General features: G+C 43.9%; 1 protein-coding gene and 1 pseudogene across 1 annotated transcript; one reads left to right on the top strand and one right to left on the bottom strand.

Moving 5' to 3' along the window:
- Positions 1-44,655: 44,655 nt before the first annotated feature.
- On the bottom strand, positions 44,656-44,751 carry LOC147891099 (U6 spliceosomal RNA; annotated as a pseudogene).
- A 3,901-nt stretch (positions 44,752-48,652) lies between these two features.
- Positions 48,653-127,546, top strand: LOC147891098 (RNA methyltransferase family protein). Its single transcript, XM_087389994.1, has 10 exons — positions 48,653-49,167; positions 54,955-55,188; positions 68,356-68,535; positions 68,617-68,726; positions 68,858-68,969; positions 81,499-81,654; positions 81,967-82,082; positions 112,619-112,785; positions 113,045-113,175; positions 126,158-127,546. The coding sequence occupies exons 1-10, from the start codon at positions 48,790-48,792 to the stop codon at positions 126,263-126,265; spliced, it is 1,692 nt and encodes a 563-aa protein (XP_087246120.1). The 5' UTR covers positions 48,653-48,789; the 3' UTR covers positions 126,266-127,546.
- The last annotated feature ends 16,633 nt before the right edge of the window (positions 127,547-144,179 follow it).

The following is a 144,179-nucleotide window of genomic DNA, read 5'->3' as shown; positions in this document are numbered from 1 at the left end:
TATTGTATCAGTTTTGCTCTTCATCCTTTAATCAATCGAAGCCTTGCTGGAATCTCCATCGTAAGTATGATTCTCATCCTCTCGATCATCCGTGGCCAAGTCTCGCATATCTGCAACATGTCGATCGAGGTCCCGAAGTCAGTGTCTGAGAAACCCTCTGAGGAACTCAAGCTATTTTCATGTTCCAAAACTCTAGTAGAAGGGTTTCGGAAGTGCTAGCTTCCAACCCATCTATTTCTTGATCTTCCATTTCACCACCTAAGATAAAAATCCATGATATGTTCATGCAAGCTTTAACGAAGTAGAAGGACAAATAATATCTAGATATTAAGAAAAATGCTTACTTACTCACAGTGTGTGGGTAGCACAAATGTGTCAGTAAGGTCATCCCAATTTTTTTTGAGTCAATGGCAAAAAACCCACTTGGATCCTTTCTGATTGTAGCTTGAGCACCTCTGCAGATGACTTTGAACCATTTCACATCAAATACAAATACTGCAAATTTTCTAAAATTCACTTGCAAAATATCTTGTATGATTCCAACATAATCCATTTCGCCTGCAATGAGATTTTGTATCCCTCTTACTCGCTCTATGGTCTTGCAAAAAGTTGGCCATGACTCATTGATCAAATGTGTTGTGCTTTACATCAATTTTCTCTACTGTGTAGTGATTACCATATGCCAATATTGCATTGAACGAATGGTACTATAAAGGTTATGGATTCTCCTTGTTAATATATACAAAAAGTTTATAAATGAATGTAAATTTAAAAGCAACATGATTATATACCTTTAGATCACAACCTCATGCAAATTCCTCCTCCGTATCTGTCACAATCTTCCCTCTTCAAGTGGCATCTTCAAGAGTGTCTTCTAGCCAATCAATGGTGCATTTAGCAAGAATTTGATAACTCTGGGGGATACTTCGTATGTCTATTGGCCCTTCACCATGTGTTTATGTCCTCCTCTCTTTTTGCTCTTTCTTCTTCATATCGTTTGATTCATTTCTCCATTTCTCGAGGCCATTTCCAAGGAGGGTGGTAGTGGTAATGTTCTAGGGGTATGGGTCTAGAGGGCGAGGGAGAGCAGTGGAAAGAGCCAAGGGGGGGAGGGGAGAAGCGAGGTGATGGCAATGGAGATGGAGAGATGTCAAGGTGTAGAAGGAAGGAGTGAGTAGATTGGGGAGGTGCACCATCACCATATCCTCCCATTAGCTCAAGCTTCCTCTCCCCTTTTCCTAGCACATGAAACTTCCCTCTACCTAACTAATAAGGAGTTCATGTGATTAAAACAAGAGGACTATATGTGTCTTTGATCTCACCATACTTGCAGAGGTTCTAGAAGGTCCAATCAAAGATGCATTGAAGGCAGCTTTCTAAAGTCAAGTCGCCCGTTTGGGCTATGGAACAAAGGTGGTTTGTGCTTCCTCAACATTACACTTGCTACTTTACCAAAGAAAAACACTCACTATTTTTGTGTGGTTGTGCAGGTCCTTGGAGCACTGCATTTCACAAATATAAATGCAAACTTGCTAGAATATGAATGTGACGCTTGTAGCGGGCTACACGTGAGTCGAGATGACCTTTGACCTTATTGCTATTCATGCAAGAGTGTTCAGACAATTGTACATGTTCCTTGTTTGACCAGTGATATTTACTAGTGCAATGCGGAGATGATTCCAGTTCAGCTCAAGGGACCATGTGTGGACATTGTTCTCCAGTTGAATGTTCCTTTCCTTGACTTCTATGAGGCAGACATGATGTTGGCGCGTGGCAAGCTCAAGACAACAAAACCAAGCAGAAGCTTCACAATCAACAGCTCTAGCTTTGTTATTGCCTTTCAAAACAATTTGTGATTGTGATCTTTCAGTATCATTGTATTGTCATTTGATTGTTGTAATGGAATAGTTCAACAAAGTGACATCATTGGCTTTTCAACATCTTTTGTCTTACAATTGTAGCTTGGGATCAACTTTTAACACAATGGAATTAGATAAAGCACTTCAACGTAAAAACTTTATTCTTGACTTTACCTTCTTGCAAAAATTCCCTTCAAATGAAGATTATTTTTTGTGCTTGTTGCATTTCTTTCCTACTTTTACATATCAACAATTGTTGAATACTATGTTCAAAAACATTATGGCCACAACAATTGTAGAAAACACTCCATGGCAAATGTTGAGTGTAAGATCAATTAATTGTCCTTTTGATATTAATAATATGCAAGGAAAATATTCCTCATCATACACAATTATTGTTGATGTGTTGCAGCATTTCCTTAACTTATTTGGGCACTCTTTCAATTTACTACACTTTAATGGCTCTACAATAACAAAGAGGGCCATGATAGGGAAAATTGGGCAATCAAGAAGACATGCTCTACTCCAAATAATTTGTCCTTTGATTGAAGTGAGTTCGAATCACACATATTTGCAAGGCACAAGAAGATTTAACATTGCTAAATCAACTTGTGATAACACATTTTGACTTATCAGCAAAAGACATTGCTAGAGTACATCAATCACTTGAACTTGAGAGAAAGTACATTGTCCAAAGCACAGTAAACAAAAAATACAAGATGACGAGAATGGCATTCAATGACAGCCAAGTGCCATTTCCAAATAATTCTTCTACCCAAATGCCGCAAGCACAAGCTACAAAAAATCAAAGTTTGTGGACACATAGACAAGAAGAAATTGCACAATCCAAGAAGAGAAAAAGAAAACATTTGTCATTAAAATATGAGGAAAGGATTAAGGCCACTCCAATTTTCCCTTGTATCTCCTGTGGCTCACTAAAATTTCACCGTGCATTGAACAATTTGACCCCATCAATGGCCATATTTCTTGAGTCAAATGAAATCAAAGTCTCCAACATTGACTCATCAAAGAAATTATTATGTTCTATTTGCTCCAAACAAGTGAAACAAAAGAAAATTCTTTTGTTCTCAAAGAAGAACATGAAAATGTCTAAAACCAAGAACTACACATTAGCATTGAACAACATAGAAGCACATTTGATCTCCATTAGAATACCATTCGCACAAATTGGAGAATTATCATATGATGGGCAATATGGACTCCATGGTAGCCTTGTGAATGTCTTTGCAAATGTGGACAGAGCCCAACATCTTCTCCCTAGATTTCTAAGCGACTAAGACACTATTGATGTGTCTATTAAATGAAAGCTTTCCTACAAGCATAGCTACATGAGTGGAGTTGTTCGACCTACATTGGCAATGCTTGCCCTGAAAGAAATGTTGTATTCGCCATTGTACAAGATATTCAAAGTCAACATAAATCCATTGTGGGAAATGCACATTGATGTGATACAAGAATAAGAGAAACAACTCCATCGTGAAGACACCACGTTCCAAAATTTAGATGATGAGGACCAATCAATGACTGACACATTGGTTCATGGAATCTATAATAGTCAACAAGTGGCCGATTTTGAAAACCATACCATTGTAGTTGCTCCATCCGAAGGTTATTCACCCTTGATCATTTTCAAAGACAAGTATTGCTAGGAATTAGTATTTCCAAAGCTTTTCTATGGCAATGAAAGACAATACAACCTTCTTGAACGGACGTCTTGCCAAGACATTGCAAGTTGGGAACTCCTCATTGTTGATCGACATTTTGCTCTATGCATAGAAAACATTTTCTTCAAAACAATGAAGATACTAGTACAACAAGCCCTTTCCTCTACTAGGGTTCGGATGTGAAAAGGCCAAAACAAGGGGCAAACATTGAAACTGAAGGATGCACTACTCGACACAAACATAGAGAAGTTGTTACACTCCAACATAGGATATAGAGACTTCACACATCTACGCAGCTCAGCTGATTATAAGTACCAATTAAAGAAGAATGTTTTTGCAATGTTGCGCCAACTTGGTCCACCCACCTTCTTTGTTACACTGTCCGCAACGGAAAAACTTTGGCAACCGCTACTCGAATGCCTTCAACAATTGAGTGGAAAAAAACATGAAGAGATGCATGTAAATCAAAAAATGGCCATTCACAATCTTATTCGCTCTAACCCAATAACAACTTCTCAATACTACATTCACAAGTTCCAATCTCTGAAAACACTATTGCGTAAGGATGTCACTATTTTGGGGAAGATAACAGATTTTTTCTTTGTTACAGAATTCCAACATAGAGGAAGTCAACACGATCATAGGCTTCTATGGATTGAAGATGCCCCTACCCCTGGACTTGCATCAAACAATGACATAGAAACATTTGAGGAAAAATATATCTCTGAAGACATTTCATTGTTTCCGCTTAAACAATGTGAGATTCAAACACACAAGCACAAAAAACCTGCTTCAAGAGGAAGAGAAAATGTAGATTTGGCTTCCCAAGAGTGCCAATGCAAAGAACAACTATATTATCTCCCCTACAAGAAGACCTCAAATCAAGCACCTTAAAACAAAACATCAAACGAGTAAAGTTAACTCTTGAGGACGAAAAAACACTCCAAATGGACCATCCAAGTTGTCTTCTAGCAATTTGCCTAACAGAAGAAGAATACATCAAAACGTTGAGATCAACGATCTCTCAACCTACGTTGTTTCTTAGAAGAAGTCCTAAGAACATTTTCACTAACAACTTCAACCCCACAATGTCAAAGCTATGGTGTGCAAATACAGACATTCAATTTATCCTAAACCCACATGGAACAGTGCTTCAAAAGACCCACCCAATGAACGAATCAGAAAGGTTGGAAATGCCATTCTCAATACACAACACATAAGCTCGTAACAAGCAGCCTACTTAACATTGTTGTTGCCGCTAACAAGTTCCACCAAGCAATTTCACAAACATTGCAGAAAATAGAACACTTCTACTAAAAAGACGGGCACAAATGGAAAAGCTACACCCTGACAGTACAGACATTTTTTGTTATGACATCATCGCAAAGTACTGCAAACGTGAAATAAGTCTTCATTCTACTTGCTTGGCTGAATTTGTTAGCGAATACACAATCAAGGGCAATTCAGCAAACAACAACAAAATGCAAGAGCCCAAAAATCATTAGATTCAACAACTACAGTGAGCACAAGGATCCTGAAAACTATTTCAAAGAGTTGTGTACTCTTTTCCTCCCTTTTCACAACAACGAGCCTACTCTACATCAAAATAACCAAACATGGCATGATTTATACCTGAAGTACAAGCATATAATTGACATACAAAGAAACAAGTTAAACAAGCTCATTCCCAAGAAAAACTCATCCTCTTCAACTACAAATAATACATCCACCACAATAAAAACAAGCACTAACATTCAGAATACTGAAAAGTACGACCTTACACTTGACATACCAAAGCAAATCAGAACAAACCAATTCCTAAGCACTTCTTCAACAACTTCTAAACTACTTTCTAACCAAGAATACTACAACAGTGGTTAGACAAATGAATTAAGAACAACGCTTGCTTTTAGATGACATAATGTTAAAAAAAGAATTGACAAAGATGAGAAATTTCACATTTTTCTCACAGGAAATGCAGGAACGGGAAAAACATTCACCTTGCTAGCCATTGTGCAAGCTCTGTTGCGACATTATTCCCAACATTGAGCTCCCAAAGGTTCTTCTTCTAGCCTACACTGGAAAAGTAGCATTCAACATTGGTGGGACAACAATTCACTCAACCTTGCACTTACCACTCATGGCAAGCCACTACACAAGCTTGTCCACTGAAAAGCTTCAAGAACTATCTCTTCTCAACCAAGATTTGGAACTAATTGTGATCGACCAAATTTCACTGGTTGGACATACCACACTTGTGGCGGCGGACATGCGCCTAAGAGAGATCAAACACAACCACTCACAACCTTTCGGTGGTGTCGATGTACTCTTGTGTGGAGACTTGTGCCAAGCAAGCCCAACCAAAGACTCGTGGCTATTTGTGAACAATTCCAATACTACATCTTCAATGGCATCATATTGGGAGAGTAATGTCCTCCAATATGAATTGCATAGGCCAATGCAACAAACCAACCTTCAATATCTTAACGTCCTCAACAAAATTAGAAGTGTTGAACACAAAGAAACCGATATCTTCTACTTGAACAATACCTACTTGAGAAATCATTGGACAAGAAAACAATACCACACTCATTCTACACCAACAATGCAAAAGATATTCACAACAAAGACATTTTCCATTTGTTGCAAGGTAACGAACATGCTATCCCCGCAATAGACAAGAGACACAAAACATTAACTATCCCAAACAACGCTAAAAACACAGCTAGGTTGCACAAAACATTGCGCCTGAAAAAAGATATGATAGTTGAGCTCTGCTCTAGGAACTTGGACATATTGGATGGCATGGTGAATGATGCAGATGGAATTTTCAAAGATGCAAACATTCAAGAGTCACCTTGTGTATGGGTCCTTTTCAATAACCCTAAAACAGGGAGACACTTGCCTTGAAAACATCAAACTTTACAAGAACAACATCCCATCCAATTGGACTCCAATTCGACAAATCACAAGAGAATCCCAAGTCGGAAAGAACAAACTCAACACAATTACACAAATACAATTTCCAATTCAGCTTGCTTCTGTAAGAACAATTCATCGTTCTCAAGGGCTAAAATGGATGCACTAGCATTTGACCCCTCCAACATCAAATTCCATGGCCTTGTCCACATGACACTTTCACGAGTGAGGAATCTAGAAAACTTGTACCTTGTAAACAAGTTGAAAGCTAGACACATTAAGGTGGATAAAATCGTTTTACAAGAGATAAATCGCTTGAGGACATCACGACAATGGATGCCAAAGCAAATCAATTCCAACAATCAACACATAGATCGCTTCACAATACAATCCTTAAACACAAGATTGCAGAACACTCACATGGTGGACATCCTGGCAGATAAAAGCCTACTAGGTGCAACTATTTTGTGCCTTCAAGAGCTACACACAAACAACTCCAACAAACTGAAGCTCCCAATGTTCACCTCAATAGAAGATATATCTGAGGCTTGAATAGCAACATGCTATACAAGCAAAATTAAACTAAGAGACACCAAATTAATTGTTGATGAAAGACGCCAAGCACTTCTCACAACATTCTATGACAAATTCGAAAACACATTTGCAATAATCAATGTATACAAGCCACCACAAACTCCAACTACAACATTGATTGCAATGTTGAATGTACTTTTACAAAGATTGGAGGCCAATGCAAATACAACTATTCTGTGTGACTTCAACATCAACTACAACACCAATAATACAAACACTCAAAAACTTCATGAATTCATGGCCAATTACAAAATGACACAATTAATACAAAATCCAACAACTACACATGGATCTACTCTCGACCATATTTGGGTGAGCAACATCAATGTACACAATTTCAACGGAACTAATTACATATACTGGTCTGACCACTCCATTGTTTACACAACACTAGATCTACCCAATCGGCAAGCCTTCTGAATGAAATCCACCTTGTTTTTTTAAACAAAAGTTTTTTTTTAAAGCCTTTTTTAATTTAAGAAACAAGAATTTAAACATGCTTCTTTGTATCACGTGGCAAGATCATATTTCCTAGGAAGCTCAACTTCTAAAGGTATGACGGCAATACCGATCCCTTGCTTCTTGGCTTGATCACTTCAAGGAACATGGCCACTCGAGTTGGTCGAGTGACCTTTCTCCAGAGAAGACATCTTCGGTTTCTCTTTGAGATGATTTGAGGATCACAGCAAAAGAGGAAACCTCATTTATTTCGCACCATGTTCCAGTTCTATGGCCAGATCAATAGTGAGAAGGTCCTCATCCTAGCAAGCTCTAGGAGTTTTGAAGGGCATCTCTACCAAAGCAGCCAAGCATGCTTGGCTTCTTCTTTCACGTATAGATACAGTCGCCTTCAATGGAGCATTCAAGGGACAATGAGGCCAAATCATCCATTCTGAAGATTTTGGGGTGGTCAATAGTCGACCATGCAAGGTTGCACTGACATAGAGATCTTGGGAGCCTCGCTGGTGGCACCAATTTGAGGTTCGATCCACTATCAACCCAAAGGTTTCGATCTCACCATTCCAACCGTTGAAAAGAAGTTCATTCCTTGGCTTTGGACATCTCTACACAACCATTGATCCAGCTGGCCAAGGAGATACATCAAAGTGGGGAAGTGTTTCTAGTCTACATCAACACTATTGTAACACCATCAGCGCGACAAAACTCAGTAGGAAGCTTACTATAAGATATGTTTCGTACTCGAGTCTGATAAACCATCCTTACCACCAGATTGACCAAAAGATCATCGGATAAAGCTCTTTCCAAGAGCTTCTCCACCCTGAAGGGTGACTAGGATATGGCATGAGCCGTATACTTCGGACACATAACTCAGTGTTCAAAGGTCCACTCATGTGGGATATGCATCCCACGGTTCAAGCCTCAGCAAAGCCATGGAGGAGTTGGAGATCCAATTGGAGGAGTTGCTAGAGAACGGCTTCAACACCTAAGCAATTCTCCATGTGCAGCTCCCCTCTTCTTGTAAAAAAGAAGGATAGTTCAACCAAAATGATTGTGTAGATTACTACACACTCAACAACCACACAGTGGAAAGTTGATTTCACATGTCCTGGATGATCAACATCTTCGAATGCCTCAATGGAGCCAAGTCATTTTCAAAGATTGAGCTACAAACTAGGTTCCGTCAGATTCGAATTCATGAGCCGAATATCTCCAAATCAGATTTCTGCACATAGAAATCTCCATATGTAATTATCGTCATGCCCTTTTGTTCACATGTGCACCAAGGGCATTCAACAGAATGATGTTGTCTTCAAGAACCTCACTGGTAAATCAGTCTTTGTTTTTGTTAATGACAGACCTTGTGCAAGCATGTCAAGGAGGTCCTACAGCTTCTAAAGTATAACCATTTGCACATCAACACCAAGAAGAGTTGCTTCTTTGTGGAGGAGGCACATTATTTGGCGTACATCAACTCCACCAATGTGTTAATTTGGATGCTATGAACATCAAAGACACTGTGGATTGGGACGTGGCCACAAATACACAAGAGGTTCGCATGTTCATGGTGATTTGCCAGGCATATAAGAATCACACAAGGACCTAGCCAAGAGTGCGGTACTAATTACCAAACTATTGCAAGGGTTGAAGACCAATAAGCATTCACTCTAGACCACAGCCATTGGCTCATTAAGACCAGCCACTTGATGTGAGGGTCAATGCCAACAACAATGATGTTATTGAAGTAGTCTTATAGCACCCCATCACATTCAACGCAAGCTAGTCCCATCCAAGACTAGGCACTCAATATAGGATATACCCTTGTAAGACAAGAATATATCAAATTGTACAAATTTATGGCTATCGTATGGCTAAAAAGATTGACAACCATAGAGGCCTCAAGGCATGGACAAGAGGTTTATAAGGAGCAAGCATATACATATGTATGACCGACTTAAAAGCCTGCATATGGTTACCTAAGGGATAGACATCTAAAGTGAATATTAGGTCAAATATTGTTAGTCTTGAGAACTTGTTAGGTTGCTTATCCAACAGAGTTACCCCAAGATCTAGGTTGTCCTAGATCTTTTTAGTCAGTTCAATCTAGGGCCTAGTCAAATAGCAAACAAGGGAGATTGTGAACAAAGAGGATCAAGCTTGTTGTAGAACTTCCATGCTACAGCCTTCAAAGGAATTGCACACTCAAGACCGTACTAGATAATTCGAGAAAAACCCAATTCCCAGAATGGCAGTTTTGGAAGAAATTTAACACGTTTAATATATCCTACCTTTTGCATTTCATTAAACTAGGATCATAAGTTCAATAACTACTTAGCTTGAAATAACTTTTTCAAAACAAAAGGTAGACATACCAAACAAGCAAAGCAATGCTTATGTCGTCATCAGTGCCCAAGCATAAGCAGCTATACTAGGTCTCTAAAGACCCAAGGAGCCTCTTGGGCAAACCCAGTGCTTACTCAAATATGTCAATTAAACAAAAGAGAAAAATGCCTCAGTGTACGACAAGGAGCTGCTAGTAGTCATTCATGCTCTCAAGACATGGAAGCATTGCTTGTTTGGGCAGGAATTCATGGTACAACCAATCATCAGTAGCGATGGCTTCAAACAATGCCTACCGCCCAATGGTTCGTGATAGGTCCGATGGAGCCAGATATTCTAGCAATTCGGAGGCATGATAGAGTAAGCTCCTGGATCAAAGAATGTGGTTACCGATGCTCTCAATAGGAAGGATGTGGTATCCTCTACTTCAATTGTACAAGAGTCCATGCTCCCGGACATGAAGAACCAGCACCACAACGCTCTCTGTGTTCTTTCCCAGTTTTGGCTAGCCTATGATTCCATGATTGGCAAGACAAGGAGTACCTCCATGAATATCACTTATTGTCAAGTATGCCTAGCCTATGATTCCATGATTGGCAAGACAGGAAGTACCTCCATGAATATCACTTATTGTCAAGTATGCCTGAAGGTCAAGGTCACTCATGGGAAGTTGCCTGGTTTGCTCCAACCGACCAACCCTTTCAGCAATCAACATGGACTTCGTCACACACTTTCCACCCTTCATTGGTTCCAGCACTGTTCACTACCACAACTAGGTTGATTCTCTGAGGTTGGTATCCTAGGTGCAGCATTCCCAGGGCCATTGTGTCGAAGAGAAACTTGAAACATTCAGTCTTGAAGGGCTCTGTTTGACAAATTTTGTACAGAGCTTAATTTTTCCAGCAGCTTTCATCCTCACTCCGATGGTCAGATCAAGGCCTATGATCAATTGGCCTTCGATGTATTGAAGTGTCACGTTGCAGATATTGTCCTGATGGCAGCAGTTCCTTCCATTGGTGCAGGGAATTCTCAACAACACCCATTCAACCAGTGTGGCTAGGACTTCCTATGAAAGCCACCACTGGGAAGAAGTTCAAGACAACCAAAGGTGTTTGAAGCAAATCACATCACCGAGTCTGATCAGCTCATCATGGAGACAAGGAAAGACCACATTCCCAAAGCCCAAGAATCTTACCAGACCCACAATAACAAGCACAGGTAAGATGTTGGGTACAAGGACAAACAGTGGTTCTATCTCTGCATCATGAAGACCAGATTGGCAAGAAGTGTCCAAATCTCTCACATTTTAAATTTGCAATAATACCGGTCATCAATATGATGTGGCCATGAAGGTGCAGCTACCCACAACACGGACCATGCATTGTCACTACAATTTGTCAGGCTGTCAACATCAGACAGTGGCAGCAATGCATATAGGAAAAGCCAGCACCAGCCTGTCTGTGCTCTAGCATTAGCTCCAGTGGCCTCAGCCTCTCCAACAAATGCCTCAGCTTCTATAGCAATCCCAACAGTCACCCTAGCCTCTTCCGATCATAAGATCAGTTTCCCTCCAGCCTTTTCAGTCACCCTCAATCTTTCATAGCCTCAGTGCAGCCCTTCAGCCAGACTAAGATGTACTAGCTCAGTGTTGGAAAGGTCACCTCCCCATTTGTAAGCCCCCAAATGAGGAGAGCGTGGGGGAGGGAGACCTAGGGCAGAAGATGCCCAGAGAAGAAAGAGAGAGGGGGCTGCCACATGGGCAGAACCTCACAAGAGAAGAAGGCTGCAAAGGACGGAACCTGTGGAAGGAGCAGAAGGCGGGGACAGCAAGCCCTAGATCTGACCTGGCAGGACGCGATGACATCAGCAGTGTACGGCGCAGGACACGTGGCTGGGAAGAGGGCCTGGCAGAGGCGCAGATATAGCAGGATGTGCAGGCCCTGATATGCAGCAGGAAATGTTGCTGTCAGTGGGCAGAAGGCAGGCCTTTTATAGGCTGGATACCTGCCTTGAATGGAGGGCCAAAGGGCCCTGGAAGTTTGGGCCAAAAGCCCTGGGGAGTGTGCCCTTTTAGGGCTGGACCAGCCACAGACTGGTCGGCCAGTCTGTAACAGGCTGGTTGGTTTTTTGCCAGCCCCCTTGGGGCCTATAAAAGGAGAGGCCCTGGGCCTCATTTCATATCACTTGGAGCAGCAGAAAAGCCCCATCAGAAAGGAGCAGCAGGGAGCTTGTCTTGGGCCTCATCACTGGAGGAGAAGAGAGCATACAGTAGCTGCAGACTTAGCTCAGGGTGCTGCCCACCTAGGCTGGTGCAAAGACAGCAAGGTGGAAGGGATCTAGACAGAAAATCTACTTACGCTCGAGGTGGAGCATGCAGGCTCGAGTCTAGAGATAGCCAACAGATAGGAGAAGGACCTTGTGGTAAGATCAGAGGACCACATCATTGGTGGGACTCTGGATCTGTCTCTTTTGTATTGTGTCCATATTTGAGGACGGAAATATATATTTTGGTGGTTTCTCTATCTGGTTGGTTCATTGTCTGTAAAGAAGTTAGTGATTCCACACCCACACCGCACACTGTGTGAGCTCCTGGGCATTACTCTAAGTCTTCCGCTGCGTGTACCCTCTGTTGGGTAATTTCTAACATGGTATCAGAGCCCAAGTAGGAGGCTCACAAGTGTGGGAGCCTGAAGGCAGGGACCTCGCTGAAAGACGACCCTGATTCAGAAGCTCTAGGGAATCGACTTCCACGACTGGAGGATTGTGCCCTTGCGAGAAGGAGGGTGACTCAGGTTCAGTCAGGTGCGTTCAGAGTTCTGGTTTACTGAAATTGAGTTTGGTTGACTTTGCTGTGTGGTATAAACAGCAGAGATGTCGACCTCTACAGCCTCTCCAGCCCCTGCTTTCCCTTCCTCCCCCAGTTTTCTCTCTTTCACTATTCCTAATTTTGGAGAGTCTGGGAACCTGGACGGGACTAATTACCCGATCTAGAAAGTGAAGATCCGGAGTCATTTAGTGGCTCGGAAGTTGTGGAAGCTGACCACGGGAGAGGAGTCTAAGCCGAAGGACATGGTGGACAGTAAAGGGGAGGTACTCATGGCAGTAGACAGAGAGGAGCTTGAAGCTTGGGAAGAAAGAGATGCCCATGCCCTGGCAATAATCATAGGGACTACGGCAGACTCCGTTCTTCCGCATATCCAACTGGCCGAGACGTCAGTAGAGGCGTGGGCCACCCTGAAAGATTTGTACGAGACAGACAACACCTCCCGAATTGCGCTTCAGCATCAACTCTACAATCTTGATATGGAAGAAGGAGATACGGTACATAGCCATTTGACGAAGGTCAAGGTGGTGAGGGATCAGCTCGCAGCAATTGGTCAGAAGACAGACTCATGCCATCTGGCCTTGATGGTACTGAGGAGACTGCCTCGGAGTTTCAAGAGCTTTGTTACGGCTGTGACAGCAGGACAGAGGACCAAACCTCTGACATTTGAGGAGTTGTGTCCATTACTGCTACAGGAGGAAGCTCGAGAGAAGCTCTACAACGAGGATAAAGATGACAAGGCGATGCTGGTGAAGGATTCCACTGGCAAAGGAAAGGGCAAGCCTAACGGTCGCAAGTCCAATAAAGACGACTCTGACGACGAGGGGACTTCGAAGAGAAAGCACAAGAAGAAGTGTTTCTATTGTGATACGCCCGAACATTTTGCAAAGGACTGCAGAAAGAAAAAGGCGGCTCTGAAAAACAAACAGGAGTCTGACTCAGATTCAGAGGGAAAGACCAAAGCAAATGTGGTGATCGAAGAGTTGTTCCTGGTGACATCACCGAGTGTTACCAAGGTCAGATATGTTGATCCAGAAATCACAGTGAGGATGTCTGACATAGAGATGTGGGTCGACGAGGAGTCAGATGCCTTTGTGAAGGTGAAGGACAGCATGGAGAGCTTGGTACCTTCCAGGTGTGTGGCTGTTGACACTGACACGAGGGTGGATTCCATGGAAGGCCCTGGGGTCTCATGGTCAGATGGATGCTGGAGTTCAGAAGGGGACAATACAGGATTACACAAGCGCTTGGTGGGTGCCTCAATGAGAGTTTGCTTTCAGAGCGAACATTCAAGCAGTACAACAGTCTGATATGTATTTGATATTCTGCATTTGAGCCTTTATAGCATGCTGTGGAGAGACTCTGCTCTTCATTTGTCTCAGGTAATAAGAGATTGGAAGGAATTGGCCTTCTTCGAAGGCATAAGGGGAAGTATTGGTGCTTCTTCAAATCTTGGACGCAGATTGCTAGAAGGTGATGGACAAAGAAAACTGAAGCCAGAAGAGTACCTGCTTGAGAACTCAAGCAAGAGTTCATGGTCCAGGTTCTCTGGAAATATTCATTGGTTGCAGACCTTGCCAAAGGAAGGTCGGGTTGAAACAGACCCTCAGAGCATGGTGCCTGGAAGACTCCAGGTTGTTCACTCATTATGAGGGGGACGACTGGAAGATCGTGACGGCTGGATTGCTCGAGTTCAGAGGCGGGAACGTGACTAAAGGAGGTGGTACCAGGAGGTGCTACCAAAGATGGACCTGTGTACCAGGATGGTGTGCGGAAGCGGAACCGGACCTAGTGGAGCAGGAGCCACAGGATGAAAAGCCAGGAAAAGATTTCGACACCGAAAGGTTCCAGAGGACTACAACCAGGAAGTTACTGGAGCATTTTCATCGACGTGTTGGCATTGGGCCGAGATGTGTCGGTGAGAGGGGGTGTTGGAAAGGTCACCTCCCCATCTATAAGCCCCCAAATGAGGAGAGCGTGGGGGAGGGAGACCTAGGGCAGAAGATGCCCAGAGAAGAAAGAGAGAGGGGGCTGCCACATGGGCAGCACCTCACAAGAGAAGAAGGCTGCAAAGGACGGAACCTATGGAAGGAGCAGAAGGCGGGGACAGCAAGCCCTAGATCTGACCTGGCAGGGCGCGATGACATCAGCAGTGTACGGCGCAGGACACGTGGCTGGGAAGAGGGCTTGGCAGAGGCGCAGATATGGCAGGATGTGCAGGCCCTGATATGCAGCAGGAAATGTGGCTGTCAGTGGGCAGAAGGCAGGCCTTTTATAGGCTGGATACCTGCCTTGAATGGAGGGCCAAAGGGCCCTAGAAGTTTGGACCAAAAGCCCTAGGGAGTGTGCCCTTTTAGGGCTGGACCAGCCACAGACTGGTCGGCCAGTCTGTAACAGGCTGGTCGGTTTTTTGCCAGCCCCCTTGGGGCCTATAAAAGGAGAGGCCCTGGGCCTCATTTCATATCACTTGGAGCAGCAGAAAAGCCCCATCAGAAGGAGCAGCAGGGAGCTTGTCTTGGGCCTCATCACTGGAGGAGAAGAGAGCATACAGTAGCTGCAGACTTAGCTGAGGGTGCTGCCTACCTAGGCTGGTGCAAAGACAGCAAGGTGGAAGGGATCTAGACGGAAAGTCTACTTACGCTCGAGGTGGAGCACGCGGGCTCGAGTCTAGAGATAGCCAGCAGATAGGAGAAGGACCTTGTGGTAAGATCAGAGGACCACATCATTGGTGGGACTCTGGATCTGTCTCTTTTGTATTGTGTCCATATTTGAGGATGGAAATATATATTTTGGTGGTTTCTCTATCTGGTTGGTTCATTGTCTATTGAAGAGTCTGCACACCTATTGTATGCACATAAGTAAAGAAGTTTGTGATTCCACACCCACACCGCACACTGTGTGAGCTCCTGGGCATTACTATAAGTCTTCCGCTGCGTGTACCCTCTGTTGGGTAATTTCTAACACTTAGCCCTTCATTGACAGAACCAAGTCAGTATCTAGTGATTACAAGGCCCAACTAGTTAGCATAACTGTCCGTGCAACAATGATGTCATGCTTTCCATGCATATGCTACAGTATCTCTCTTCTCCCTTATTAGCAATGATTTGCATGCAATGGTCTTTAATCACCTGAATCGGTTTCACATGAAATGATTAAATTGCAGCTATTCGAATGCTCACACTCAAGAGCTTAAATTCAAACAGCTGAGAACCGAGATAACACGTTGAAATACCAAAACGACTCTGTTTTCTTCATGCGACTCAAAAACAAAACTCTCTGCTCATGCCTACAGGCCTTTTTGCAGGATACATGGAATAGCCACACAACTAAAGACCCTAATAGCCAGCTGGCTTGACTCCTATACTAAGGATTGACAGCAACTCTTTAACGACTCTCATCAGGCTGAGCCTATGAAACTTGCTCGCAGGACTAGCTTGCAGTGAAAAAGAGAAGGAATAGAAGGTCATATTTACTGGAGACTCCACCTAGAAACCAGTTGCCAAGTGATCGCCATGCAAAGAGCTAGTGCCACACATCAAACTCCACGTGAAAAATATGTCACACCAGCCAATCTCCTCGACATATATTGCATGGACCAACAAAGAGCTGCCACCAGAGCTTATGTAAATCACACCATACGAAGGTTGCCACCAAGAGGCTTCTATCTAACACATCCCCCCCCCAAAACACCCTGACGACGAATGGGGGAAAACACAATCTTCATACCAGAAGCAAAGTCCCAAAACTATTGAGCTACACAAACAACTTAGTCCAGTATCTAAAAACATGACTGACTGACGACAAGACAAAGTCATCTCAAACAGTTGGACGCTTACGAAAAGCCTGACCAACTCTACAAATACTGCCTGGTCAAAATGCCCAATCTTCATCACTGACAGTGGCTTCAGCAAAGCCTGCAATGTCCTCCTTGATTGAAAATTCCTCCACTGCACGCACCTTGTCCTTCAACTGATCTTGAGATGTTCATATTTTTGCTTTTTGTAGCAATGCCTCTTGATATGGCCTTCTGTCCACAATAATGAAAACACAATCTTCATTTCGTGCTTTACCTGCAGTTCTTCTCCTTCACAACGTAGGATAATTCACCAGCAGGTTGCAAAGACTCCTCTCGCTTTTCTTCACTAAGGCCACACAATCCAAATAATCAGCACCATCATCCAAGCGTTAAAATCCTAACTGTATCTTATACTTGGGGGGCAAGCTCTTCCACAATATGGCCTTTTCATCATCCTCCTCAACTCTAGATCCCAGCTCATGGAGCTGCTTTAGCAAAGCCTGCATTCATGTACCCAGGCTCTCTGCTTCTTCCATTTGCAAGCTGAAAAGTTCCTGCTTCAGTGTTTCATCCTGATATCAAACAATGTCTCAAGGATTGTCCAGTTTCCCGCTGCCATTTTGATACATCAAGATGGTGAAAGAACTTGGCTCCAAGCTCACGACCCATCATGCTAATTGCTCGCTCATTTCTTCTGCTCCCATGCCGGAATCCTGTCAACTTCATTTCCACTACTCTTCGGCTTGTTTTCAGTTCCGGACACCACACCCCATAAACTCTTTTGCATCAACCAGAGTCTGCCAGGCGGAAATATTCCGACCATTAAATTTGGTTAATGCTGCTTCAGCCTTGTCCTCCTTTTTGGAATCCATTGGTAATCTTTGCCAATCCTTAAGGCCTTCTTAGAAAAAGTCTCACGGCCTCACAGGTCGTCAAACACACGGAGAAACCGAAAATAGTCGAACAAGCCCTCTCAAGACCCCTCGATTCTGCTCTCAGATCCTCGCACAATTCTTACAACACGACCTCTCAAGACCCCTCGATTCTGCTCTCAGATCCTCGCACAATTCTTACAACACGACCTCGCAAGGATTCGATCTCTCAAAGAGTTCACTTGACACTTCACAGCTCCTCAGATAACTTCCAATTTGATACCAATTGTTAGCAATGATTTGCATGCAATGGTCTTTAATCACCCAAATCGATTTGACATGAAATGATAAAAATGCAACTATTCGAATGCCCACAACTCAAGAGCATAAATTCAAATAGCTAAGAATCAAGATAATACTGTTGGAATACCAAAACGACTCTGTATTCTTCATGTGACCCAAAAACAAAACTCTCTGCTCATGCCTACGAGCCTTTTTGCAGGATACATGGAACAGCAACAACTAAAGACCCTAATAGCCAGGTGGTTTGACTCGACCACCTTTCTCCGGCTTTTGTAGGTGGTTATATTTACTGGGGAATCCACCTAGAAATCAGTTGCAGAGTGATCGCCATGCAAAGAGCTAGCCACGCATACTAACCGAGCATTGTTGTCATAACTTGTATGAATAAGGGGTCTGATTTTTTAGAATATGATAAAGGTTTTTCTCAAGCTGGTACAGTGTATTAAATTTCCAGGATTCGTGAGGTCTCTTATTTGACGTGTAAAAACCCCTGTTAACAGTATCCCGGCTTTTGAAAGTATCAGTATTTGAGAGCTCTCTGCGTTACGAAAGTCAGAAGACAAGTTGGGAGTGAGGACTCATAGTGAAAACTGGTTGAAGTCAGGCGCAGTCCCCTTGATGAGTCCTCTTTGCATTTGAAAGCATCGCCCCACTCTAAGGTATCAGAGCTGAGTCATCTTTGCATTCTGCAAGTGTAAGGGCTCTCGAGTCCCCATCCATTTTCTGAAAAGCTGCCTCACACGTGAGAAGATCATACCCCAAGACTGCACAGATCCATAATCCGGTATCTACTTGATCCTGGGGTGTGCTCTGGGCATCCTTTTCATCCTTGTCACCTTCAGCGATCTTAATACAAGCGGTGCTGGCTCAGTCGCGTTTCGCCTTTCCCAGAGCGGTGGTGTGGATCTACGAAGTGCCAAAGGTTCGGGATGTACAGACGGATTTTGCTTCACTGCTTGGCATGACACTTTCGGGTTGGCTTCTTTCGTGCTGGTGGGAACCTCAGTACTATTGACCGAGGAATGTAGAGGGAGTTTCGCAAATGTCCTAGATCTGAGTTGCATTAGGAGCGCCTTCAAATTGGAACTCGTTCCCCCTTTCTGGTCCCCGATTGCAAGTCCGTCGGGAGACGAATCCCTTTTACCAGGTGAGCGCTTTCCTCTGGCAAAAAGCCACAAACGATGTCGCCAAGAGGCTCGTTTCTGGGGGGGGTTGGGATGTTCTCCAGGAGAAGAAAGGTGAATCTCGAGAAATTCAGACCCATCTACGAGGGAGGCTGGGAGGGGCATGTCTGAGCGATGGATGGAGCAAGGAGCAACGAAAGCAGTGATGGGTTGTATGTGGAATGATGGGTTGGGTTGTGGAAGGACACAGGGAATAGCGAGCACACAGTATAGGTCACAGAGAAGAGTGAGATAATCACACGTACATGCAAGGCATTATATATGCAAGACGAGAGTGAAGTTGCCTTTTAAATTCTCAATCAAAGAGTTGCGAACGAGTCTCATGCTCTCAATAATTAGCTAAAAATAACCTCAAGAAGGATTGAGTCACACATTGCCACCTCATTACTCAATCCTAGACGTCAAACATGGGAAACTTGAGGAGCAAGACCTAGTCCTTACTTGGAACCGATAACTTCCTTCATAAGCTTTCAACAAGTAGAGCCTCTAGGAGAAGTAAAAGCTCTCGAATCATAATGCCATTCGCCACAATATTAGATAAAATTCCAAAGAAAATTCAACTTTCAAAGAAGAAAACAATATGACATGCTATCTCATTTTTGGAAATACTTAAAGATAATCTCTAAAGATAGTTTAAGGAATTTGAAACTGCTACAACTCTTAAGGGGTGACACAACTTGCCAGCAACTCGTGGATGGAGACACAGCTTTACAATGAAGCTACACTAGATTGGCTAAAAGCTCTGGAGCAACATTGTCACCAATCAAGCAAGCTCACTATTGAGTTGGGATCATTGGATGAATATAGAAGCTTGTAGAGTGGCTAGAACAGAAGCAAAAGATAACGGGAGGATTTGGCTATAGACTTCTAGAGACCTATTTATCCTAGCCCCATCCACGCTATGAGCAAGGCCATTTAAAATAAATGCATTGTCCAAGTTTGGCGAAAGAACACTGAATAGCAAACAAAGTCTACAAGCATTCAATTATTGACTCTACTACATACTTTCTCTGAATCGTGGATGCATGGTTAGAGCAAGGCCGTGCATAGAGGAGCAAGAGGTGATGCAATTCGCAAATGAGTAGCACATGTTGGGGGAAGCTATTTAAACTCAAAAAATAATAAACACCAAAATCCACACAATCAACAATCATTGTGAAAATTTGATATTAAAAACTGCCTACAACCTTACATCCATCAACCTTAGACCCATACAATTCCTACAACCTTACAATCATTATGAAAAATGATATTAAAAACTCCCTACAACTTTACATCCATCAACCTTAGCCCCATACACTTAAGTTCAACTCATTATTTTATTTTTTCCCCCAATTGGAGGGACGTATTGCCATCTCCACATGCTTTTCTTGTGCAATGTGCACTTCACATTATTTATCATCATCGCTTAGGTAACATTCTTCCATCTCACCTCAACCACACACCAACAACTTTGTTTATTTAGAAAGGAAGACATTGTATTGACAACAAAGCAAAAAAGGTGGACTAGGCCAACCCCTACAAAACAAGACCCCTTAACACACACACAAAATGGATTGCCTCCTTTCACATTGTCGCATTGACAAAGACATAATTGAATATGTTTCCTTTCAAGTTTTGTCCAAAAAGATGTAAATCCTAGTGAAAGTTTCAAGTCTTGGTAGGATTTAAGACTTTTTATTGAGGCATGGAAGGTTTATCCACTAGCATACATATTTGGAGGTATAATGGTGTAAAAAAACGTCACTGGCCATTTGCATTGTGTGTGTGTGCATGCACTTTTAGAATTCACCTTTGCATGAATATTTGTGTATTCTTCTCTATGAGCCTCAAGTAGCTTTCATGCCAATTTCCAAATTTCACAATAAAAAATATATTCTTGTCGGTACATGTGATTTTGTTATCATTAACATGGTGTTAATTATAGGGCCATACACATCAGCTTTGATGAATCTATTATAAAGAGTTGAAAATTGAATGAAATCCATACATTTTATAAGCACATGTATGTAATTCGATTTCCTTGACAAAATAACCAGCATAACATGTTGTTTTCAACTTCAAATTTTGATATGAATGCATTTTTATTGTGGGTGGATTGCTATAGAGTTGCTGACTTGTGGAGGGTATGAAACATCACACCAAAGAAGCAAACTAGTACGCATTAGGATGTACTCTCGCATCGATATGCAAAGTTTGATTTTTTTAATGATTACTCTCATTTTGAATGGCTAGTGAGCCATGTGAGATGTGTCATCCCAAGGAAGAAGATTGTTAATTAAATTGACGACAGTGTGGGGAAGCACACAAGGTGCCAAGGTGTGGCAAACAAGGAGAAGGAGCAAGATATGATGGTGTGGGGAAGCGCTTAAGGTGGCATGTGGGAGTGCTCTTAGTTAAAATGCCAAGGGTACATACAATGGATGATGGGACAACATAATTGAATGTTAATTTACAAATACGTGAAAGCATATGAATATGAATATGAATGTAAATTTACAAATACGTCAAAGCATATGGATATATTCTAAGGAAATAGAAATAGCTATCAATCGAAGAATTAAAGCTTCCTAAGTCAATAGATTCAATTGGCATTAATGATGTCTTCACACATACTCAAAAGCACTTGAGCCTCAGATAGTGCACATGTAAATATACAATGCATCATGATAGTTTAAGAAAATTGAAAGATCAAAGCATGCACAAAACCTTACATCGCAATAGTATGATAAATTGACCTCTATCAAAGGATTAGAGACAACATTATAATATTATATATATCAACACAAATGCATTGAAGCTATCATCTTCCTTCTATAACTTGACACATTTTAAGCTATGTCCAAATTGCAATAGAGATATTGATATGACTCTCTATTGACAAAGCTTCAATGTTAAATATAAATAAACATGTATGCCACAAAGATGCCATATTACTTTGTAAACTAAGCTCATTTATGGTGCTTTGTCCCATTTATGTTGCCTGTAGAATAAAATTGAGCAAAATCATAAATAAAGTAGAGGTTTATGGAGCTATAAAGGCCATGGAAATTATAGAAAGCAAATAATTACAACAACAGTTGGAAAGCTAGGATAGAAAAATTATTCTCAAATATTTTAAAATACAAGAGAATTGAGAATCCAAAGCTAGAGAAAGCAACGAGATAATACGTATGGGAAAACACCTTGGCAAACTAGAGATTATGCTAAAGACATGTTTTGTTATTTTGAAACTTGTGCAAGTCTCAATTTTAACTCATGACTTTGAAAACATGAAAATTAAGCAGTTTTGCTTTTTTCTTCCCGATTCATATCCTCATCCATAACACAAAAATGCATGCTTCATTGTTTAGTTATTGCAAGAGCTAAATAAACAAGTTGAATTACATTCATAAGGCCTGCTGTTAAAGTGAATGTATGTTTGTGTAAATGAGTGAATGGTCGGACCATAGATGAAATTAGTTCTGGCTAGTGTATGTTGTTTTGGTTTGTTTGTCCATATGTGGTCTATAATTGAACCGTGAATAGTTGTGGGTTGTTGAATTAATTGTGACATATGGATTTCTATCATGAATGATTGCAAGTCTTTAATTTTTTTTTTTGGGTTTTTATAATTAACATTGAAGTCTCCTAGGATTGTTGTTGGTGTTTCTATTGGAATGTTCGATAGGATTTTTTGAAGAGAATATAAAAGCATGGACATGGATGATGAAGGGGAATTGTATGTGTTTATTACTACAAATTTGTCCGTGTTTGGTGTCTTGAAGATAGTTAACAAGCATTCGCAACCTTTATTTTGAATGTAAAAATCTTCTTGCAATTGCATATCGTTTTTATAACATGTTGCTATTCCTACTCCATTCGTCTTTTGTAAGCATGTGAAGTTAGGTAACAAAAGTGTGTTAGATTTGTTATGCAATTATTGTAGCACTTACACATCACTTAATAGGCTTTGATCATGTAATACGTCATCATAGTGTGGTTTGAGGGCTCTTGTGTTAAGAGATTGTAATGTCTTTTGTTGTGTTATATGTGTGGAGAAGTGTTTTTGATGTGGAATCCATTGTCATTCATTTGGTAAGCATTGCATTTTGTTGATAACATTCTTATCTACTTTGATATGCTTCTCTTCTATTGGATTCGAGAGATATAGGTTGTTTGGGTCTCTTACACGTGATAGCGCTGTGTATACTAGGCCATGAGCTTTGATTGATGAAGGATCGAATGCAAGGGAATCCATAGTTAATCCTTTTGAATGATGGATTGTTCGAGCTATAGCAGGTTGTATAGGGAATTGCATACTAGCATGAAGAATATGTGGTTGATTGTTTAGCAATTCAAATACTTGCTTGTTGTGGATATCCTTTGCAGAGTTTGTGTAGAATAAGTGAGGTATGCTTTGCTTTTGTTTTGGTTTTCTGAGGAAGTGGGTGTTAATGTAAATAAGATCTTCGTTTGTATGTTGTCCCGTTCTAATTTTGTTGAGGATGTTAATGTAGGTAGGATTGTCTTATCGCATTGGTATATATAATTCGTAAAGAAGTACTTTTTCTTTCCAATATGATGTTATCATTGAAGTATTTGTAGATTGTTGCATGAAAATCCATGAATCTTTTATTGGGCTTTCTTGACATAAATCTCCACATAAGATGACATCAATTCTGCCAAATGGTTCTAGGTGGTTGTGTTTAATTTCACGAAGACACATGTCAGCAGCTACCAAAGTGCTGTACCCCACCAAAGAAACTTCGTCAAACACGACTAGCTGGACATCTCTATATTGTTGTCATAGTTCTTGTAATGTTTCAGCTGAAAGGCTTATATAGTGGGATGCCATGAGGGGTCATCGAAGAGCAGCATGGATGGTTGTACCGCCAATGTTGAATGCTGCTTTACTTGTATACTCTAGCAATAATACCTTGGCAAGGGTTATATCATTGGTCTCTTTGTGTGAGTAATGTCTCAATAACAAGTGGACAATTACCATGAGGGTTTATGTTTTTCCAGTTCCTGCATTTCCTGTCAAGAAAAGATGTATTTGAGTATTTGGTTCCAATCTTTTGTTTAGCATGATATGTTCGAGAATTAGGCATTGTTCATTGTTGAGTTGTCTTAAGTTTTTATAGAATTCATTATTCGGTGGTAACGTAGTAGTTAATAACGTGTTTCTATGTTATTGGTTTTTTGTTTTTTGTTTGGGCATTTCAATTCCAATGTCATTTTTGTGGATTTCATGAAGTTTGGATTTAGTAGATGATGATGCACTTGAAGTGGAGTTTGTTTTTATAGGAAATTGTGGAATAAGTTGATCATATTTTGCTTTGTTTTTGTTGATTATGTTCTTGTTTTCATTGTATTTGTCGTGCCATGTAGGAGTGTCTTCATCTAGGGATGGTTCGGTTTTGTTGTATGGGAGATATAGAGTACATTGTTCTCTATAGTAGTTTTCTGAATCGTTGGTTTCACTATAATTATTAAATCTAATTATTTTTTGTTTTTTTCTTTGTTTTGTAGAAGTTGGTTTCTGTGTATATTCACTTGCAAAAGTAGCTAGGCAAATGCTATGAAGATTGCTTGAATGTTTTAAATATTTGTTAATAATGTTGTAAAAGAAAATGTTTGTGTCTTCTAGGTGCATTTGTTGTAATTGTTATCGACGTTTCAATAGTAGAGTTCTTTTTCTAGAGGATTTGTGTTTATGTACATGAATTGTCTGGATGATGTCGAAAGTGGTAAGGAGAGACATAAGTAAGCTGCTTGTTGGGAGCTTATATGTTGAGTATTGAGTATTGCATTTCTGACTCGTCGAATGCGATCATTTGTTGCATTATTTGATTCAATACTATGTGTAAGTGCTACTTTGATCGCTTCATTGTCTCTTTATCAATTTTTGTCATATATGATGTACGATATGAAGTAGCTCCATGTGGGTTTAATATGAATTATATATTAGTATTTGCTTCCCAAAGTGATGACAATGTTTTGTTTGAAATTATTAGTAAATATATCTTTTGGCTCTCTTCTTAGGAATAGTGTTGGTTGTGAAATAAATGATTGTAGAGTTAAGATGTACTCTTCTTCTTGTATTCCTAATTTCTCTAAGAAGCTATTATAGTTTAATGACAATGTTGTTTCTTCCGACAAAAGAGCATTGATTTTTTTCACGTTATTCTTTGGTGTGTTGCCTACTATTTGTACCTCCAATGGTAATATCACTCCAGTTTGTCGCATTGGGTATTGAGGAAATTCAAATCTACATTTTTTTGTTTTCTTGAAGTATATTTTTCTATGTCTATGAGTTTGGATTTCTTTTTGTGAGAAGGAAAACAATGAAATGTTTGTTGAGATGTATTTGTCCACAAAAGCCTCTATTTCCTTATTTGTGGTGCATACACCAAAAATTGGAGCAGAATCAATCCAAATAAGTTTATGGTCGTGTTGGCTTCCTCTATTCTGGAATTCAGTAACAAAGAAGAAGTCATTGACTTTTCCCAAAATGGTGTTATCTTTTTGTAGAAGTGTCTTGAGGGCTTGGAATTTGTGGATGTAATATTGAGCAGTTGTAAGAGGGTCTAAACGAATCAAGTTCCTCAATCGTATGTTTAAGTTCGCATGCTTGGATTCTTCAGGCTCATCGTTTAGCATTTGCAAACATTCTACCAATGGTGTCCATAACTTCTCAGCAGAGGACAATGTTATGAAGAATGCAGGAGCTCCCAAGTGCCATAACTTGAGGTCGTCTTTGGTTGGTCCTTCTAGAACCTCGGCCAAGATGGTATAATTGAACACACAGAGTCTTCCCTTTGCCTTTAAGAATGATACATTCTTTAAGACATACATGACAACTCCTTCTTCATTGAACTCTTGGACTAGTTGAGTAAGAGTGGATTTTCTTTTCTTCACAAAAGACAACTATATAACAAACTTTAGTATTATATTGTTTTGATTGCACAACATTTCAAATGAAGTAAATCGGGGAAAAAACTCAATGAAAGAGTTAACTTACAGCAGCTCTGTCTTCATCTCTTGGCCCATCTACAACTATGATTTGGTCTACCATACCCTCATCACTTGCAACTTTGATAATAACTATTGCAAGCGTCCCCATAACATTAGAAATTGAGAGTTTTTCAAAGTCGATATTTTCTGCAGCCCAATGCACATAGGTGCAAATGGAATGATCGGGTTCCAAATGAAGGTTACCTTCAAAGGGTTCCCCTCTAATGATGCAAGTCATTGCATCAACAAGTAAGGAGAACTTAGAAGTATCACCTTCAATTTAACCCTTTGACACAATAGTTGCGCCCTCCACTCTATAAAATTCACCAATTTGCAAGAAGTTTACAAATTGGTCAATATATGTAGATGGAATAAGCAAGGTTACTGTGTGTGAACAAAATTTGTCTGTTAGGTCTCCTTTCAAGAAGGTTGGGTACTTAGGATTGATGACCCTATAAATTCCATATTTGCAAAGGAGTTTTCTTTCAAATACAAATCTATAAGGGGCACAATCAGATAGTTGGGTAGTTCCTAGAGAGACCAATGTATTACCACCTCCTACAAAGTTTTCTTTTGAAGGCACAATGGCTTTTGTAGAATATGGGAAGTTACGTGGTAATGTATTGTGTGAATTTACTTCATCATTTTCTTCTTTGGATGCAGGTTGCTTGCTTGCTGCAAATTCAAGAGTAAGAGAAAGTAAGTTTAAAGAATTCAACTTTTGTAAGAAGATTATTCTATTTGTATTTGCAATTTAACTTTATTACTTAAATATGTCTACCTAACAATTGCAAGCAATTCAAATAATGTAGAATGAAATGTCTTGCAAAACAAATGCCGATATTATTTAAATTGGAACCAATTCAAACTTAGTGTTTGCCAACAATACATAATATATTGCAACACTAAATAAATACATATTTATATCCAATGATTATTCAATCAGAATCAATGTAGATCAATTCAGGCTGTCGTTTTTTGGGTGGATCATTCTTCTTGACACAACAGCTCATGTGCAAATGCTTGTTTGCATGTTGTACATGAGATCTGATAGTACACTTAAAATTCACATACTCCAGTTTGTCTCGCATGAGCTTTTTCACTGAATACAAGAAAACAAAAGAAAAACTAATCACGTGGTGCCCTTTTTTAAAAAATATGCAAAATAAAAATGATTGTTACCTTGGGCGTACGTCTCTTGTGCCACCTCTTGGAAAGAATTCTTAAGAGAGCGTCATGGTGTCTTCTTAATTGGGGAATTCTTCAACAAATTTTCTTTAGGGGGTCTACTTGGGGATGCAAGTAGAAATGCATTCGCTTTAGGAGAAGGCGGGGATGATGTTTTCTCCACATAGGAGCATGCGGATATCACTACAAATAGTATTTATAACATGCACACCAAATCACAATAGAAACTATATGCTAAAATTTTGAGGGCATGCAATATCTAAACTATACAATAGGCTCTTCCTTTTGCTGGTTATAGGACATGTAATACGAAGGTTTTTGTACACCTACAAACACAAGTGGCAGTATACAAAGAACTGCAGAGGAAATATAAGGGAAACGTTACAAGGCACGCAAAAAATCTCACGCAGAATAAAGAATAAACGAATCAGATTGGGGTGGGAGAGGTGAGCCCATGGCTCTCGTTAATAGAGAGAGAAGATGCAAAGGATTGGATAACTACCCACTAATGAACGAACGTAGAATGAAGCTGAGGGAGAATGAAGCCCACGCAGGGTCTTACAAACAAAGTCCAGGGAGAAGGAAGCCCATCGTCAATATAGAGAGAAGATATACCCGTTTACGAAACTGTCTTCGTAGTGAACAAACGAACCACAACAGATACCGAAATCTAAAGATAAAGCTTTTGCTAGGAAGTGACGCTGTCCTTGAAGACGAGTTCAGGGTCTTACAAACCCGTATCAAAAAGAGATGAGTTCAAGGGTCAGCAAGTCCCATAAACCAGAATATAGAAACAAGTTGATCATTTCAAATGATTAACCAATGACGCCAACGATGCCAAAGCTTCCGTAGAAAATATATAATGGAGAACCAAACCGTGGAAGATTACGCAAATGACTACACAGATGACAATGCATCTACAAGCAAACCTTATGCTGTTGGCTGAGCGACTTAATAGAGTTATGCTCGTGTAGTCTAGGAGAGTAGTGGGTTATAACTATGTAGTGGAACAGTAGACAAACAAACAGTGCGGTGACTGTGTGTTCGGCTCCCTCTCATTCATGAAGGCGTGCAAAAGAGTGAGGCTGCTTTCCTGCTCATGCAGAATACTAGGAGTCAAACGAACCAGGCTACTTTGTCGCTCATACAGAATACAAGGTGAACGACCCAGGCAAAAGATTTCTGAGGCTAACGAAACAAATATACGCTGTGTGGAAAGATACACAAACGCTGAGGGAAAACGTGTCAACCTGCTTCCTCCTTGCCCTTCGCTCCACTTAGTATGGCTACTAGCTGTTGCATCGATGTTTTACTAGCGTCGGGGGTGGAAGGAGAATCCATAGCCAGAGGACATGCCTTTTCAAGACCTTCATGAAAAAACGAGAAGCTCAAAAAACTAAAACTGTCGTGGGAGAAAGGAGCTCGCAAGACTAAACATTCCAGAGTCAAAAGTAGAAAATGAAGAAATTGAAGGACGTTCGATTGAAGATGAAGGAGTTCCTATCACCTTTCATGAAGGCACCACTATCATTGGTATCCATGTATTCCACTGAGGCGTCCATAGAAGAAGCAAAGAATGTAGGTAAAAGAAATGTAGAAGCACGATGCAAGGTACCACCAAGTGGTTGCTTAAATAGGAAAACATAGAAAAAGGCATGAAAGGCATACTAACCTTTGAAATTATGAAGGAAATATTCATAATTGAATTCAGTATCTTCACCAAGAAGCATAGACAAAAATTCTGTCATTTGTTCTGACAAACGCCATCGATCAACAAAGTCTTATTCTCTCCAGGGAATACAATCTATTGATTACCTTGGAAGGTCTTTTCTTCCCATTCTGAGCAAAATTTGTTCACAAACGTATGCGTTCTTTTTCCACTTCTCGCACCATCTCTTATCTATTGCGTTCGGCTACCCTGGGGAATTCGGCGCATCTCTTATTTTTTGCGTTCGACTACCTGCGGAAATCGGCGTTGAAGATTAACAGAAACTGACTCACGTGTTAGACTTTGTAATCTTCAAAATTTTAGATGGACAAATCGCATGCACGAAAGAACGTAATATTTGCTTGGGTTCATGATGAACAACTATTTTGCTTGCAGTTGTAGCTACAATTGCATCTTGGAAGCTACAAAGGTCTTTTGATGACGATGCCACAGACCTTACAAACCAATAAATGCAAATTCAAGCTCATTTTAGCTTCCACTCTAAGATGCATGCACGAATAATAGCCACAAAAGGAACCAATGAGAGGCACTAACGTGGTGGAACTAAACATGCCATGCAAAAGAACATTAAATAAATCCTTCTTAATTTTTAAAAGAATAAAATCCTGATTTTTGGCTTTGCCAAAACTCAAGGGTTGCTAAGGCTACCCCGAGGGCAGGCCAAAAAGGCCTTGTTTTTCCTTATGTTCTATTCCAAGTTGATTATGCTACTAAGAATAAAGGTAAATTTGGCATATCTAAGGTATCTTTGACATCTATGCTTTTTACATAGCTCGAAGAATGTATACTTTGTGATCTCTTTTAGGTTTTTCGATTGCAAGGGGAGGCAGTGAAGCACGAGAGTCTAATAGTGAATGACCTATGCATGCTTCCCATGCATATATCAAATGGCGAGGCTGCCTGGCCTAGCCTGAGAAGCGACCCCAAAATGATGGTGTATGACTAGTGTCACTACAAGAAGAGGCCATGAGTGGTGAGAGTGGGAAGGCTGGCTCTCTCTCAGTTGTAGCGAGCAAAGATGGGCCTAAGTCTCCCAAGGGAGTAAAGGATCATGGTGAAGACACCCTATCCTTTGTGGAAGTCCTGGCGAACAACCTTCAAAGCAGATTTTCTTTGATGCCAAATGATGGAGCAAAAAGGATCCGCCAAGCTTAATTTTCATGTCATGTAGAGTAGGTGGCTAGGTTTAAATGGTTCGAATCTAGTCACAAGCATTCAATCTCTAGGTGAAGGATATCAACTAGAGTTGGCACACCTATTATATACCTATTATTCACAAGGAGGATCCCATCGATGGACAAGCTTGTTCAGTTCCCCTCCTTTGGATGTGGCATGCCTACTGACAAAAATGTCACCCAGTTTCTTGACAAGGCTTTCTACTTCTTATGATGTATATCCGAGGCTCTACGAAATGACTTGCTAAGAAGATATTTTTGTTTTCTTTGGAGTCTCCATTTTGGTGCTACCTTGGAATGCATTCTTCAGCATCGATATCATGATTATCCCATGTGGATCGATTTTCCTAACTGCTCACCCAGGCTAGGGAAGTTCATGGAGAGATTGGCATCTACCCTCAGCAAGGTGCTCCACATCCCTACATCAACTAAGACTCTGCTAGGTAGAAAATGTGTGTGGGTCTTGTGGGATCGAGTCTAGCCAAAACCTACTGACTTCATTGAAATCAGGCTCAATTGCACAATGGGTCCAATTTGACCCATTTCATGATGCTTGGTTCATTGGCAGGAAGCCTGAGAATTTTGCCAAGCTTGGGTGGTCTATCTAATGCTTGTGGGCAACCTAGCTGAGCGTGGAGCCTAGACTCTGCAAGCTATAGCTCTATGGGAAGATAGAGCAAACCTATGGATGCTTGTTTGAGCTGCCTAGGTAGTATTGGAACCTTGTAGAAGCCTACAAGTGGTTTTTGGAAGTCTTTGAGTGGTTTTTTGCAAGCCTGCAAGTGATTTTGAAGCAAAAAGACATTTTTTTATGATTCCCCTATTCCTTTCGATGACTCAGAGTCCGGAATGACTTGCAGAGGCAACCATTGCCTATTGTTTGTGTCTATCACACTTCAATAGTTTGAAAACCACTTCATTATTGGATTTGGGATCATTTCGTTGGATTTTTGACTCACTGTCTCTGCTTCAACATCTTTCTGCCAGTGCGGTGGAACTCAAGTTTGAAGCAACCATTCGTAGATCTGTCAATTCCAGTGGACTCAGGAGTTCCTAAAACTTATGTGTTGCACTCTATGTGGTGTTTACAATTGGATCTATTTGCAAAAAAGTTTTTTGGTCTGTGTGTTGGACCCAGTGATTAGGAACAGCGATTTCCAAAACCATCTCTTCCATTGCATTCTGGAGGTCCAAAAACCCCTACCTATTAGTTCTTGAGTGATCCCATAGAGATTTGGAGAAGCTCTGTCTCTCTAAGACATTGAATCATCTCCTTTTTTCTCTGTGTTAGAAAATCATTCAAAGATTCAATTTCAAGTCAATTGCAAGGGTTGACTGGCTTTTACTCTCTCATTAGATAAGATTTTGGAGTTGTGGCAGAAAGGAGAAATGTGCAAATTGCATCACTGAGTCTAAATATTGTAATAGTGTTCATGTTTATGAGGCATCTCATATTTGCTTTGTAGTATCGGCCATTGCCTTGAGGTTGTGATTTTGAGCATACCTTATTCATGGTGTGCATTGGGTTGCAGTGAAAGCTTTACAAGCCCTTTGGATGCACCTGCAATCCTTGTTGGATGTGCTGATAGACACAGATTGCCTTGTGGGATGCTTTATTAATGGACATTCACCACATAAATGCTACTTTATGCCAAGAGACAACTTTGACACATTGCAGTTGATGCACTGATAGTGCTATGCTCTGTTGGATGAGACATTATTGATGCTTATGCCCATGGACGATGTTTATGCTGGAGGCATTTGGCTCTTATTAGCATTGGGTTTGCCATTGTTTGTCATTGTAGGTTGGCATTTTCTTTTAGGCCACATTTGCTTATATGAATGCATAGTATAGGCACATGATCAACTGCATTTTGATGCTTTGAGCTTTTGAGGTTTGGTGATACTACCTTCCATTGTTGCATACACATTTGGGTGCACCTGCTATTTGGTGTGATTTCCCTCTTGCAAGTACTAGCATTTGGAATTTTGCTTTAATTGCATCATGGCATCCTCTTCCATGTCTAAAAAAAAGTTTTACAGTATTAAAAAGTTTGATGGGACAAACTTTTCTCTATGGAAAGAACAGATAAGTGATGTGCTTATTCAAAAGAAGCAAATTAAACCCTTGGAAGGGATTGTAGCTAAGCGTGCAGCTATGTCTGAGGATGATTGGAATGAGTTGGATGCATGAGCAAAGTCTACTGTTAGACTTCATCTTGCAGAGTTAGTTTATTTCATAGTGGTAAATGAGTAGACTACGGAAGATTTGTGGAAGAAATTATGTGCCACTTATGAGAAGGAAATTGCCTCTAAGAAAGTTTACCTCATGAACAGGTGGTTTGAGCTGTAGATGAAGGAAGGGGCCTCTATTGCTTCTCACTTGAATGGATTCAATATTATTTTCAGCCAGCATCAGGCTCACAAGATGAATTTTGATGCAGAGACTAAGGCAATATTCTTCTCGTGTTCATTGAGGGTTCATTGCCATCCTCATGGGAGACCTTCCGTATAGGTGTGAATAACTCTACAACCAGTGAAGAACTAAAGTTTGATGATGTTGTGGCTAGCTTGTTGGCCAAGGAGATTAGATGAAAGTATATAGATGGCAACAAGAAGGATGCAGCCTTAAATGTGCAAAGGGGCTGATCACAGTTCAAGGGGAAGTCCCAAGATTGAGGAAGTCTCATAGCAAATACAGGGCACGAAACATTGATTATTCCCATGGTGGCAAGAAGGGCCACATGAAAAAGGATTGCAAATTGGGGTGCAAATAAGAAGAAAGAGAGTCCAAGGGAGGACAAAGGAAACATGAAGATCGAGAAGATCAATGCAATCACTGATGGAATGTGTGTCATCAAGTTTTTGGTGTAGCCGATGTATTTTTTTTTGTTATGCTTACTGATGATGCAATAGATCACATGGTTGCTTTCGATACTTCAAGCTGCTTTGTCGAGCGTATGTTAATGTCCTCAATTATGGGTGACTCTGCTAGCTATCTCGACTAGCAAGGCAACAACCAAAAAGTGTTTATGACATGGTTGTTTAAAAATAAATAAAAGCAAAGAGTAATTTTCTTGGTAGAGTTATGGGTTCATCCTTGGTCCGTATAGCTCATCCGCTAGATCAAGTGCTATTAATTCGGTTACCTTCTTGATTGTGAATGGGATTTTGTTGTTTGAGTGTATGTATCTAAACTCATCCATCCTTTGATCCAATGTTGTCAGGCGACAACAAAGACATTGAACCCGTAGTGCAACAACTCGATGCAGTAGCAAGATATGCCATTTGTTTTGCTACTGTGAGTAACTCTTGCGCTTCCCCTTGTAACATGCACAAACTATGCTCACCCCGGTATTTATGTCTAGCTTCCTTGATATATTTTTTACAAGTCCTACAAATCATTCATTACATAATTGTTAGCAAGTTGTTGTCGATGTGTCATGATAGTTTCGAACATTACCATACGCAAATTGGTAAGTGTCCTCCTTTTTTGTCAGTCATTACTTGCATTGTTGCATGAACTCATTCAGTTTCCTGTATGAAGGAAACCTTCAAATGTATGCATCTAGCTCCTCCCTTGCATTGTTTGCCAGCTTCATCAGTGATGTCATTAAGTAGGATGTTTTTTGTTTACTTGGTGTTGTTGGCTTCGTGCTCACTTGTGACTTGTACAACTCAAATAGCTATAATATAGTTATGTATTGGATATATGCCAATTGAAATGTCCATAAGTTAATTCTATTGGATCAAATACTGCAAGAAAGGTAGTGCTCATTGTTTACCTAGTTCGAGTCCATAGCTAATAATGTAGTCAAAAGCTTGTGTCTAGATGGTCATATGCATGTGTGGAATCAAAGTGAGAAATTTGTAAAAAAAATATTTACTTCTTCTAATATGAGATGTAATACCTTGTAGAATCGGATCGGCTCTAAATTTTCAAGTGTTAATTGTCCTAAAATATGGAGGTTGCATTGTGTTGTAACTTTGGATAGCATAATGTATGCTAGGCCAGGAGTAAACATTTCTTGAGCAACCACTCTTTTGGTGTCCATTGCACTTTAGGAGTTCAAAAACCCCTTCATTCTTGAATTTGGGATCATTTCATTGGATTTCTGACTCACTATCTTTGCTTCAATGTTTTTCTATCAATGTGTTAAAACTCAAGTTTGAAGCAACCATTCATAGATCTGTCAGTTCTGGTGGACTCAGGAGATCTTAAAACTTTTGTCTTGCTCATCATTCACACTCCAGTGGTGTTTAGAAACAGATTTGCTTGCAAAAACATTTTTTGGTCCATTTGTTGGACCCGGTGATTGGGACCACAGTTTCTAAAACTGTTAGATCCATTGCATTTTGGAGGCCCAAAACCCCTACCTATCAGCTCTTGCATGATTCCGTGAGATTTGGAAAAGTTCTATCTCTGTGAGATGCCGAATCATTTGTTTCTCTGTAAAAAATCCATTCAAAGCTTCAAACCTTTGATTTTTTGATTACAGGTCACTTGCAAGGGTTGACTCCCCATTTCTTATTCATCGATTGGGATTTTGGAGTTCCAACACAAGAGAGATATTTGCAGATTTCCTTGTTGGGTCCAATTATACAGTGATGCCCATGTTTTGAGGCATCCCAGGTTCTATTTTCACTAGCGATCATTGTCGTAAGGTCATGATTTCTTGGATATACAGTATGCAAATTGTTGGGATATCTCAAGGTGTATGCCTCAGGCACACCTTGGTTTCTATGTGTGAGTGCTAGAGGCACAGTTAGGTGGCCATAAGCACAATTAGGTGGTGGAGAGCCACATAGGATGATTGAGAGAATCTAGGAGTAGATTAAGGAGATGATTGTGGAGCTCTGAAGTCATCAGTGATGTCAGTGAGCATGTAAGAGGTGCCTACATAAGGACCTCACTCTTCTTCATTCCATAATGCAAGTATTCTAAGTTTGTGTCCACTCTACTCTTTCCTTTCAGTTTACCAACATGGTATCAGAGCCATTTGATCCCCCTTGATCCATTTTTGCCACATCATCATCTTCTTCTCCATCTTCTTCTTCATCATCTCTTCCTCTTCTTCCCAAAATTTTGCTTAAGCTTGTTCTCCTCCGTTTCTTTGCCATTCTCCACGCCCTTCCTGCTGGAGATCCACCTTGAAGGGGCGAATCCCTGGCTGCAAGGAATTGACGAACCTTCGCTTCTGCTTGTCGGCATTTCACGTAGTTCGTCGATCCTTCTACCTACATTTTCTCTCAGCATGCTCCATGCTTCTCTAATTCCTTTCAGAGGGAGTTTGTCCATACCTAGAGCTATCTTGTGCTGAAATTTGAGCAGTAATGGCTGCATATTCAAGCTGAAAATAGAGAAAAACTAGTCAAAAATGGAGAGACAAGCTATGGCACCCTGACGTGTTTTTGCACCCTTCCTTCTCAGTGGACCTTCTGTGGTATATAAGCTCTCTTTTGCTTCAGAAACCCCCTTTTCCTTTGCTCTGAAGAGTGAGATACAAGCCCTCCAAGTTCAGTCTTTTGATTTTGACAGTTTTGACATGTTTTTGAAGATGATGCTACATAAAATGCTACTCTAGCATTTCTGAGTTTTTGAAGTTTTCAATAACATTAGTACAATTGTGGCTTCAGCTTTTCTTTGAGTTGATATACCTAGATTTGATTGGAAAGCTTTCATTTTAGCCACCTCTATGAAGCATGTAAGAAAAAGCATCATTGATTGAATTTTGGTCACTAGTCTTAGCTATATTAAATGCTTATATTTTGAAGCTTTTCAGTTATTTATCTAGCCTTGTAAGAGAGAAGACACTGCCCAATTCTTGGGTTAGACCCTCTCATGGCTTGCTTATGCAAAATATGTGAAAGGCCAAATCATAAAGCAATGTCTTGTTATGCTACAAAGGAAGAGAATGCCAACCTGGTTTCCTTGTTGAAGATTGCCAAAATAATGGTTGCCAAAAAGGAAGCAACTACAAAGCTAGAGATCTACCCTCTCATGGCACCTTCATTTGACTCCAAGTACAAGAAAAAGATGAAGGTCAGATACCTAAGATATGCTTCTCTACACAATTATGGAGATGACAAGATAATTGTTCTCTTGAAGGATATGACTTTCAGATCCACTTGTTCTTTTATCATGGTACCATCTTATAAGGCACTAGACACTGCCCATGTGGTAAGACCTTGCCTTGACATGGATATTTTGCCTCCACAAGATGAGGCATCCCATGAAGATTATGCATTTTAAATCATCTCTATGTATGCTCCAGATCTCTCTTTTTATGTTGAGTCAAGGTACTCAACCTAGATGATCCTCCAAAATGAATGAAATAAACTATTGTGTTTTGTAAACACCTCTGGTCACCTTATGATGTAGGCCATGTGTATGTGTTTTGCTCCATGGTACCTCCTACAGACATTGTGTGCATGTACATGCAGGGGAGATAACCATTGGAAGGTCTTTTAGTATCCCTTTTTGTTTACCTTACACCCATGGAAACCCTTGCTAGCTTGAGATCCTAGCCATTGATAGATCCATGACCACCATGAGATGGCATGAGACACCTTGTGCTAGCTATATCCTTGACATAGCCTGAGGCATTCCCTTGAGGGGGTTTGTTGGGATATCTCAAGGTGTATGCCTCAGGCACACCTTGGTTTCTATGTGTGAGTGCTAGAGGCACAGTTAAGTGCCCATAAGCACAGTTAGGTGGTGGAGAGCCACATAGGATGATTGAGAGAATCTAGGAGTAGATTAAGGAGATGATTGTGGAGCTCTGAAGTCATCAGTGATGTCAGTGAGCATGTAAGAGGTGCCTACATAAGGACCTCACTCTTCTTCATTCCATAATGCAAGTATTCTGAGTTTGTGTCCACTCTACTCTTTCCTTTCAGTTTACCAACACAAATCACTCTGGTTGTAGTCTGAGCCATGTGCGCTCATTTGTGGTTTGCATTGGGTTGTAGTGAATGCTTTATCGGCCATTTGGATGCATTGTGATCCTTGTTGGATGCATTGATAGGCCTAGATTGCCTTGTGGGATGCTTTATTGATGGACGTTTAGCACACCAATGCTATTTTATACTGAGGGACAGCTTTGACACATTGCAGTTGATGCACTCACAGTGCTATAATCTCTTGGATGAGATTTTGTTGATGCATATCCTCATGGAAAACATTTATGCTTGAGGCATTTTGGTAATTATTGGCATTTGGATTGCTATTGTTTTGCTGTTGTACTTGGCATTTTCTTTTGGGCTAGATTTGCTCATATGGATGCATAGTATATGCACATGAGTAAGATGCATTTTGATGCTTTTAGCTTTGAGTTTTTTGGTGATATTATTCTCCATTGTGGCAGACATATTTGGGTGCACCTAGTATTTGGTGTGATTTCTCTCTTACAGGTCCTAGCATTTGGTATTTTGCTTTATTTGCATCATGACATCCTCTTCCATGTGTGAAAATGAGTTTTTTAGTATTAAAAAGTTTAATGGCACAAACTTTTCTTTATGGAAAGAACAGATAAGGGATGTGTTTATTCAAAAGAAGTAGATTAAACCCTTGGCAAAGATTGAAGCTAAGCTTGCAGATATGTCTTCTGAGGATAATTGGAATGAGATGGATGTGTTAGCAAAGTCTACTGTTAGAATGCATCATGTAGAGTCAGTTTATTTCATAATAGTAAATGAGTAGACTATGGAAGATTTATGGAAGAAATTAGGTGCACTTATGAGAAGGAAATTGCCTCTAATAAAGTTTACCTCATGAAGAGGTTGTTTGAGCTGCAGATGAAGGAAGGAGTCTTCATTGCTTCTTACTTAAATGAATTCAATATTATTTTCAGCCAGCTTCAAGCTCAGAAGATGAACTTTTGACACGGAGACTAAGGCACTATTTCTCTTATGTTCATTGCCATCCTCATGGAATACCTTCCGTACAACTATCAGTAGCTCTGCACCTGGTGGAGTACTGAAGTTTGATGATGTTGTGGGTAGCTTGTTGACCGAGGAGATTAGACGAAAGTCTATGGATTGCAACCAACAAGATGCAACCTTAAATGTGCAAAGGGGTAGATCACAATTCAAAGGGAAGTCCTAAGAAAGACGGAAGTCTTGTAGTAGCAAATCCAGGGCATGGAACATTGAGTGTTACCATTGTGGCAAGAAAAGCCACATGAAAAAGGGTTGTTCCAGGTTGAAAAGAGAGCAAATGGATAAGAAAAGAAAAAGAATGCAAATTGGGGTGTAAATAAAAAGGAAGAGAGTCCAAGGGAGGACAAAGGAAAAATGAAGATCGAAGAGATTAATGCAGTCACTGATAATAGTGACAATGACATTTTCTTCATGACTAGTCTATCTGCAAACTTGCTTACCACTTCAGAGGAATGATTGGATTTTGGATTCATGTGCTTCATTCCATGTTACGCCCCATAGGGAATGGTTCTCCACTTATGACAATGGAAAGACAGGTTGTGTGTATCTTGGAAATAACTATGCATGTGACATAGTGGGAGCAAGAGACATAAAGTTTTCTTTTGCAAATGGGTCTACATTTGTTTTAAAAAATATGAGACATGTGCCTAAGCTAACCAAGAGTCCTATTTCAATGGGTAAGCTAGATGACGCTAGTTTTCAAACCACTTTTGGCTTTCAAAGTTGGAAACTTCGAAAGGGCTCTATGGTTTTAGCAAGGGGTGCCAAGTGTGGGACATCGTATCCCTTACATGTATCAGGGGTGTCTAATCATGTTGCTGCAATAACCGAGTAGCCAAGTACTTCTTTGTGGCATTGTAGGTTGGGGCACATGAGCCAGAGTGGAATGAAACTCTTATACTGTTTGGGTTATGTACCACATTAGATTTTTTTTAACTTTGAATTTTCTGAACGTTATCTCGATCAAAAGCAAACAATATCAGCCCATAAAAGAAGGGGAAAGAAAGACCTTGAAAAGCTTGATTTGGTGCATTCAGACATATGTGGTCCCATGCCTACACGGTCATTAGGCGAGGCTGAATACTATGTGACATTCATTGATGATGCAACTAGGAAAGTGTGGGCTTATGCTTTAGCTCAAAAGCGCGATGTGTTCCAGGTATTTCAAAAATGGCTGGCTTTGGTTGAAAATTAGTTAGGTAGAACGCCTACATGCCTATGGACTGACAATGGTGGAGAGTATCTCTCTCATGACTTTCGGCATTTCTATGATACACGTGGGATTAAGAGGGAGCTCATGTCCCCTCATACTCCAGAACAAAATCCAGTTGTGTAGAACAGATGAACTGCACCATTCAAGAAAGGTTGCAATGTATGCTTTCCAATGCAAGTCTTTCTGGTGGTTTTTGGGCTGAGGCAATGAAGACTGTAGTGCATGTGATCAATAGATCACCTAGTAAGAGTTTGGATGGTGGTATTCTTGAAGAGGCATGGAGTGGCAAGAAGCCCTCTTACTCTCATTTGCGTATATTTGGGTGTGAGGCATATGCACATATGCCAAAAGAGCTTCGAAAGAAGCTAGATCCTAAGTCTAGGAGAAAGTCAAGAGAGGGGCTATCGCCTTTGGGATCCAGAAGCAAAGAAGATCATACGAAGCCATGATGTGGTCCTCAATGAGAAGAATATGCACAAGACACCCATGAGGGATGTGGAAATGAGGAGAATCACTTTCCAGGATGTGAATCCACCCGAATATGTTGATAGATAGGAAGCTTTCCATGCACCAAATGTGCAAGAAATGGTGCCACCAGGTACTCCCACATGTACACAATCAAGGGCAGATGATGGATCATCTATTGGTGGAAATGATGAGCCAAATGTGGTTGATATACAGGTGGGACGGCAAGCTGAAATGCCCTTGAGAAGATCATCTAGAGTGTTTAGACCGCCTGAGAGATTTGTTCCAGGGGCAGACTATGTGATGCTTACTGATTGTAGAGAGCCTTCTTGCTACAGAGAGGCTATGATGCGTGAGGATCAGTGCAAGTGGGAGTGTGCTATGCAATCAAAGATGAATTCACTCATGAAAATGAAAACTTGGGACTTGGGTTCTTTACCACATGGAAAGAAAGCATTGCCATGTAAATGGGTCTACAAGAAGATGAAGGTCACAGGTGATGATGTGCCTAAGTACAAGGCCTGCTTGGTTGCTAAAGCATTCAGGCAAGAGAAGGGTGTGGACTTTGATGAGATCTTCTCTCCAGTTGTAAAGATGACCACATTTAGATGTGTACTTGGACTTGTGGCAGCAGAGGATATGAAACTTATGCGGACGGATGTCAAGAGAACTTTCTTGCATGGGGATTTGCATGAGGAAATTTACATGATACAGCCAGAAGGCTTTGAAGAAAAGGGCAAAGAGCATTTGGTTTGCAAGCTAAAAAGGAGTCTCTATGGCCTTACGCAAGTGCCTAGAGAATGGTATCAGAAGTTTGATGCTTTCATTCGGTACCAGGGTTTCAAAAGAAGTGAGATTGATCATTGCCTCTACACTAAAATGGCTAAGGATAATAGCCTAATACTCTTGGCACTTTATGTGGATGATATGCTATTGGCTAGTAAGAGCACTTACAATCTAGATGGATTGAAGGCCAAGTTGCATGAGGCCTTTGACATGAAGGATTTGGGACCTACAGGTCATATTCTTGGTATGTGCATCATGCATGACTGGAGTAGGAAACTCCTTTGGCTTTTACAGAAGGAATATGTTACAAAAGTGTTGCAGTGTTTCAATATGGAGGGGGGGACGGTAGTAGGTAGTCCAGTGCCTCCATATTGAAATAGTGCAATACTTTTATAACATGAAGGTGGTAAGTACTCTAGTGCCTCCATATGTGAAACTGAGTCAAGCAGATAGTCCCAATTAGATGAGGAGAGGGCCATGATGGCCAAGGTTCCTTATGCATCAGTGGTTGGGAGTCTTATGTATGTTATTATAGCTACTAGACTAGACATTGCATTTGCAGTGGGAGTTGTTAACCGGTACATGGCTAATCCAGGAAAGAGGCATTGGGAGGCAGTTAAAGTGCATCATGAGGTACATGAAGGGTACCAAGGAAATGTGTATCTGCTTTGGCAGAGGAGAGATGTGTGTACTTGGGTACACAGATTCAGACTATGCAAGGCATGTGGATAGTAGGAGATCCACTTCTGGTTATGTGCTCACCCTCACACGTGATGCAGTGTCATGGATGTCTCATGCACAAAAGTGTTTTACTTTGTCTACCACAGAGGTCGAGTATGTTGCAACCACAAAGGGTTGTAAGAAGGCTATATGGCTTGATTGGCTAGTGGGAGATTTGGGGATACATACAGGTGTACCAACATTGCATAGTGATTCCATGAGTGCTATTTAGCTAGCACGGAATCTGACCTTTCATGCAAAGACCAAACACATTGAGGTCAGGTACCATTTCATCAAGGAGGTACTTGAGGACAAGCACATAGAGCTTGTTAAGGTTTATACAGATGATAACCTTGTAGATATGCTGACGAAGAGTCTACCTAGTCAGCGATTTGAGTATTGTCATGTATTGATGGGCATTGAATAGTATGTCCACTGGTTGTTCTCCCTTGAAGGCACATTGGCTTTTAAATGGGAGGTTGTGGAGGTTAACCATACCTTAGCCCCAGCTATGTACAATACTCAAACACATATATATATGGATGACATAGAAGATTAGGGTGTTCTGCACCCACCAAAACTTGTGTGGCTCTCTCTTCTGGCTCTCCCTCTCTCTCACCTTCTTCCATTCCGCTTCCATTGTTGAGATCTCTCATCATTATCTTAGCTCCTCTTGCAATCTCACTAAGCTCATGGAATTTATAGTCTTCCAGCCATTCTCACTGTGCCCGTTCATCTCTCGCATTTGTGATTAATGTGATTGGCTGTATTTTAGCTGGAGGAAAAAGCTTGCACATCATCTTGCGGTTGTATTCCTTGGCATTGAGGTGATCCCATCAAATGGTGGTCTTTCATCCGAGTAGTGTTCTGCTTGCTCTTTATTGATAATGATGCCACCAAGTTAATGTTGTATCTCATGGATCGTTGACTTTCCTATTCGTATGAGGTTTAAGAACTGCAAAGTTATGTTCAAGCATGTCGCACATATAAGGTTGCATATTGTACATCATGTTGTGCTGCCAATGTGACGAGTTCCTGATGTGGCACATCTGGTAGAAATCCACATGGTACTGGCATATCATTGAGAGCTATGTGAGGTCTCCAAATAGTAGGGTGAACTTCTTTTGAATGGGCTATGGATCAACTGTGATGTGATGATGCATAGCTATCAAATTAGAGACCAAATGGTGTCCTTGTCATCATGGATATCTCATTGATGATGATGACATTAGCTTGTTGAGCATGCAATTCCACTCATCCATCTGAGGAATGATGGAGGGGTATAGTTATGAGTACTTTGTGATCTTGAACTGATAGTGAATACTCGTGTGGATGCGACTGAGGCACCTCGCTCTTGTGCCGATTATCATAGTCAGTATGATGGGCTTATCACACTTGACGAGCTGATAGGTGATGTATTTGATTAAGAAGGTTTTCCTTGTACTTGGCATCCTGCATATGATGTGGAGTCCACTGCCTTTCAAGATGATGTTATATATGCATGGTTGCTCTCGAGTTAGGTCGGAATGCTCCCTCTATTTAAACTTGTGAAGTAGCCCCAACAATCGTGCTCAATCATGCAATGGATTTATGCCATTTAGCTCACTGACCTCATGCAATGTCATAATATTGGCTTGTAGTAGTAACAGGCACTTCTGTAACATCATGCTCATGATTTGACGTATCTTGTCTTCTACCAGCAATTGGCGCTAGGTGTACTTGATGATGGGGGAGTCCTGTCAGATACGTGACTATAGTATTGACTGGGGATAGAGATGCAATGCCAAACCATTGCTTTTGTCCCCTTATGAAGAGTTTCAGTAGACTCGCAAAAAGTTGATCACACCCATTCCAAACTATACCAATACATTGAACTATAACGATACAATAGGCCTTATAAGCGCTGCAATCACATGATTGAAGAAAAAACAATATGCCTTGTAGAGGTCCAGGATTGCGGAGCTCAAAAGATTGATTAATTTGAGTGTTCCCTTGATTGAAGATATAATGTCGACTTATGTCCGTCCATGAATCCAACTATTCATAATTGATCAAACCAAACACTCACAGTAGTAAGTAGCAAATGCAAAAACCATTAGAGTTTCGTGAGTTTGGGAGCTGAGATAGCAAAGTAATACTGTAGGTTGCTCTCTTGCTCTCAGTTGTTTCTCAAACAATTCAGTTGCGATTGTTATCATCCTCAAGGAGGATGTTGGCAAATCAAACACCAATGACTAAGAGATCCAAGAGCAATTGTGAAGAATCTTGATATGTGGTGTGAGAGATGATGCAGGGCATCAATGTCTAGAAGGCCTACACTTGGGTCAACTATGACCCATCGACTATATCCCACAATCTTGGAGGAAGGTCTCCATCTTAATTGCCCACGGTTGATAGTGTGTTCAAAAGTTTCCCAATTTCATGTATACACTTGAAAAAATTGCTAGATTGAGCCATTGGAGTAGAAGGTGTTGATGGTACAAGGAGGGAGCACGATGTGGAAGGAAGTCTTAAATTCGAAGATGCAAATCATGCCAGCTTGCCACTATGGTTCATCAACATGGACTGTGAGGTGATGGACCTTGTATTTTGACAAGATGAATATGTGAAATCAATAGTTCTTGTCATTAAAAATAGAGGCTCTATAGAAGTGTGGAATAGGGATTAAGCCGGAGATGGGCCGTTGTTGTAGTTATGTGGCAGACGATTATAGTTTTGAAATTTTTGTTGATTGAATTTTACAAATTTGATGTATGTTTTGAATATGAATAGTCCAATGGTCAATTTAACAAACAATGGTTGGATGATTTAGCTGCTTCATGATTGCTCATTGAAAGGCAATGCAAGCTACTAGTTACCGTCCTATAGTAGGGCACATGACTTTCTAAAGTTTAACTTCTTTAGGGGAGTTGATTCGAAATGGAGCGCAGTTGAATCGTTGTTTGCATCTTGATCATCCATCAAGGAAATGCATAAATGAGCAGCTTGACGATGAATCCATCACTGGTGAAGGTGTGTAATCTCTAACACCAATGCGAATTCTTCGATTGTGTGGCAACCAGATATCCTTTGCTTTACCAATGCGTCCCATGGTGTTTTATAAACACTCCTACAATGAGTTCCATGCCTAATTCAATCCATCATGAGCACATAGCATGTTGTCCTTGGCATTACGAAAGACTGTTACTCATGAGTCCATCAAGGAGTGTTGTATCCAAAATGAGGACTAAGATGTTCCTCTGATAGATGTCCTAGACTAGACTACATGATAGGACAGAAGGACAAACAAAAATGTACAGTTGACACTATTTGGCCTCAAAAAGAATGTGAGAGAGAACGATTTGAATGTGCTTGCCATGCAGATACACAGTTAAATAGCACCATAATCAAAAAAAGGAATGCACGATGAGTTTATCAAAGGTAAACTTTTTTTTTCATGTCTTAATTACATAAAGCTGAACAGAGAGCTGAGCTAAAAGTAGAACTGTAAGTAGACCTAGAAGCAAAACTGAAAACCAAAATTGATGAGAGAGGGACACGCTCTATCATATTATAAATAATCGGAGAGGAAGTGTTGCTACCTCTACCCATACATCACATATGGAAAAAAATAATAACTTTCTCTATTTTGTGTGTCATCACTGCACATGGTCATGCTAATCTTCTTTGTATCATTCCAATTTCATGTCTCCAAAGAGACTTTTTTGAACTTTTTGATTTTACACTTTTTACTTTTTTCAATTTTTAAATTTTGAAATTGAAACGGTTATTGTTTTGAAATTGCTAACATGTTTCCACATTATTTTCATAGGCATCTCGTCAACGTTTAGGACAACTAACCAACATAAGGTGATGCACATGTTATGAACAAAGATCAAAGAATCGTGTAAGTTTCCATAGACCTACAACATCCCAGAAGGAATCAATTCGTTGATTGAAAATATTATTTCAAATTTATTTAGTTTAGTTCGACACGTAACTTTATCTATTTTAACTAGATACACTGCTGATGTCTAATAATTTGATACAAAAAATAAAGGAATAACATAAACAGAAAAGAAGTCACAAGAAAAGCTTTCGAATGAGCGCAAGCCATCAAAAAATTCCACTTCAATCCATCAACGTCATCATGGATTCACATCGATCAGCTATATAAAGGATGGACAAAAAGACGTAACTCCATGCTTCGTCAAATACAATATTGTGCTCATTATGGTAGGGTCAACTACTACACAACAAGCAAGAAGCTACATAGAATTCATGCAAAAAACATCCCTCGATTGTCATCCCTAGGAAACATCTCCCTGCCTACATACATAGAGAATGCAACTAGAAACAAAGAGTGGCTCTATTTCACAACAGTCTATGGGAGGAATATATCAAATGACATAAGGTAGTTGCTTAAAGCAAATCCATCTCACATGCAGCTACTAAGCATCATCAACATCTTGATAAACATGAAGACAATAGTATGTGCCATTGCAAACGACATCTTTGATAAGCATGAAGACAACAGCACAAGTAGCCGTAAATGCAAATATGGGGTTTGCCTTAAACACACAGCCAGACCCTTCCATGATGATTGACAAAAAGACACAATGATAGTTGTACTAAAAGCTAGTATATGAGCATCAAAACATCATCCCCCACATTTGAGTGTCTTGCTCTGGGGTGTGCACAAGAATATCTAGCATATCATGAACTCCAGCATCTCATACCACCTTCTAAAGTATTCCATGAAAACATAACTGATGGGCTAACTCAAAGTCAACATCGACGATGCCAGTCAATTGGGCCTAAATAACTTAGACCCGATCAAGCTAAAGGTTGTCTCTGCCTCCCTATTTACTAAGCCAACATCGCCTACCGAGGTGGACCTGCCTTGCTTGCAAATCTCAGTCATTTAGCACAATGAGGTGGTCCACTACATAGACTCATTGCCACCTGCACTTTGGCAAGAGCTTATCACAATGCAAGAACACACTTTCATGTATCCAATCGACCTGTACTATGCATGGCCGCATGAGTTGGAGGCAATCAATTATGGTGACTATCATACAAATTATATAGCAAAGAAGCATAGGAGAGCCAACGATGACCACATAGGCATCGATGCGCTCAACAAGTACATTTATCAAACAACTACCGTAGTGCACCTCATGGAATATCACCCTGGGCGTCATAGGAGGGCTTCTTCTTTAATCTCATATACCCTCCAAAATTAAGGCATCCTTAATATCGATGAGCACAAAAACACAGAAGACAAAAAAATGTAGCAAAGAAATGACATCTTTGTGCTATAGCATAGATAGATAATACTACAAAGAATACAATAGGACTCCCCACCACAGAATAAACACAGAAGACCCAAAAAAGTACCACAGGAATGACATCTCTGTTGTGTAGCCTAGATAGATAATGCTACAAAGAAGGTACAACAACCATTCAAGCTCACTACAAAGTGAGGGGCAAACCTGCAATCACAAACTAGATCAGAGGAAGAGTGAATGCCCGTAAAACAAACTACGAATAAGTCTATGTCAATAGCTTTAGACTATTGTAAGAATTCAGCTTGTGAATTTATAGAGCGTGTGCTTGTGAATATATAGAGCTTACGAGAGGAGTTGTTTTTGGCCTACCACTTAACAAGTGGAAGCTTAAGTAACGATGGCCATGCTTGGAGAAGCGAAATTAGTTTGTAGGCTTCTTAGAAATTCCATATTCCATGCGTCCTCTCCTTCCACTCTTTATTTCTTGCTATTTGCACCCCTTCTTTTTCTCCCCCTTTCTCTCTCTCTCTCCTCTTCTTCTTTTCTCGCCTAGCTTCCAATTTGTGTGCACCATCTTTGGGAGGCCCACTGAAGTTACTTCACCTTGTTTGAAACTTTGCTTTTGCAAGCAAATTTTATCTTTAAAGATTGGTTTTTTAAACCCGCTTTTGGAAAGCTTATGAAAAGCTAACGTCACGCTTTTAGTAGGTCAAATGATTTCATGACACTTGGCTTATTCTTGGATAATAATTTTTAGAATTGCTATAGGCTGGTCATGTAACAAGCTGCATACCTGTACACACCAAGTGCCTATGTGTGGGTAGCAAGGGCGTGTGCTGAAGTGGTTGCCATGCTTGCATAGCCTCAATCTCCTGCCCATTGCCCGCCTGTGGGATAATAACAAACTTAAGCCTTTGACCACGTGGGCCATGTTTAAACGCTCGTGTGTTATTGCACATTTCCCTTTTTATTTATTTGCCAGGTGTTTAGTGTGTAACCACACATTTTTATTTATTTGCTAGGTGTTTAGTGTGTAACCACACAGTGCCCGTCCCTTCTCTCGCACGGGTGGATATAGGGTGGGTTCAGATGAGGCTAGCAATTAATTCACCAACTGCAGACTGCCAAATTCTAGCATTGCTCCTGACCAGAGGTGCCATACAACTTTTCATTTTGCCAGACAATTATGGTACAATAATTCTTTGTCATTTCCTTGAATGCACCTTTTGTAAGTCGGGCGTCTATGTGGTCTTACATTGTGACATTTTATGAGAGCCCACTTTCGGTTGAATGTGATGGAAAGCTTATCGTCCACAAACACGTCTTGAAAATGTGTAGCAACGCGTTCACTCTGTTTGATTGAAAGCGTGGCTTTGGTATTCATGTATGCCAACCTTAGGCCTGGAACCACGTGCTCACCACATAAGGGGAACGTACGAGGAAGAGAGGCACCACCAACCCTTAGCTGAGTCCACACCACCCACCAGCCATGCTCCAAAAGGTGCAGTGAAGGGGTGCCATCCTAAATTGGCATAACAGGAGGGATGGACCTGCACATGGACACAAAAGATGGGTGACATGTCGATGAAAGCCGCCCACTCTACAACCAACTCCTCCAATTGCTACATGAGTGGCCCATAACATTTCCTCCAATTCCCTACGCCAATCATAGGCTAGCGTGATGACTGTCAGGACGATGAAAGGACACATGGTGTGGCGGCAATACTACAATTCAATATCCTCCTCCACGGGCTTCTCAACCGATTCTATATAATGGCTCCATGGACTTGTCAACCCATCCTATATAGAGCCTCTCTTCACTTACCGATTCTGAGTACTTATACCTATACCTAGATAAATCCAGGAACATTCCCAAACTCATCCTCTAAAAACACAGTTTCAATCTCACAATAGTCAATCATAAGATTGAAAACCATAAACTCGATCATGCATAGGAGGGACTAGCAACTATGACATACATACCGAGTGACGAGTGGGTGTAGACCAAAGTATAAAAATATTGTGAGTACCTATTTTGTATGAGAAGTCACATTGAAAATCCTTAGGAGTCTTACCTATTCTGTAGGAGTAGTGACACTGAAAATCCTTAGTAGTCACATTGAAAATCCTTAGTAGACTTACCTATTATGTGAGAGTAGTCAAGTGAAAATCCTTAGTAGTCACAAACTGAAAGAACAATAGAATTGCAGGAATTGTAGAACCCACTTCATTCTACATATCAAAACTCACATTTTCAGTATGAGTAGTAGAGTGAAAATCCTTAGTAGTCACACACTGAAAATCCTTAGCAGTCACACACTCAAAGAACAATATACAAAAGACTTATCGAGCCATCGGATATAGAGGCTCTCTTCATTTACCGATTCTGAGGACTTACCTGTTCTGTATGAGGCTGCAGAAAATCCTCAGGAGTCACACACACTGAAAGAACAATAGATAGTAGAGCTATGGTGGCTCTAGATTTTGCAACCTTCCCATTCCGCTCGCTACCTCGCTTTTTTTCGTTGGCAGTCCCTCTCACTCCCTCCCGCCTCTCCACTCTTGCATCCCACTCTGATTCTTCTTCACCCCTTCCTTTGCTCGTAGACTCACTCCCTCATGAAGCTGCTCCCTCCCTCTGCCCCCCCACTTCCTCCCCACCTGCAACTCGCTTGGCTTTTCCCAAGAAGGGCCACCGTCTCGAGCTCGTCTGTGACAGCCTCGCTTTCAAAGGCAAGGGTGTATGCAAGGTGGTGGATACTGGTTTTGTGGTTCTCTGCGAGAGAGCATTGCCTGGGGAGCGTATGATAGCTCAAATTACGAAGAAGAAGGGTAGCTACGCAGAGGTTAGCCTGCCATTTGTCTTATGGGAGCAATCCCCAGTATTTTCGTATGGGTCGTATTTTCCGGAAGAATGGTTCTAGCATTTATTCCAATGCCGGTCTAACTAATCGACCATACGTTGCAATCTTTTGATAAATCCACCTATGCATTTACATTTTTTTTCAACACGAGCCAAAAGTTGTGGGTGGGACGCGGGTGGCTTTCCTCTTTGTAGTATGCTTGGGCTTTTGGTTTAAAGGAATGCAAGAGTTCGTAATGTGATGCTGACCTCGAGGTCAGTTCTTGGGTTCCGCCCCATCGTACACGTGAAAGAAAGGCAATAGATTCATCAGGGAAGCAGACCTGCGATCATCCATTCAGAAGTACATACGCCTGCGCAAATTTCTGCGTAGCTACTACGACTAACCATGACCCGTCCTACATGAATGTACGTAGCAAAATGTACGTCTTCTGTGCTCAAGAGAAGCCCCTCGAAAAAAGTGAAACGGTTATTCAAGATGCTGCAAGCTTGGACAAAGTGGGTTGGAAGAAACTCCTCTCAGGAACCACACTTGGATAATGATATGATATTACTAATATCCATTGGAGACCCAACAGGATCTATACGACAAGGTTAGTCCATGAAGAAATTACTATTGCAGCTCTAAAAATAGCTGTCAACAAGAGCGTGAGCGTGTGCGCTTGGTTGCAATGTGCCAAAACCTCCTTGATGTAATCTCCCATCCTCTTTGGTGGCTCGTCGAAGAGGATGTGCAATTCGTGTGTGTGGGTATCTTAAATCTTTTATTTCATATTTCTCCCTGATGTGCTGATACACTCGATAGGTGTGGAGCGTGTGGCCTTCATCCTCTACGTTCCACGATGGGCATAGGCTGCAAATCCAATCTTTGTGGCCCATTTTTCCATCTATCAGTCTCTACTTGGAGTTCGTGGGAGCTGATTCGTAGCTGGCATGTTAGTTTCCTTTAAAAGAGAGAGATGTTTTCATTGAGATAATCTTGTCCCCCATATGGCAGCAGTGGGTTGAATTTTCTCTTGTTCGGGTCTCTCTTGTAGGGGCTCTTGACCAAAACAATCATGTCTTCCCATTGCCTCTTTGCATTGAGGTTTTTGAAGAAGTGCCTTGGGGTCCCTCTTGAGCTGTTTGTACCTGTCCTGTTGTATTCTTTGCAGGAATCTCCTCTTTTTTTCTTCTGGTTATTGTTTTGTAATCCCTTTCCCTTGCTGTTTTTTGTTGTGTTATTGCTCAGTCCCTTGCAGGTCTGGCACCTCTGCATTCTGTGTCGTACCAGCTATCACAAGGCATTCTTTGCTCCTTCCTTTGCCTTTTTAAAAACATGCGTGGGCTGCCTCTGTTAGAGAGTCTATTAACTGTTTGTTCAACTCTACGCAGTTGCCTTGCCACTTGAGCTTGTGTTTTCTAGGTGTTTTTGATACAAATGCTGTTTGTTATAGTCCATCTTGATCTGGGGGGATGTCCTAGTCTCAGTGGCTGTCTCGTCTATTGTTATGCCTGCATGGAGAGGGGAATTGCTCTGTGGTGTGGTTCATGTGAAATCATTTGTGTTCTCAAAGGCCGAGCTCCCCTTGCATATCTTCAAGCTGAAACATCCATAGAGGGTGAGCAAGCATCTCCCCCATGTTGTGGCTTCTCCTATGGCTTTTGAGATTCTTTGCTAGCTTGTTGTTTCCTCTTCTTTGTCAGTTCTACCATCCACATGGGTTGCTACCTCCAACGGATTGTTTGTGCTTGATTGGAGCAAGTTGAAATCTCTTGCTAGCATATTGAGTCTGCCAACTGCCTTGTTCCAGCCTGTCTTGATGTAGCATGTTTTTCCACCGAAACCTCTCCCTTGTTGAGTAGGAGAGAAGGGAGCACGAAACAACTGAAGTGTACTTGCAGGAATGAGAATGGATGAAAGTACAAGTAACATCCATATATTGTATGGCCTAACTTAGGGCTAAGTGTCCTAACCCGAGATAGATCTAGTACTAACAGTAGTAACTGTCCTAAAAGGGCTACATCTAGCCTACAAGGTGCCTCCATGGTATGGCTGAAGTACTTTGGAAACGTAACAAGAATACTACCTGGAAACTAAATCATGGTTGCATATATTCGTCCATGAAGGATAGCAACCTATGATAGTACAGGGATAGGAGTTTCACCTAACAAAAGATATCAAGTGTAAAGCTTGCCTAAAATCTTCAAACTTGGGTTGCGGTAGAGCCTTTGTGAAGAGATCTGCCATGTCATCCTCCGTTGAAACATAGGACAATTGTATGTCCCTAGTTGACAGTTGCGCCCTGACATGATGATAGCGAACCTTGGTGCGCTTGGTATGCGCATAGCCAATGCACTCTGGCTGTGAGTGTAGATGGTAGTAGAAGATGTTTGAACAACGTCAAGATCTGTTAGTAGTGTACAAAGGCAAACACACTCCACAGTGGCTATAGAGGGTGCCCTGTAGACAGCCTCACAAGAAGTAGCAACTGTGGGCTGCTTCTTGCTGAACCAAGATATGCATGAAGTGCCAAGCATAAAAAAGGTACCACTGTGGGACACCCTAGTGTTGTAACAACCAGCCCAATTACTCTTCGTAAAAGCATGCATGATCAGTGAGGACTTGGGTATTCACTATCTAAGTTCACAAGTTGCTGGTACAGCCCTTGCGCAATGGCAGGTAGGTGGCGGTGCAGGACCCTCGTAATGGTGGGTCATCAAATGGCACAGGTGCTCATTGTTAGAATGTCACTGTCCCCACCTGTGAGCTCCCAATTTGAGGGGAAAAAGGGGGGCAGAAGTCTATAGGGGGATGGAGGGTGTCATACCTGGCTTTCTGGAGGAAGATCTGCACTAGATCTGAGGCGACAGGAAGCAGCAACTGGGTGTGGAAAAGTGCGCCAGCAACAGGGGGCCTGGAGAAGCGTGCAGGGCAGTGTTTGGGCCTGGCAGCAGCAGCCCACAAGGCCCACAAAGGGGCCTATTTATAGGCCAGACCAGTCAGGTCTGGTCAGCCATCTGCTGGCCATATAACCGACCAGATCTGGTCAGTTAGGGGGGCCCTACCAGTCGTTTCATGGAGCAGGGAACCGACCCCCTTGTCGGCCACTTTGAGGCTTGATAGGAGAGGAGAGTGCTCAGCTTATGTAACAGCAACCGTTGCTGTCTTTTGTGCTCAGCCCTGAGCTTTGTCATCCAACATCGTGTGGAAGAATACATATCTGAGTTTTGGTCTCTCTCTCTCTTGAGAAAGGTTGTGTATGAGTGTGATCATCTATCTAGTCTACTAAGTCTTGTATGAGCTGCGATCGGAGTGAGAGGTGTGAGAGATTCTATCCTCCTATTTCCAACATGGTATCAGAGTATAAAAAAGGTACCACTGTGCGACACCCTAGTGTTGTAACAACCAGCCCAATCATGCACGATCAGTGAGGACTTGGGTATTCACTACCAAGTTGCTGGTGCAGCTCTTGCGCAATGGGAGGTAGGTGGAGGTGCAAGACCCTTGTAATGGTGGGTCATCAAGTGGCGCAGGTGCTCATGGGGATCTAACCTCTAGCTACCCCTTGTAATTTTGGGAGGGGTGTAGGAGCAGATTGACAGGATGTACGGGGCAGACAGGGGGTACGTGTTGACGGAGGGTGTATGGGGAAGACATAGGTGAACGGGTGAGACAAAGCGGGTATGTAGGGGGCAAGGTAGTCCCATAGGTAGGGAGGGGTGTTATCCTGGGGAGGGAAGGGGGGCATTGGGTAAGAGCTCAGATGTGTGTGTGTGTGTGTGAGAGATTCAATCTCCAGGTTCATATGTTGGCAAGAAAGAGCACTATGATTGCTGATTTTTTTCAGCAAAAACAACCATGGGCTATTATGTTAGCAGCTATGTGTGGAAACATGGCTTCCCATGCATATGGGCATTGGATTACAGATCACTGGGAAGCAGTTTTATCTACCTTTCAGGGAAAAATTCCTGGTTGCCCTGTTTCTACTGCTTTTCTTCATGATTGGAAGAGAATTCTTTCATATGCAAAATGGACAGGTGCTTCCTCTCATCATGGCAATTCTTTTCGATTGGAAAGCATCCATTGGAGCAAGGTGTTTGCATCGCCTCTCGCTTTACAGGCACCTATCAAAGCATATAATCTCATGAAATTGGGCATAAGATTTGTTGGTGATGTTGTGGATCAACAAGGCTATACACTTTCATTTCCACAAGCTTGCAGGACATTCTCCTTGGGTCTGCATCATAGATCCATTTGGAGAACACTTTCAACTATGTTGCAGCCATTTGTTCCGGTTCCTCCACTGTTTGCACAGGACAGATTAATGGACTGGAATTTGACTTCCATACCTCCTGCTACACATACACTCTCGATACACAATCTGACTTCCTCGAAGGTTTACAGATTTCTTCTTCCACAGCCATGGATTGACAAGCATGCCAACACTCTTTGGAATTTGGATAGGCCTTTATCTTGGTGGCAATCCCGTCTCATGAAAATCTTGAAAACCAAATTGCCATTGAAACAGAGGCTTTTCTTTTGGAGATGTATAGTGGGAGCCTTTTCCATTGGGGTGAAATTGGCAGCTCGCCGCATTGCTTCTCCTTTCTGCCCCCGTTGCTCTCATCCCCGCGAGACAGTTCCTCACTTATTATGGTTTTGCCCGCACTCTCGCACATTGATCACTCATGTTTCTCATTTTTAGCGGCTTCGGTTCCCTTCTATCAGATTTGGGAAACTTTTCTGGATGTTTGGATGCTGCTCATCTCAGATGTCTCCATTACTCCTTTTCTTTCATTGGACTCGCTTTTGGGTATTATGGACCATCTGGACACAGAGACTGCATTCTAGGATGGGTCAACAGTTTCCTCAGGCATATATTTTCTTCAGAATGTCCCTTAAGCAGTCTTTACATGACAGTCTTGCTGCAAGGGATTTGGATGCTACTTGCCTTGAAGTGTTCTCTACTTGTTTTTGAGTTCTTCTATCGGGCTCTCTTTCGGAGTTCTTTGCTAGTGTGTGGGAGACTTCCCATATTGTAAATTCATGAGCATATAAATACAATGGATTTTACCAAAAAAAAAGTGTGTGTGAGAGAGAGAGAGAGAGAGAGAGAGAGAGAGAGAGAGAGAGATTTTATTAAAGTCTTCGGAAGACCAATGGGTCTATGAGACTCTGAAAAACCGGGTACAAACGAGCTGTGGTGGTGGAGCTACTAAACAAGCATATACACCAATGCAAAATGCAAAAAATGCAGAATGGTAGTACTAAGTCCCAAGTACAATATAGTCATGTCGGTGGTCGACTATATATCAATCTCATCATCAGCATCATCATCATCATCAGTACATCAGGGTGGATGAGGCAATGGGGGCATGAAATCGGCGAGAGTGTTGCTGGCCACTCACAGGTGCAGCCTTGGCATGTCTCTTGGTCATAGCTCTGCGTCTAACCAGGGCTACCGTGACCCCTATCGGTCGGGCTCTGACTCGGAACAGGGAGGGGATGTTCCCAAGTGTGATTTGTGTGTCAATCCTGTGTCTGAGCTGTCGGGTCATTGGCTCCAGGTCACGGTTAGAGAGAGAGAGAGAGAGAGGGACAGAGAGAGAGAGAGATATTCCTCAAGCTATTGAATTCTTGTAGGGAGGGGTGGTATCGTGGGGTGGGAAGGGGGGCATTGGTTGAGAGCTCAAATGAATGTGTGTGTGTGTGTGAGAGAGAGAGAGAGAGAGAGAGAGAGAGAGAGAGAGAGAGATTTTCCTCAACCTGTTGAATTATTTTGAACAGGCGATCAAAATAAGAACACTCTCTCCTCACGACAATGCCATCATTGCTCCTTGTGAACATGCAGCTGATTGTGGAGGTTGTAAAATGCAAAACCTTTCTTATGACGCACAACTCGACGCAAAAGAAAAACAAGTGTATGAAGTGGTTTCTCGGCTTGGACGGCTTGGTGGTTGTTATGAAAGCTTTATGAAAAAAATCATAGGATGCGCATCACAGTTTCATTATCGTAACAAGGTATATACAAGTTTTCCAGTTTGATATTCATAAAAGCATTGCCTGCTTTGTCCCATTTGGTTTTCTCTTTTTAACACAATACTGGTTTATTAGTAGTGAAGCATTTCTGGAGTTTGACAGAACATGGAAATCATTTGGGACTTGAGAGCATTTTCTTAGAATAACTTGAGAGATGGCTGATACTACCTCACGATGCTAGCCTCTCAATGAGTGAAAAAAGGTAATGTTCCTTAGTTCTCAATAAAATGCTTAGATAGATTGTCTTCTATGTATTTGTCGAAGTAAGTTGGCTGATCCATCTACCCTTGCTCGGATCTAGTGTATATTGAGAGCCAACCCAAGCAAGCATGGAATTATCAGTTCTATCAATGTCAATTCCACAAGTTACCATGGATCACATGCCAGTTTGTGAGTGGGAGCACATCAGTCTAAGCTTGAACTAGGTTGTTGTGAAAAAGGTTCTAGTGTTGCCTAGGATTGGTTTAAGGCATGTAGCAGGTATAGGTGTTGGATATCGGCGTCTTAGTGTGCTAGACTGTTGAGTCCTAGTGTGAGAGTGTCCTACATTGGTGGGGTGTAAAGTGTCCTACAGTCTACTTCTCTTTTGGGGGATTGTAGGGTCTCTTGACCTTTGGGTGTAGATTGAGCTAGATTTGATTTTGTGTGTGACATCATCAATGATGTTAGGTGTCGAGAAGATAAGGCTTGCCCAGCCTATAAATGACTGATGGTACCACTTGCGTGTTACCATGAGTCAATATCAAAGTTTCTATGCGTCAATCGTGTGATCGCAATAGGGCGTGCTTTGTATCAGTCTATGTTGCCAGCAGCTTTCTGCTTCACCTTGTACATCCACTTAGTCCCGATGGCACACCTGCCTATTGGCATGTCACACAACTCCTATGTACCATTTGCATGAATGGAATTAAGTTCAGCTCTCATGGCATCCATCCATTTCTTGCTATTAAAGGCATCCTTATGGCATAAGGTTGCTTGCTTGCTGTCCCTGAGAGTCTCCAAGAGCCACCTTGGGATGGTTTTCTGCTGTCTAATGACATCCCTCTCCTCTGCAAGTGCTTGTGCAATAGCATGATCATCAAGTGGCTGATAAATCAGGCTGCATCTTGAGGAGGCTATGATTGGCTAGAAGCATTGGGATGTGTACCCTGCAAAATCTGATCTGAAGCTATGTTTTGACTGAAAGAGGGGCAGCAAGGAATCAAACACATTAGAGGCATAAACTGATGGGTGTTTTTACAGTCCAGCCAAGGTAAAGCTGCATTCTCTGCAAAAACCACGTCTTCGTTGGACAATAACCTTGCTTGTGCTAGGCTGATACAACCTGTATCCTTTTCTTTGTGAGGCATAGCCTATGAAAATGCATTTAGCTACATAAGCTACAAGCTTATGCCTTAGCTGAGAGAGGACACATGCATATGCCAAGAGACCCAAACACCCGCATGTGTGAAATCATGCTTCATACGAAGTGATGGTCTTCAATGCCCGTGGGGATGCTCTATTGAGCACATAGTTGGCACACATTATTGCACACAACCAAAAGTTGTTGGGCAAAGACTTCCCCTTAAGCATGCATCTGGCCATTTCCATCAGTGTCCTATGTTTCCGCTCTGCGATTCCATTATGCTCCGGGCTGCTAAAAATCGGAAAATTCACGGGACATATACTCACCCCCCCTGTCAGTGGGAGTGTTAAGAGTTTGTTTCTACTCTTGTTCTAACCCATGGCAAGAAAGAAGAGAAGACATCAGACTTGGACTTAAAGGATAAACGCAAGTATGTTTGGTGAAGTCATCCACAAAGGTGATGAAGTGTAAATATTCCCCAAGTGATGCTGTCCGCATTAGCCTGCATACATCACTATGCACTAGGTGCAATTGCTTGGATGCACCAACAGTCCCATCTTTTGGAAATGAGAACCGATGCATTTTACCCAACAAGCAGCCCTCACAGACATGTTAGTAAGTGCATGAGTGGGGGGTTTCTTGCAAGTTGAATTTGAGAAATCGAAGAAGAAGGCAACTTGAGAGCTAAAAGACTGCAATTTTTCTTTCCATGAAAAAAGACTGCAATTTTGGAAAAAGCTGCCAATGTGCCAAATGAGGGCAAATCCAAAAAAAGCCCTAAATGCGACTGTTCCAATGAAATGTCATTGCAAATTGCAAATTTGGTTGCAATGTGAGCAAAGGTGACCCAAACGCCTCAAATGTGAATTGTAATGTTCAAATCTGACCATCGTGTGCTGCAAAACTGAGCAAACCCCCCCAAAAACTAAAGGCAAACTGCAAAAACCATTGCAGGGGCTGAAGTCAGAAGGGTGTAGTCAACTGTACGAATTGGTAAAAAGAATCGCCGTACGACTGTATAGTTAAATATGGAGATGAAGATTGCAGTCAAGATGGAGCACCAAGGTACTGGGCCTGTCTGTGCAGGTTTACAGCAGTGTTGGACAAAGAAATGAGGGCGTAGGAGCTCGAAAAGGCTACAAGACTGTTGCAGAACAGGCGCCTGAACTTAGAAGCAATGTGATCGAACAACAAGTCCTACCTCAGGCAAGAGCAGCGCGGGAAAGGTGAAAAGTTATGTGAGAGCTGCAAAGGATTGAAACATTAGTCACGGGGACTGGTTCCTGGTCCAATGGGAGTTGGAAGCTGGTCACGACTAGTAGATGGAGCTTGGAGCTACTCACAGAAGCTATAAATATCAGGTCGTGGTTGAAAAGGAGCTGCAAATGAAGCACCACAAGCTATCACAGTGTAGGCCATCTTCTGGTGGTTCTAGTGATGCCCTATAGGCCATGGTATGTGCCTTGTAGGCATAAATATAGGCACTTGTAGAGTTAGTGCCTTTTAGGCCACCTAGGACACTTAGTCCTTTGTGACACCTAGGACACTTAGTCCTAGGTCTAGGTACTTGTACCTTGTGCTTCTCTTTTTTCTATTATCCAAGTTTGACGTGACGGCTAAGACGTGTGCGACACTTTGCTACTTGCACACTCTCTCTCTCAAGCGATCCTACAGTGGTATCAGAGCAAGGTTTTAGATTCATCTCCTGCACCCGGACTCGTATCAGCTCCCTTCAGCTTCATTGCCCCTTCATCCGTACAGTCGTACGGTACAGCTTCGTACCTGTTTCTGTATTGCACTATGTACGTCCCTTGTACCTGCGTCGTACAACCATACAGTTCCGTATTGCTCCGCTCCGTACTACGTACATACACCGTACAGCCTACACACAGGATTTGCATCGTCGTACAGCCGTACAACAGGCGCAGTATCCATTTCGTACTATTCTCGTATCTACGCTGTACTTGTGTCGTACATCTTCCGTACAGACGTACGGAAGGTCTTGTAACTGCTTCGTACTTGCGTCGCCGTATAGCAACGTGGGAACGTACCTACATCTGTACAACCGTACTTGTTATTTCGTACACCAGGCTTTCGTATAGCAGACGTACCTGCTCCGTACAGTCTCCGTACATTGTAGTGTCGTATATTGGATTCCGTACTGCGCTCAGTACTATCCGTACAGTGGTACTTGTCCCAAGAGTACCGTACAAGCTTGGCACGTGTGAAGTCTTTTGCAGGGCATTCTCAAAATTTGGGGCTTTTGTGGTGGGAGCTCAATTTCAACTTGTGTTTGGGACAGTAAATCATACTTTTGCAGTTTAAAGCCTTGAGGCTATACATTGGGTCACATTTGCAAAATTTGGGGCTTTTCTGCATTTGTTCTCTTTTTGGCCTATTTGCCCTCAATAAATTTGGGCCTTTTGCTAGTTTTGCTGTCTTTGCAGTGAACATTGCCGGGCACAGTCACATTTGGGTCAGATCTGCATTTGCCCTTTGATTTGGGTCATAAATTTGCAGATATTTGCTGTCATTTTTGGGGTTTTCAGGTCTCTTTCAGGGTATCACATTTGCTATGGCTGGGAACAATCAAGATTTATTTGGAGTTCTTCGTGAAGATGATAAGTTGGATGGCACCAATTATCCGATGTGGTCTTATCTCATGAAACATATTCTTGTTGCAAAGCATTTGTGGAATATTGTTTTTGGGGCTGATTAGAGGCCAGCCAATCCTACAATGGTTGCCCTTACTACTGGTCCCTTTGCAAGGGGTACTTCTCCTGATGCCTCATCTTCTAGCACTCCTACGGCTGCTCTTCCAACTCAGGAACAGAGAAGATGGGATGCAAGAGATGCAAATGCACATTCATGTATTGCTTTATCATGCAAGAGAATCATTATTCCACACATCCGGTCTTGCAGGACAGCAAAGGATGCTTGGGATAAATTGGCTTCTCTCTATCAAATTCGCAATGAGGCACGTGTTGCATATTTGAGAAGGCAATTACAGGAAGTCAGCATGAATGAAGGTGACTCTATGGATGCATACCTGATAAAGGTCAAGGACCTCATGGAACAACTTGCCAACATTGATGAGGTGGTGCCAAATTCACAGCTTGTCAGTACCACATTGAATGGACTGCCAGAATCATATCAAGGGTTTGCTATAACCCTTCGATTAGTGGCCATGGGTAATCTAGACCACTATTCTTTTGATCAGCTCGTGACTTTGCTTTTGCAGGAAGAGCAAAGTAGAGCTAATAGACAAGCCATTATTCTTGATCATGCATTTGCTTCACAGCAGATAGGAAGAGGCAAGGCTTCCAAGCCTATGGGCAAGCCAAAATCTGCGCATAGCAGCTGCAATTCCTCCCATGCATCTAAAAATACAGCAGATAAGTCAAAGAAGAAAAGATGCAACTATCGTCGCAAGCCTGGACATGACATTTCAGAATGCAGGAAGATGGGAAGAGGCAAGGCTTCTTCCTGTCACAGCAGACAGGAAGAGGCAAGGCCTCCAAGCCTATGGGCAAGCCAAAATCTGCGCATAGCAGCTGCAATTCCTCCCATGCATCTAAAAATACAGCAGATAAGTCAAAGAAGAAAAGATGCAACTATTGTCACAAGCCTGGACATGACATTTCAGAATGTAGGAAGCGCATTTCTTCGGAGAAAAAGAAAGCAGGATTGACAGTTAATGCCTGTCATGCTATTGAATCCCATGAGCTAGAAGATGCTTCACATGCACATGCTCTTCAGGATGATTGGGCATGGGCTGTCCATTGCTCATTTGATCCCTCCAAAGCTGATGCATTCTTTATAGCTAATGATGCTCAGTCCTGGTACTTTGATAGTGGTGCTTCCAAGCATGTCACATCTTGCAGAGAGTTGTTTCATTCTTTAGCTGATGCACCTCGAGGGGGGATTGTCACATGTGCTTATATGCTTCATATGCTGTAAAAGGAATTGGAGATGTGCAGCTCACATCCATTTCAAGCCATCCTGTTACTTTGACAAATGTTCTTTTTGTGCCTGGAATTGAAGTCAACTTGATTTCAATTTCAGCAATTGCCACTTCAGGTTTCAGAGTTATTTTTGATGGCTACAGACGCCTAGTTTATGATCTTCGTGATGACCATGCCATAGTTCTCACTGGCACTTTGCAAAAGGGGCTTTATCACCTTGATCATCACTTAGCTGCACTTTCTATTGAAGCATTGGCTATTTTAGATTCATAGCTTGCTGAAACTCATCTTTGGCATGAGAGAATGGGCCATCTCAATTATAGAGCTCTTGCAAAGCTACATTCACAGCAGATGGCAAATGATGTACCTCAAACTCACACAGTTTCCAAACATGTGTGTGAGGGTTGTCTTTTGGGTAAGATGCATCGATTTCCTTTTCAAAAGAATTGTCCAAAACTCTCACAAAGGAAATTGCAGCTAGTGCACAGTGATGTCTGTGGCCCAATGAGGACAAATGCCATTGGGGGGTACAAGTATTTCATGACTCTCATTGATGATTTCACAAGATATTGCTGGATAAATCCTTTAAAAGCCAAATCTGAAGTTTTCTTATGCTTTCAGAGATGGGTGAATATGGTTGAGAATGAATCAGGATGCAAGCTTGTCACCCTCAACACAGATAGGGGGGGAGAGTGTGTTAGAAAATACCCAATAGAGGGTACACACAGCGGAAGACTTATAGTAATGCCGAGGAGCTCACACAGTGTGCGGTGTGGGTGTCGAATCACAAACTTCTTTACTTATGTGCATTCAATAGATGTGCAGACTCATCAATAGACAATGAACCAGCCAGATAGAGAAACCACCAAAATATATATTTCCGTCCAAAACTATGGACACAATACAAGAGAGATAGGTCCAGAGTCCCACCAATGGTGTGGTCCTCTGATCTTACCACAAGGTCTTTCTCCTATCTGTTGGCTATCTCTAGACTCGAGCCTGCGTGCTCCACCTCGAGCATCTGTAGACTTTCCGTCAGTGTGTTCTTCTCCACCTTACTGCCTGTTACCTGCCTGTGAATTAGCCTAGGTGGGCAGCCCCTGCCAAGCTTTGTCTGCAGCACACAGGTCCTTGTTCCACTGCTCCAACCTGCTTGTGAATGGCTGCTCCAAAAGGTATGATGATCACAACACCTTGCTGCCTTAGAAGACAGCCAAGGTCCCAGCCCTTAGGGAACTCAGTTTGCAGCACTCCTTCAACTCTCCTTTACCTCCAAGATGAGGCCAAAGGGAATGCCTTGAGGCTGCTCCTGTCTGCTCCACTTTCTGCTGGATGTTCGATGAGAAATGAGGCCACAAGCCTCTCCTTTTATAGGCCCCAAGGGCCCCTTGAACTAACTGACCAGCCAGCCCTAAATGGGCCGACTGGCTGGTCTGTTTGGGCCGACCAGTCTGCCCCAGAACAGCCCTTTAAAGGCTCACAAAACTAGGGCCCTTTGGCCCACACTTCTAGGGCTTTTGGCCCTCCAATCAAGGCAAGGGCCCAGCCTATATAAGGCATGCCATTGCCCACTGGCAGCCCCATTTGCTGCTCTACTAGGCCCGATGCAGTCCCGTACACATGCGTTGCTGACCTGCCATGTCAGCGCCTGTTTACCCTGTTCTCGTGATCTACCACGTGTGCGCCTCAGCTCTATACTATTCCGTACCGATGCTGATGTCATCCGTGGTCTCTTCTTTTGGGTCCCTACTGCTGTCCTTTGCTCCGCCTTATGCTCCTGCAGATCAGCGAGGTACCCGCCTCTCTTCTTTTGGGGCACATCCTGCCCTAGGTCTCCCTCCCCCACGCTCTCCTCATTTAGGGGCTTACAGATGGGAAGGTGACCTTTCCAACACCCCCTCTCACTGACACATCTCGGCCCAATGCCAACACGTCGATGACGATGCTCCAGTAACTCCCTCGTCATAGTCCTCTGGAACCTTTGGGTGTCGAAATCTTTTCCTGGCTTTTCATCCAGTGGCTCCACCAGGTCCAGTTCCGCTTCCGCACACCATCCTGGTACATAGGTCCATCTTTGGTAACACCTCCTGGTACCACCTCCTTCAGTCAAGTTCCCACCTCTGAACTCGAGCAATCCAACCGTCATGATCTTCCAGTCGTCCCCCTCATAATGAGTGAACAACCTGGAGTCTTCCAGGCACCATTGTTTGAGGGTCTGTTTCAACCCGTCCTTCCTTTGGCAAAGTCTTTAACGAAAGTACATCTCCAGATAACCTGGACCGCGAACTTTAAACGCACTTGACTGAACCTGAGTCACCCTCCTCCTCGCAAGGGCACAATCCTCCAGTCGTGAAAGTTGATTCCCAAGAGCTTCTGAATCAGGGTCGTCCTTCAGCAAGGTCCCTGCCTTTAGGCTCCCACACCTGTGAGCCTCCTACTTGGGCTCTGATACCATGTTAGAAAATACCCAACAAAGGGTACACACAGCGGAAGACTTGTAGTAATGCCCAGGAGCTCACACAGTGTGCGGTGTGGGTGTGGAATCACAAACTTCTTTACTTATGTGCATTCAATAGATGTGCAGACTCATCAATAGACAATGAACCAGCCAGATAGAGAAACCACCAAAATATATATTTCCGTCCAAAACTATGGACACAATACAAGAGAGTTAGGTCCAGAGTCCCACCAATGGTGTGGTCCTCTGATCTTACCACAAGGTCTTTCTCCTATCTGTTGGCTATCTCTAGACTCGAGCCCGCGTGCTCCACCTCGAGCGTCTGTAGACTTTCTGTCCAGTGTGTTCTTCTCCACCTTACTGCTTGTAAATCAGCCTAGGTAGGCAGCCCCTGCCAAGCTTTGTCTGCAGCACACAGGTCCTTGTTCCACTACTCCAACCTGCTTGTGAATGGCTGCTCCAGAAGGTATGATGATCACAACACCTTGCTGCCCTAGAAGACAGCCAAGGTCCCAGCCCTTAGAGAACTCAGTTTGCAGCACTCCTTCAACTCTCCTTTACCTCCAAGTTGAGGCCAAAGGGAATGCCTTCAGGCTGCTCCTGTCTGCTCCACTTTCTGCTGGATGTTGGATGAGAAATGAGGCCACAAGCCTCTCCTTTTATAGGCCCCAAGGGCCCCTTGAACTAACTGACCAGCCAGCCCTAAATGGGCCGACTGGCTGGTCTGTTTGGGTCAACCAGTCTGCCCCAAAACAGCCCTTTAAGGGCTCACAAAACTAGGGCCCTTTGGCCCACACTTCTAGGGCTTTTGGCCCTCCAATCAAGGTAGGGGCCCAGCCTATATAAGGCATGCCACTGCCCACTGGCAGCCCCATTTGCTGCTCTACCAGGCCCCATGCAGCCCCGTACACCTACGCTGCTGACCTGCCATGTCAGTGCTTGTTTACCTTGTTCTCCTGATCTGCCATGTGTGCGCATCAGCTCTGTACTATTCCGTACTGTTGCTGATGTCATCCATGGTCTCTTCTTTTGGGTCCCTACTGCTGTCCTCTGCTCCGCCTTATGCTCCTGTAGATCAGCCAGGTACCCACCTCTCTTTTTTTGGGGCACATCCTGCCCTAGGTCTCCCTCCCCCACGCTCTCCTCATTTGGGGGCTTACAGATGGGGAGGTGACCTTTCCAACAGAGTATATGTCAAAGGAGTTTGATGCATTTTTGTCTTCACGGGGAATTATTCACTCATGTACTACTCCTTACACTCCTCAGCAGAATCCTGTTTCTGAAAGGAAAAACAGATCCACAATGGAGATGGCTAGATGCATGCTTAAGGCCAAGTCTTTGCCCAATAAATTTTGGCTTGATGCAGTAATGTGTGCCAACTATGTGTTGAATAGATCACCTACACGGGCATTGAAGACTGTTACACCTTATGAAGCATGGAAAGGCAGGAAGTCTTCACTTTCACACATGAGAGTTTTTGGGTCTCTTGCATATGTTCATGTACCATCTCAGCTGAGACATAAGCTTGATGACAAGGCAATCAAATGCATATTTATTAGTTACAGCCAGGAGAGCAGAGGGTATTGGTTATATCAACCAAATACTGGGAAGATTAGTGTCAGTAGAGATGTAATCTTTGCTGAACATTCAGCTTCTCCTCTTGTGGACTGCAAAGCTAAGCCAGATGTTGACATGTTATATGCCTTTGAATCTTGGTTACCTCTGCCATCCTCAGAAGAGGACTTTGACCAGCAACATAAGCCTCCTGTAGGCCCTCCACCAAGCAATAATCAGCCACAACCCCATGCTGATTTGCAGGTTTCTCTTCCAGCACAAAATGATCCCACTATTCATGATGCAGTCATTGAAGAAAGAGCTGTCAATAGACAGCAAAGACAAGTTCCAGATGGCTTCTTGATACATTGAGGGACAACAAACAAGATCAGCCTTTTGCTGCCCGGACAAGATCAGGGAATAGACAGCATGGTCACTTTCTTGAGTTTGCACTCCTTGCTACAGCTTGCAATGAAGAGCCTCTGTGCCATAAAGATGCCTTTGACAGCAAAGAGTGGATGGATGCAATGAGAGCTGAGTTACATTCCATTGCTAAAAATGACACATGGGAATTAGTAGATCTTCCTCCCGGCAAGCATGCCATTGGAACCTGGTGGGTCTACAAATTAAAAAGGAAATCTGATGGCAGCATAGATCGATACAAAGCCTGTCTTGTTGCAAAAGGGTATGCTGCCCAACAACAAGGCATTGACTTTGAGGAGACATTTGCTCCCACATCTAGGATTACTACCATTAGATGTGTCATTGCCATTGCATTCGATCATCATTGGCAAGTGCACCAGCTTGACATCAAAACTGCTTTTCTTCATGGGGATTTGCAGGAAGAAGTCTATGTCTCACAACCTCCTGGCTTTGAGGTTGTTAATTTTGAAAATAAGGTATGCCGGCTTAGAAAAGCCCTTTATGGTTTGAAGCAGGCACCCAAGGCATGGTATGCCAAAATTCATGCACACTTACTATTCCTTGGTTTTTAGAATAGCCCCACAGAACCCACTCTTTATGTCCGTGGGAGTGGATCTGATTTTTTAGTGCTGATTTTATATGTGGATGATATGCTCATCACGGGCCCAGATACTCAGCAAATTGCAGCTTTCAAGGCTGATTTGCAGCAGATTTTTGACATGTCAGACATGGGACAGATCCATTATTATTTGGGCATTCAGTTTGCTCATGTTGAGGGGGGTATCGTGATGTCTCAGTCCAAGTATAGTGGACAGCTCCTTGATCGTTTTCCGTTCGAGGATTGCAAGCCGATCTCTACTCCAGTGGACCCTGGCTTCAAATTCTCAGCTCATGATGGGAGCCCACCATGTGATATCACTCTTTATTCGTGCACATGCCCAGTTCGCAGCATTGGCAGGCAGTGAAGAGAGTCTTCAGATCTCTCAGAGGCACTCAAGATTTAGCCCTCTTCTATGGTGATCAGGGTTCACTTACCATGCATGCTTACACGGATAGTGACTGGGCAGGATGTTCCGACACGAGAGTGTCACATACTGGCAATTGTTTTTTGCTTGGCAATTCATGTATCTCTTGGCTCAGCAAGAAGCAACCAACAATTGCCACATCTAGCTGGAGGATGAGTATAGGGCAGCTTTCACCGCTACAGTAGAGTGTGTTTGGCTTCGACAGTTACTTACAGATCTTGGTATTCGCCAGACATCCTCCACTATTGTCTACACTGACAGCCAGAGTGCTTTGGCCATTGCATGTAACCCAGTGTTTCATGCGTGTACCAAGCATATTGAAGTTCACTATCATTATGTTCGGGAGCAGTTGTCAGCGAGAGACATAGAGTTGTCCTATCTTTCCACAGAGGACAACATAGCAGATATGTTTACAAAGGCACTTCCTCGTCCCAAGTTCGAAGTCTTTCGACAGGCTTTACACTTGGTTCCCTTTGTTACATGATTTCGCATCCCTTGTACATTCATAGGTGGCTATATTCTTTTGGATGAACATGTGCCACCATGACGAGAAAATACCAGGTATTCTGAGACGTTTCTAGAATACTTCAGCCCATCCCATGGAGGGGGGTTTGTAGGCCATCTTCTGGTGGTTCTAGTGATGCCCTATAGGCCATGGTATGTGCCTTGTAGGCATAAATATAGGCAGTTGTAGAGTTAGTGTCTTTTAGGCCACATAGGACAGTTAGTCCTATGTGACACCTAGGACACTTAGTCCTAGGTCTAGGTACTTGTACCTTGTACTTCTCTTTTTTCTATTATCCAAGTTTGACTTGACGGCTAAGACGTGTGCGACACTTTGCTGCCTGCACTCTCTCTCTCAAGCAATCCTACACACGGGAGTTGAATGGAGTTGCCATATTTCTAGTTCTCGACCTTGGACGACAAAAGCTGTTGTGGGACGCGAACTGAGCTACTATATTTCTAGTTCCCGACCCCGGACGAATGGTTATACAACCAAAAGCCACTTCCACCCTTCATCGTGCATTGGGTCTGTTCCCGTCCTCACTTGTAGCATTTGTTTATTTGAGAGGAACCCGGGCTGAGCTGTTGGATGTGAGGAGCGATGGAACAAGGCTGCTGAAGGAACTGAAGTATTCTTGCACATGGATAATGAGAATTTGTGACCCTTGTGTGAACATGTGTGCCCCTCATAGTGGGCATTTTGCTCAGAAATGCTCGTTTGGGAGAGACTCAAATGAAATATTAGTCTTCACCTCCTATTTTTATGTTGAATGAAGAGAATGTGGACTACTTGTTTATTAGTCTTCTCCTTCACCTCTGGAGTGCTGGTAGAAACTTAGTAGGAAGACCTTTGTATAAATGGATGGCAAAGTATGTGTGGATGTGTATGTGTATGTGTGAGAGCTTATGTTTATACTATGGTCTGGTGGGTATGTCATAGTAGCTAGTCCCTGCTACGCGTGATTGAGCTTTTGGTTTTCAACCTTGTGACTGCCATGAGATTGAAACTGCACTGTGTTGTGTTTTAAGAGGATGAGTTTGGGCATGCTCTTGGATTCATCTAGATATACATCCCACTGTATTAGCAGACATCAAAATTTAACTGCTGAAGTTTTTGTCCATGTGGCAGCTTGCTGATATTGCGATAAATTCTTCTTTGATGAGAGAAGCTTCTTTTCTATTGGCTGTCTGGTTCTGCAATAATTCATAAATGAGGACTGCAATATAATGAGGAGGGAGGAAATGAGGACTGCAAGCCTCTTATTACTTGACTTCTGAAGCTGTGCTCTGGAGTTTTCACAAAAGTGAAGCTGCAACTGAGCTCTGGTTTGAAGCAAAAGCAGGGATTGTTTCATGCATTATGTGAATTTAAAGCTGGATGGCCAGCCACACTCCAAGAATTGTGTGTGCACCAGCTTTTACACACTGACACAAGGGCGCCTGTGTCTGTTTCTAGATGCTCATTCCTGTTTCTGTTTCTAGATGCTCAGTATTGATTTGTCTGTTCAGTATAAATCTCTTAACTTGTTTGAAAGGACAATATCGAGTACACTGGTAAGGAGCTGTACATTCAATTGTGAAATGAAGCCATGAGAATCCTTTTAGATGACCTTATCTGACATCTGTTGTTCTGAGGTTCTGATAGAATATTTGACCAGATTACTTCTTTGTGACATAACTTTACGGTCATATAGCTGGGTGCTATATTTATCAGTTGAATGTGACCATTGCTTTGGCAAATGATCGACGTTCTGCAAAATTTGTCATTCCTCCAGCTCTTTGACAAAGTCTGGAACTGCTGTGAAAGAGGTTTAATTTGATGGCCTTTTGCTCTCCAGTCATACATGAATTGAACATTGAATATATGATACACAGATGGAGTTCTCTTTCAGCACCAAGAAATGGACTCCACAGGATGAATATGAAGCTATGTCACAGCAAAGTTCTGAAGACTCTTGTATGGATCAATTTGCTCTTGGACTACATGCACCAGGTCGATTTGACAAAGTTCTCTCCATCAATAAATGCTTGCTGCAAGAGCATGCTGCCAATATGGTATACCATCTGTCTCTTTCATGTATGAACAATTATGTAGTAAGTTGACTTGTTTAACTGAAATTAATTTGCATACTGCAGGTTCTAGAGAAAGTCCAACATTATTGTGGCAGTCGTACGCAGGAACTGCCACCGTATAATACTCACAATCATGAGGGGTTTCTGAAGCACCTTATGATAAGATCTGGAAGGTCAGTTTGCTATTCCTCTCTTGATTTCCTTCCCTGGAAGAAGTAAACTAACAGCTTTGAAGAAAAAATCAGGTATCTGCTAATGTTCTTTAAATTATCCTCCTTGTTGATCAGTTAATGATGTTTTTCAGAGAACCTGAAACGGGAAATTTACAGCTGATGGTGAATTTTGTGACGTCTAAGTTTGAGCCGCACCTTCTACAACCTCTTGTGAAAGAGCTTGTGACAAGTGTTCCTGAAGTGGTAATCTATGGTTGCCATTTGAATTGTCAGTTTGCTGAATTGCAGTAGAAGTGAAAGTTGTGGCATTGGAGGGTTTGTTGCAACAGACAGTCCCTGAGCCTTCAGCACTGAAACATTAAACGAAGATAAGGGCCAGGAGATTCCTTTTTGTAACAGGCCTCTTGGCAAATGAAGCAGTACAGGTGCACCATTTTGAAAAGAATGCAGTCTTTGGTACGGATGGCCAATATAAGGCTAAACATAGGCTAAGAAGCCCCTTCCAATTTCCTGTCAGTTAAGGGGCAGTACGGATGCACAATATTAGAGGAATTGCATGCACTAGTGAGACATTTCCTCTGGTGTTTATTTACTGTGATTATTGAACCATAATGGGTTGACCTTGCGAGAATCAAGATATGCCTTAGATCAGGAGATGATTTATCACTAAAATCAATATCAAAACATGTTACCTGAAATTCATGGATTATCTCGGTGAGACGCCACATGATGATGCAAAGAGCAAATATTAGCAGAAAGGAAATTTAGGTTAGCTTGGCATGATGGAATGCTGTAACTGGTGTAGTTATGTACAGAGGTGTAGCCTGCATAATGGATCCGGCTCTAGACTCTAACCTTCAAGTCCTTTTAGAGGAGAGTGTTTTCTAGGATAACTCTTATCCATTCGAGTCCACATCCTTTTTTTCCTTTTCATTTCGGGGTCGAGGGGGATGGCGGGCAGGGAGGAGGCGGCTTCTCTCTCTCTCTCTCACACACACACACACACACACACACACACCCAGAGAGAGAGAGAGAGAGAGAGCTCACGGGTCTAGCACACGCCAAAAAAGAGTGACAACATTTGGATAAACCAGAGGGTCAAGGAGTGCACATGGCATCTCATCTCGAGGTTATTATAGCACACATCTAAGCTCTAGTACTATGATAAAATTAGCCTTCATTACGTCTGTTTAAGACTGAGGGTCTTTGGGTTTGGATTTGAAGTCTCTAATGAGTGCTTTTCCATCTCTGTAAACAGCCATTTACCTTCCTTGCGAGCTTCCTTCACTTTAGCTAGCTCTGTGGCTTTCATCTTGAGTTGCATTGAGGTAAGCTCCTCTGAGATCCATATCTTGGTACCTCTTAATTTGTTGGTTTGCTTAAGAGCTTTGCTTCTTGCGATCTTGTTCTTCAGAATTAATTTGGCTTGTGTCCCTTGTTGGAGGACACAAACCATATATATATATATATATATATATAGAGAGAGAGAGAGAGAGAGAGAGAGAGAGAGAGAGGCAATAGCAACTGTATATAAATCCAAGAATACAACCACGGCGAAGGGGCGTGTTCAAGAGAAAGAGAGGATGCGCCAAGAGAGGCCCTGTGTGAGACACCTTGAGTGGAGAAGGGGGAGCCTTTTATATGTCCCTAAGCCAGCCTGTTTGGTGACAAGGGCTGGCCATTTACTGACCAGCATGTCAGCCTTGACCCGACCAACAGGTCGGCTGACCCGACCCAACCAAGGCCGGTTAGGTCGGGTCGACCTGACTAATCAGGTCGGGTAACCTGTCCTGGTTGGGGCTTAGTTTGGGCTCCCAACTCAGTCCTACCAGCTAGCATAGCCAGCCTAATGAAGTCTCCACCTATCCTATCCTCCCCAGGCAGGCACAACCACAATAAAGCCCTCTCTCATTACGATAAGCCAAACTTTAACACCCTCTTTGCAGCTCATGGTGAGCACAGTGAACTGAAGAAGCAACCATGGACCCTTCAGTAGCGCGCCTACTAGATTCACCTTGGAGAGAGCACCAAATAGATTGAATCCTCGAATTATAATGCCACCTTGAACAGCAAATGAGATGTCCTCAGTTGTGATTTCGAATACCAGTCTGCATTTAGTTTCCAATGGGGTATGATCTGTTGGCACACACCACGATCTATATTCTTCGGTGAGCACATAATGTATAGGAACCTTGAACAGCGAACTTCTGTACACAGTGTCCATAGTCTCTATGACATCAAGTAACAAACCTCGAACATATCTGGTCCATAGCTCTACAACCTTGCTTTGCTTGCGAGACTTTCAACTGATAGGGGCCGTTATCAGCCCACTCCCGCCCACATGCCCTCTCTGGCTGTGACCCATGGGGGGACCAGTAACTAGTGCTAGAAAGCTCATGCAGCCTGGAGATCTTGGGCAACTACTACCTTGGAACCACTAGACTATTCGAAGATGAACCTGATGCCGTGTCGTGGTCCTTAGATTTGTTCTTGGACTGACAATCCTTGGCCAAATGCCCTCTCTTTCCGCAAGCATAGCACTTAGACCTTCCTTTCTTGTGCACTATAAAAAATGCTTGACCACTTGGAGTGACTCCGGAGCTTACCTTGGGAGATGAGAACTAGCTCCTCTTTGCCGAAAAAACAGTGCTAATTATATTACTTCGAGAACAAGATACAAGAGGTCAGCTTATAGCTGACGGGCTGCGTTCACAAATCAGACACAGCCCTAAAAGGTAGCATAATAAATCATACTCTCACGGAGGGATATGACGAGTGTGAATGAACAGCCATCGGGGTGGTGAGTAGTGCCACCGAAGGCCCTGCGTAGTCTGCTCGAAGAAGAGGCCTTGTGTGTCCCAAGCCCGGAGGAAGCGTCTCCGCTTCTCCTGACCGGCCCGGGAGTCTCCCTGAATCTGGTCCCACTGGCCTCTGAGGGTATGAATAATCTCACTCCAAATCTCCGCCATGATCTGGGCAGTCGATAAGGAGGTGCCACCGAGGATCTGCGCGCAGCGCGAGGTCCAGATGTGCCACCCTGTAATGCTGCTAATAATCTCCCAGACTGGCTGCCTCTCCCGAACTCCTGTATCAGCCTCTGCTAGGTGCTGCGGGATACCCTCGAGCGGCCCCCACGTCCCCTGTGTGATAAGGAAAGTGGGGTCCTGCTGGCATGCCTCGAATAAGTGATGAAGACCAGGTGCGGTGCTGCACCAACAGAACGCGCCCCAAGTGATCAATCCTAGCTCTGGTGCTGCGCGAGTAAGAATCCCGAAAGTCCACCTCCACACTTCCTGGGCGCGAGTGCAGCTCCACAGGCAGTGTTTTGGTGACTCCTCATCCGCATGGCAAATCTGGCAGCATCCGTCCTGGCCTATCTGCCTCAACCAGCTCCCCACTGGAAGACCTTTGTGGGCAAGAAGCCACAGGAAGTATGAGATCTTCCGCGGCCGCCAGCTCTCCCACAAGGCCTTCCAGAATGCCTGCAAAAAGAACCTGGAAATACCCTGTGCGTACCAGCTGGGTCGCTGGGTGGGGGGCGGCTCTGCATCCTCCCGAGAACTCGCCTGCCCAGAGTCGTGCTGTAGGCGAAGAAGGAAGTCGGCCCCTGTCCTGTCACAATCTCTAGCCACCACCACTCTCCTGGGTCCCAATCAAGCTCTGACAAGGCCCGCCCCTCCCAGAGCCAAAGACGCCAAAGCTGCAACTGGTCCTGCTCGATGCTAGGGTCGGTACGCCAGACCTTCCCCAAAAGGCCTACGACCCGAACCCTCTGCCACGGGAGTAGGGGGTCGATGAGCGCATCCTCTCTGCTGAGTCGTCCATCCCCAGAAACCGCGAAGAAGGAGATAGAGGAGTCATCCATACGTCCTGCGATCACCAGTGGGATGCCACGGGGGGTGAATTGTCCCAGCCAGCAGGTGTCACCAGGCATGAGGACCTGAGGCTCAGGTGGAACCAACCAAACAGCTGGGATCGCATCGTCGATCTCCGTGCGTCTTGCCTGGACTCCACGTGCACCTCCAGCTGCGTCTGCAAGATCAGCCATCTCCAGATGTCTGTACGTATCCCTCCAAACTCGAAGGGACCGGGCTGGCCCCCTCATCTAGCCGTCCCCCCTGATATGTGATCTTTCCCCCAACTGAAGGCCCTCGGCATCTCTGACCTGACCGTTCCAGATAAGCGGCTGGCGATCGATCTCCTCCTGACAGCTGGGAGGGGACTGAATGAGACTGAGGCGGAGCCGCCTCCAAACCATGAGGAGGCTACGAACGAGTGGGGAACGGGGCTGAGTGAGCGGGGCGGAAGTGAAGATCCACCTGAGGGACGGTAGCCACTCTCCACCTCGGCGCGGGACACAAGAGCCGACTCCCTGCTGAAGTAACATCTTCCACGTCTGCCCCCCCGGGGTCAGACCGCGGATGACAAGCTTGCCTAACAAGGCCTGACTCTGAAGCTCTGGATCGATGACCCCCAGGCCACCCTCAGCCTGCGGAAGAATGACTGTCTGCCAAGCAACCCTGGCTCTGGTATCTCTAAGACCATCCTCCCCAGACCAAAGGAAGTTCCGAACCAACCTCCTGAGCTGTGCCACGCTGGATCTCGAGAAGCACCAGCAGGAAGCCACATACCAAGCCGTGGCTAGGAGGACCTGGTTGACTACCAGGGCACGACCTGCAAGAGACAGCTTAGCAGTGCTCCAGAAAGCCAGCTTCCGTCGGATGGAGTCTAGCACCGGGAGAAACTGCTGAGCTGGCGTGATGTCTAGGCCAACCTGAAAGCCAAGGTATCTAGCTGTCTGTCCCCGTGGAATCCATCTGAAACCCAGGAATCGCCCCCACTGAGAACACGCCCCAGGGTCTGTGAGAAAACCAACTGATTTGTTCCAGTTGATTTTCGCACCAGCGGCCGAGCAGAAGACCTCCAGGGCCATCCACACCCTCTCTAGCATCCTCTCATCGTCGTGGACATAAAGGGCTGTATCATCTGCGTACTCCGAGTCCAAAAGCTCCGTGTCCTCCCGGAGTGGAAGGCGAACACCCCTGATCCCGGTGGACCTCGCCCGAAGGTAGTAAGTCATGGCCTCGGCGAAGAAAAGAAACAGGTAAGGAGCAAGGGGGCAGCCCTGACGCACTGATCTCTCCAAGCTAAAGCGCTCACCCATCCTGCCTCCAATGATGACCCTGCTAGACGCTGTCCTGTACAAAGCTGAGATACCCTGAATCCAACCTGCCGGGAAACCTAGCCGCTCCAGAGTCCCCTCCAAAAAGGACCAGTCCACTCGATCGTATGCCTTCTCGAAGTCGAGAAGTAGAATGGCAAGGTGTGATCCGCTGTGCTGAGCCCACTCTGCCGCCTCTGAAAAGGTGAAGACATTATCCAGGATGCTGCGATCCTGGACAAAGCCTGTCTGAGTGTCATGAATGAGGTCTTGGAGTAGAGGCCGAACTCTGGCACTGATCATCTTGGCGAGGGTTGTAGGCAGTGGTAAGGAGAGTGATCGGACGCCACTGGCGGATCTCCTGTCTATCTCCTCCCTTCGGGATGAGGCAAATCAGTCCCGAGGAAAGGCTCTCTGGCATCTGACCGCTACTGAAAATCCCCTGCAGAGCTGCAAGGAGGGGCTGATGGATCTGGTCCCAGAAGGAGGTGAAAAATGCTCGGGATAGCCCATCCTCTCCTGGGCATTTCTGTCCGTCGATAGCCATCACGGCCTCCAACATCTCATCCAAGGTGAACGGTGCCAACAACGTCGCCTGCATGCTAGGCTGGACCAGGGATGGAATGTGCCTCCACACCTCCTCACGGGCACGACTAGCACGAGGGGCAAGCGGCTCCTGCTGGAAGAGGGTCCTGTAGAAGTCAGTGGCCAACCCCAGGACCTCCCCCGGATCCGTAACGATGTGACCATCCGCTGTCCTGAGACTTCGAAGCTGATCACCTGCAGCTCTCTGGCCATGCGTCCTGAAGAACTCCCTGCACATCCGGTCACCCTTCCCGGCCCAGAAGGAGAGAGAGGCGTGATAGGAAAACTCTGAGCGACGCTAGAGTGTCTCCTCCAGGAGGGCTCTGGCTCGAAGGGCCTGGATCCGAAGCTCCTCCGAGCCCGGGGAAGCCTGCTGGAGTCGCTGAATGGAGGCGAGGTCCCTCCGAAGAGCTCTCTCTCTGCCCCACCAATCCTGTCGAACCTGTAGGGCTGCTAGCTGGCAGATCTGGCTGGACTCCTGCAGAGCCTGCGCAACTGAGTCTACCAGATCCACGCACTCCCCCCAGTCTCTGTCCCAAAGATTGCAAATACTGCTGCGCACGTTCACCCTCGAGAAAATGGAGTCGGGAATCCTGCATGACCGGGGGGGAAGGGTCTGGGCTGCCGAATCTAATGATAGGAGCACAGGCGCATGGTCGGAAAGTGTCGTCCCTAGAACTATACCCGCCTGGCCGCCTCTGCTGATGGCCCAATCACTGACATAAAATCTATCAAGCCTCTCCAGGAGTCTGCCTCCTTCCCTGCGGAAGCCCCAAGAGAAGTCCAGGCTCCCGTGCCAACGCCGGAAGGACGGGTCTCTCCAACTGTCCCTCCCTCCTGTCGCGAAGATGAAAGAGTCCCAAGCTGACTGCTCTGCCTGAGCCATACCTGTGAACTCCGGACCTCTACCCTGCTGGTCCTCCAAGGTCTCCAGATTGTTGAAGTCACCTCCAACAATCTAGGAATCCATGTCTGGAAGAATCCCTGTAAGTGTCCTCCAGAAGGTGGCTCTGCATCGGAGGTCTGTGGGAGCATAAATGTTGAGGATTCCTATTTTGGATCCCTCCAAATCCAGGCCTACCCAAAGGGCTCGGCCTGGGATCAACGTGCCATGACCGAAAACTCCCTGGGCTAACTGCTCGCACACGGAGGTACAGACACCCCCACTCCTCCCCTGTGCGCTGATCGAGGGCTCCCAGTAAGTGTAGGAACGTCCAGGGAGAACCTTCCCGCAGCTACGGGAATGAGCCGCAGAAAGCTTGTGCTCCTAGAGCAGAAGTACATCCAAACGACCAATCACTGCAGGCTGAAGTTCCTGTCGTAAAATGAGCTTCCTGGGACCACGGGTGCCAGAAGAGTGAAACCCGTTCACATTCCAGGATACGAGGTGTAGGCTCATGGAAAGGGATGGGGGGCTGCGAACAACTGTCTGCTCGCGGTCGAAGTCGATGAAGAATCAGACATGTCGGAATGGAGGCGCTGCCGCTTATGAGAAGGTTTGGAGGGGGAGACGGGGTCGTCCTGCCCGTTCTTCAACACCTTCAGCAAAGGCGAGAGGCCTTTGGTGCCATGAACAAATGCTTTCTCGAGCCAGCTCGAGATCTCTGAAGTGGTCATCCCATAGAAGGTTCGGAGTTTCTGATGGGACCAAGCTCTGACATCCTGGGGGAGAGGCCATGACAGGGGAGGTCTGAGGATCACAATCAGTCGGAAGCGTTTGGCGGCGCAACGCCACCGCAGGCGCACATCGCCCTCGGACCACTGAGTCTCGAGAAGCTGCCCACCGGACGGGCCTATCCAGGAGCAAACCTGGGCGTGTGTCTGCTCTCTGAGAGCCTCCCAAACCGAGTCGTCTGTCCAGGTCTCGGTGCCATCGCTGAGGAACGTGAAAGCGAAGCTAGGGCCATCCCTAGGGGCCAAGGCGACAATCTTCCCATCCGCCCCTTTGCGGAGCAGGAAGATACTGATGTCGAGACAAGCCGGGAAGGTCCCAAGGTCGGCCACATCCAAGTAGTCCCAAGGGCCAGATCTGTAAAAGTCTCGAGGAAGCTCTCTCTCCTGAAGCTGAGACCCATCAGAGTCTGCCACTGAGGGGCTAGCGGGCAGGGAAGCCTGCTCCAGTGGTGGTGTAGACTCCGGGTGTCCTGCCAGCGGGAGGGAAGGGGGAGGAGGCTGAGGGGTAGGCGACTCGGACTCCACGGAGGCGACTGGCGGAGAAGGTGGAGGAGAAGGAGCGGGGACTGCCCTCGGCTGGGAGGCCGACGGTGCAGCTAACTCTGTAGGAGAGTCGAGGGGGACGGGGGGAGGGGGGGGATGGGGATGCATCTGGGACTGGGGCTGAGAGGGAGGAGGAGGAGACTGAGGAAGAAGAGGCGGGGGCTGAAGCTGCGGGTCGGGCGAAGGGGGGGGAAACTGGGGAAGGGGCTGGGACTGAGTGGAAAGGGGCGGGGGAGCGGGAGAGAGGGGGATCTGAGGCTGTGAAGGGCGGGCTGCCGTCGAAGAAGAAGCTCTCCCAGGTCCCTGGGGCGGCTGCCTGTCAGGTCTATGGGGTGCTGCTGCAGGAAGGGTAACCTCTGCCTCCTTGCCTTTATCCGAAATCTTCTTGTTCTTTCCTCTTTTCCTTCTAACCTCGGTCCAACCACCCACTAACTCTGGACCGGGCTCCGGCTGCCTCGGCTCCTCCTGACGTGGCTGTCTGGGGGGGGCGGGGGGGGCGGGGGCGGGGGGGTCGAGATGAGCTGGCGAAACGTGGACAAGCAGCCGCCAAGTGCCCAAAGCCGTGGCACCTCAGGCACTGACCTGGCTGTCCGGTGACTATCATGCTCTGGGTGATGCTGCCGGCATCTGTCACAATCTCGATCACTGCAGGGAGAGTCGCAGGATCTGCCACAGCCACACGGACTCGGGGGGCTCCTGCCGTGGTCACCGCGTCGGCGAAAGTGTCATGCATAACCCAGCCAAAGTGGGAGCCCAAGTCCCTGACAATCGGCGGCAGCTCAGCAGCAAGACCTGGAAAAACTAGTGTCACTGGGTGGCGAGGTATACGGAACCGAACATCAAAATCTGCTGCGCTGAATCCACGGTACCACGGGACTATCATGATAATCTTTCCATCCACCGATGTGGGGGAACCGGCAATCAGGTTGCTCGCAGCTTTCTCATTGGAGAGTTTGAGCCAGAAGATGCCCCTTCCCATAAGGGCCACCTCCTCAATATGGCCATCCTCTAGCAGGAGAGTGGACTGGAGCCAGTCCCTGATGGTTGATCTGGAGGGAGAGTGTCCAATGACTCTACCGTAAACAGAGGTACGGGCAAAGTCAATGGCAACCTCCTGAACACGAGATGATTGTTGCTCTGTCAGGATAACGCGGTAGGCATCTGGAGAGGGAGGGTCCGACTGGGCCTCCGGATCCGGGCAGGGGGCCGCCATACCGCCAAGACTAACTGCAAGCTTCCGATGAGGAACAGGCTGCCACCCAAAAAAGGGGGGGCGAAGCGGGAGGGTGGAGCCTGGGTGTGGAGAGGACGGTTGCGGAGGCGGAGGGTGGAGGCGGGGTGGAGGAGTGGAGCGGGAGGGCGGGCGAGGCGAAGTGAGGGGGCGGGGGGGTCGGGGCGGGGGGCGGGGTGAAGGGTGCGGGGTGCGGGAAGACGGGGGGCGCGTAAGGGCGGGGGGGCGGGGTTGGTGTGGCGGGGGCGGAGAGGTGAAGCGGGGGGCGGGGGGAGCGGAATGGAGGCGGGGGGGGCGGGTGAAGCGAAGGGGGTCGGGCGGGAGAGGCGGAGCGGCGAGAGGGGGGGGGTGAGGTGAAGCGAGGGGGGGGTGGGGTGAAACGAGGTGAGGCGGAAGGGGCGGGATGGAAGGGAGCGGGGAGACGAGGGCGGCTGAGACGAGGGGAGGGGGGGGGAGTGGAGGCGAGGGGCGGCGATGGAGAGGTGAGGTGGAGAGGCGATGGAGAGGCGAGGTGGAGAGGCGAGGGGCGGCGATGGAGAGGCGGCGGGTGAGGGGGAGGGCGGGCGGGGGGCGAGGGCGGAGAGGCAGGGGGCGGGGGTGGTCGCGGCGAGGGGGGGAGCTAGGGAGGGGAGGTAGAGCTAGCGGTGGGGGGGAGGGAAGCTCGCAGGAGCTGCTCGAACCTCAACCAAGTTTTTCTGAGGGAGAGCCCCTCTTACTCCCACTCGTGTCCAGATCTCATACAAGCCTCAAGGGGGATGTAAAGCATGAAGAGAGTTAGTGATAGAGGGCATCCTTGGTTCACACCGATGGTGCTCTCAACCGAATCCGATAACTGGCTCCTCTTTGGGAGCACAAGTCATCAAAGTCCAACTGACTTGTTGTGACCTGGCACCTCAAAGCTCGAGAGACCGTCATACTGTGGTGGAAGCTTGGTTAGGATGAGAGCCACCAACTGGAGAGATGTGAAGGGAGTACCCATTGTATGTAGAACCTTAGCTTGCATCAAGAATGGCTGGATGGTGCTTGCTGTGGGGAACTTGAGATGGCAGAGCTGTCCCTGCAAATTGACAGTTCGCAGTGCTGAAGCCCTTGTGTAGAGATCCTCCAACTTAAACCATACATCGTATGCAATATTCAGCGTTTGGAGGGGTTAGATAGGTACACAAAGTGGAACCGAGGAATGGAAACGAACAGCCTGGCCAAGGGTAACATGGTTGCAGGAGTAGGTGAAACCCTCGGGAGAAGCAACTCGGCAAGTTGAGCGGTCCTAGAGCACCATGATGCAGAAAATTGCCATGCTGCTCTCTCTCCACACACCACACACACACACAGCATACACACCCACGCACAACCACACACACAGAGACACCCAACCCCACTCCCTCCCCTCCCAACCCCACTCCCACTCCCGCTCCCACTCCCACTCATACTCACTCACACGTTCTTTCATACTCACCTTTAAAAAAAAAATAGGTGAAATCTATTTGTTTCAATATTACAAGAAACAGTCCCAAAGAAAGGGACATGTAATTACAACATCAAAAGGTCTCATTATATGACAAAAAAGCAAGATAATCAAGATACCGCGCATGCATGCAATCAAAGAAAGATTGCTGTGGAGATGCTTGGCTCCTACTCACATTGTGCCTGCGCGTGATCGCACACGCTCGCATTCTACGTACTTGCAGGCATGCAATTCAACTTGTGAGGTTTTATCCAAGTTGCGGCAGATATTGCACTAATCCTTTCTATCTTTAGTAGTTCTTCTATCTTTCAAAGCTTTTTTGCTTTTTTACCCGTGTGTGTATGCCCAGGATCTTGATTATCGTACCTTTTTGTCATATAATGGCATCTTTTGATGTTTGTGGTTGGTAGTCCCATCCTTTGGGACTGTTTTTTGGTGATTCAATGACATCTTGATTTCACCAAACTAAGTGTGTTTAGCACACTACTAAATTCTAGTCCTATCATGAAGTGCCCTTCATTACATCATTTTCAGACTGAGAATCTTTGGGTCGAGATCTGGAGTCTCTGATTAGTGCTATCCCATCACGGTAAACAGCCCATTTCCCTTCCTTTCGAGCTTCTTTTACTTTGGTCAATTTTGCATTTCTTGCCTTGAGCTGAGTGGAGGTGAGCTCCTCTGAAATCCACGTCCTGGTACCTCTCAGCTTGTTAGTTGTCTTGAGGACCTTATTCCTTGCTGTTTTGTACTGAAAGGTTATTACTTGTGCTCCAATTCTGGTGGACATAATCTCTCTTCTGAATACCACTCAATCTGGGGGATTGTCTTCTTGAGATGTTCAACCTTTGTTTCCATGCTTCCTTCTAGAGTCCAGCCCTTGGGCAGCCAACCTATGCATACAATCCAATTATTAGCAGCCTTGGTTTCTCATTCTTTTACCTCCTTGTAGACATCACATTTGTTGATCTTGTTATTCAGTCCCTGCTTCACAGACCTGAGCTGAGTGGTAACTAATTCTTGTACTTTGGTCACAGCTGTGCTGCAGGTGCTGCTGTTTACATTGCTGTAAAACCTCTTGGATTACTTCCTGCCCGCCCTTGATCTTCATTTCTGAAACTCTCTTCTCCAGAGAAGCAATGCGCATCTTTGCATCTCTGAGCTCTTGTTGTAGGAAGTAGATCTGCTCATGTGGGTCACATTTTCTCTGAATCTGTGGTAGTTCGAGGCATAAGGGGAGGATGTTGAGGCTATAGCAGCGTAGGAGGGCTTCTTGCTGGCTGGGGTTTTTGAAACAATTTTGTCTTGGGGAATTCCATCTTTGGCCTGTGCAATGAACAGCCCCTTCACTGAGACTAACCCTCAGAGATAGGCCAAGGGTTCAGCCCAGTTCAGGGTGCCTCGACCCTGCTTGTCCTTGGCTTGCTGACTGGAACTACTGATGATCCCCTCGACCTGACAACCTGGCGGAGCTGCTGTGGTGGCTCAACCTGCTACTGTTGCGACCTATGCGGCGCGGGTGCTGATGAAGTAGCCTTCTCCTTTAGTGCTAGCCTTCGTCATGGCTGAGTCAGTCATTTGACATGGAGTTTGGACAGATCAGTATTGTATAGACATGTACATACATATTGTTAAATCAGCCTTCTCCTTTAATGCTAGCCTTCGTCATGGCTAAGCACCATGGAGTTCGGACAGATCTATGTATTGTATATACATGTATACACATAGTGGTATTTATCTAAATGTAGATGCACACGTATGTACTCATGTATTTATGTGTCCATGTATGTATGGATGGATGGTCACATTAATCTTGCAGAGATAAGGAATGTTTTGGCCTACATTTGAAAGAATGAACTCAATTAGATGATTCAATTCTTTTTTTTCAAAGAGATTACTTCATTAAGTATGAATGAAAACCGCAAGAGCAAGCTCTGATTCTTTAGATGATTGAATTCTTTAATATCTCAATTTGATATTTTGTGTGACCTGTTTTGCATCTGTAAAAGTGTTGCTTTGAAACAAAGGACTGTTGCTGTAGCAAATGTGCTGGTTGAAAACTTGCAGATGTCATTTGTGATACCTGAAGGAGATATGGTGATCTCATTGTAAGCAGGTTAGTGTGGTGAATAATATAAACTCACGTATTGGCAATACATCCGTTGGGGAAGAAGAGCATGTCTTGTATGGAAGCTCCACAATTACAGAGTGCATAAACGGCCTTGTATTTGAGATATCAGCAAGCTCCTTTTTCCAAACAAACCCTCGTCAGGTTACATGCTTACTCTTTTTACTTTGCTATGTTTTATTTATCAGAATGCAGTGAAATTGGAGCTGGTTAACCAAAATTAGTTATATCAAACCTGGATATTTTGATTAAGTTATCTTGGCTGAGTGAGGTGTGATAGGAAAATAGGCATGTGTGAATGGCTGTTCTTGTCAGTAGATAATGGGAATTAGTGCAATAACAGTACAAAAATGATAAATCGACAGCTCTTTGGTATTATCCTTGTCTTGCAGAATACACCTTCTGAGGGTTCTGACTTTATTGGTGCTCTTCTGCACAAAACTGTTTGCATAACAGGCCGAGGTACTTTATCGACTTGTCGAAGAAGCAGCTTTTCTGCAAGGAGATAACAAAGAGATAGTGCTTGATCTGTTTTGTGGCACTGGTACAATTGGTTTGACACTTGCGAGAAGGTTCTCTCTCTCTCTCTCTCTCACACACACACACACACACACACACACACTTTTTTTTATTATAGTGAAAACTTTGATTGATTATATTACAAGAATAGTCACCTCAGAAAAGAGGCGCTAGAAAATACATCAACTGAAGATCTCGGTATAAGCCAAATATACATCCTAATCTATCCGGCAAGTCTGCAAGCAATTAAAGAAAGATTGCTGCAGAGAACGCTTAAAGTAAGCAAACAAATAAAAATTGGGATCACTAAAGACTTTACAATTGCGGTCTGTGGATGAGAGCCAAAGACCAGAAAAATTTCCCGAAGAAAAGAGTCGGGAATCTCGCTCGTAGCCGCTGTCGAAGAGAATCCAAAACCTGCCGAGAAGACGGGCAATGCCAGAATAAATGAGGCACAGTCCCCTGAGAGGTGAGACACCGATGACATAAAGCAGGAGCAATGTGCCTACGGGCCAACCACTGTCCAGATGGAAAAATTCCCAGAAGCACTCGCTATAAAAAAACCTGTTGTCGAAGTGGAAGCTTGTATGCACAAAGTTCCCGCAGTCTTTTCCTCCACCACTTAGCTGGCTGATTCAATCGCCAAATAGAATTACCCTTTTTTGAAACCCAGGGTTGAGGCAAAAGGATTTTGTATAATGCAGGCACAATAATATGAGATAGCCTCAAAGGATGAGAGGAGGACCCAAGGGAAGTCAGATTCCAATCCTCTAATCTATCCTGGAGTTCCAAAGGGGTAATCGGGACCAAAGGTGAAAGCATACAAGTGATTTGCTGCCACAAAGTACGATAATGAGAACCGCCAGAGAAAAGGGAAGCATAGAGCCATCATCATGAATAACATCAGCAACAGTATTGATCCCTTTAAAAGAAATAAATTAAGAACGGCGAGGCTCCTGTAAAGCAAGCAGAGGCTGAAAAACTTTTTACCAGTGAATGCTTTCAGCCCGCAAAGAATGACCAATCAGAGACTGTTGACCATGCCATTCCAGGTGAGACAGAATATGCTTCTAGTCAAGAAGCAATTTGGAGACCATAGGGCAGCCATGCAAAGTGCCATCAATGCACCCAAATAAGAAAACCCACTGAGTGGGTTGCCAATGGCCAAAAGTAGGAGTACTGATATGTGTGAGCAGTGATTGAATCATGAGAGCCCAGGGCTGATCACCCGTCAGAAATTGCAGCAACATTTTTCCCCTGTGAGCAAGGATGTGCACTTGGATATTAGTGATATTCAAACCGCCATGTATCTTAGGGGAACAAATTCGATGCACCGAAAGCAGCCTGAGACTTTTTCTGCCATGTTTAGAACGGCAAAAGATCTCCATAATGATAGACATAGAGGAATCAAGATTTGCCTTGGTGAATATGATCAAAGGCGAATAGAATTGAATTTATGGAACAAGTATGGATTGCACTATATGTAGGCGAACATGTAAAGGCCATGTTGCCAATTTTTAATATTCAAGCTTTTTCCAGTGCTTGATTAGAACCCAATCAATTTGATGTCGACGACTAAGTCTCTAACCCAAAGGATAACCAAGGTGTCGAACCAACTGAGTGGGTGGGATGATCTCCCTTGGCCATAAGAGACTGTGCCAGTCTTGAAGATGCAATGGGAGTAGCTTAGACTTTTGAAAGTTAACATGAAGACCAGTTGCCAAACCATAAAATGAAAGAGCTTGCATCAAAGCCGAAAGATCAGGCAGAGTATTCCTTGGAGTAAAGAAAGAATCATCAGCATAAGCCTGAGCAACCATGCTGTGATTTTCAACTAGTTCCAAACCATGGAGAGAATCTGTAGCCACTAGATGATCAATATATTGCAGCATAGGATGAGTAGCAATAGCATATAGTAAGGCACTAAGGGGACAGCCTTGACGAACCGAACTACAAAGAGCCCACTCTTCTGAGATGTCTCTAGAAAGAATACAAGCAACATTGCTATCCGTGTAGAGCCAATAAATAACCTGCTGCATTTTTATTCCAAAGCCCAAGGATCGCATTATTTGCGAGATGAACTCCCATTGAACTAACCTTTGGCAATGCCAATCTGTAAGAGTAAAACATCCTGTTGTGTGTACTTGGCATATTCAATCCCAACATAAGCATTGGCAATATTGTCCATGATGTGGAACGAAGCCATATTGAGAAGGATGCAGCCCATCATGCAGATAGCCTTTGATACGGTCAACAAGCATTTTAGCTATGACCTTGTAAATGATTGGCATAAGCGTGATTGGTCTCCAATCAGTGGTAAAATAAAAAATCTGCTTCTTAGGAAGGAGCTTTACGAGTCTCTTTTCCATGACTGGGGCATTTGCTGATTTTCCCAATCGGAATTAGCCATTTGCAGGCCATTTGCAGGAGAGGGGATTTGAGGTTGTCCCAAAAAGTAAGAAAGAATTCAACAGTGAGGCCATCCCATCTTGGAGATTTCCATCTACCACAGGATTTAACTGCATCTAACGATTCTCGTTCAGTGAAGGGAAGTTCCAGCTCCAAGGCCTGAGCTTGAGAAGGAATTGGATGGACATGTTGTAAAAGGAGCTGACGTGCATACAAAATCTGAGGAGAAGGGAAGTCCACATGCCCAAAATGGAAAGAGAAGTGCTTGCACACAAAAAATAGCAAGTTCAGATTGAGATGATGACCAAGGACCATGAGGCATCCGGACTCGACAACTATTTGCAGCTTGTTGTTTGTAATGCAAACTTTTGGAAAATTGCTTCGAAGAGCAGCCTTTATCCAAAAAAGCACTTTGTCGTGATCGGGTTTTCCATTTAGCTAGCTTTCTTCTATCATTTGATTGGAGGCAGAATTTGGCATGATATAAGTGCATGCTTTCATCGGAAGACAAAGGCCGAAGGTGACTAATCTTAGTCAGACTTTGGCAAGTGAGTTTAGCATGCACAACAGTCTCCCGTGTGGCTCGCATAAATGATTTACCATAGTCCCGAATCATAGCTTGCATTCGAGCAACAAAAGCCTGCCATGCATAATCCAGATCAAAAAGCATTTGAGAAGAGAGAGGTTGAATGGCATTAGAAACCATAGCTTTAAAATGAGCATGTTCTTGATAACTGTTATTCACCAACAAAAGCCTTTTGCAAGGCAATTGGTCATCAGGAAAGTCATGCATGGAGAGCCTCAACCAAAGAGGTGCATGATCAGAATACATGAAGGCATGATCAACCCAAAGTTGACAAGTAAAGACATCACAATGCTGCGGATCAATCTGATACCATTTGTCCAGGCGTGTCTGATAGGAAGATTGAGCATTGTGTTGAAAGGTATAGCCTGGGAGTGTGGGCTGTAATTCCTTCTAGAGATCAACCAAATGCAGCTGAACCAAAAAGTCAGACCATGCGTGCTGTTCAGAAGCCAACATATGAGTGTGGCTTAAAGTATTATCTCGCGGTTGTGGAGCATTGTTGAAATCACCACAGATGAATGCATAGTGCCTCCACGGATAATTATGCATGGCATCCCAAATCAACGCTCGACCTTTGGAAGATTAAGGGGCATAAACTGATGCAAATTCAAAAATTTCTCCTTGAATCAGGCATTGCATAATAATCCATCTACCATGGTGATCACTGAGAGTCACAACGGGCTGAAGATCACACCTCACCAAAAAAGCTACTCCAGAGAAAGAGTGCTCTCCCGCATAGAAAATATCATAACCAGCAAAATGTCCTGTGTGACGAGCATACATGTGATGATCATGTTCCTGCAAGGCCACTATGCCTGGCTGCAATTTTCTGATATACATCCACACAAGTTTCCACTTTCTATGATCACACAAACCCTGTACATTGAGTGTAACGCATTTGATGTGATCAAGCATATTTACAGATATAAGACAAGTATGTACAACAAACAAACAATCTCACTATGTCTGCATCTCCAACTCAAGGTCAGGGCCTCTGCCTTGAGAAAACGAATCAGCTTGAGGAGAAGATAAAAGAGAAGCAACTTCCTCTTTAGGAAAGAGGGTATGATTTGCAGTGACTGTTGCCCGAGTCGAACCAATTACAGAAGTTTCGGCAGGGGTTTTGCCGTGTGAGGATGCACTATTCCAAGTCCTGGATGGCAAAGGTCTCCTAGGAGTTTGCCATGCTTCATCCAAATTTTCGCCCTTCACTTGAGGCTGAGATGCCGAAGGCATAGAAAGAGAAACATGAGCATTTGAGGTAGCCGGGGCTTTGCCTTTATCTTGGACAACAAAAAACTGTTTGACCCCTTTGTTTTACATTACAAAAGAGGCATTCAAATTTTTACTTGGAGGCGAGACTGTTTCCGCTTGCAGTGGTAGTTTGGGAGCTTGAGAAGGGCACTGTGAAGCCATATGCCCAAACTGCTTGCATTCAAAGCAAGCTCCTGCAAACAGCCCCCATTTCAGCTTGTAAAAAGCACTCCCCATGGAAACATTATTCAACAGTATCCGTGTCCCACAAAATGTAAAAGCAATTCGAATTGCCATTTGGTCTTAGTGGACAAACCACCTTGCCAAGAGAAGCTGCAACTTTTAGCAATAGAGACACCATGCTCTGAGGAAAATCCACAACCTCTACCCGTATAGGGAAGCGGTGTCGAATCAATGCCTAATAATCTCTAGTAGGAGACCAGGGATAGATATGGACCATCTGTTGGCCATAAGAGAGTGGAGAGTGCTCCAGCAAAGCTTGTATGTGCTCTTCATCAGCCATGATGATCTCAAAAAAACCTCTCGTTGCATAGTGGACTTTTTTGACATAACACCCACCTAGGGTTCTAGTCAACCAATTGCCCGCATCCGCAGCAGCAAGCATACGTCCAGGAAAGAAAATGATAATGGCATGCTTGGCGTATTCCTTGACAGGATCAAAGATGTCATCTACCTCAACCATGATACCTGTAGTGGGAAGTGGATATTTCGAACCCTTGCGGGTATCCTCAAAACCTTCATGCATCACTTCGTAGACAAGCCGAGCCTCTGCAGAGGCATAAAAAAGGTCATCCTGACCCATCAACTGCTTCTTTGTTGGAAACCGACCTGTCTTTTTGAAAAGTCTTCTCATTAGGACAGTCTGCCATTTGATCCAGGAAAATGGAAAGGCAAATGAAATTGAGAGGAAAATGCAAGGGCATAGAAAACATGAAAAAAGTCTATACAGAAGGAAGGCTGACAGCTAAAGAAGAGCAAAGAGGAAAAGACAGCCTCTCTCTCTCTCTCTCACACACACACACACACACACACACACACACACACACATACACATACACACACACACACACACATTTTTTTAGTGAAATCTTTTATTTTTGCGTGGTAAACCTCAAAAGAGGTGAAAACCCACCAATAAGTACAAGGAGAAAAGTTACAAGTAAAACCTCAGAGAGAAAAACTCATGAGGCAACCAAGTAAAAATTTTACATATCAGTTGGAGGAGACTTCAACAAAACATCATCCTTCAACTATTGTCTTGTAAAAACTGATGCAAGGGAGTGACAGTGCCATCAATAAAACAGAGTTGCTTTTTGCCCTTGTGATTCTTCGGGCAGCCGAAACTTCTGAACCATAGGGTCAAAAACCTGCTGCAACCAAGGATGAAAAGACTCCAAGGAAAAAGGAACATCCGGATCCGAGACTGAGAGGCTCTGTAAAGGGGCCGGCATACCAACAGGCTTCTCAGGGGAAGGAACATGAAAGTGAATAACAATATCTGCATCCGGAATAACAGTATTTGGAGCTGAAGGAGACTGTAGATTCTCTTCCACTTCTTGCATAACAGCAGAATTTTGCAGCAAGGAAGAAGAAGCTGTCAGAACATCTTTAGACGTCGAAGCAGTAACAAAAACCAGATCACAAGGAATTTGACAAGCTAGCACTGTAGGGAGTGCATCCGGAACTGATAAAACAGCAAAAGGATTTGAATCTTGAACCAACGTAGCCTCCTGAACTTTCCTCCAGACTTTAGCAGGTTTGAAATGCCGGACTGCTTGTGTGATGGAAGAAGAAATAGGAACCGTAGGAACCGGGAGGAGCAGAAGTCTGTAGAGCAAGAGCTGAAGAAGAAGAAGAAGGGCATGCTTTGGCAAAATGGCCAAGTTGGTGACATTTATAACAGGCACTGGGAAAGGAGGTAAAACGAAGAGGAATCCAGAGAGAATGTGAAAATCCAAAATCCAGTTCCAGGCATGTAGGTATGAGTTACTCCATATCCCAAAGAACACATACCCGAATATCTCTGCTTGCGACCAGAAAATCCTGCTTTGGAATAAAAAGAACACGGCCAAGTAGAGTTGCAAGAGAAGAGGCATGCTGAAGAAGCGGAACTGGTAAGTCTCTGAGAGTAACCCAAACGGGACAGTAGTGGAGGAGGGAGTGCACTGGATCAAAAAGAGGATCCCAAGGCATGACAATTGCAAAGTGACCTGCTCCATGAACTCCTCCCAAAGTGCGCACACACACAGCAGCCCCCCCCCCCCCTCCCGCTCCCTCCCCCTCTCTCTACCCGCTCTCCGCTCAGCCCAGCTCCCCCCCCTGCCCAGCCTCGCTCAACTCTGCTCCCTCTCTCCCCTAGCTCTGTGTGTGCGCTCCCCCCCGGCCCCCTGCGTAGGTGTTGTTGGCTGTCTGGGCCCTCGTGGGTGTCTCTGTTGTTGTGCGGCCCCCTCGTGTGGACTGTTCTGCTGCCACCACCACAAAGGCACCTGGCCATGAAGGACCCGTGCAGGCCACAAAGGACCCATGCAAGGCCACACGGGCTGCGCCTCATCGCTCCAGCCACAGGTGGATTGTGGTGCCACCTGGGTGCTGCTCCAAGCTCACAACCAAGCCAAGGGGTGGCCATCAGCCCCCTTGGCCCCTTGGCACCTCGACTCCATCCAGCCAGCCCCTAGACCTGCCAAATAATCAGAAAGACCAGTTTCAAATCAAGAAAGTGCAGAGAAAAAGAGACCTCAACAGCTTATCCACAAAATGCAACTTTGAGAAAACACAGGACAGGGGGGAATCACCATAATGCTTGAAGATCACCGAGAGCAGTAAATATGTGAGGAATCTCTTTATTTCTGCACTTTTACAGTTCTACAAACAAAACATAGACTAAATAGTGATTTTGCACAATGCCTACATGAGCATGTGTAGAGGACATTTGGGGGAAACAAGCACTTGAAAATGCCATGACAGCTTACACAGCAGGGACAACTCCAAATAATACATCTAGTGTCCTCACCAGGCTCCAAAAGACATGCCTTGCATTGATTGACAAAATTGACAACTTAGAGTTCACAAGCGTGGCCCTTCTTGCGGAGAAGACACATGTGGGCAAGACCCTAGCTGAGGTAGAAAAACATGGAGGGAAAATCGAAGAGTGGAGAAAAGAAAAGACTAAAAAAGAAGAATGGATAACGGAAAAAGCTGTATGGATATCTGAAAAAAACAAGCTCCAAGACAGAGTAAATGCATTAGAGTTTGTACATCAAATGAGGGATATGAAAGTGACCCCGAAAGGCACCTGCAAAGCAGTGGAAGAGATGAAAACAGAGAATGGCACTTTCAGGAAGGAGATTGAATCCTTGCAAGAAACAATGCAAGGCACGCACACTGAACTGAAGCAACAAATCAGCAAGGGGAAGCCAAGATGCTTGAATGGAAGGATGTGGTAAAAGAGGGGACAACAGCCCCAAAGAAAGAATTTATATCCGAGGCACTCGAGGAGGAAAAGAGAAGGGCGAGCAAGGCATTAAATGTCCTCATGAGGGGTTTAACAATGGGGGACACACCGATGGCAGATGTACTGTTCACAAAAATGGGGGTCAATCTCACATGCGAGACAAGCCTGGCGAGTAGGCAAACCTGAAGCACCTACAAGGCCACTAATGTTGAAGTTCAGGACAGTCATGGATAGGAAGACTCTCATGAGCACAAGAGTGACACAGAAAGGGACCAGAATCTATCTAGATGATGATCTCACCCTCCTACAACAAGAGCATCGAAGGGAAGGAATGGTATGAGTAATGGCAGCAAGAGAAGCAGGGAAATGGGCAGCATACAAAGATGGTAGAGTGATCATCCGAGATAGAGGAGACAAGGAAGATAAGGAAGAAAAGGAAGAGGGGGAATTATGACGGTGTCGAACCCATGGAATGAGTACACACACTGGACTGAAAATAGCAGTATGGATTTGTAATTATGGTCTGATCCCAGAGGCTTCCGGGAAACATAGTGATAGGGACATGATCTTTTACATTGAGATGCACGAGAGCCCAGAGAGAGGGCTGCCCACGGTGACATGATATACATGGGAGTCGGCTCATAGGAGGGAGTTGAGGAGAGATAGCGGAGTACGAGGCTCTGGGGGGTAGTTGTGCTCTTCAAATCACAGTTGAGGCCGCTTATATTTGTGGTTCGGGGAGAGGAGCATGCACGACACATGTGGATACAAGTTCAGCTCCTGGATGTTCGACCATCTTTATGGCAATATGCTACTTTCCTCTAGACACGTCTTCCTATGCACAAGAGGTCACCGCAGAGGGACATAGTCCATATGAGATGATCCATGATGAAATCACGGAGTCCTCTAGGCAAGGAGACATCCTTCTGCTAGGAGACTTCAATGCACGGACAAGAGATAGACATGTAGTTTTTCTTGACTTCACAGATGATAGAGATTCCCACATAGTCTTGGAGCTAGATGCAGCTAAGCTAGGAATACTGCGACACTCTGCAGATGCTCCACAGGTGACATGGTATGGACGACATCTACTTGATTTGGGGGCAGTCCGTGACTTGATGATCTATAATGGTCTTCAGAGAGGGCCATTGTTTGGTGGACTCACTTGTTTCCCACATGGCGGTGGGTCAAGTACAATGGACTATTTACTAGGCCCACTAGCCCTTGTATCACGGATACACGATTTCATTGTGCTCCTGGTCTCGGAGCCGATCAATCATACCTAGCCTTCCATGTTTCTGTCACTATGCCACCCACAGGGAGAGCCCCCATCACCCCTGCACGTGTCTAGATCTACTTTGACCTTGCCCTCGACCCAGTGTACGTGAGTCACTTAGCCAGAGCACTCCCAACCCTACTTGAGGATGACATAGATCTCGCACTCGCCTTGGACACCCTTGTCTCAGTGGTATAAGACGTTGCCACCAGATCCTTTCCCATGACCTGATCCATGCGAGTCCGATATGGGAAGACACCTCAAAACCCTTGGTTTGATACTAAGTGTAGAGAGGCGAGAGCCTACCTCATATGAGAGCAGACCTTAGGACATCTGACAGCATCTGAGGCACAAAGGAGATGATTGACACGTCGCAAGAGGCTGGCCTTTCTCACACACAATATGGATGAGATTGTTAGATCTTTTCGAGGAGGAGACGTGACCACTAGATGGGGTTTTTCAATGGAAGGGAAGTCACTTATCCCCATCATTGACCCAGATGTCTGGCACACGTATGCATGTTCCCTCTTGATGTAGACACGATCGGACATGTCCTCTATGTCCAGGCCCACCACTTGTCGCTTGTTTACCACACAGAATGTGCGGTCTGCACCCTATCGGCTACACAACTGGAAAGCACAGGATCATGAGGGTCTACAAACTGAGCACTTTGCACATGGGCAGGAGGTCCTAGCTCTGGTCCTAGCACACATGTTCAACTAGGCCGTTTGTCAGGGCTTCCCACCTACCTGAAGCACCACCACTATTGTACCGATACACAAAGTTGGCAACCCTATGGAGATTGGGAATCACTGCACCCTCATGATTGGTCATGGTTTGGCCAAGATTTATGGATCGGTTCTAGAGAGAAAGCTCAACAGTCATACAGAGGCTCGAGGGTAGCGAGCACTAGGATAGACAGGATTCTGGAGGCAACATTCTACCTTAGACTCTTTGAGAGCTGTCATTGAGGAGGCGAGATCCAGACATCAGAAAGTCTACATATGCTTTGTAGACTTTCGGAAGGCTTTTGACACAGTCTCGCGTTCCCGCATGGTCAGGAGACTATAAGAGATGCAGATTCCAAATATGCTGATTTGGGGCATGGTGAGCTTATATGAGTCAGCCAGAGGCAGAGTATGTGCAGAGTATGTGCCCCAGGCGGTCCATCGGACTTGATCGAGAGCACGATTGGAGTGAAGCAGGGCTGTCTACTCTCATCGACCCTCTTCGGACTCTACATCGATGAGATCACATCTTTTATACTTCGCCTAGGAGGCGAGGGTTCACTCTTGGGTGACGTCATGATACAGATATTGTTATATGTTGATGACATAGTCCTCATATCATCCTCAGCGGAAAGGCTGTAGGGACATCTAGAGGCACTAGAGGTGTTTTGCAGAGAGAGAGACTTGACAGTTAACCTTGGGAAGACCAAGGTTATGGTCTTCAACACCTCACATGCAGTGATTCGTTGACTCAAATTCACCTATTGTGATGAGCCAGTGGAGATATTGCAGTCCTACACATATCTGGGAGCAGTCTTCACAGGACCCCTTTTCACGATGACACACGCAGCCCAAGCACGACTCACACGAGGACGGGGTGCTTTCGCCCGATTAGAGAGATAGTGTTTTCAGGCACACTTCAAGATGCACCAACGAAGAGATGACTCTTCGATAAACTAGTGCGACAGACGGCCATGTATGCAGCACCCTTCTGTGGATGTGACTTACCGAAGACCAAGTGGAGGAAATTTGAGCGGCTACAGATGATTATGGGGTACAGGATGATTCGGAGTAAGCCCTTAGTTCCACATGAGATAGTACAAGAAGAGTTCGCCATGACTCCCCTATAGATTGATGCCATCTTTCAGACAGTGACTTTCATCCAGAGAGTCTGGGACTTGCCTCAATGGAGATTACCCATATTGGCTTTGGAGTCATCCAGACGACGAGCAGAGAGCGGAGCAGATACATGGCATGCATGGATATCCACATGGTTTACCAGGCATGATCTAGATGGATAGGCACCCCGCATCCCCTGAGTCGATCTCGCGAGATGAGATCAACCGCATCATACGGTTAGATCTCCTTCAGCTCCATACGTCTCGGACTTGAGGAGCTTACCACCAAGTCCTAGTTCTATCACGACCACTTCTTGACAGTAACGGAGGGATTCATCATCAGACCCTAGTATCTAGAGGATAGAGAAGTGCATGCATTGAGGATTGCCATTGGATAGATCTGTGTTTCATCTCATCAGTTGTTGAGGATCGAGACGGGGAGAGCATCAAGCATACCTAGGGAGCAGCGGCTGCACACTAGGAGTGACTGAGATAAAGGAGCATTTCTTATGTATCTGCCCAACCTATTATGAGATCAAGGGACGATACCATTGCATGTACCAAGAGGGGAGCAGCTTTGGTCCACTCATGATTGATCCACTTTCAGGATCAGGTTTGCATTGGGCTATATCTACTTCAGATGCGTGGACACAGGGAGACCCTACTACGATAGATCAGAGAGAAGTAGGAGGCGATCAGGGCACATGACAGAGAGGTTGACAGAGCACAGCATCACGTCACAGAATTTTATGCATTTGAGTCAGTTCCAGGACACATCGGGATGGAGGTGGAGGAGATAGCTGACATGCGTGCAGCCTGGATTACTGAGAGAGGGATGTAGAGACCACCTGCAACACGGAGAGTGACGAGAGCACACTCTATTGATGTCCATCCTATCACAACTTTCCTCAGAGGAGACCGCCCAAGGCGTGGGGTTACTTTGAACATAGCCTAGTGGGTTCAGAGATCAAGAAGACCACGTCCCCTTCCGCCACCACAGCATGACACAGCCCAACAAACGCAGATCTGAGACATTTTCACTGCTCACTGGCGAGCCACCATGGTGCCGGGCTTTGGCTTCTGAGCTTGAGTCTCAGATCTTAGATCTCAGCATGCTACAGCTCTCAGATAGTTGCTAGTCTCCAGGTTATATTTGGTTTTGCTTGAGCTATTGAGCTCTGTAGAGTTATCAGTTTATGAGCTTATCAGCTTATCAGTTTTTCAGTCTATCAGTTTAGCAGTCTTAGCACTCAGCAAGGGCCTTAGTGCACCCTTTGCTCCAGCCCAGTGGGGCTTGTATGAGATCATCCTTTTGGTGTACTTTGTACCTTGTCCCATAGGCCCTCCGTGGACGTTAATACATCTTTCTTTCTTTTCTTTCTCTCTGCCCTTTTAGCCTTCCCCCTGGTTCCCTCCCATCCCCCCCGCCTGTGCCCCTAGCCCCTCTGCCTCACCCTTACCTGCTCTCGCACCTACTGCAGAGCTATTGTGGGACAGTTTCTGCACTGCCTAGGCCTTGCCTGGCGCGCTAGGCTTTGGGATTGCTTAACGTCCACGGGAGACCTCGCGGGCCTATGGGACGAATTGCACAGAAAAGCGAACTCATACAAGCCTCAGTGGGCTGTGTTAAGCAACTAACAATCCCCAATTTCTGGGGCAATCTACCAGCCTATCAACATCAGCCAATACAGCTTACAGGCCAGCCAAAAGGCCAGCCAAACAAGTGGCCAGAAAGCCCAGCTGGTCTGGCTGACCAAAACTGGCCGATCAGTTGGCCGACCAGCTGGCCGGCCCACCGACCAGCTGGCCGACCAGTTGACAGGCTCACCAACCAGCTGGCCGACCAGCTGGCAGGCTCACCGACCAGCTGGCCGACCAGCTAGGTCTGGCCTATAAAGGCACAAGCCCCCACACTCCTCTTGACAGGACAGGACCTGCAGCTGCTCCTCTTCTCCTCCATGCTTTGCTGCAGCCCCGCCTGCTCCACTTCTACCTCTTCTCTTCAGATCTGCTCCTCTCTGCCTCCTGGCTGCTGCCTTCTCTCTGCCTCTCCTTCCTGCCTCCTGGCTGCTCCATCCTCTCCTCCAGATCTGCCCCAACTTCTGCTCCTTTGCTTCAGCTCTGTCCCTTCTGCTTCAGATCTGTCCCATCCTACTCCAGATCTGTCTCTTCTGCTCCTCTGCTCCAGATCTGTCCCCTCCTGCTCCAGATCTGCTCCTTATCTTCATCATCATCGAGCCACACAGAGGACTGCGTTACGCTCCCTCTGCTGCTATCTTTTCTACAGTTTCTCTACATGGAATCATCTTTCTGATTCACCTCAGCCACGGTCCCTTAGACACGACAGCTTGAGGTTCTTGTATTCAGTTTTTCATATTACCGACAGGCACTACGTTTTCTGAGTTCCGTTCTTTAGTTGTGTCTGAGTATTGTCTATTTTTTGATGGCTCCACTGCAAACCCTATCGTTTCTCTATATGGTATCAGAGCCATGGTGATCTAAAGACCCCAGATCTCTGGTGATCTAAAGATCTTGCTTCTTCAAGGAGGCCATAGGTACGGGGAGCATCACTCCTATGAACATATCAGTTTCCTCTTCATTCCACTGCGCACTAAGGGAGAGAACTCCATCTTCTACTACCATCTCTCCCTCCCTTTCAGAACTCCATCTTCTACTCCCATCCCTCCCTCCCTTTCTTACCTCCATCTTCTACACCCATCCCTCCCTCCTTTTTCGGTTTTAGGCTTGACACTCCCCATTCCTTCAAACAAGGAGGTCATGATCCTTCACCTCTACCAGCTCTCCATCGGCATCGACTTCCAGGATCTACAAGTTCTCCCTAGGCGGGACTCTTTCTGTTCAGATGTGTCTTGATGACTGTTGTTTCGAATTCTTCTACATTCATGGAGGCGGGGATAGACTCCTCTCTCCCGAGGTTCAAGATCGGGCACACATTGGATCACTGTTCAGCTACGACCTCTTCCTTTGGTGAAATCCTACCATCTCTGGATTATCAGTGCTGCTTCGACATATTTGCTCTTTACCTTTGCTTTTCCCTCCACCTTTCGGCGTTGAGAGGGGGTGGCTTATTCTCTCAAGCTTCACAATGTTCTTAGTTCTATATGGTATCATACGTGTAACTCAGGCACTTGAGGAAGTGAACAATTCCCTTGCAAGGGCACTCCTCTTGTGACCTTCTCTGCATTTTTTGCCTTACATCCCTACACAACGCTCCAAGCTCACAATGTCTGCCCTCCAAATTGGCAATTGAGAGGGGGTGTTAAGCAACTAACAATCCCCAATTTCTGGGGCAATCTACCAGCCTATCAACATCAGCCAATACAGCTTACAGGCCAGCCAAACACGTGGCCAGAAAGCCCAGCTGGTCTGGCCGACCAGTTGGCCGACCAGCTGGCAGGCCCACCGCGACCAGCTGGCCGACCAGTTGGCAGGCTCACCGACCAGCTGGCCGACCAGCTAGGTCTGGCCTATAAAGGCACAAGCCCCCATACTCCTCTTGACAGGACAGGACCTGCAGCTGCTCCTCTTCTCCTTCATGCTTTGTTGCAGCCCCGCTTGCTCCACTTCTACCTCTCCTCTTCAGATCTGCTCCTCTCTGCCTCCTGGCTGTTGCCTTCTCTCTGCCTCTCCTTCCTGCCTCTTGGCTGCTCCATCCTCTCCTCCAGATCTGCCCCAACTTCTGCTCCTCTGCTCCAAGTCTGCTCCTCTGCTTCAACTTTGTCCCTTCTGCTCCAGATCTGTCCCATCCTACTCCAGATCTGTCTCTTCTGCTCCTCTGCTCTAGATTTGTCCCCTCCTGCTCCAGATCTGCTCCTTATCTTCATCATCATCGAGCCACACGGAGGACTGCGTTACGCTCCCTCTGCTGCTATCTTTTCTACAGTTTCTCTACGTGGAATCATCTTTCTGATTCACCTCAGCCACGGTCCTTGAGACACGATAGCTTGAGGTTCTTGTATTCAGTTTTTCATATTACCGACAGCCACTATGTTTTTTGAGTTCCGTTCTTCAGTTGTGTCTGAGTATTGTCTATTTTTTGATCGCTCCACTGCAAACCCTATCGTTTCTCTATAGGCTGAATTAAAGGGTACGCTAGGAATCTTGCTGAGTACTAGTCTATGCTAACATAATCATAATCATAATAATAATCATATCAATCAATCTATCTAGGCGTTGGGACAAAACCGAAGCCTGGTACAGTGATGGCTCTCTAGTGGGCTGCGAAAATTCTCGTATCTGCGTCTGTCGAGCTGTCTCGCGCTGCGGTGGGGGGCGCGGTCTCCTTGCTCTCTGGACTCTTTGGGCTATTGTCACGATTTGTGACGTATTCCTTTCTCTATATCTAGACTTATGGATGGTTTGATGAATGGACACTTGTGGAAGGGTATGCCCTTTTGACGCGACACTTCCTATGAGGCACAACCCTTCACAAGAGACATTCTATTGAAGAGACACTCCTATTGTAATGTACCCTCTCATCAAGGGTCACACCCTTCACAAGGGGTACACACCTCTTCATGCACATACACTTTGGAGTACACACCTTTTCACATGTGACTCTTCACTCTCTATATAAGAGAGGTCCAATTGTATTGATGACACACTACAGATACTACAGACACTCAAGCAATACAAATATTCCTTGTTCTCTGCTATTTCAGTCTCCTTTCTGTTCCTTAGCACATTTCTAAATATAGTAAATCTAGGATTTCTTACAGTGGTATCAGAGCAAATTTCGCTCCTGCCTGTAGGAAATGCCTCCCACCTTCTAGCTATCTGATACATCTTTTTCGGCTAGAAGGATATCCGTGCACATTGTGCATGGAAGAGATGGAGAGAATGAGCATAAAAATTTTTAGCGCCAACCCTGCCTAAAGTCATCATTGGCCTCTCCATCTCCCACACATCACGAGTTGATGTGAATGGACACGACAAAAATCGTGTCTTTTCATGTGCTTGGGCTGTCCCAAAACCAAGGGACGCACCTTTTCCACCATCGGACACACCTTTTGATGAAGAGTTTTGACTCCTCACCCAAGGGACACACCCCATCGTGGAAAAAAGGACACACCTCTTCGTGTGGGGACACCCCTTTGAAAAATAGGGTCACACCCCTTCATGAAAAGGTACACCTATTCCAAGGGTCACACCCCTTCGAATAGGCACACCTTTTGGCACCAAGCACTTATAAAAAAAAGGGTACCTAGAGGGGCTAAAAAGGAAAAACCCAGCCCCATACCTTAGGTCTTACCCTAGACTACCCACGGGTTAATTAAACCCACACATTAATTTTGGGCAACCACCCAACCTAGGCAGCCACAAACGAAAAAGGGACGATCCATTTTGATGCCCGTACGGATTTTGTCAAGCAGGCTCGCCTCCCTACGCAGCTCTCTTTCCACGCCATATGCAGCCCCCCCCCTTGCCGATTTGCTGCCCTGGGTTCCTGCCAGTCCCTGCCAGCCTGCCAGCGCTAGATCAGCGCCAGTTTCCATGCCCATGCTACCGCAAATCAGCATTGGAAGCCTGCAGCCTGTTTCGCCAGCCCTCTATCGTGATCCAGCCTGCAGCTTTGGAAGCCTCTATCGCGATCCAGCATTGGTAGCCGCAGCCTGTTTCGCCATACGCAGCCTGCCCCCCTTTTTCGCCACCTTACCTGCCTTTGACCAGCAGCGGTTCAGCCCTCTAACGCGATTTCAGATAGCCTGTGAAACACGCGCTGTTGCTGCCTTCCAATCCGGACCAGCCAGGCCCAAATCTGCTCCTCGCAACCCACTGGTATTTGCCTCTGAAATCAACGCAGGAAATCTGCCTTTTCTGCACCCAGCCTCTACCAATGCCCCTGTCTGTTTCGAAAGTCTACCCGGCACCTATTTCTGGTTCACACATCCATGTGGATTTGCAAGGACAGCAACATGGACCTTCAGACAGAGATCTGCAGGCCTTTTCTACGCAACTAATTGGCAGATTAAATCCATGCTAGGTGGATTCTTTCCATTCTACTTCTAAGGATTCTCTTTCACATTGTCATTTGACGCTTATTATCAAATTACAGCAAATGAAAGAGATTTCCTTAAAGCATGGAAACCCCTGGTAATTCACCCGTCCCTTCAAGGACACCTCAGGCATCATCTACCACACAATATCGTGTTCAGATTGCACAACCAGCCCATTTCGGAGCTTTTGCATCGTGGGTCTTCTGTGTCAGGTGCCCTTCCAGTGACTTGAAACACATCCTATATCTTTTGCGTGAGGCACCTCAGTTACATTACTTCCTCAGCACAGTCTAGGTTGTGTTCCACGAGACACGTAGCTGTCCATCTTTGGAGAGATTTTTACCCCTCAGCTTTAGCATCTCCAGGGTACTCTCCACCTCCTTCAGCTCCCAGATATCCTCCTTCATAGGTTGTACCTTTCCCAAGACAGTATTTACACTCTGAAGGCACTCCTCCTGGATATCCTCCACTTCCGACAGCAGCTTCTTATCCCTTCTCAGATCCGTGGACTCTGCAACCTACCCCTGTACTTTCACGAGCAGTAACACCCATTTCGGCATCACCATGTGTTACCTTAGACAGGACCTCCTTTACCAGATTTCCACGGCTGGTTCCATCCTGCTTCTCCTGCCCCCTCCAACATGAGTAACCTCAGGGAGCAGCCCGAATCTTCTTCCAGGGATGGTACAAACTAGAGCGTAGGTTCGTGCTTTTCTCACGGGGACCTGAGATTGTCGCAACGCTCGTGTGCAGCCTCTCCGGAAATAAGCGATTCAAGTCCAAAAAAGACCCCTGAGGTCAACTTACCAGGCGAAGCACTACTTCAACTTCAAATTTCCCAGCTTCAGGACAACATCTCCGACTTGGTCCAGAAAGTCCAACAACTCCAAGATTCTCGCAGTACCACACATACAGAGGATGACGTGACGCAACCAGACGACTATGTGGACTCCTTCCCACCGGAGGTAGAAAACACTGAACTCCGTGCCCTCTATTGTTTACTCCAAGCTTCCAAAACTAAAAGACTTGACATTAAACTTCCGGAAGCCTACACTGGTCAACGCAATCGCCAAACAGTTGACCAATGGCTCGCAAAATTGCGCATGTACTTTGATACTGTTGACCTCACTGAAGGCAAAAAGATTGCCTTGGCAGCCTCCCTCCTCAAGGATACAGCTTTCCTATGGTGGCAAAGACGCTTAAAGGATGGCAAAAGTGTATTAACCTGGGAACGTTTTGAACACGTGCTCCGTAAGTAGTTCATACCTGTCAATGCGGACTTCCAAGCACGTTCAAAACTCCGACAGTTGGAGTAAACAGGCTTCCTGTCTTTCTACATCTCTCAGTTCACCACATTGGTGCTGGAGATTGATGGTTTAATTGAGGATGATCGCCTTCATGCTTTCATCTCAGGCCTAAATCCCTCGTTACGCATTGATGTCCTTAAAGCAAACATCACCACCATAGCTGGTGCTATTGCTTACGCAAAGCGCATTATAGATTTCCAAACCACAGGGAAGCAGAGTGCTAATAGAACACAGAACTCTACTATGGCCAAAGGTGCTCGCCCTCAAGATAATACCAAGTTTAGAAAAAACTCGGGTAATCAAGGTCAGCGATAGTCTCAAGATCCCTACAAGTCTCAAAAATCATATGCTGGATTCCAACAGAAGCACTCTTCCAAGGATCGCGCCTCTTCTTCTTGACAAAGTCATCACCGTCATCCCCAGCATAAAGGTGCGGCCACTGACAAGAAGAATAACTCCAGCACAAAAGGACTTTGTACCATCTATACAGGCGACCATAGATGGTTCGATTGTCCCAAGTGACCAAAGCAAAATTCCAATATGGAACCTAGCACTTCCCAAACAGAGATGCTACCTCAGCACAAGACAAGAAAGGCAAAGTTGTTCGAATGGCAAATACCATCCACCTGAGCCTTGCCAGTAACCCTGAACCTTCCCTAGCCACTCAAGTACTTTGTGTTCAAGGATCGATTCGTGGAACAACGGTCACTATCCTCATCGACAGTGGCTGCTCTCATAACTTCCTTGCCAGCAACCCTGAACCTTCCCTAGCCACTCAAGTACTTTGTGTTCAAGGATCGATTCGTGGAACAACGGTCACTATCCTCATCGACAGTGGCTGCTCTCATAACTTCCTAGTTCTATGGTCGACAAACTTCGGTTGACCACTAGTCCTAGTCTCATGGACTATCAGATTGAACTCGCAAATGGAACTACCTTCTTATGCAACACCAGGATAAAAAACTTGTCTTTTCGCATCCAACATTATACGGACAAGTTGAACTTCGACATCATGCCTCTTTCTCGGTATGATGTCATACTCGGACAACAGTGGCTCTACGACTATGATCCATCAATCAATTTTCGCAGCCATACTATCCAGTTTGTCCACCAGGGAAAACTTATTGAGCTAACTGGTTCTAGGGACTCTCCTTCAACCCCAGTTGCCTCTGTCCTACAAGTAAAGAAGTGGGTTCGTAAACGTCAAGTAAAGCCTTCACTTTGTTGGTTACAGCAGTAGAGGAGACACCAACAAAGGATTCTCTTGAATACCTCAACCAACCTTTTTTCCAGCCCTATCTGGATATTTTTCCACAGGAATTGCCAAAGCAGTTACCACGTCGACAACCAGTGGATCACCCAATTGAACTTACTCCCGACAGTAATCCACTGTCGAAACCTCCTTATCGGGTTTCTTAGATTCAAAATGAAGAAATCCAAAGACAGGTCACCGAACTACTCGACAAAGGTCACATTCGGCCCAGTCGCAGCCCTTTCGGATCTCGTGTACTACTTGTGGAAAAAAAGAATAAGTCAATGCGCCTGTGCATCGATTACCGAGCCCTCAACAAGCTTACTATAAAAAACAAGTATCCATTGCCTCGCATCGATGACCTCTTCGATCAACTTCTACACGCAACACAATTCTCAAAGATTGATTTTCGTTCAGGTTATCATCAAATTCGCATACGAGAAGGCGATGAGTACAAGACAGCTTTTCGAACAAAGTATGGACACTATGAATGTTTGGTCATGCCTTTTGGGTTAAACAATGCCCCGGCCACATTCATGACACTAATGAAGATATCTTCAAGCCTTTCCTCGACAAGTTCGTCATCGTTTACCTTGATGACATCCTCGTTTTCAGCAGATCCCTACATGAGCACAAACAACATCTTCACCAAGTTTTTGAAGTTCTCCGTGCAAATTCTCTCTACATCAACATTGAGAAGAGTGAGTTCTTTAAGACCCAACTCGAATATTTGGGACGTGTTATTTCAGCTCAAGGTATCTCTGTGGATCCCAAGAAGGTCGAGGTAATCCGAAACTCCTAAGAATGTTCATGATGTCCGCTATTTTCTCGGATTGGCAAACTTCTACAATACAAAGGTCTATCAGTTTTCCGAAATCATAGCTCCTATGTCCGAATTATTGAAAAGCACAGTAATTTTTCAATGGCTTTTCGAAACAGAGTATAGTTTCCAACAACTCAAGCAAGCACTCACTACCACACCAGTTATGGCTCTTACTGACCCAAACCTTCCATTTGAGGTCATGACCGACGCTTCCGACATCGCTACAGGAGCAGTCTTGATGCAAGAAGGCAAAGTTATTGCTTTTGACAGCCATAAACATTCCGATATCCAAACCCGATACCCGGTTTATGGTAAGGAGTTTCTTGCCGTTGTACATGCTTATCGCTCTTGGAAACATTATGTCATGGGAGCCGACTCGGTGGTCAAGACAGACCATCACTCTTTAAAGTATATCTTTACTCAGCCAGTCATGAACGCTCGACAAGCACGCTGGGTCGAGTTTCTGGCCAACTTTCACATGACCATTGAGTACATTTTAGGACTACGCAATGTAGTTGCAGATGCTCTCAGTAGGTTAACTCTAGCATCAGCTATGGTAATCTCTACATTATCTGTGGATGTTCCGAATTCATTCAAAGGGAAGTATTTCAATGATAAAGACTTCGGCACAGCAGTACAAGTTCTTTCAAAAGATCAACCTTCGACTTCCAAACAGAAGATTTTCTCATCCTATTCTTATACGGACGATCTTCTGTATTATCAAGATCGCGTCTGTGTACCACATGACAAGGATGTTCGATGTCTTTTGTTAAAAGAGCATCATGTAGTTCCTTATGCTGCCCATCCAGGCATCAACAAGACTTATAGGTTACTCAGTGCAACATACTACTGGCCTCAGATGACAAGCGACGTCATCAAAATGGTTACATCTTGCTTATGTTGTCAACAAATGAAAGCAAGCCGATGACTTCCAGTAGGACTTCTTCAGCCTCTTCCAGTTCCAATTGAAAGGTGGGAAAGTATTTCCATGGATTTCATTACAACACTACCAGGATCCTCTAGAGGTAACACTCAGATTATGGTAATTGTTGATCGACTGTCCAAAATGGCACACTTTGTTGCTTGCAAAAGCAGTGCACAGGCTTTGGACATTGCCAAACTCTTCATACAGCACATCTTCCGACACCATGGATTGCCCAAGAATATCATATCCGACAGAGATCCTAAGTTTACCAGTCACTTTTGGATTTCACTGTTCGAATCTTTGGGTACAACTCTATTGTTCAGTTCAGCCTACCACCCAGAATCAGATGGCCAGACTGAAAGAGTCAACCAAGTTCTGGAAGAAATGCTTCGACATTATATTCAGTCACGCCTAGCAGCTTGGGAAGAGTATCCACCACTCCTTGAGTTTGCTTATAATAACTCTTTCCATAGTCCATTTCAACCAGCTTATGGACACACTCCGATTGTACCAACGAATTTTGTACTTCAACATTGAGTGGCCCTAGCCGATCAACTGGTTCAAGAAATGCAAGACATTCTACTCCAAGTCAGGGATCATATGCGAAAAGTGCAAGAGCGGTATCAACGGTCTGCCAACAAACATAGACGTCACGTGACCAAGATACTATGGACCTTTCCGGATCGTCAAGAAAAATTCACCTTTAAGTTACAAATTGGAATTACCACCATCATGGGGTAAAATCCATCCGACATTTCATATTTCTTGGCTAAAGACGTACATTCCAGGCGATGAAGCAGTTTTTCCTGCAGGTGATTATGTCCCAGAAATCGAAGACGATTATGTTTTCCTTATTCCTGAGCGTATTTTGGACCATCGACAGTGAGAGACTCGACATCGACTTATCACAGAATTCCTTGTTCTTTGGCGAGATCTGGACGACTCCAAGGCTACTTGGCAATCTGATGAAGACTTACAGCAGTACCCTGACATTTTACAGCAATATTACGGTGATATTTTCTACATCAGTTCATTATCTCCACCAGGGTCTTATTTTGAGTGGGAGGGGATGTCACGATCTGTGACGTATTCCTTTCTCTATATCTAGACTTATGGATGGTTTGATGAATGGACACTTGTGGAAGGGTATGCCCTTTCGACGGGACACTTCCTATGAGGCACAACCCTTCACAAGAGACATTCTATTGAAGAGACACTCCTATTGTAATGTAACCTCTCATCAAGGGTCACACCCTTCACAAGGGGTACACACCTCTTCATGCACATACACTTTGGAGTACACACCTTTTCATGTGTGACTCTTCACTCTCTATATGAGAGAGGCCCAATTGTATGGATGACACACTACAGATACTACAGACACTCAAGCAATACAAATATTCCTTGTTCTCTACTATTTCAGTCTCCTTTCTGTTCCTTAGCACATTTCTAAATATAGTAAATCTAGGATTTCTTACAGCTATGTCTAGAGTGACCCCTCGTCTTTGTCGGTCTCCCTTGAGGAAAGCTGTGATAGGTTGGATCTCAATAGAGTGTACTCTGGGGGCTCTCTGTTGCACATGTGGCCTCTGCGCCCCTCTCTTGGTGGTAATGTGCTGGTTGCTCATCTAGACTGCTCTCATATTGGCTAGCTCCATTTCCTCCACTCCACTATGTCCGTGGGTTGACTCAAATGTATAGAAGTCTGTGACATGCCGCTGTGCCCGGTCACCCTCTATGTCTTGTAGTGGTTTAACCATCCCCTACTCCTCTTTGATTTGTCGTAGAAGCGCCTCCCTGTGTCGCGCCATCTCCATCAGATAAAGCTCGATACAGACCTGGTCATGGAAATGGATCAGTCATGACAAAGGACCGAAGCCACTCCCCTCTAGGTAGAGATAGTGGTAGCATCCCCGAATCTCGTAGTAGGCTGGGCAAACATACCATGTGTCTGCCCCGCTCTCTGCGAGTTGTCTGGATGACTCTAGGGCCAACCTTGGAAATCTCCAATGGGGTAAGTCTCAAACTTTGTGGATGAAAGTCACTGTCTGAAAGATGGCATCAACCTAGAGAGGTGTCATGGCGAACTCTGCCTGTACTATCTCATGTGGAACTAAGGGCTTACATCGGATCATCTTGGATCCCATCGTCACCTGTAGCCGCTCAAAGCTCTTCTAGTCTGTCATTGGAAGATCGCACCTCTAGAAAGGTGCTGCATACATGACAGTCGGCCGCACCAGTGTGTTGAAAAGCCAACCCTTCATCGATGGATCTTGGAAGTGCGCCTGGAAACACTGCCGCTCTAGTTAGACAAAGCACTACGTCCTCGTGTGAGCCGTGCCTGGGTTTCATGTTTCATCGTGAAGATGGATCTTATGAAGATTGCTCCCAAATATGTGTAGGACTGCACTATCTCCATTGGCTCACCACGATGAAACTAAGTCGGTGAGTCACTACTCGGGAGGTGTTGAAGATCATAACCTTAGTTTTCCTAAGGTTGACCGTCAGATCTCTCTCTCTGCAAAACACCTCTAATGCCTCCATATCTCTCTGCAGCCCCTCCGCTGAAGAGGATATAAGGACTATATCATCATCATATAACAATATCTGTATGAGGAGATCCCCTAATAATGAGCCCTCGCTGTGGTCTCATCAATATAGAGTCCAAAGAGTCAGTGAGAGAGGGCAGCTCTACTTCACCCCAATGGTGCTCTCGACCCAATCCGATAGACCGCGTGGAGCACGGACCCTCCCCTTGACTGACTCATATAAGCTCATCACACCCCAAATCAGCATCTCTGGGATCTGCATCTCTTGTAGTCTCCTGATCATGTAGGATCGATCGTGGAACAGTGTCGAAGGCTTTTCAAAAGTCTATGAGAGTAGAGTGTTGTCTCCTGAATCTTGCCTACCCTAGTGCTGGTTGCCCTCGTGCCTCTGTATGACTGTTGATCTCTCTCTCTAGTACCGATCCATAGATCTTGGCCAGTGTGTGGCCAATCATGAGGGTGCGATAGTTCCCGGTGTCCATGAGGTTTCCTGCTTTGTGTATCGGTACAATAGTAGTGGTGCTCCATGTTGGCAGGAAGTCGTGACAAACTGCAAGGTTAAACATATGTGCAAGGATCAGTGTTGGACCGCCTGCCCATGTGCGAAGTGCTCTATCCGAAGGCCTTCGTGATCCTGTGCTTTCTGACTGTGGAGTCGGCGAAGTGCAGCCCGCACATTCTGCGTAGTGAATAGATGACAGGTAGTGGGCCTGGGCATAGAGGACATGTCTGGTGGTGTCTGCCTCGGGGCATCATATAAGGAGCATGCATAAGTGTGCCACACGCCTGCATCCGTGATGGGATGGGTGGCTTCTGCTCCGAGAGGAACCCCCACCTAGTGTTTGGGTCTCCTCCGCGAAATGATCTGATGATCTCATCCATCTTATGTGTGAGGAAGGCTCGTCTCTTGCGGCGTGTCAACCAATGAAAGATCTTGTGCGCCTCATGTGACGTCAACTGATCCAAGGCTCTCCCGTGTGAGGTGGGCTTACATCTCTCTGCATTCATCATTAAACCAGGGGTTTCGAGGCATCTTCCCATCTCGTACCCATGAAGATCAGGTCGTAGGAAAGGATCTGGTGGCAGCATCCTATATCATTGTGACAAGGGTGGCTGAGGCGTGGGCGAGTTCTAAATCAGCCTCCACTAAGGCTGGAAGCTCTCTGGCTAAGTGACACACATACACTGGATCAAGGGCATGGTCAAAGTGGGTCTGGGTACGGGAAGCGGTAGGAACTCTCCCTGTGCCTGGTGTAGTAGTAAGAACATTGAAGGCCAGATATGAGTGGTCGGCTCCAAGGGGGGGGGGGTATGGTGAGGTCATGTATCCGTGAGACAAAAGCCAATGGGCCCAATAGGTAGTCCACTGTGCTGGTCCTGCCTCCATGTGGGAAGCATGTGAATCCCACAGATGATTGCCATCTTGGAAGGCCATTGTAGATGATGAGGTCGTGGACAGCTCCCAACTCAAGCAGGTGTCGCCCATATGCTGTCACATGTGAAGTATCTGCAGAAAGTCTCCGAATCCCAAGTTCTGCTGCATCTAACTATGGCATCATGTGGGGGTCTCTCTCATATGTGAAGTCAAGTAAGCCCACTTGCTTATCCCTCGTCCTTGCATTGAAATCCCCCAGAAGGAGGGTGTCTCCTTGTTTGGAGAACTCTATGATATCATCATGTATCGTCTCATAAGGACTGTGCTTCTCTGTAGTGACATCATGGGCATATGACAACGTGTGTGGAGGGAAATAGCATACTGCAATGAAGATCGGTCGGGCATCTAGTAGCTATACTCATATTCACATGTGACATGCATGTTTCTCTCTCCGTACTACAGATATGAGTGGTCTCAAGTGTTTTGAAAAGGACAGCTACACCTCTAGAGCCTCGTACTCCACTATCTCTCCTCATTTCTCTCTTATGAACAGACTCCCAAGTGTACCCTATCACTGTGGGCAACCCTCTCTCTAGGCTCTCGTGTGTCTCAGTGTAGAAGATGATGTCTCTGCTTGTGTATGTCTCCGAGAAGCCACCTGGGTCGGACCAATGGGTACCATTACAGTTCCATACAGCCATACTCAACTTGTTTTGTGCACTCCCCTCTCGGCTCTGACATCATCATAGTTCCCCCTCTTCCTTCTCCCCTTCTCGCTTATCACCTCTATCAGCTCTTTCTCGAATAATCACTTTGCCATCCCTGTAGGCAGCCCATTTCCCTGCTTCCCTTGCTGCCATTACCCGTGCCATGCCTTCCCTTCTATGCTCCTGCTGTAGAAGGATGAGATCATCATCCAAGTAGATTTTGGTACTTAAGGGATGCTCGCATGCTCATGAGGTTGGACCTATCCCTCGATGGTGACCTCCTAAATATGGTCCCCCTCTAATGCCAAACTCGCCTATAACCAATCTTTGATTTGACTCCTGGAAGGGGTGAGCCCTACTATTCGACCCACCACTACCTTGTCCGTGAGGGACTGAATTGCTTTCTTAACTTGTTGCTTGTCTTGAGGAGAGAGTAAAACCTTGACTGTTGGGGGAGTCGAAGGTGATGCCATTGAGCCTTCTAGCCATACAAGTGTCACAACCAAGATTCATTTCTCCGGGGCATAAGCAATTAACCCGAAGCTGTGAGAGACAGAAGAGGAGGTGCGGAAAAGGAAAAAAAAGGGAAGAACACCAAAAGAAAACAGCCGAGGCAAAGGGTTGTCCAAAAAGTCCCAAGCGCTGCCAGAAGAGACTTTAGCCTACCAATGTCCTCAAAAGAAATGGGGCTGCTTTGGGCTGCAAGAGGAGCACCTAGACCTAGAGGAAAGAAACGCTGACCTGTTGTACCCAAGTTCTTGTGCGAGAAAGGATTTCGGGAGGCGGGCTGGTTGCCGGAATGGAGCCAGTTGCCCACCAGCTTGAGCCTTTCTCCGAAGGCATGAAAGGAACCCCACACTTTTTGCAAACTGATGCAAGCAGTTGCGGGGCTACTGCTTGGTACCATACGGGCTGGAGAAAGGCGTATAAAGAGCTCCTCTGCCCTTGTACTAGTTGGAGCAAGTAGGGCGAGCTGCTCCTTGGAGCCATATGGGTTGGAGGAGCCTAGTGGAGTACCCGGTCGGATATGTGCGAAATGCAAAACTAGGGCTGAAGGTCAGCCTTCAGCCCACAAAACCACGATACCTATACCTATACCTATGGCGAGGCAGCAAGCTTGGGACAAGGCGAGAAGAGTGAAAGGCGCGAGATGGAGAGTGGAACGAAGGAGCGAGGGGATGGTGAAGGCGGGAGCTGAGTAGCTAGGGAGACAAGGAAAGCTGATGTCCTCTATAGATCTCTTTCATCCTTCATCATCTTCTTCAGCCCTGTCCTCTCCTTTCTTCCGTCTCTCCCCTTCTCTATCTTCTTTCCCATCCACTCTCTCTTATAGATCCCATGTTCATTACAGACACTACATTACATATATATTATTGGAATCTGATTCTAGATGAATCATGAGAAGTATAGTTTCAGAGTCATTGATTAGTTTATATACCTTGATTTATGCACGCATAAATTTAAAAAGTGGGAGAACATTATGTCCATTATAGGGTTGACTAGGGCGTAACCAAGACTTGGACTATCTAGGGTCAAGCTAGGCTACCTGTGATCTTGGATTAAATCTAGGGTTAAGGCGAGCCTAACCTAGGATTTGGATTAACCTAAGCTTGAGACTAGAGCTAGCATAGATGAGGTTTAGATCGTGTGGATTCGACTAGTCTAAGAAAGGCATGCCTATTCCAAAATTACCAGAGCTAAGTAGTGAAAAGTGTGGCTCTAACTAAAGTAAAGATACTCTATGTATGAAGCCTAAAGTTAGGGCTAACTACTAAAGATAGTGAGTGCTAGGCCTATAAGTATGAGCTAGGGGCTCAATGTTCGGGGTCTGAGGAGTTGGAGCCTTCTCAGTAGCGAGAAGAAGGGGCATGTGGTATGGACACATGTCTTGAGCTTGAGGTTGGCTAGCTCTCGCGGTGATCTAGATCTTAGGCTCAGGGGTGGTTGGCATATAGAGGCTAAGGATGGGAGATGAGCTGCTAGCTCGAACCCTATGGGTTTTCCTTGCTGGATTGTCCCACGGTTGTGAGGACTTTGGCTTGGAATTGTATCCCACCAGGGTCAGACCTTTAGTTGATCTGGTTGGGGGTGTTTCACAAGGTTGATGTCTGTGATAAGAAAATCAATAGAGTGATACACTGCACTATTGTTGTGGGAGAGTACACAAATACTAAGGATAGAAAGGGGGAGATCCTTGCCAGTCGGCACTCCAATCAGCTGACCATCTGATTGACAGGACATGCATGCTGTCTATGGCACCAACTCTACCCTTCGGTTGAGGATAGACGAGATGATCTCGGCCGACATCGCTCTAAATCTACTGAGGCTTGGCACTATCGAAGAAGGCAATCACTAATAGAGTGTTGATGGAGGTCAGCTTGATCAGTCTATCTGGGTTCCTCTGCAGTCTTTGGGAGGTAGTTTTCTGACAAGCACTACCATCACTCAAGTGGTGAATCTCCCCAAGTCAAACAGTAAAGAGGGGTGTCTGCGGTCCTCATGTGATGGTCCACTTGAGGGTGAGTTAGTCACGTTGTGCTCTTTGGGTCTTGGCTATGTCACATCCCTTATTGGAAACAAATATGTGATCATCCTTTGTCTAGACTTTGATTGGCCCTCTTGGTCTCTCCTCTGCACTTGCAAGAGTCGGACCCTATGTCACAAGGAGAAAGTCATAGTGCGTCACTAACTTGGCATGCCTCAACTCTACATCTTGCATGGCAAGGTAGATGTAGAAACTGAATTTGCAGATTGTGCTGTTAACACTGACACATAGCCATTGTCCATATCATGACTGTCATTCCTAAAGATGACTTGAAATCCTCTTCTAGTGAATAGGAAAACTGAAAGCAAGTTCTTCTTTATCATGGGGACATACAAAGCAATATGGATGTGGAGACCAGGTTCATTAATAGCTGTAAAGAAAATCTCACTAATCCCTCTAATTGGATAGAAGAGTTGTTCGCACAAGATACCTTTACGCCAATATGAGCGCGATAACATGTCAAATAAGTCCTTCCTGGACATGATGTGTCTATGGATGCATTGCTATCAAAATACCGTGAAAAAGGCCCAATCGTGCTCTACAAGATTTGCTTAGGCATCATTCTTTCCTGCATTAGTGGCTAGAGAGCCCACAACTGCCATATAGGACACTTTCTTCTCTTTTGCAATCCTCTTTTAGCATTCACAAGCAAAATGACCTAGCTTTTTCAATAGCACTACTTGCTTTTCTGTTAGAAATCAACCAACAGAGGGTACGCATAGCGGAAGACTAATAGAATAGCCCAAGAGCTCGCACAGTGTGGTGTGGGGTGTGGAATCACAAACTTCTAAACTTAATCTGCATCACATAGATGTGCAGACTCATCAATAGACAATGAACCAGCCAGATATAGAAGACACCAAAATAATATATTTCCGTCCAAAGCTATGGACACTATAGAAAAGAGATAGATCCACCAATGGTGTGGTCCTTTGATCTTACCACAAGGTACTTCTCCTATCTGCCGGCTATCTCTAGACTTGAGCCCGCGTGCTCCACCTCGAGCGTTCGTAGACTTTCTGTCCAGAATGGTTCTCTCTACCTTACTGCCTGTAGATCAGCCTAGGTAGGCAGCACCCTGAGCCAGGTCTGCAGCTTCCTCAGCCTTCTTGGTCCTCCAAAATGGGCTCCAAGAGCTGGTCTTTGCTGCTCCTGCTGCTCCTGCTTGCTGCTCCAGAGAATGAGGAATGAGGGCCTGGGGGCCCTCCTTTTATAGGCCCTTCAAGGGCCGCAAAAACCGACCAGGCAGGCTGCCTATGGCCGACCCGAACAGGCCGACCAGGCCCTCCCCTGCTCTGCTATAAATGCCCCTTTGGGGCTCTCTTTTCCAGGGCCTTTGGCCTACACTTCAAGGCAGGGGTATAGCCCCTATGCAGGCTTGTGCCCCGCCTCCCCACTGCCCTGTGGGCTATAAAACCAGGGCCATATTTGTGGGGTCCAGCCCCCCATAGTCTGCCCTTGTTCCAGGCTTGGTACGCTGCCTGTGACCAGCAGCCCTACCAGCTTTCAAACAGGCCGACCTGGCTGCTGGCTCCCTTTGCAGGTTCCGCGCCATCTTGCGCCATGTGCCACCCATGATGCAGGACGTGCACCTGCCTCCAGCCTCCCGCCATGCTGCGCCATCTGTCCGGGATACCTCTCTTTGATTCTTGCCCAATTGGCAGCCATGCTGCTGCTAATGTGTCAGTCTCTCAAACCCTAGGTTCACCCCCCCCATGCTCTCCTCATATGGGGGCTTACAGATGGGGAGGTGACCTTTCCAACACTTTCCTCTTAGGCGTTTTCAGAAAATTGAACCTTCTAGGTTATGCTATGTAAAACAATACATGATCATTAACCTCAAAGGTGCTAATAAGAAAGAAATCGACATTAGGGTTTTCTTGTACTGAGCTTTGAGTACTTGGACATATCCTAGATTATTAACTTTGCTCAGCCTCTTGGAATTGTGATATTGATCAACTTGATTTTATCGAAATTGAATTGGATGGTTGTGATCTAGATGTGTAATTTCTGCCAATTTAGTCTTCAAAAATTGATTCCATCGCTGATCGTGCCCATGGCTTTGCCATCACAGATTTCTAGCCTACTGCTTTGTCTCATTATTCTAGGCTTCCAAATATGTGCAATCTGAGCCATTGTGAAGATTATGGTTGCTTACTCATTTCAGTATTGAATCTTCACCTTCAGTTTTGGAGGGTCATAGGAATGTTTTTCCATGAACTTACTTTTTTCATATTTTGACGTAGGACAAAGCATATCTATGGCTATGAGGTGGTTCTAGAGGCTGTAGCGGATGCACGCCGGAATGCATTACGGAACAATATACATAATGCAACTTTCATACAGGGAGACTTGAACAAAATAGGCAAAACTTTTGGAGATCATTTTCCCCACCCTGATGTTGTCATCACTGGTAATACGTAATGAATTTTCAATTCTTCATTATTTGGCTTTCAATCTTCTTTCCAAGTAGAGCTGAAGTTGAAGCTGCTATTCATCAAGTTTCATTAATAATAGTATGCATGTATCTAAGCTGTCTCGATGGTCACATTCAAGGCTGCTATCATTGATTGTCAATATGCGGATCTTCAATTTATGCTGCCTTCTTCCTTGTTCTATGAGGAGTAAAAAGGTTGCCAGCAGTGTAATACATGTTTCCTTCATTCTTACAGATCCCAACAGGCCTGGCATGCACGTTGATCTGATAAAGTTCCTTTTAAAGCTGAGAGCCAAGCGTATCATTTATGTATCCTGCAATCCAGCTACATGTGCCCGAGACCTAGATTACCTCGCTCATGGAATAGTAAGTCTTTTTATTTTGATGGAATCAAGTAATGGATTCTCTCCCTCATTTTGTGAGAAGAATTTGGAAGCATCCAGTAGTAGCTTGGAAGTATGTAAAAACTTTAGGACAAAAGGCTTTCAACTATGGAGAGATAGGTAAAAGGCTTTCAGAGCATTCAAAATCTTCTATCCTTAAAGAACCTTGTTGTTGTAAAAGTAAGAGATTCCAAAGTTTTATTGATGCTGATTTAGGACATGTAGTCACAACTGATACCTCAATTTTGCTTTCTAGTAACCTAAGAGACCTTTTCATGAAAGGCACAAAATTTCGATTGTACTCTTTTAAAGAGTCTTGCCTTTTAAAAGCTATCGATAAGGGAATCTCAAAGTTTGTTTTGCAATTAGAAGAATGTTTAGGAGTTAAAAATATCTTATCAGAATGGAAAGGGAAGATTTTGAAGAAAGTTGCTTTGAAACTAAAAGAAGTCCCTTCGGTTATTTGCTCAAAGAAAAGTAACCATCTTTCGAAAGAAGATGAAACTCTTCTTCGAAAATTCCATAGGAATTTTGTCATTTCTTATGTGGACAAATGTTCCAATAACTTTGTTTTTATTTGCAAAAAGTTTTACTTAGAATGTCTTTTGAGAGAAGTGAACTCGTCTGCCAAAACTTACGCCCCCACCTTAGTTTCTCAAAAGGATTTGATCTCAAAACATCAGAGTTTTTGCAAGTCTTCTGGGTTTGTTTGCAATCCAAGCATACCTTTTCTTTGTGCTGTTTGGAAGTTTCACAAAACTTCAAAAAAGCCAAGATTTATTGCAGCTACTTGTGAGACTACTTTGACGAATATCTCTAAATGGCTAAGCTACTGCTTCAAAGCCATGTTGCCTAGTGTCCATGAACTTTGGAGGGACTTATTAAAAGAGGCAGATGTCCCCTCGAACTCAAGCTGGATTTTAAATGACTCTGTAGGAGTGATTCCTGTTGTAAAATTTTTTAATTCCTCTCGAAGCATTCAGGAAAAAGAGTCTCCTATTCTCCTTCAAACCTATGATTTTACGACGCTTTACACAAAGATTGAGCTGGAAGACCTGAAGTTTAGAATTAAAAAGCTAGTGGCTGAAGTTTTCAAGCTGAGATTTGACAAAGATAGATGCAAAGTGCTAAAAGTTGAGAAAACAGCCTTATGCTTTGACTTTTTGTGGCTAAAAAATAAAGATCATGACATAGGTTTTAAAAAGAAAAGATACACAAAGGTAGTAAGTGTAGAAGATGTTTGCTCTTGGATAGATTTTCTTTTAGATAATCTTTACATCACAATAGGTGATTCTTTGTTTCAACAAGTTATAGGAATCCCCATGGGCACTAATTGTGCCGTCTTTTTATCAAACTTTTATCTTTTCACTTATGAATTTGAGTTTATGCAACGTCTTATTTCTATCAATACCTGCCCTATCATTTTACATAAGCTTAGTCAAGTTAGGCGTTTTATAGATGATTTATTTGTACCAAATGTTCCTAACTTTCAAGACTTTATGTACAAAGACGCTAGAGCTTTTGGAGAAGGAATCTATCCTCGTGACTCTTGTGAACTGAACTGCTCTTCAAAAGGGGATTCTTGTGTTTTCTTAGATCTTAGACTTTCTCAGTCTACCATAGGATTAGAGGTTGATATATACGATAAACGTGAACAACCTGAATATAGTGGTTTACACATTATAAAAATGCCTCACATTGACTCAAACATTTCTGATTTGGCAAAATATGGAGTCATTTCTTCCCAATTCCATAGATTTTCCCGCCTTTGTACAACTAAGGAGTCTTTTATCACTCATTGTAGTAATTTGATCACTTTACTATTACACAAGAGGTATAATCCAAGGAAAATAATGAAAAAAGTTCGCACATTCTTAGATATGAAGTCTTTTATCTATGGTGTTTCGGCCTTAGGTTTGTTTAGAATGATTGAACTTAAGCTGAAAACAAAAAGCGGGGAGCTGAATAGCCCGTTTTTCTTTTAGTTTCAAAAGAGAGTTTGTTTGAGTATACTTGTGCTTTCTAAGTTAGAAATGTATTTTTGCCTCTTTGCAGAAACGAGACATAAGTGTAAAGTGCCTTTTAACTTTTTATGTTTTAAATAAGAGAGAGAGAGAGAGAGAGAGAGAGAGAGAGAGAGAGAGAGAGAGAGAGAGATTCTAGTTTTTTGGAAGTTTTTGTTTCTTGACTTGCTTGTTTATTTTTGCTTAAGTCACCTGCTTCGTTTCTTCTTTATTTCTTGTTTTCATTCTCTTTTGTTTATTTGACGTATTTTAGCAAGCACTGGGTTTGCCCAAGAGACTCCGCGGGTCTTTAGAAACCCAGTATAGCTGCTTATGCTTGGGCACTGATGACGACATAAGTGTTGCTTTGCTTGCTAAGTATGTCTTCCTTTTGCTTTTCATAAAAGTTTTTGTTTACCTCTTTTTTCTTCTCTTTCATTTTCTCTTTTATTTTCTTTGTAGATTTTTGATCTTTAGAACAACAAAAAATTCTAAATTTGTATGATTGGACTTATTCTAGTCTTACAAAGGTATATAATGATATTGAAAATATATCTATAGATTGGCCTTTGTAGACTCTTAGGAACACACTAAGGATATGGAATTGTCTCTGATTGGCCTCGACATGGCTTAGGATACCTGAATATCTAATATCATGGTTGCACATGTTCATCTTGTAGGGATATAGCAACCTATGACGGTACAGAGTATAACAAATCAAGTCACAAAAGGTACTAAGTTTAAAGCTTGTGGAAAAGCTTCAAACTTAGGTCGAGGTAGTGCCTTCATAAAAAGATATGCCAACTTGTCTTAAGTGGGAATATAAGACAATTGAATATCACCTTCTAATAATCTCTCTCTGACAGAGTGATAGTGCACCTCAATATGCTTTGTGCAAGCATGGAAAACGGGATTCTGTGCAATAGCCAAAGCACTCTAACTATCGGTGAAGATGATGGTAGGAGCAGTCTGACATGCATAAAGATCTGCAAGTAAATTCTGGAGCCAATCACACTCCACTGTAGCTGTAAAAGCTGCTCTATACTCAGCTTCACAGCTAGAAGTAGCAACTATACTCTGCTTCTTGCTGAACCAAGAAATGCGTGAAGTACCAAGCATGAAACATTTGCCACTATGTGACCCACGGGTGTCCGAACAAGCAGCCTTATCACTACTAGTGAATCCATGCATAACAAGTGAAGAATCAGCCTCATAAAGAAGGCCCGAGTGCTGAGTACCTTTGAGATATCTGAAGACATGCTTCACGGCATGCCAATGGTGCGTAGAGGGGCTATGCATATATCTACTCAACTGTGAGACAACATATTGAAGATTGGGTCTTGTATGGCATAAGTAAATCGAACAACCAAACTGCTGATAGAGAGTGACATCACATGCACTGCTGCCATCCTCAGAAGGGAAGTGAAAACCAGGCTCTAATGGTGTGGATACTGGCTTGCAATCCTCGAACTGAAAACACTGCAAAAGCTGCCAATATACTTGGATTGTGACATCAAAATACCCCCCTCACTGCTAGCAAATTGAATGCCGAGATAGTAATGCAAAAGATGAAGATTAGACATAGCAAATGCCTTCTGCAAGTCAAGCTTAAAAGCTGTAATTTTCTTCGCATGTGTCCCAGTCACAAGCATATCATCCACATAGAGTACTAAAATCAGCAAATCTGACCCACTCTTGTGGATATAAAGGGTAGCCTGTGTAGAGCTGTTCTGAAAGCCAAGTATGAGTAAATGAGCATGAATCCTGGAATACCGAGCCTGAGGTGCCTGCTTCAATCCATAGAGGGATTTCTTTAAGCGGCATATCTTGCTTTCAGAACCTTCAATCTCAAAGCCAGGAGGTTGGGAAACATAGACCATGAAGAAAAGCTATCTTTATATCAAGCTGATGTACCTCCTATTGAAAGTGGGCAGCCAAGGCAATAACAATGTGAATAGGAGAAGGCACATGGGCATATGCCAAGCATTTAAAAGTTCTCATGTGAGTAATCCTTGGCTTATGACATGTGCAAGCCTCATAAGGTGTGATGGTCTTCAGTGCCTTTGTGGGACATCTGCTCAAAATGTAATTAGCACACCTAATGGCATCCAACCACAACTTGTTAGGCAAATGCTTGCCTTTCAACATACAATTAGCCATCTCCATTACTGATCTATTCTTGTGCTCAACCACAGGATTCCGTTGCGGAGTGTAAGGCACTGTGCACTGATGATGAATGCCACGTGAGGCTTAAAAAACAGCAAATTCCTTTGACATATATTCACCCCCCTTATTTATATTAAGATGAGTAATTTGCAGCCCACTCTCATTCTCAGCCAAAGCAATAAAATGCCTGAAGCATGTGGAAACTTCAGATTTGGATATCAATGTGAAAATCCAAGTGTATCTGGAGAAGTCATTAATGAATGTTACAAAGTAATAGAATCCCCTAAGAGCTGCAACCTGCATGGGTCCATAAACATCACTATGAACCAAATAAAGCTTGCTTGACGCACCAACTCTCCATCCTTGGGAAATGCAGAATGGCGCATCCTACCAAGCAAGCAAGGTTCACAAACATGCTTTGAAGGCATATGCATTTTGGGAAGATCAACAACCATACCATCCTTATATAACTTCACCAAAGCCCCAAAGTTGAGGTGTCTAAACTTTTCATGCCACAAATGGGTATTTGCCATGGTAAAGGAATTAACAACAAAGGCATCTGCATCTGCAAGTCCAGCATCATCCAAGCATCTGTCATAGGCATCAAGTCTATACAGTCCTCTAGTAAATGTCTCAGTCAAGACCATGGTAAAGGCATGTGTAGCATTATATACTGTATGTCACGGGGACGTGATGGCGAAGTGATTAAACTAACCGCCACTGAATTTGGCCTAGGGGTGCCAGGCTAGGGGCATTAATTAATGTCCAAAGGGTACGTATGATTAAATGTGCAACAAGTGCTACTCTAGTGCTATTAGCTTGGTCCTATTCACTAGGGTCATTGGTTTTGTTCACTAGGGTCATGTCTTAAAAAGTGACCCCCTAGGGGCATTAATTTCCCACGTCCAATTTGCTATGTGTGCTGAGTGTGTGCATGCTTGGGCTGTATGCTTGACTTGTGGTGCCTGTGTGTCCCATCTGGAAGCACCTGGAAGGTCTTGGAGCCCTACCCTATCCTACCCTGCTATTCTGCGTCTTCATCCCTACCAGGGGAGTCTTTTGGAGAGAGTGACGGGTTTTTGCAGCTCTCCCTTTGCTGGCTGAAGGCGTTTTTGATGATTTCTTCACGACAGATTTTCTCCCGTTCGTGTTTCTTGCTACTGGCATGCTCCCTGGGTCTGGGTGTCCCCATTCTGGGCCTTTTCTGATGCTTTTCTTGACTTTCTTCGCAACAGAATGCTTCCTTTTCATTGTCTGAGGCCATATTCTAGGATGCCTCTCTCCTGGCTCCTGCTTGGTGCTGTGCGCACTGAATTCTGAGGTGTCAATGGGCTGAAATCCTCAGTTTGGTGGAGGATTTCATGGCGGTTTGGTTGCTGATTGCTGTTGTGACTCTCTCTGGTGCTGGAAGGCAGTCAGGGACAGCCCCGTCCTACTAGAGTGCTACCTTCTGGTCTACCAAAGAGGATTGGGGCACTGGTTGTGATACTCTCTTCCTGGGGAAGCAGTGGCAAGCCTTGGACTCAGTCATGGCCTTGATTTGTGTGGATGCATTGCTTGGTAAGATGTTGGGTTATTCCACTTGTGATATGCTTGGCTACTGAAGGGAACCAAGAGGATAGCACTGGGAGTTGGTCACTTGCACATCCACTGGTTGGGATGGTACTGGGTTGCACCTGCGGGTGAGTTCAGGAAGGGAATCCCTTATAATCGAACTAACTAGTGAATACATAAATATCGCAAGAGGCGCCAAGTGTTGGGGCCAACAAGTGTCACCTTGTATGCTTATTGAGTAGGGGCATTCTAGCCTCCCTTGTTTTTGTGATTCAGTGATGCTATGCTGTGGAATTATATGCTCTAAGTATTGTGTTTGGGCAATGGCAATGGAACATGGTGGTTGTATTTTGGTGTTGTGAGAAAGTAGAGTAAGATATACTGCCCTTTGTCACTCAAAGGCCGGTTACAACTTACATTGCACACCGAACATGTCTCCCATGGTGGTGGAGGACGTGGTCTCCTCGATCTCTGGATCTGATGGGCTATGTCAAGAGTGATGCCTCGCCTCGGTTGATCTTCCCTAAGGAGAGTTGAGATAGGTCGAACCTCGATCGTGTGTGCTCTGGTTGTCTGTCGCATTGTGTATGGTCTCTATGTCCATCGTCTGACAGTGCTGTGTCGGCTACATCCGCTGATCCATATATCTCTCATGTCGACTAGCTCCTCCTCCGTTCCAGAGTGCCTTGGGACCAAGTCAAATGCATAGAAATCTGTGACCTGTCTCTGTGCTCGGTCTACCTCGGTACCCTGTGGTGCGGTGGTCCCATCCTTCTGCTCTTTGATATGTTGTAGTAGTATCTCCCTGTGTCATCGCATTGCCATCAGGTAGAGCCCAATGCTGACGTGGTCTCGAAACTGGATCAGTCATGAGAGTGGGCCAAAGCCGTATTTCTCCTGAAAAAGGCAGTGGTACGCCCTCGGATCTCTTAGTAGGCTAGGCAAACACATAGAAAGTGCTCCTCTGTCTCGACCGTCCTCATCGTCTCGAGGTACTGAGGTCTGATGATGAGTTCGTCTTCCGATACTCTTAAAAAGTGGTCATAGTAGAGTTTGGTCTTGGTGGGGAATTCCTGGTCCCCTCCCAAGTGCGAGATGTGTGGAGCTGGGGGAGATCTTACCATATGATGCAGTTAATCTCATCTCCTGGGATCGACTCGGGCGGTGCATCCATGCTATACTGAAATGAGGGAAGTCGATCTATTTGAATTCCGTGACTGGCGAACCATGCGGTGATGCGTGCAAACCATGCTGTACCTGCCCCACTCTGAGATAGTCGTATGGAGGACTCTAGTGCCAATCTCGAAAGTCTCTCACAAGGTAGGTCCCAAATTTTGTGGAGGAAAGTCACTGTCTAAAAGATGGCATCAACCTGGAGAGGAGTCATGGCAAACTCTTCTTGTACTATCTGATGGGGGACCGAGGGCTTACTCTGAATCATCCTGGAGCCCATAATCACTTGCAGCCGCTCGAATATCTTCCACTCTGCTGCTGAAATATCACACCCCCAAAACGATGCCGCATACATGGCGGTCGGCCTCACTAGAGTATCGAAAAGCCAACACTTAGTCGTTGGATCCTGGAAGTGCACCTGGAGGCACTGTCGCTCTAGTTGGGCCAAGGCACCATGCCCTCATGTGAGTCGTGCTCTGGTTGCATGGGTCATCGTGAAAACTGGCCCTGTGAAAACTGTACCCAAGTATGTGTAGGACTGCACAATCTCCACTGGCTAACTCTTGTATGTAAAGCTATGTTAGTGAAGCACTGTGTAGGAGATGTTGAAGATCATGACCTTGGTCTTCCCAAGGTTAACCATCAGGTCTCTCTCTCTGCAGAACACCTCTAGGGCATCTAGATGTCTTTGTAGTCCCTCTGCCGAAGATGACAGGAGGACTATGTCATCCGCATACAGTAGAATCTGTATCATCAAGTCTGCTAGTGGTGCTCCCTCGCCTCCTAGGCGGTCTATGAAAGATGTAATCTCATCAATGTAGAGTCCGAAGAGTTCCTTTTGAAGAAGAAGAGCAACCAGCTGGTCAAAGGAATAATGGTTGGCATTGCCACCCGCAACCAACCTCAATGTAGTAGCAAAGCCGTGATAAGAGTCAGGCAACCCATCAAGGGTGTTAGAAACAAATTGAGAATGAGGCATCATCTCATCAATATTAGCCAATTGCTCTTTCAAATCCTTCACATTGGTAAGATAGGCATCCATATTATCATCCTCTTCAGGCTTTAAGTCCTTCAATTGTTTGCATAGATAGGCGATCCCCTCGCCTCATTTTGCACTTGATATAAGGATGCAAGCTGATCCCATCCTTGCTTTGCGGTCTTGCAAGACCGGATATGAGGGATAATGACCCTTTGAATTGAAAGAGGAACCAACGCATGTGCTTTGGCATCACGACCATCCCATTGAATCTGCTCTTGTGTAGGAGGCAAAGTACTTGTAGTAGAAGATGCAGCTGCTCCGAAAGTAGCATTAGACCCATAATCTGATGAGCCTGAAGCAGTAGCAGAGGCGGTAGCTATAGTACCAAAAGCTGCATTGCGTGTAGGCCTAGTCTCAGAGCCTGGAACAATGTTCCACAAATTCTTGGCAACCAATACGTGCCCCATCGTGTATGACTACATGGGGTAATTTGTGCCATCAAGCTTGTCATTAGCCCCAAGCATTCCGAATAAATTATCCTTATTGCCAGCCATTGTGCCAAAAATGCAAGGCAAAAGCACCAATTTGACAATGCAATTGAGAGAACACTCTCCCAAAACCAAAGGCAAATGTCTGCACAATCTTCAAAGCTTTTGACTGCAAATGTGTGGCTGTCACAACGTGTACCTGCTGCAAAAGAGATTCCCAAAGGCAACACGAGGCCTTCCAAGGCAACACAACGCCTTTCCAAAATGCCAAGTGTTAACATAAGAAAGGATTGTTTTGCTGGAAATGAAGGAAGCCTTGCAGTAGGTGCTTACCGAATGATATAGACCCAAAAATGCAGCAAGAAAAAGGCTCCAAATGCGAGCACAGACTGTCACCCTTGTAGGAGATATGTAAGGGACATGAAATGGCAAATAAGAGGGCTGTGAGAGGCTGGAATGGCAGATATAGACCTCAAAATGATTGCAGCAGCAGCAAGGTATGAGAAGATGGCTTTAAACAGCAGCAACAAGCTCTGAAAGCCAAAGTCAGTGACTGAATGTGCTCCAGAATGGAACTGCAGGCCCCAAACAGCACAGGCGGTGTATGAAGATGCTATCGCAAGCTTCCAGGTGCAAAGTCGGTGTAGTAGATGCCCTGAAATGCACACAGGTCTCCATAACCCTAAGTTGGCTGCTGTAGGTGCTGTAGTAGATGCCAACAAACAAGGTCGGCTGTTATATGTGGTCCGAAATGCAGCTACAGGCTGCCAATGCCAAAGTCGGCTGCAGCAGGAGCTCTAGAGACCAGCGAAATTCACACAATTGCTTCAAATATGAAAACAGCTATAAATTCACCTTGAACGGCTCTATACAAGGTCAGCTATGCATTAAATGCACCGTACAGCTGTATGGCTAATGTGTGGAAAAGACAGCAATACATGTGCCGTAGACAGATGTAGCAGGATGGAGCAGATCGAAAATGCTGAGGAATCGTCCAAAAACAGCAGCAAATGCTCCAAAACACAATTTTCCCGCGACGGAAATGATTGGAGAAGCCTTGGATGTGCACACGTGTGGAACTGCCTAGGAAAATGAGCCGACCAGCAGAGGAATAGGCCGCCAAACAGCTCCCAATGGCTCCAAAAGGACTCCAGGTGGCTGGAAATGGCCAGAGGGTGGAACCCTGACCTGCTCTGATACCAGTGTAGGCTAGAGCAAGCAAATGGAAGCTTAAAAATGAATGGGAGAGGAGAAAAACGAGCTGCTGTAATGAAATTGCTGCTACAATGAATGGAGGCTGAAGAGAGAGCCAATAGGACAAAACCCTAGGGCTAAATGCCCTGGACTAAGTGTCCCAAGTTGTACATGTACTAATTGTACCAACTGACTTAACTGACTGTAGCCAGGCCTACAATGCACATACCAAGGTATGAGTGGCACCTATGGATAACCCATAGAATGGCTTATAGATTGAAACATGCACCCTGGGCTTGGTATTCAAGGATAAATGCTCAGTTACTAAGTCTTGGCTTTCAGAACATCCCTATAGAGGCTACCCTTTACATCCGCAAGAGTGGGATAGATTTGCTGATTTTAGTACTCGATGTGGATGACATGCTTGTTACTGGTACACATGCTGAGCAAATTGCAGCTTTCAAGCTTGACTTGCTGAAGACATTTGCTATGTCAAATCTTGGTCCTTTGCATTGTTATTTGGGCATTCGATTTCCTAGCAATGAGGGGGGTATTTTGATGTCACAATCCAAGGAGGCAAGGAGGTAGGGAGAGGATTAGAGCAGGCGGGGGGGCCCGGGGGGGTACGAAGAGGGGCAGGAAGGGCGGTGAATACAAAGCAACTTTTACAGCTACATTGGAGTGCGTTTGGCTCCAGAAGTTACTTGCAATCTTCATGTATGTGAGACATTTCCTACCGTCATCTTCACTGACAGTCAGAGTGCTTTGGCTGTTGCACGGAATCCAGTTTTCCATGCGTGCACAAAGCATATTGAGGTTTAGAGATTGTCAGAAGGTGATATTTAGTAGCTGAGCGAAAAAATCGAACTCTTATGGAGATGGATCGATGCATGCTTACAAGCAAAAAGTTCCCTCATCAGTTTTGGCTTGAAGGTCTCATGTGTGCCAACTATGTTTTGAATCGGGCTCCCACTAAGGCTTTGAGAACAAAGACTCATGAAGTTTGTCATGGGGGAAAGCCTTTAGTGGATCATTTTCGTGTCTTTGGATGTGTTGCATATGTCCATGTGCCTGTTGAGTTTCGACATGAGCTGTCAGACAAGGCAATTAAATGCATATTTGTTGGGTATAGTGCAGAGAGTAAAGGTTATCGTCCCTTCAATCCTGCTTTACGCAAGATTTTTGTGAGTAGAGATGTAATCTTTTTAGAAAATTCAGCACATACACAAGCTGAATTTAATGTGCCCGCTTCTTCTACATTAGATGATGTTTTTGAGGGATTAATACTCATTGCTTTGGGTTCCACTTTTGACATCCTTGCTGAAAATCAGAATTTGCAGCAAGCTCTTCATGTTCCACATGCCCCGATTCAGCCACCAGCTGATTTAGTTCCTCCATAGGTAGTGGAAGATGCTGTCAGGCAAGAGATTACAAAGACTCTTGGGTCTACCACCCATGTGGATCTTCTAGCTTCAGCAGCTTGGTTTGTTTCTCACCTGAGGGGATCATTCAATTTGTACAGTTTACGCTGAATTGTTCTTTTACTCGTCCAAGAGTTTTATGATGGCAAGTTAGTTCCTCTGGGTCTTCCACCTCAGGAGCTCAGTCCGCTGGATCAGCTTTATTAGGGAGCAGATTGTTTTCACGGGAGGGGGCTTCCATCCTTGGAGACATCTGAGCCCCTTCGGTAGTTGCAATGATGAGCCTCTTGGGTCCACCACCCTAGGGGGTTGTCTAGGTCCCATGGTTTATTCTCTTGGGGCTTCCACCCAAGTGGACACCCCAGATGCAATAGATAGGGGCGATTGGTCTTCCATCCATCAAGCCTCTTCATCGGCTCTAATGGCCACATCAACTTTAGTTGGCATGACTCACATTTCACCTTCTCATCAGGAGTGTTCAGGCATAGTGGGCTATATTTCCAGTCCCATTGGTCTTGAGGCTTAGTAGGAGAGAGCGTCGTAGGAGTTTCCCGGACCCGTGTGAGGCTTAGCAGAAGGGAGTATCCTCACGTTGGGAGTCGTAGGTGTAGCTCTCAACAGTACGAAGCTTGATGATTCCTCGGCAGTCTAAGAGGATAGTCCTGCAATTTCCTCCGCAGTTCTTTGCCTTAGCCAGAGGAATTGATGTACTAGATTAGCCCTTTTTTACAGTTTCAATCAACAGGAGGCCAGAACTATTCACAGCTCTAGAAATTCACGTCCCCAAGACATCCCTCTCTATTTCCCAATGTTACCATACATCATATTAGGCATCACAGTAGGCATTCCTCCAAACATCCGACCCTGATAACCCTGCATGCTAGACTGAAATCCAAAGGGGAAATTTCCAGGCATTCCCATGCCTTGCTCAAGCTGTCCGCTTGGAATACTGAACCTCCTCCAAAATAGCCTGAATGCATTGAAGAATGAGCGAAAGTCTGCCGTCTCGATTGAAAAACGGAAAATTGTTTCCCTCGCCATTCCCAACTAGTACCGAATACAAGAGGTATCACACCAGGCTGCTGTCTTTTCTTGTTCTTTTTAGGCTTCGGAGGAGCATTCATGAACTCTGTAAAACGTGGATCTTGCATCAACTGTGCAAAAGTCTATGCAGTTCCTTGTAACTGTGCTTTGAATTGTGCATTAGCATTCTCCTCTCGTAGTTCATCAGCTTCATCTTCTTCTTTATGAGAATGAGGAACCTCAGTGGTTTGCAATGATGGAATGTGCTGCTCCTTATCATCCATTTCTTCTTCTTCTTCCCACCATGGCTTGAATTGAAAACGCTCCGAGTCCTCCTCTAGATCACTGCAATCAATTGATAATACCAGTTGATCAAGTGACAGACATCTAAGTAGTCTCAAAGGGTGTACTCATATTAGTTTTGTCAAATACTTTTGTATCATTATGTAACAAACATACCTCCATCTCAGCTGAGGTCAATTCTAAAATTTTGAAGTGCATGGAGGCTATTATTTTGCATCTAATTTAAACCTCATGTTTCTTCAACAGGAGGTCATTCTTTCCAAGACTGTTGGTGCATTTTCATCAATATGTTGGTATCTTTGATGGACAACATTTAATATGTGTTGTAACCATTGATTAAAATTTAACTTCCTTTAAAGAACATGAAAATAAGGTTAAGCACAACAAGCTTTGTTTGTGAGGGATCTCTGCATTGAGGCTGCAGGTTTTATTGTAATGCCAGTGCTGTCCTTTCATTACAAAAAATGTACCATGTTTTTCTAAACACCTGCATTCTAGAAAATTTTTGAACCCTGATGAACGATGCTAAAATTTTAAGAAAACGAGGATATTGAAGTTCCACTCTGATGATTGGGTGCGTAAATGCTTTAAGGTATGTAGGAATAATATAATATAGGTTTATTAATTTGAGCTGAATAGTTTTATTTCCTTTTTCATGCAGCCTGACACTAATCTACTTGGAGCATACCGGGTAGTAAGTGTGCAACCCGTGGATATGTTCCCTCATACTCCACACATTGAATGTGTATGTTCTCTTGAATTGGCTTGATGGAAGAGTATCCTACCATGCGACAAGGGATTATGTAGAAATGGACATGGTGCTGATTGAGCATGTTACTGGATTCATTAATATTTTCACATTGTGCTAATTGAGGCACAGTGGAATCAATGTCAGAGGTGTTGGAGACCAGAGTCCCAGTTAAAAAGGGATGTGGCAGGGCTTGCAACTTTCGTCTTCAAGGATGATAGCTGTCCTTCATAAAGGAAGAGTGTCACCATTGTCAGTGAGCCAAGTATGACGTCTTGATCCAAGTCACTGGGTCAACATTGGTTTTGGGAAGCCAGCTAAGTACAGCAGTGTGTAAGGGACTTGCTTGTCTCCATTTGTCTGCCTGATGGATCCACATTGGGTGTTGAAGCTCGTGGCAAGCATGATTGAACAATTGTTTTTCAATGGTCAGGCAGTTTAGGCAGTGTGGGAATAGGGCTTTTCCCAGCACAAAGTTAAGCCTTGCTTTTCTTAGTGTCAAGAAGAGAGCATATTTGTATCTTTGATTGAAACCCTGTTCAAATATTAAGGTTGGGGGTTGCCAATTGCGCAGAACACTTCAATATCTAGTCTCACTGTTGACATGTTAGTGGGATGTGTCATGGAATACAGGTCAGATTCTTCCAAAAAAAAGGCCTTCTACAGTATTTCTGGTCATGAGGGGGTCTCTTGGACCTAGGACCAAAGCCAGACAGACACATTTGATTTCAAGGGTAGTAGAGGACATGGACTGTAAAAAGATAACGGCAGGTAACAATGCACATTCATGGTGGGTACCAACAGAATTACAATCATAATGTATTATTGTGGAGATACAACGATGAGCCTATTGTTAAGATGGTTAATCTTTATGGTTTATGATCAAGCGTGTAATTGAAGTCCATGATGACATTGTCAGAATGAAGTGCGTATCTTTGTATACCTTGTAGCTGCATCTAATAATCAGACATTCCACTGGGTATTTCTGATCCGTTGTCTTGGCCATTGAGCATTACTCAACGCCATGTTACGATGATGGAAATATCCCTTTTTAGTCATCTAAATAAGTTATTATATAAGGTGAATCTGTATGGAAAATCTGTGATGTCACATTGTGACAGATATGTAGTGTTCAAGTTCCTTCATCCCGATTCCCGACGTTATGATAATGTTGAGAATATGCATGACTTACTAAATGTGTGTAAGAATACTGGACACTTGGACATTATTTATGGATACATTCTCACAAATTTTGGAGACAAACACATGCATGGACACAGAACAGACAGTCAGAGACGAGGACACACGGACACTGACACGACATGGGCTCGGGCATGGGCATGGACCCATATGGACAGCCATAGAAATAGGTAACTATATAGTTGATTTTTGGATGTCACTTGGTAGGTAGTATTTTGTTTTGGTATATATATACCCCCTGCTAGTGTTTCCTTGTGTTTGAATTTGTTTTGATAGGTAACTCAACATGCTCTCTCTCTCTCTCTCTCTCGCTCGCACGCGCGCATACGTTCTTTAAAAAAAAAAATCAATTTGTAAGATTGGATTTATTTTACGAAGGTGAAAAATTGTCACCTTAATTGACATGTAAGCTCTATGAGAATGCTCAACCTAGTGGTGGCCTGTTGATGTGCCTGATTGATTTATCTTTTGAGTGTGTATGTCTCTACTACTTTATTAGTCGCCAAATAGAGAGTGTGTGTGTGTGTGTGTGCGCGCGCTTGATGTATTTTGAGCCTATCCTGCTTTGGGATGCTCATCTTGTAATATAAAAGCAATAATATTTTCACCCAAAAAAAAGTGAGGCTTTGGTGATCCTATATTTTTCTTGTTTGACTTTTTTAAGCGTTCTTTGCAGCAATCCTTCTTTGATTGCTTGCAGACGCGTTGCATAGATCATGATGTATATCTAGCATACACTGAGATCTTTAGCTGATGTAATTTCAGTTGCCTCGTTTTGGGGTCGATACTCTTGTAATATAATCAATCAAAAGTTTTCACTAAAAAAAAAGTGAGTGAGTGATTGTGTGCTGTAGTATGTACTGATGAGGCTCTTTTTAGGGCCCCATTGCTCAGCAGAGGCCTCGCGAAGAGGGCATACTTAGCACCACTCTCTCTAATATCGGATCATTCATCCTTAGGTGGGCTTGTCCATGGAAGGCCTTCTTGCCTCTTGAAAATACACACGACTTACTAAATTTTTCGACTCAATTTGTATAATCTTTTGACACTTGCACCCTTTGTTTTGCATCTAGACATGGGAGAAACTGTTATAGAAATAGATTCGACTTCATAGCTATCTCAAATTCAAATTAGCTTCCTTATTTTGGAAAGACTATTAGTTGGTTTAAATCCAAAGTTTTATTACTTATGACACATTATAGAAGTAATAATATAAGGATTCTTAAATAGGTCTTAGGAGTAATTAGTTTCATAGCTCTCATCCTCATAGTCCTATTCACACAACTCATGGAATCTATGTTATCTATTCATAGTAGCTCGATGCCATATGTATGTCAAACATATTGTAGGCCAAACTATACTTCATATGGGTCAAATTTATTGTAGTGCTCGTGTACATTTTACATATCATGTTAGGAAAGCTGGAAAAGCTCTAAAAATGATTGTTTGATTAGGGATTTGAAACCCTTACATTTCAAGGTGGTTAGGCTTGATGAATTGTTTTGGATAAAATACCTTTGTTCCTAGAGGTCTTGATTTGGAAGGAAAGCCAGCTTGTAATGATAGTCGAAAGGCTAGTCAAAAGGTTTGGAGAACTCATCTAAGGCCCTAGTAGAAATAAGGAAAGCGGTCAAGGTAATTGTCTAGGAAAATAAATGGTTTATATTAAAATGTTAAATGACCAAGAACATTTCTCCTTGTTATCAATTCCAATTAGGTGTCGCAACCAAAGGCAATTCCATTTGGCCCTTGCCATTTCCCTTACAATCATGATTCATAATAGGAGTGCCTTGTTTTAGACCAGCAACATGTTGCTTCTTTTTCTCCTTATCCTCAAACCAAAGATCTTTTGCTTAGAGATATTATAACAGAAGATTATAATTATTGGATTGCCATGTGCTTTTGGGAAAGGTAAACATTAATATACTTTGGAAAACAATTATTGCCAAGATCTTCAGTCAAGAAATCAACATTGCATTGAATTGAGAAGTCTCTTAAATCTCAAGTCTTTGGCCTTATAACTCTCTCCCATTAAAAGAAAAGATCTTATGAACGCTATGATTATTTCTCTTGAAAGGTCTGGGTTCTACATCAAGGTTGCTTCAAGTTATAAGTGCTTTTTCTTAGTGGTTAGAGAAATTTGGAATCATTCTTTGATTGCTTGGATGTGCATGAAAGTATTAGGACACAAAGCCTTCAATTATATGGACATTTTGATAGAAAGGTTCTATATTTATGCTGCCTCAAGTTATTATAAGTGCTTTTTCTCAGTGGTTAGAGAAATTTGGAATCATTCTTTGATTGCATGGAGGTACTTGAAAACATTAGGACAAAAAGCATTCAATTATGTTGACATTGAAAGAAAGGTTACAAATCATAATAAGTCAGTTATTCTTAGTAGCCCAAGTCTCCGTTGCAACCCTTGTCTTCCCTATCTTTGTGGTGCTTGTAGGTATCATAAAAACCCTAAGGAACCTAAATTTATGGTAGCTAAGTGCAAATAGATGTGTCAAATGGATAAGTTATTGCTTCAAATCCATGTTGTAAATCTCCATGATCGTTGTAGAAATGAATGAGAGAGGGTATGTTCTAGTAGATTTAAGCTAGATTTTGAATGATGTGGGAGTTATACTAATCATGCAATTTTTAACCGATCTAAGATTGTAAAAGGGAAGTGTACTCACATCTCGTTTGAAAATTTTGATTTTGCTACACAAAAGTAGATTCGAAAAATCTTAAGTAGTAAATTGTTTCATAAGAATTCAATTAGATGCAAAATTTTGAGAGTTGAGAAACTCATTTGACATTTGGAGTTTTGTTGGATGAATTTAAAGACCTATAACCTTGCGGCTAACTCAGAAACGTTAAGGCTCAAACTAAGTGCTCCTTTTACATATGCCACACTTGGAATACTCTGATTGGAGGTACGATCATAGAAAAATTGAAATAACAAACTAAGAGGCTGCTTTGAGATCAAGAAGAGCTCATCCCTATGAGGATTTTTGATCAGTACATCGATAATGAACATCACATGAGAGCAAACCTCTCTATAAAAGAATTGACAACATTCTTGATACGAACAACCATTATCGAAGACCAACAACTATAAGAACCATATGACTAACTATGACAAAAGATACCTGAGAAAGATGTAACAACATTGATGGTAACCAATCCTGACACAAGCAAAACTCGTAGAAATGATTGAACAACGAAAACTCGAATGTCGCACCAACTAATGCACACGTCTAGCAGTGCAATATCATCTTGCTGCCTTATAACTGTGAAAATAGCTTAGAAGAATCCAGACCATTGCTCAAAGTAAACACACCAATAGACCAAACATAATTGCCACGTTTGTATGTATGGTTACCCCACAAATTTGATTCTTACCTCCTATGAGGTTTAATTTCCAACAAGTCTATAAATCATGACCTTGATTTGGGAAAAAACCTGCACAAAGATTCTAGATATTGAAGATGTCTATTGTTGGTTGGACTTTCGTCTTTATAATTTGTTTGCAATGACTCCTTAGAGAAAGTGCTATAGTGGAAAATTGAAGGTCAATTGTATTTCTCTTTTAAAACATTTGCAGTCATGTTTCAAATTGCCATTCATGGACATCTTCCTACAAAAATTGCCTTTTAAAAAATCGTTTGCTCTCTTTTGTATCCCAAAGCACTTTGCTTTACCACTATACTAGGAGGTAGTGCCCATGTGCACTTGCATTAGGGGAGAATTGGGGTCTCAAAAGGGCCTCATTAGGAATTGATTTAGAAATGGATTAAGTTAATTACAATTGAACCACTATGGTAACCCATGGGCTAAGGGCCCCTGAGCATTTACTCAACTGACATGGTTTGAAATTGATCAACCTTGGCCTTTGGATGGAGATGGGTGGTGGATGGATCAAAGGCCTAGGATGGCTTTGGTGGGCTCCAAGTGGCAAGATCTGACAAGAGGAGGGCAAGGTTTGACTTTGTGGAAGCCTCATTAAGAGGGAAAAGGTTCCTTTTCATGTGAACCCTTGATCTAGATCCAAGATCAATGGCCAAGATTGAGGCGCCTGTTTGGAGGGCTAGGATGGAGGTGCATTTTGGATGGTGGAGATGAAGATCTGAGATCAAGGGGCCAGATTGAAGCACTTGTTTGGATGGCCCGGATTGAAGCGCCATTTGCTCTCACCTCCTCCCTTGGATCTAACCTAGATCTATGGCCCAGATTGGAGCGCATTTTGCACTCATCCCCTCCCTTGGATCCACACCTTGATCTATGGCCCAGATTGGAGCGCATTTTACTCTCATCTTCTCCCTTGGATCCACCCCTTGATCCATGGATTAGATTGAAGCACAATTTCCCCTCATCCCCTCCCTTGGATCTACCCATTGATCTAATGGCTAGGAGTGCTCTATCATAAATTTGAATGTGACCCTTGGATTGGAGATCAGATCAATGGCGAGGAATGAGGACCATGGGTCCAAACCATGGGTGAGAGGTCTTCCCAACCACAAATGCTCAATATGTCCTTTTGTACAACACAACATACCTGTGTCCCACACAAAGAAGCACTCTCATTGGTACACCTTAAATCCATTTCTAATCCCTTGAAATTAGGAAACACTAATTGGAGGCCCTTTTGAGACCCCATTTCTCCACTAATGTGCACTCTTGTTTATAGCTCAAGCAGACTCTTTATGCAAATAAAGCATTACTTCTGAATTTGAGTTTATAAACTCGTTGATCTATTTTGGGAGTGTTATAGTGGAAAATCGAAGGTCAATTGTATTTTTCTTTTAAAATTAATGTAGTTGTGTTTCAAATTGCCATTCATGGACGTCATCCTACGAAAATTGTCTTTTAAAAAATCGTTTGATTTCTCTTTTGTATCTTTGTACCTAGTAAGGATGCTTTCATCTCTCAATTACTATTTAATTATCTTACTCCTTTGGAAAGATATAATGAAGAAACTCCACTCTAGTCTATAAGTATGTTTAGGATCCTTGAACATAGATTCAAACACCCGATTGAAGAGCTTAATAGCTAATTTTCTTTTTGTATTTAAGTTTTTACTATGTTTGGATCCCATCTCGTCCTACATATTGTTTTGCTTTTATCCACACCCACATGCGTGCACATGCACACACACGCACACACACGCATACCCACACCCACCCACACATGCACGCACATGCATGCATACACACACACACACGTATTGTTTAGCTTTTATCCACACCCACTCACCCACACACACACACACACACACACACACACACACACACACACACACACACACACACACACACACATGTACGCACACACACATACGCACACGCACATGCACACGCATGCATTGGGTGGACTGGGTTGGCCACCCAATTGGGCCTAACCGACTACGACTGGTGGCTATATAAGGGCAAGCCCGTGAAGCCCATTTCATCACTGGCTATACCAACCTTCATTCCTCAACATTCAGCCTCCGTCTTCTACTGTTTCCAGCACACCATTGAAGCTTCTTTCATAGGAGCACATGGTTGGGAGGCAGTGCCATCTATTGTATCAGTTCTATAGTAATCAAATTTTTGATTCTCCATACTATCTTGTTTTCTCTCTTGCTTATGAGATCCTGTTATCTGTTGAGCACAGACGTTGTATTATTTTCTTACATGGTATCAGAGCCTAGACTCTAGTAAGAAGATTTGGTAGTGTGTTTTTATTTGCGAGCAGATTGTGAGAGATGGCCCAGCCCGCAAGACTACGAATCCCACTGTTCGGCAAAAGCAAAAAGTTGGACGGCTCTAACTATCCTCTTTGGAAGTTCAAGATGAAGACCATCCTAATTGCATATGAGCTTTGGGACACTGCTATTGGGGTGGACGTGAGGCTGGCTAAATCCAGCCAACACAAGACAATAGATAGTACCAATTGCAGATGAGATTCTCGTGTGGACAAGAAGAAATGCAAATGTGCTATGTTCTATTGTCATGGCATTAATTCAACATGTCACCACAGTGGAGGAGGCATGGACGATCTTGAAAAATCAGTACGAGACCACAAATCAGACGTGGATTTAGAATCTGGAGGCTCAACTCACGAATGAAAAGTTATTTGAGTCTAAAGCGACAAAGAAGTTCATCACCAGGGTGAAGAATTTGCGCGATCAGATGACTGTGATTAGCATCACCATCACTAGCGAGAATCTAGCACAAAGGTGCATACGGATTCTCCCACCAAAGTACGATCGTCTTATTATGGCGTTGAATATGCAGAACAGAAATCCGCCCCTCAACTTTGAGGATTTCAGTTGATGCTTCCAGAGGAGGAGATGCGTTAAAAGACGAGGACTAGAGAAGATTCGGCTTTCTAGACCGGATCAAAGAAAGGTAAGGGTAAGGACTCTGGTAACCCATTTTCTTCTGATGATAAAAAGAGAAAGAAGAATATCAAGTGCTTCTATTGCAACAAGGCAGGGCACAAGCAGAATGAGTGCCACAAGAAGATTTCAGATGAGAAGAATGGAGTGAAGAAAGAGCCCATCAACAGCGCGCAGGAAGTACCCATAGAGCTGTTCGTCACAATTGAGGAGACTTGCATGGAGGCAGTTCATGTACCTATAGATGAACCTTGGATGATTGACAGTGGTGCATCGTGCCACATGACCAGTCAGAAGAATTGGTATACCTCTCTATAGTTGGTAGGGAGTGACATCATGGTAGCAGTCAGTAATGATGCAAAATGTCTGGCAAAATAAAAAGGTATGATTGCTCTCAAGTCAGATGGAGTTGTAAAATAGTTGTCCGATGTTCTTTATGTGCCAGATATCAAGAGGAACTTGTTGTCCATTTCTGCGATCACGGATCAGGACCTCAAAGTTCAATTTGATAAGAATAGTACATAGATCCTGGATCTTCAAGGAAAGGTCATTGGTAAAGGTACACGGCATAACAACATTTACGAACTCTCAGCTTTCAGTGATCGAGCGGATGTGAAGAACAATAAGCTGTGGCATGAGAGGTTTGGTCATCTAAACCTTAGTTCTTTAAAGGAGATGCATAAATGTGGAATAATTGAAGACCTGCTAGAAATTTCAGATCTGCTCGATGTATGGGAAGCTTGTATGATGGGCAATTAGCATCAACAGCCCTTTCCTAAAGAGGCCAGTAGAGCAAAGGCTCCTCTAGAGCTCGTTCACATGGACCTTTGCGGAAAGATGGAGATGGAAGCTTTGGGTGGTTCCTTCTACTTCACGACACTGATCGACGACTACAGTAGAAGGATATGGATATACTTCCTGAAGATGAAAGATGAGGCTTTCAGTAGGTTCAAGGAATGACATGTAATGGTCGAGAAAGAATCGGGGAGGAAAGTGAAGAAGCTAAGATAAGACAGAGGTGGAGAATTCACATCGACTGAATTCAAAAGTTACTGCAAAAGTTATGGAATCAAGAGGCAGAAACCCCCGCCACATACATCACAGCAAAATGGAGTAGCAGAACGCAAGATGCGTGTCATCTGTGAAATGGGCCGGAGTATGATGAAAGGGAAAGATTTGCCAAAGACTTTCTGGGTTGAAGCATGTAACACTGCAGTTTACATCCTCAATCATAGCTACACGAAGGCTGTGAATGGGATGACTCCACTTTCTGGTAAGAAACCTTCAGCTGCACATTTCAGAGTTTTTGGATGTGACTGTTTTGTGCATCTCCCTGATGCTACTAGGACCAAATGGGAACCGGAGCCGGAAGTACATTTTCTTGGGCTATAGTGAAGAGGCGAAGGGTTACCATCTCTATAACCCTGTTACCAAGAAGGTAATTGTAAGTCGTGATGTGGTCTTCTTAGAACAACCGCATCAATTCGAGGAGGATGCTTCCTTCCCAGATAACCAGGACCAGGATATCCATCCAGTACCACCACCAACAGCAGGCCGAGCTCCCCCAATGGTGCTTGGGAGGATTCAAGACAAAGAAGATGAAGAAGAGCCTGTAGAACCACAATGGCAACATCCATTCCCGAAGTGGGTAAAGCAGCTTTTGGACAGTAGAGAACCTCCAGCCATTGAGGAGGAACCATTCGAACACCACCGGTCCAAGAGATTATAGGAGCAAAGAAGGGCGCAGGAACACTTGGTCAACTATGCTTTGATGACAGAAGTGATCCGTACTAATGAACCCAAGTGTCTTGAAGAGGCATAGGGCGATGATAGGTGGATAGTAAAATAAAAGTTATTGCTACCTAAGTGGTCGGGTCTGTTTTTTGAAGCAGTTTTGAGAGCCTTTTGCAAAACTGTCATAACTTTCCGTTCCAAGCTCCGTTTTAAATGAAACTTCCATCAAAATCTTCATCTTTTCAAGATCTATCTACTGCCATATTCAAATAGTTGTTCTATTTAGTAGAATAAAAGTTATTACTATCTGAGTGGTCGGGTCTATTTTTTAGAGCAGTTTTGAGATCCTTTCGTAAAACTATCATAATTTTTTGTTCCAAACTCCATTTTGAATGAAACTGATAGCAGAATCTTTAGCTTTTTGAGATCTATGTTTCATCCTAACTGTCCCATTCAGTCAAATCAGCCCTATCAATTCACACCTTTCACATCATTTCACATTGTGTTGGGTCAAAAGATATTCTTCCAACAACGGCTCGCCCTTACTTTTGGGGCTAACCGATTAGCTCAAATTAATGCTTCCCCATGCCAAAATCTCCTCTCTTCTTCAATTTGTGGGTTGAGATGTGACCAAAACCAAACCCCCAGTTTTGTGTCACAATGGTTCTACCATGTTGCAATTGCTAGCAACCATGATATTTGCCAAGTACTTCTACACTTTGCAATCTCTGATGTAAAATAGGAGTTTTCTTATAGAGACTTTTCATTGTGATGCATTTGAATGAAGCATGTCAGAGTTGACCACCGATAGGGCAACAAAGGAGAAAATGCATAATTTGAAAGAAACATTGGGATCCCTTGCATTATAGAAACAGTTTGAGGATGCCGTTAATGCTATGAAACCTGTTTTATATGTGCTTAGGGTATTGGACTCAAAGTGTCCAACAATCAGAAAAGCATGGATGCACTTTTGGAGTATTGAGCAAGCTCTTATTACGAGGAACCCCCTTGCTCACCTAGGCTAGGAGAATGAGAGAAGACCATTTAATGCTACAAAATGCAATGAGTTGTGGCAATTGTTTAGGCCGTAATGGGAGCAACATTGCATAGTATTGGGTACCTTTTAGACCCCGAGTGGTGGAATATGAAGCTCGAAGAGATCCCAATTGTTATGCATGACTTTCATAAGGTGGTGCGACAATATTATCCCCACAACCATGAGTTTGCAAAGTGTTGTAAGGAGTTAGCTAAGTATCGATGCAAGAAGGGGTTGTTTGCATTGAGCGATGTTCAAGCATTGGCATAAACTACATCTGCTTGGAAATGGTGGATGATGAATGGTGGCATGTGTGAGCTTCTATGCCTGATTGCCATGAGGGTTCTTTCTTAGACATGCTCAAACTCGGGCTCAAAAAGAAACTAGAGTTATTACAAGTACATTAAAAGTACATTACGAAATAGACTTCTAGAGGATTGCAGCTTGAGAAGTTAGTGTACATCTATGCCAATCATAAAATCCTAGAAACATTAGGAGATGTGGGATATGAGGAGAAAGTTCCAAAATTAACCTACAATATCCCACTAGATGCTATACAACCTGAAGTAGTCCCATTGTTACAAATTCTAGAACCCCAAGAAGAGGATGAAACTGGGACTGATGGTGTAACATTTGAGGAAAATAGCGATGAGGAGGATGAATTTGATGAAGATAAAGGAAATAATATTCTCCTGCCACATGGGTGTGAAGATGAGGACATTGATGATGAACATGATGAGGAGAGTGACTTGTGAATTGTGGCAATGTTGGCAATAGGGTTCTGAATGTCTCATTGTATTCTGAATGTGTTCTTGTTTTATGATTGCAGGTTGCGGTTTAGGGTTGGATAAGAGTTGTCTTGTCGTGCATTGTAAATATCTTGTGCTATGGGTTTGGGCTTTCATTCTTCCTTGTCGCCATCGCATAGGCTTCTGGTTTGTAATGCCAATTGTTGTGCTCTTGACCAAGTTCAATTGATCAAGAGCATAGCAACTGGCATACCACTCTGTCTCATATGCAATAGAATTCTATGCGAGGACGTTAGGAAGAAGCATGTGCAAAGTTTAATTTCTTGTATTTAGTAACACTTATTTTCAGTAACTTTAAAGATAAGTTTTAATTGAGAGAGAGAGAGAGCGAGGTATGACTTTAGGATTGCTGTAAGAACTGTCTTGCTGTGCATTGTAAATGTCTTGTGTTTAGGGTTTGGGCTTTGCTTCTTCTGTGTCACCATCGTAGGCTTCTGGGTGGTTATGCCAATTGTTGTGCTCTTGACCAAGTTCAATTGATCAAGAGCATGGCAAATGGCATACCACTCTGTCTCATATGCAATAGAATCCTATGCGAGGACGTGCAAAGGAAGCATGTCATAGTTTAATTTCTTATGCAAAGTTTAATTTTGTGTGAGAGAGAGAGAGAGAGTGCATGTGATGAAAGTGCATATAATCATATTTCAATGGCAAATAGAAAATGCTTTTAAAGTTTACTTTAATAGTTTATAATTATTAAAGTTTAAAGTTTACTTTATATAAGATTGCATAGCATTTTCACATTCCAAATTCCAATTAATGCAACCATAGCCTTCCTTAAATTAGTTAGCCTTCACTCCATAATATAGTTCTCTCTACCCTATTTAACATTAAGACAAGCTCAATCTAGTACTAGTAATTGTTACATTCTTTTTGCTCATATTTGTAAGATACCTCCTATTTCCTCCTATTTTGTGTAAGGAATCCTTGTTTTTCTCATGCATAAAGATATAGCCTGAATACATTCTCAAGAGAGAAGATGGAAATTTGTAAATGTTTTTCACACACTCCTGCACATGCGTGGCCCTCGTGCATACACATATGTATGTGTGTGTGAGCATGCATGCACATGTACATACACTCACATGTGCACACACACGCACATGCACACACACATGCACACGCACATGCACACACACAGATGCACAAAATTCTTATCCCCATCCCCATCTATACTCACTCATACACACACTCACACACACACAGACACACATGCACATAGACACACACACACACATGCGCGCATGCGTGCACACACATACACACACACATTAACCCCCCTTAGTACTTGTTTTAATTCTTTCTTTTTTTCTCTAATTGTCCTGGTTTCAATATCTAGGGTTTTGCCCCCCCCTTCTCCTCGGTTTTCCCCCTCAAAACTAACTCCTATACGTACCTCTTTTATTCCAAATTTTTTGTATCATATATATATTTTCTTTTGTTTTATTTCCCCTCCCCCCCCTTTTTTTTCATTTTTTTATATATACATATGCACACACCATAAGGTTTGTTTTGTTAAAAAGATCTTGGAAATCATCATTGGAGAGAACTGGGACTTTGCAATTGCATAATGTACTTATTGATGCTTTGATAGCGCATTTCTAATATGTACTATTGGAACTACATACGTATGCAAGTCCATAACTTGTTATGTTGTCCTTTTGACATTCTATTCCTCACAAAATAAATAGTGCTTTTAAGTATCTTTATTGTAATTGGTGGTTTAATCCAAAACTCATAAAAAGTCCTCCCCTAGCCCTACTTCAGTCCTATATACACACGCACATGCACACGCACACACACACACACACACATACACACACACACACACTCTCTCTCTCTCTCTCTCTTCATCCCACTCATACCCGCACACACACATACACATGTGGTTACACACATTAGCATGTCCAACAACCCTGACAAGCCCTAATCTTTTCCTCACATGAATTTAATGGGAAAAAACTTTGTCTAAGCATCGCGCGGGATTTAATACATATGTAATTCCCTTCTTCCCCTATCTGCACTCATTTTCCACACACACCCCCCCCCCCTCCCCCCAAGTTTTTTGTTTACTGGTCTACAATAGTATATGCTACCGTTGGTCTTGAAAGAACTCTTAGACCAAAAAAGTACGTAAGATGCTTTGGTTAAATAAAAAATTAGAAACGGTTGTCATCCTTGGCCGAACATACGGTGCATATGGAGATCATTAATGGTAGAGTGATGCTACCTACTACTATAGATCTCTCTCTCCCTTCATAATGTGTGTGATCATCCCTACGCTTCTTCTCATTCCCTACGGTATTTCCTCTATTGCCTACGCATTCCTGAGCGCTCACGCATGGCCTCCTTCCAGGTGTGTGCGTTTGGCCTCATAAGGTCTCTGCCTGCGTACAATGACTTATGCTATAGCTATCGCTCCTTCGTTTGTATTTGCTACGACAATGTTTGCTGTTCCCTTAACGCTAGTCTTTATTCCGAGTGATGCTTTCGTTAAATGACTTCTTGTACTCTGCACTTCGGTTAGATGATGGCTACTCGCCCTTGGCGTGTCCCTTGTGACTGTCATGCCAGGTTTTCTTCCCAAAAATGGGATAGCAAGGCTTATATTACATGCTGGGATAGCCCTGGTCTTTAGCTTTCTCATAAGATATGTTGCTAACGGACTGCATGCGTATGATTTCTTTGGAACAAGATTACAAGATAGTGCTGGAGTGATGCGCGATGCTGCCTACGTACTCCATGATCTCTCTGGGCGTCCTTTCTGTGTGGGAACTCGTTGCGCGAGTCATGTTGGCTCTCCCTTCCATTGTAGACTCCGTGTACGTAATGGAGCTTACATGAGGCGATTTCCCTTTCATATGCGCCGGCCTCTCTAATGTTCATTCGTAGCGTATAGTTATTCTTAGTACTATCTATTAGTCTTTGTTGGTAATGTTTATGATAGTTGCAGCACTAATTTTTGTACCTAGTCGTTTAAGCTAGGTCTTCTAAAGCTCTAAGTAGCATACGATTTGATGGCACTTAGTCTTTTAGACTAGATGTATTAAAGCTCTAACTAGCATATGGTTCAGTTGCCATTACAGTGATTCTATAGTTTGGCTTCCTTACCCGTTAACTTGTCTCTTGTAGGTTGTGCATAGGCTTTAATCATCACCTTCTTTCTTTCATTATAGTTGATTCCCTACGCCTCCCAAAAAAATTCTTTTCCTTTAGGTTTGTGCAATTGTAATACACTTATTAGGGCTTTTGGAGATATCTTTATTACATAGTTAGTTAGCTAGAAATACTTTGTTACAATAGCATGATTGTCCCTTGTAGATAAGGGATAGTGTTATATGTTATCGTGTTTTTTTGTGTAGTGAGACTATGGATACTCCAGGACTAATAGGTATTTTGTGTTGCTACCGCCTACTTGCCCTTCTATACTGACAAATGTACATCTCTTTTTAGGACACAACTGGCACTTATACACATCGAAAGACAGTCCGTATGTTTGATAACTGGGATCTTGCCACTATTGCCTTCATCAATAAAAAATTAAAAGAGGCTAAAAAATTGGAAGAAGCTAGCAAAGATGGATTGACAATGCATCACGCTTATACAAATGCTAGAACATGATCCTATCTACCCCAAAAATACAAAAATTTGAGAACGTAATTCTCCACTAGTCTTGACCTAACTTGGGATTGTCTCTTCCATGGGCTAATAAGATACCCTTTTGGTCTACCTAGTGTGTAGCATCCCTCAGTGCAACTTGAAAAAATTCTTTTTGGATTTGCAAGTTTGCTTGTGTAGGTATCTAATTGTGATTTGATTTTATAATGAGTTCCTAACATAGTGACATAGTCAATTGGTTCATGCCTCCTCTATGGAAGGCCAGATGAATGTGTTTTAATATATTTTTCCTTTTTATTATACTTCTTTTTATTTACTAAATGTTCAGTCATGAAAGTGCATTTACTTGATTTGGCATACGATTGGTGTGTCCTCAATACTTCCAATACTTGTTAGGTTCACATGTTGCATTAGTGGAAGACAATGCCATTGCTGGTTGCTTCTTGCTTTGCCATGACAAAGCTACGAAGCCAAGACTAAAGCATTATCCACTGGTGGATCTTATGTCATTTACACTTCTTACCCAATCAGCATCTGTGTATCCATGGAAGTGTAAGTCAGATGACTTGGCATAATGTAGTCCATGATCCCATGTACCATGAAGGTATCTGAGTACTCTCTTTGCTGCAAGTAGGTGAGTCTTTTTGGGATTTTGCATGAACTAGATGAGCACACCAACTACATAGGATATGTCTGGCCTCGTGATAGTCAAATATATCAAGCTGCCAATGAGTAGTCTATACTGTAGAGGATATGAAGCTAGAGAAGTGTCAAGTGGTGACTACTTGATATTGCATTCCATAGGAGTAGGGAGTGGCTTATAGTCATGTAGGTAAAACTGCTTAAGTACCTTTTGATTATATTTTCCCTGAGAGAGTGTAATCCTTGTGTCATTGCTCCATATTTCTATACCAAGAAAATCATGGAGTTCCTCCATATCCTTCATGTCAAACTCTGAGGTGAGCTGACTCTTTGTTTCTGAGATGAGATGTCCATTGGAGCCGATGGTGATCAAAGTCATCAACATAAAGTACTACAAGAAGGATGTCTTTTGTAGTGTTTCTGATGTAAAGAGATGGTGGATCCAAATTCGATGGCTGAAAACGAGATGTGAGAAAGTGACAACGAATCCTTACATTCCATAGCCTGTTTGAAACCATAAAGTGATTTCTACAACTTGCACACCTTTTGTTCAATCTCGGTAACAATATATCTTGGAAGATGTATCATGTAGATTTCCTCATCTAAAAAACCATTGAGGAAGGCATTCTTCACTTCCATCTAGAGGATGGGCCAATCAAAGTGAGCTGCAAGAGCTATGGCTATCCTAATGGTAGTCATCTTTGCAATTGGTGCAAAGGTCTCCTCATAATATGTACCATATTCTTGGGCATATCCCTTGGCTACTGACCTAGCCTTGTATCTATCAACCTCACCATCTGAGTTGAGTTTGACTTTATAAACCCTTTTGCATTCTATGGGATTCTTCTATGTAGGAAGATCTATCAAGGTCCAAGTTTGGTTCTTGAGAAGAGCATTGTACTCTTCATCCATTACATGTTGCCACTCATGGACTTGCAATGCATCTTTGAAGGAGGTTGGCTCATCAAATTCCATCATTTTGGCCATGAATGCATAGTTGCTCTTGTAGGTCCACCTCTTAGGTATCTTTTGATCCATGAGCAACACTTCGAAGATTGGAAATGGAACTTTCAAGAATCTCAGTGATTACCATGGTCGTTTCTATATCCAATATCTCAAAATCTTTTTTTTGACTTTACTCTGAGTGGTAATTGTGGACTGTTGTGACCTCTTCTAGTGTTATGTTTTGCAATGAAGAAGTGGGACTCCTATTCATCAAGTACACAATCGTGCCACATGCCTCGACCCAATATTGTCTTGGAACATTCTTCTCTGCATCAAGCATGCATCTATATGACTCTGCAATCACCCTATTCTTTTGTTCACCAACCCCATTTTTCTAAAGGGTATATGTGCATGTGAGCTGACATGTGATTCCATGATGTCTGCAAAAGGCATTGAGCTCTATCACCTTGTATTCACTATTTGCCTCCATTCTCACAATTGAGCACCTTTAGGTACTTGATGGTCTACTTTCCTACCAAGGCTTTGAAGTTGAAAGTGTTAAATGCATCATACTTCTATTTTAGGAAGTAAATCCAAATCTCATGTGAGTAATGATCGATGAAAGTTATGAAGTACAAAGCCTTGCCAAGAGACTATATAGTAGTCAAACCTCATCGATCTGAATGAATGATCTGAAGAACATCAGTACTTTGAGTCAAAGATGTTGGAAAGGGGTGTCTATGTTGCTTACCCATGAAACAAGCCTCACATACATCTTTTTGAAAGGTGCATCCATACTTGTTGAAGATGACTTCCATATCACTCTCAGTCATCTGTCCAATAGAGAGAAGGTTTTGTACCATTGTGGGGACATAGAATGCATCTCCGATGCTCCTTGCGGTGCCTGTATTACTGTGCAATGGGTATGCTACCAATTCCTTTGATTTTGTGGGGTGTGTCATTCCCCATCATGACATTATCTTGGGTTCCAGTTGTCGCAAGTGTCATATGGTTGCTCACACCAGAGTCAAAGCACCATGTGTCCTCATCCTTCTATGTCTGAGATGTAGACTACGAGATGAGAACTTTGTGTTACTAGCCTTGAGAGGTGTATTCATCATAGTAGGCATAGTGGGCGGATTGTTGTTGATGATGGTTGCCTCGATGAGGTTTGTGAGACCTGTTTGATTGGCCCACACTGCCTAAATCCAGTCGTTTCTTTTTGCATTTTGGTTCCCAATGGCCTGGGATTCCACAATAGTTGCATTTCCCCTTGTATCTAGGAGTACTTCCTTGATTTTTTCCTCTTTTAAAGTTACCTCTACAAGTTGGGATTCCATGTCCCCCTTTATGCGAGAGGACCATGACTCTGAGTCGATGAAGATGGAGACTATTTGCCTTGATACTAACCTCTACTTTGACTACTAGAGCATCCAAAATTCTTGCCTTTTCCTTTGAATGACCCTCTTGCACCTCCTCTAGCTGTGAAGGCAGTGTCATGTTTCTTCGAATCTGTTTTAAGATCACGCCTCAATTGCTCCTACATAAGCATGTTTGAATGAGTTGAAATGTTGGAGG

The sequence above is a fragment of the Dipteris shenzhenensis genome, chromosome 18 (assembly GCF_047967505.1).
Source record: "Dipteris shenzhenensis isolate YYH24624 ecotype China chromosome 18, Dip_SZ_1.0, whole genome shotgun sequence".
Taxonomy (NCBI): Eukaryota; Viridiplantae; Streptophyta; class Polypodiopsida; order Gleicheniales; family Dipteridaceae; genus Dipteris; species Dipteris shenzhenensis.
Note: the sequence above shows the minus strand (reverse complement) of the source record. Positions and strands in the feature narration are given on the sequence as shown.

What these genes read in the sequence shown, in the direction of transcription:
- LOC147891098 (XM_087389994.1), top strand. Translation starts at nt 48,790, where the DNA reads ATGGTGGCTCTAGATTTTGCAACCTTCCCATTCCGCTCGCTACCTCGC. An exon ending in AAGAGCATGCTGCCAATATG is followed by an intron (nt 68,536 to 68,616) that starts GTATACCATCTG and finishes TGCATACTGCAG; the next exon opens with GTTCTAGAGAAAGTCCAACA. An exon ending in CTTATGATAAGATCTGGAAG is followed by an intron (nt 68,727 to 68,857) that starts GTCAGTTTGCTA and finishes GATGTTTTTCAG; the next exon opens with AGAACCTGAAACGGGAAATT.